Source organism: Tetrao urogallus, assembly GCF_951394365.1.
Source record: "Tetrao urogallus genome assembly, chromosome: 1".
In the NCBI taxonomy this organism is placed as follows: domain Eukaryota; kingdom Metazoa; phylum Chordata; class Aves; order Galliformes; family Phasianidae; genus Tetrao; species Tetrao urogallus.
Window position 1 is genome coordinate 83,114,143 of NC_136813.1, and position 144,179 is coordinate 83,258,321.

Genomic DNA, 144,179 nt, shown 5'->3' on the forward strand with positions numbered 1-144,179 from the left:
GAGAACTCAGCATCCAGAGTATTACAATTCCTGACTAATTGCCAGTGCCAGAAAACTGGCCTTCTGTCAATCATAGCTACGGAGCAGGCTGACACGGTGTAGCAACGCACACACAACTACCTAATCTGTAGCTTGCAGCAGACTTAATGACCATAAAGAAGATTTCAGAAAGAAAAAAACAAGGCAGCATCTATGGAAAAGGATAGATAATAGCCGATTCAACCGGGCTTCATTAGTGGAGAAGGACGGCTAGCCCTGGAATGAAAAGAGGCTCTGATATTTTCTGGAGCTGGAATTGTTTTGACCTTAAGCATGTCTTGAGATTTTGGGTTGCTTTCTTAATCTTAAAATGATTTTTAAAATTCCTTTTTTTTTTTTCTTTTTTTCTTCTTTTTTTCAATACAGGCTTCCCCAGTGTGCAGCCTACTTCCTGCACCTGGACACAGCACAAAGATGTTACAGCTCTCAGGAAACAGCACATTTGTCAGCACGCAGCCCCTGGCCAAACAAAGGGCTGGCTTCATTAATGCAATATCAGACAGGAAAATATCCCTTCCCAGCCCCTCCCCGCCTTCTGACTCAATCTGGTGAAACAACAACAACAAAAAAAAAGAATTGTCATTGGGCTTTGCAGCCTTTGAGGCTCCTCAGCGGATCAATACGTCTTGGACATGTTGATGGCCCCTAATTTGAACAGAACTGCACAGAATCACAAGAATTTGAGCTTAAATTGCGAGCCGCGTTTTTTTTTTTTTTTATTCTTAATAAGGAGAAATAATACCAAACTGCTACCAAAGGAGAGATGAGAGCGGGTTCCTGCAGCAGGAAGAAGCGTGCTGTGCATTGCAGCCCACTCTGACTCGGCGTGCACCATTTCCAGCTCTCCCTCGCCCCCAGAAGCACACACCCTTCTGACAGCAGCGCCGTGTTCGTTAGTGCCGTTTGCTCTGCCTGACATGACATTTAAAAGCCTGAGACCTGTACTGCATTTATTAGACACTGTCATATTCAGCAAAACATTTAAGTAGCTATTCAGCTGGAGGCACCTAAGTAGTCCCAATGTCAACAACGGGACTTCTCAAATGCTTCAATGTATGCATGTGTGGAAGTACCTTGCTGAATCAGGGCTTCAGCTGCTGAACTGGAGGGATTGCTCCTGCCTTTACCGACAGAGCCCCACAAGCACATGTGCCACACAACATCATTTGAGTTAATTGGGTAAAATTGCACGTGCTCAGTGACCTCAGAGAGTTCTGTGAACAAATACACCAGTGCCACCCTGTATGCTTATTTCTGGGATTCGTCACAGCCACCTGCATGAGATGTGGCCGTATCACCTCCTTTGTACTCTGTACTCTCTGTCCTCTGCCCCAGGTGCTGGCACATCCCCAGGCCCCGTGGGTGTCACACTGTGACAGAGCAGACTGACAGCTTTGGTGCTGCCATTTTTAATGTGTTTCCTTACATCCCCCTTTCACAGATTAATAATTTCCGCTGGGCTGGAATACTATCAGGCTGGCATCAGATAACTTCCCAGACAGTGCTATACCTGGCATTGCCTATTTTATCTAATAAAGACTTTGCTATCTCTGGTCTATTGCTTGTAATTTACCCTTCATAAACTGACTTGCCAACACAGTCAGTTGTAGAGAAAAAAAATAAGACGCTGATGTACCCTGAGACTCCTTTCAGCTCATTTAAACCATCCCTTCTCAAAACAGGATAAAGAGAGGGAAAAACATTTTGTCAATTAGAAACTGAATTTCAGCTTGCCATGTGCTTCCTCTTTCAGAACTGTGACAAGAAGCAATGCTTTGGCCATTTGCACACTGGCAGAGAATAAACACTTTGAGTCCGGAGATGTGGCACTGAGGGCCATGGTTAGTGGGTTGATGGTTGGACTAGATGATCTTTGTGCTCTTTTCCAACCTTAATGATTCTTATTTTCTTTTACAAGAGTGTAACACTCAACCTGGTAACACCCTCCCTCTGCCCATCTGCTACATACCACTGCCCCAATCCTGCAAATGCCAAAGCATGCAGAGACCCTGCTGAGGTGAGCAGGCAGGAGCTGTGAGCTGCAGTGCTCATGGACACATCTGCACGACCGGTACACAGAACTCCTGGGTCCTCAGAGCAGGGAAAAAAAAAGCAGTGGCTCCCAGCAGTCCAATAAAAGTGCACCATATTCCCCAGACCTGCTAACTGTGCTAATTGTGCTTCGATAATTGCCTCTCTAATCCAGTTCAATAACAACAAAATGTTTCAGGAGTTTCCTCAGCAGCAGACTTGATAAAAGGTGTTGCCAAGACATGCTGGAGAAGAAAAGAAAATTATACCATCTAACCTGTGGGAGAAATAGGGGTGAGACTTGTTAATTTTGGATAATGTCTACATTCTTCTGCTGGCACAGTTTTAAACTACAGTCCTATAATGGATCTCCTCCTACTTTTAAGGCAATGATAAGAAAATTGTCTACAAAATGGTAATGCCCTTGTTGGCTCTGAATGTACCTTTTGAGTGTGTGTCTGTTGAATTTAATGAAAAAATAAAGCTAACACTGCCACGTTCCCATCCCAATAATAGCATCCCATGTTTGGATAATGAAGGAATTGTTCTGGGGCAGAGCTCAGCAGCCAGACAGGGCAGAGCAGGGTGGCAAGGCACCAGACCATGTGTAGGTCCCAGGCTGATACTTGAGGGGCAGTACACCACAGATGTGCCTTTTGCCACCTCCGTGGCTCTTGTCACACTAGAAACCCAAGGACTGAATACAGATTGCTGTACAAAAGATTGAAGCCACCTGAAAACATTTTTAAACCCTAAAATTTGAGGGGTTACATTTGTACTTTAGTTTGCGTTTCTTCAGCACACAGCACAGGCATTAGAGGAAGTGGAGATGCTCAGGTGAAAGTAAATAAATGCCTTTTGTTTCCTAATCACAGCATGTTTGACATGTATTTGACAATTGGATTGAGCTTTTAAAGTCATAACATGTTACCAGAAGATATGGCTTGATTACAGCCTAGACTGAATGTATAATGCCAATTTTCAAAGGGCCAATTAGATGCAGTATTTCATGTAGCAGTTCCATGAAGAGTGAAATTATGCCAGTGTATGTTGTATGTTAATTACTTTAAATTTTAGAAGCCAAGCCGTTTCTTAGTATGATGACAGCAGTAAGAAGGACTTGACTGAGCACATTTTGCCTTGCTTGAGGCTAAGCAGGGTCTGGTAATTAGTTTGAACTCTGCCCTCACACACCTCTGTGATGTCAACCCTACGCATGCCCTGCTGTCCCTCTTTACATGACAGGATCTTCTAGAATCACAGAATCATTAAGTTTGGCGAAAGCCACTAAGGTCACTTAGCTTAACCAGCAGCCCATCACACCATGCCCACTGCCCACGTCCCTCAATGCCACATCCACATGGTTCTTCAACACCTCCAGGGATGGTGACTCCACCACCTCCCTGGGCAGCCTGTGCCACTGCCTCACTGCTCTTTCTGAGAAGAAATTGTTTCTAATATCCAACCTGAACCTCCTCTGCCCAGCTTGAGGCCATTACTTCTCTGGTCCTTGCTATGGGTGGACATTGCTGTACCTCACAGATAACACTGGCCTGCAGAACTTCAAGCACTTGATCCTGCAGTTCTTGCTTAAGCAAAGCTTCCATTCCACTGCATGGACATTTTGCTTGAATTCACAGCAGCTCAGTCAAACCCTTCAGAGTTCAGATTGAGAAACATTAATGGAGGAAAGTGAGGCTGTTAACACATCAGGCCCTCCATATTCTACCACCCGTCAGAGCCTGATGATGTTTTTGTCAGCATTAGATCATGTCATTATTAATTCTGCTCTCAGATGATACGCACAATTTGGAAGTTTTCTCAATGCAGGGCAGTAAGACAACACTGCAAAGGAATAAGAAATAATAATAATTTCCAGTACCTTAAAGTTCCAGAAAGAAACAATAAAAGTTACAGCAAAAAGATCAGTGCAAAACCCAGAAGATTCCTTACTGCAGTTGGGATATGGCCCTTTGTACAGAAATCAAATACTCACTCAAAGATTAATTAAAAGCATTGCTGGTGTTTGCATCCTTTGTAACCTGTTGGGCTTGCTGCTGCCTGAGATTACTCATGCTCCAACGATGAGTGACTTCAGGCAGTTCTTCAGAGAAATTCCACACAAAGTACTTTCTGCTGGGTAATGATTCTAGGTTGAACTGAAAAGCATGATGCCTGTCTCACTTTTACAGGAGTGGTCCAGTGACCTTTTTCATAGTGTTTTCTGAAGGCTGGATGAACTTCAGCAGACACATGACGTGAATATGTAGGACCAGTCATACATAGCAGTTGGGGAGGAGGTGAGAATTAAAAGATGCATGACAGGAAGAAATCCCCTGCTGAATACATTCACTGGAGATCACATTCTACTCGTTCTATGGCAAAAACAGTAAAGGCAATTAGGGGAAGGAAAAGCTCCTCTGCATGCTTTGCTGCAGACACCTCCACATAAGCACTTGCAGGGCTGTGTTTTCCATCACCACTTTGGCAAATGCAGAGACGTCCCTTGTGCAAATGCTGGTGAAAACCCTCTGTAGGCAAACCTCAGGGCTTTCTCTGAATGAATGTACATGAGTAACTTTTTGGACAGCTGGTGGCTCGAGTGAAGTCGACCTAGTCAGAATTTCCAGCATGGCTAGGAACAGCAGCTAAATGGGGAAAAACACAGCCTGCACACAGAAACATGATGGTGATCCTCCATGACCCTTCCAGTGATAACCTAATACAAATCACAAAATACTTAAACCTGTAATCTTCTGTACTGGGATTTCTGCCTCCTAGAGCTCTTCCATAAATCGTGTGTGCTGACACAACTGTGCAACCCTAATGCCTCCATTGGTCAGGCAGGACCAACCCATTTCCCTTTTCTACATTTCCATGGCATTTTTGCATTTTAAGGGGATGTCAGCACAATCACAGTGTTTGCTTAAAGCTTAGCACGTGCAGCAAGGCTGCCACTCACAGTGGACACCTGGCTGAGGAGCTGGGAGCAGCAGAGAGCCTGTCACACTGGGGACATGGGAGCTGCTACCATCAGGCACTGCGAGGCGCCTGTCTCAGAGCCCAAGTTTTACACCCCTTGCACATGCATATGGATTTTATCTCATTATTGGCATCAGCTGTACTTATTGTTACCAATTTGTGACCCGACGCTATTTTTCTAGCCAGCCTCAGTGGGACAGGCTGATGTGCGGAGCAATATTTGCATGTCGGCTGGCCTTTCTTGGTATACATGTTGTTAATACACACATAAACAGGATGCCATTCATATTTAAACAGCACTTTCTGCGTCTGATGGCATCACAGTCGAGGGGATGGAAATGTTCTCTCTGATTTGTATCACTTATCACAGCAGAGGTTGTTTCCTTCGCATGCTCTGACTTCTATAGGGCTGCTGCTGTAAGGTGGTTAGAGTCACACAGGACGAGATGCAGGCACACATAACCCACACTCCCCCCCAGAAGCCTAAGCTTCAGCCTCGCAGCTGATCTTTGCAGTTGTTCACCCCCTCCTTTCTCCTCGTGCTGCCTTTATACTTCAGCTCTCCCCTCCGTTTTCATTTGCATACATTCAAGGCCCTAAAGAAAAACAGCTCTGCATTAAAAGGCCATTATAGAAATATATGCTATTTAACCAACAATGGAGCATGCTTTCCATTGGGAGGAATTTTTTTTTAAAAAAAAGAAAAAAAAGAAGAAAGAAAAAAAAAAGAGGATATTTTAATTCCAAATAAGACTAAAAAGGATGTCACATGTTGTTCGGGGTACTTTGGCTTCCAGAATTCGTCCTTGCTAATGCCTGCAATTTGTTGTGGCTCTCGCTGCAGTTGTGCTCTGCCCTTTGCTGTATGTTCAGACATGCAGAGAGCCTGATGCTTCCACGTGCTGCAGCCCTGCAGCTCTGTGTTCCTGTGCTGTGGGTGTGCGAGGCGGTGCAACCCACACTGGGCAGCATGCCATATGTCACACTGACTTCTGCAGGCTGCTGGAACCAGCAGGGCCAGCCCTGGCAGCACCAAGCTTTCATTCCTGGAAGTCAGTGCTGCATCCAGCAGAATGCTTCTCTTCTGCCTGCAGGAGATAAGGCACCAGAGGGGGTTGCACTTGCTAAACTTCTGTTGAAACGGCAGGAACAATGAATTTCTCCACCATCCTACACAGACTTACTGTGTTCAGTTTTGGACCCTTCTGCAAGAAGAACACCGGAGTGCCAGATCGTATGCAGAGAATGGCATTGACACTGTCAGGGGTCTGGAGCACAAGTCTTATGGAGAGTGGCTGAGGGAACCGTTCAGTCTGCTTGATTGTTCAGTCTGGAGAAGAGGAGGCTCAGGGGAGACCTTACTGCTCTCTACAACCACCTGAAAGGAGGATGTGGTGAGGTGGGAGTCAGCCTCTTCTCCCAGGTAACAGGGATAGAACAAGAGGGAATAGCCTCAAGTTGTGCCAGGAGAGGTTCAGGTTGGATACAGTTTCTCCCTGGAAAGGGTGGTGAGGCAGTGGCACAGGCTGACCAGGGAGGTGGTGGAATCACCGTCCCTGGAGGTGTTCAAGAACTGTGTGGATGTGGCACTGAGGGACATGGCCAGTTGGTGTTTGAGCTGGCTGCTAACTTCTGGTAAAAGCTCCTGGTCATTATAAAATAAAAAATATTCAAGTTATTAAAGGTAAATTAGTTCCTATCCATAAACATAGATTCTTTATATCCTAAGGAATCAGTCTCTGTGGTAATCTTCTAGGAGAAACATTTTTCTCCTAGCCCAACAGTTTGGAGGACTTCATGTTCTTTATATTCCTATTCTATAGGAATCTTGAGATTTGACATGAGTCAAAATCCAGACTTACCCAATAATGCATAAGAAGAATGAAATATCACAGAAACTTTCCTATAAAATGGTACAGTCCATTTTGAGAGCAACTGTGGTCAGAATCGTAATGACGATTTGATTTTAATGTATTGGAAATGATAGTCCAGGAGCATTTGTAACCTTGGGCAGTTAAGAAAAATGTCTCTGGGTGTATTTCTGCATTTTTATGCATCTAAACACTTTCAGGGAATAGGCTCTCAGTGCACATAAAGCTCATATAAACGAGCATCTGTGTCACTTGTGTCATGGGTTTCAGAGTAACTTAATGCAAGAAACATTAGGTCTCTATCACATGCTGTTAAGAAACGGAACAATGGAGTTGAAATGGGCGAAGATGATTCAGTTCAATCTGAGGAGAGTAGCTTTGTATTCCCCATCAGTTGAACAATCCTTTCATCTTTCAAGGAAATTGTATCTGTAATTCACTGGGACAAAGTTAGCAACTTCTCTTTTTATCTAAGTCCTATTGCTGGTGCTTGTCACAGCCATTCAAGGACCTCCTGGGAATCCAAAGGGACAGTTGCATCCTTCTCTCTCAACCAGCAAGACTCTGGGTATCATTAACAACCCATAAATTAGTAGTGAATTTTTGAGGGAGTAAATGTACTCCAGCAGGAAACCATGGATGAAGAGACCAGATACACAATTCAGCTCAAAGTCCTGCCTGTGAATGGAAGGCTGCAGCATTTTCCAGTTCAAAATCAGACACTCATAAGTTTGCTGCAGCAAGGTGCCCGTGATTGTTTTGGCCCATGGAATCAACAGCTAGATTTCACAGAAGTCCATGACTTCTTATTATCATCTTGAGGAAACAGGAAGCCTCTCCTAGTAAAATGGTGCTTTGCTAGTGCATCCCTGGAGCTTCCACAGAGCATTATACCCCATGCCAGATCACTCTCTTGCCAGCAGCATTTACATACTTGATAAACCTGTCACCCTCCTTGTTGTCGCTCAAAATCTATGCTTTTCTTTTGCCTCCTTGGTCACTCAGCCTCAGTTGAACACGGTTCCACTTGAGAGACCTTCAGTGGATATCACTGTAATTATAGCCTTTCCTCCTGACTCTTTTTTCTCACGTTGTATCACAGACTAACAATGTTTACCCTTTCCTTAGCAGCTGAGCAAGCTGATGAGCTCAGTGTAAAAGCAGAGGGTCTTCTCAGCGTAACTCAGCTAGCAGGGGTCCTGGAGGTAATAAGAAGGATGAAGAAGGTTTTGCCCCTTCTCCAAAGAAAAAGCTAATTGAAAACCAGTTATTTTCATGCTATTAAAGGAACTCAATCAGTAACAGGCAAGAAATAATCATCCTATATAACAGGTCAAATAATAATATGTCATCAAGGTGCTTTTAACTTCATTAAAATTTGTCCCTTGATAAGTGACATTTTAATTATGTGATCAGGTAATAAAATAATATGTGCCTGAAAACTTATGTCCAACCCACACATTATTAATGGTCCTAAATTAACCCCAGCTGAGAGCATAGAGCTTAATCTTAGATAGCAAATCCTCTACCGAACATTTTTCACAAGCACGTTTTAGAGTTTTGAACCCATGATTCAGTTTGGCGAAATAACTGACATAGAGGCATTAATCTAGCCTATAAAACAAACAATAAAGGTAACAAATGCTTTTTAATCTGCATTGTAATGGTGCCATGATCTATCAAAATGTCAGGAATTTGAGGATTAGACTTCTATACTGCTTTAACACAAGTATTCCCCCAAGGGTCTTGGCAGTTCATCTAAACCTGAGAGGTGGGTCTCAACATGGTGTAAGCATCTCATGAACCAGATAAAGCAGCCACTGCTGTACATCGAAGCACATTTCTTTAAAGGCTGGATGAATTTGCCGATACGATTCTGCTTCCTCATCCCAGGCAGAAGAACATTTATTCCTCTTTTATTTATTTATTTATTTATTTTGTAGTTCAAGCCTTGTGCTTTGGTTACTCTCTTACCACTGCCCAGAGTTCATGTGGTTTCTTGGAAAGCACAGAGCAACTCACGCCAAGCACTCTGCCTGCGTTTGGCAGGGCAGGATGCACTGCACTGAGCCTCGAGCATGGCAGCCTCTGAGTCCAAAGAGCAGCAATACTCAGCCCTTCATCTTCGGTGGTGGGAAGACGTTATTAAAACAGGAGAGCTGACTTCTTACGGGAGAGTTGGATGCAAAAGAAAGACACTCATTTCCCAGTAAAGATTAAGCCACACTTGGGATGGGAGATGAACAAGGCTTTAAAATCTACAGCCAAGATGTATTAGCAGACCTGCCTGTCTCTATGAGAGAATAAGGCCAGCCTGAGGTGTGAGAATGCTTCACTCTGATGGAAAGATACAACCGTGGTAAGTCCTCAGAGGATGACTACTCACCTGCCTCATATTCCCAGCTTCATCTGGGAAAAAGACATCCTTGTTGGGTGGAAACATTCAATGAGACAGGCAGGCAGGACTTCTGTATTTAGGTCCAGTGGGAGAAAAGTTGCAAGATGTCCCAAGGAAGGTAGCAAACACCATTCCAACCTTGGGTACACTTGAGTGAAGGATGGCCTGGAGAGTGTGGTCTGGGCTTCAGTATAAGATTGTTCCTGATCTGCGAAAAAACAAATCAGGAGTGTTTTTTCAATCTAGGAGAGAGAAGAGTAGATTGCATAGGTCTAGGCATGAAGAGGCAGTACTTGTTGTACCTTAGCTTGTCTATCAAATATCGGAATATGACTTTGATAGGAAGGTGATCTTAATTATTGGAATCTTTTATGTATAGTGACCTTTAAAAAAAAAAAAAAAAAAAGGATTTAAGAAAAATCTTTATCTGTGAACTTTTAAAGCTGCTAGAATTTGTAGATATTTGTTGGAGCAAAATCCATTAAAAAATAGAATGAACTGTGCTAGTCAGAAAACTCAGTGCAAGTCATAAACTCCAAAGGCTCGGCTCCAGAATTCAGCTGCTGTGTCCTAAACAACGTGAGTCTAATCTAACGTATAAACATCTCCAAAACATTCATCACTGTAGTATCTAGGTCATGTACATAGATTTCATAATATAGTGGGATCTGTCCAGAAGAGATGATCAATTTCCCATTCATCTGCTGTGCTGCCTATTGGCTTTGCCATTACATTAAAAATAATGGAAGTTACTCTCTGATCACAAGCATGTAATTCACAAATGGGCTGCCCCAATGTGATTTTAATGCGGGCATTCAGGTAAGATTTATTGTGTTTAGCTTTGCTATTTTGCAGCTCCCCAGACATTTCCAAAGAGCAGAGTCTCTGGCTGCATCACTCCATTCACATCCTGCTGTTTCTAGAGAGCAAATTTGGCTTTCAGCAACCCCAGGAGAGAAAGCTAACTGGAAGGACAAAGGTACGCTGTTTCAAAGATACACACGTGCATCTGCCACCTCTTTTATCCTGGAGAGCTGGAAGCTGTTTGGGAACTTTGATGTTCTGTGGGGAGACAGACCAAGCAGGAATGGGCCTGGCCTGGCCTGGGGGCTGTTCTGTTTTACGCCTAAGGGGCATACAGAAGTCTGCACACCACACCTAGCAACTAGCAGATTATGCTTTCTTCCCATCCCTGGCGTTTCCTCTTGTGGCCTTTCTGCAATGCTGGGTGCAAACAAATGCAATGTCCAAATGCTGAAAGACACGGAAGTTACCCCCAGGTTATGCTGCTGACCTGCAGAAGAGTTGAGTAAATTTATGCATTAGAAAGACAGGTGCACCAAAAGACTCTGGGGGCAGTGCTCCTTTAAATTAAAAAGAAAAAGGGGGAAAAAAAGAAAAAAGGAAAAAAGAAAAAAAGCAGTGAGAAGAACAGGAATGGTTCTGAAATGGAAAGTATGCAATAAAAAGTTATTTATTAATAGTGCTGCTGGAAACTCCCTGGAAAATCTATCTGCCAGCAGCAATATCTGCACGTCAATCTAACTCCCTCTTTTTATTCTGGAGCAAAAAATCTGCATTATTGCTCTTGCTGCTGTGATCCCCTCTCAGGCTGCTCTGACACATGCCTCTCCAGTTCCCTCCTTTTGGGACAAATCCCCTCCCATGCCATCTGCTTTACGCTCCAGCTTCTCCTCAGCCCTCCCAACACACAGCCTGAGCCAAGGCCTCTCAGCACCCTGCCTGAACCCACAGCTACAAGCACTGTGCTGGGGGAGGTTTTGGAGCTCTCTGATACTTCTGTTTGCCCTGAGAGCCTCAGTGATGTTTCTGAGATCGTGAGGGACTCTGAGGGACTGTGGCTGTGTCGCTGCTGTGGGCTCAGACATTGCAAAAACATTGAATAGATTGTGTGGCCCCACTCCTGCTTGCAGGCTTTCCTGGCTAGGGCAGGAGATGATGGGACCTGATGTTAACTTCACATCATATCCTGCATCTCTTCTTTGCTCTGGTAGCCTCCAAAACCATTGGCATGAACAGGCAGATAAGTCACCAATGTGACAGGGTAGCACCCTGACAAAACCCTTGCTGGAGGGTAGACAGAGGATGATGTGACATTTTTCCATCTAGCATCAACCTGCTGGTGGGCTAACTTGGTGTCCAGTTTACTCCCTGTGTTTGAAGTTTTTTACTAGACAGCCGCTTCCAGGTGCTCTGATCCAGGCATCCAGGCACTGGCTTTGGATGCTTTTCCATAAATCAAGCTGTGTGCTTGACTCTCCCCATACATTAACTAGCAATCTGGTGCACTCCTGCAGCCAAGGAGCAGCTTACATCAGAGCTGGAATGATGAGAGCAGCATGTGGTGGAAAGGGAGCAGGCCTCTAGGAAGGAAGGCTCAGGGCACCCCCAGCGTACCAAATTCTGCAACTAAGCAAGGAAGGAATGAAAAAGAGCAGGTAGCATGGGCCAGTGCACTACAGCACTGGAGAACAGGTATAACCAGACACACTGCCCATGTTTTGGTAATAACACCCTGAGGGTGAGGGCACAACAGAAATGGAAGCGTGCTTGCTCTGATTTCCTGTCAGACTGCAGCTCTTTGCACGAGCCTGCCTGCACGTGGGCTCTGCTTGGCAGAGCTTGCTGCTGGGAGCAGCCGCAGCACAGTGCATTGGCAGCGTGCAGCCAGGCAGACGGCGCAGTACCAATTAATAGCAGGCAGCAATATTTAAACTAATCATTACAGAGATCAGCATAAAACAAAACTCTTATTAAAATTAACAGCGTAGTCACTAAAACTGATGCCGTTTCGTGCTGTTCATTAGCTAACAACAGTATCTAGCCAGCAGCACTTGACCAGGGCTAGGGTTGCTTTTAGTCCTGTTTGTTCTGGAGACAAGGCTGGTGTGATTTCAGATGCTGTGTACACATATTGGTGTAATCCACTGCAGTGGTGCTAAGAGGGAAATGGCTCAGAGATGGTCACTGCCGTGATCAGACTGATGCCTGAATGCAACTGCAAGACTCCAAGTCAGGAGGCAAGGAGAACTTACACCACAAAAATACCATTCCAGCGCAATAAATTGCCAAGGTAGATACCTGCTCCTGATAACTTTTGAACCATTTGACAGAGTGTGAAAAGCTTTAATCAGCCCCCACAATGCGCATGAAAAGAGACAGACAGAGCCCTTATTAATGTCTCCCACTGAAAGGCTGCTCAATGAAATCACAGCTTCCTGAGGAGCAGTGAAGACCTGAGAGAGCACCCTCAAAACAAGGGTTTGCTGTGTGACCAAACTAGTACAGCAGGAGAGACATTTCATCACCAAAGAGGGATTTCTGCCTTACATGAACCTGTGATACATCCATTCCCTAGTCCACTGCAAATATACAATGAAACTCTTTTTTCAAATGCTTTCATAATTCATCTTGCCTTCACAATAGCCTAGAAGTGCATGCACAGTCATTTACCATGTCTCTTAGGGGGGAAAAATTTTTCAAATGTAATTCCCAAGAGACCGAATTGGTACAAAAGCAGATGCTAAACTGGCAAAGAAAACCGCCATCAGATTTTTTTTAATCCTTGTATTTGATTGTTTATCAATACCCTCATATGACCTCCCTCCTTCTCTCCTGTTCCCCATCAGACTCCCTTGAACCCTTCACTTTTTAAGTCTGACAAAGTCATACTTTTGCTGGGTGATGTCAGACCCAGTGATCTAACTGCTGCCCTCCAACTACCTAACTGCTCTGCTCCTTAACTTTCCCCAGGTCTCAGCATGTGCTGTCTCTCTCTGATCTCAGGGGCACATTCAGTGTCATATGGGTTGAAACATCGGCCAAGAAAATCACCACCAATTGCACAGCAGTAGGACTGGGAGGATCCAAAGAGGGTTGTTGTGCTTAGATCTGTGTAAACACCTATGAGAGACAGCTCCTGCCCTCATAAGGTTATGGTCTGAAAGGGAAGGCAGAGCATGAAGGAAGTGGGAGACATGAAAGCTAAGTGTTCATAGTAACGCTAGTCACATAGCATGCTAGTCTCTTGCTTCCTCCTCACCTCCTCAAAATTAAAATAAAACAAGTTGTTGGCTTCTTTTTCATAGAGCTGTAAATTACTATTCGCAGAAGTGATCATTTATTTCAGTCCACCTTGTTTCTGTACCAAGAAATGCCGCATAGTTTCCCAAGGAGGTCCCACAGTTCTGTGGGAATAGAAGCACCAGAAGATGGAAACTCTTGTAAGATGGAAACTCTTGTTTGCCCACCCTCCCCTGTCAGAGATGGCTGCAGCCTCACAACAAGCTTATCAAGGATGATCTGAATGCAACACAGCCCAAGGTGTTCTGCCAGCTACCAGCACAGGACTGAAGGGGAAGGAAGGACTGCATCCCTTTGCTTGCCCTCATGATGACTCAAAAGGAAAGGTGCATGCTTGCCATGCCACAGAGTATATATGTGTCCAGTAAAGGAGAAAGGAAGTTATGAAGAGCAGGAGAAGGACTCTCGAGTAGGGCATAATGTCTCTAATGTCTAACCCTAAGGAGAATCATTCATTCTCCTCTTTCCTGACAGGTGGAAGCATACCAGCAGCACAGAGCTGCACAACAAGGACGAAGGACAGTCTGTCCTGTCCTATGCAAAAAAGTCCCACTCTTGAAGCGAGGCTTCAGAACGGTGTGTGCGACTTTGATTTGCATCCAGAGTGGAAACACGCTTGCCAGCCATCAGGCTGATCTGATTTGAAGCAGCTGAGATATTAAATGCACTAAACCAGAATGTATAATAGCTGTGCTGGCAGACCTTTAATTATTGTCGTGCTTGTGGGCACCGATATCATTCAAATTAAAAGCTTTCCCCACTACTTGCATGTTTTTTAATACGTTGATGTATGCTGCACTGATGGATTGTCCTCTGTTGTCCTTCTCTCACAAAATGCTTGGCACAATTTACCCCAGTGCAGAGATAAAAATTATTGGCACTCACTTGCCATATTTTTGGTTCTCTTTTCGCTTTGTTTTAAAACAGGGACTCCATAACTAGAAGAAAGATTTGACAGTTTGGAGGGATGAGGGATGAGTTAATTCCTCAGTCACCAGTCCTCCTGTTCAGTAAAAGTAGGAGTGCTTGTTATTAATAAAAAGACCAAAGTGCTGGAGCAGTCTTCCCTTAAGGAACGCCTTTGATAGTGTTGGCTGATGGGAGAGCAAAGTTTCCTTGCTGCTTGCTGCACAGATGCTCTCACTTCCCTCTCAGCTGGTCCATAGGAAGATATTTGGGGCTGGTTCAGTGCAGAGCTGCAGCAGCAGAAAGCTCGGGCAGCTCCTCTGAAGCCACAGCAGTGTCTCTCAGTGCTCGGCTGTCAGTGCTAGAACTTGGCTCCCTATCCAGTGCTGTGATAAAGCTGCTCATTGTCATTCTGGAGCAAGTGCAACTGTTATAAGCAGAATGAGCACAGTACCGGTAAAAAAAATTTACCAGAAAAGTTGTTTGCATCCTCCCTTGAGGTGGAAGAACCCTAGGACAGACAGAGAAATGTTCTTATTTATTCCTCTGTATGACTGGCACAGCACATCACGTCTCCAGTAGATCTTTGCAGGAGAGGCAGGACTGTATCTTCATGTCACTTCCCAATTACAGGCCTTACTTTGCCACAGCTGCCACTCCTTTCAGCTGCATCCTACAGCTCCCCTTGCTGTACATTCTATGCAGCTAGCTCACATGCAGCAACAGAGCACAGTTAGAACGGGACCAGGACTTGAACCAGGAAAGAGACAGGGCTTGTCTACTCGTCCCTCCTCCATATCTCCCTTTCTCTGGGCATCAGCCTCTCTGCATGCCTCACAGCAACACTATTGCTTGCAGGGGAGGTCATGCCTGCAGCATGTTTTGCCCATTGGAGACTTGTGCTGCTTGCCAGAATGTAACACCAGGAGCTGGAAAACTCCTGTGTTTCTGAGCCTAAATCTCTCACTGGCCTTAAGCAATTTGCTTCACCTTTCTGCCTTAGTTTCCCCACGTGCAAAAATGAGATAATGTTTGCTTTTCTCTCAGAAATGTTGCAAGGATTAATTAGTTAACTGGGTTTGATTGAAAGATGCAAAGCATCTCACACATGTTAAGTAATGTTGTTTTCTTGGGAGGAAAAAGCCCCTCCATTCTACAGAAATGATTTTAGAAGCTAAGAACAAAATGAAACAAAACTAAGAATACTGGCTAACTCAAACAAGCAGGATGTGGGAGTGCTGAAGAAGGGAGATGGCCATAGCATGGCAAGGTTTCCAAACATGCTACCTCCAAGATATCAGGACTTGTAAGAAGTAAAGTTTTTAGCTGTAGAGAATAAATAATTCCTAGCTGTCACAGGCAGTGCAGCCGATGAAAGCAATGGATGTATTGACTGGCTCCAGCTGAGGAAGTGGCCAGGTGTAATTAATGCTCTTCTTAAGAACAATCCTACATGAGTCTGCAGACAGAGAAAAATTCACTTGCTAGGACTTTCCCTCCATGTGACCTTCCAGGGGAAGTGCACATCCCAAGATGTGCTCCATGTTTGCAAATAGGAATGGGTCTTGCTGAATATCACGCTTTGTGGCAAAGGTTTCAAAGCAAGCAAGCAGGACCCAGACTCTGAGCACTAAGCCCATATGTAGGCACTTGTGTAAGTTCAGTTTTTCAGCAGTGCTTAGCATGGGGTAGCTCACACTCCTTTCCATTCTGCGCCCCTTTTTTCACACCAAGTTCTTCCAACGTAACCTGCATGGTTGAGTATGATGGCAGGTGTATTTTCTCCTGATAAGATTGGATCTGTATGCATTTCTTGTTCTGTGATGGTATTTGTCTGGCAAGACTGATAGGCAGGCAAGTGAATACTGCTGGACTTCATGGCTATTTAATATAAACAGAAAGACCAGGATCTCTCCACAGCATTGAGTAACTTGCTTTGTTCCTTCCAGAGCCATTTTTGTTCGCTCCTGCTTTAGGCCTACGCCTTAACTGCATTCCATTGAGGATGAATGGTGAGGGGAACCTTTACAAAGCAGAGGCTCTTGCTAGTGTAGCCGAGTATTCCGCCATGGGACAGCTCTAGGTTAGCTCTAGCATAGGGAGCTGAGCTTCTTCTCCTGCTTGCTGGACCACTGCCCAAGGTGGTAGTGGAATCACCGTCCCTGGAGGTATTCAAGAACTGTGTGGATGTGGCACTGAGGGACGTGACCTATGAGTATGGTGGAGATGGGCTGATGGTTGGACTAGATGGTTTTTAATTCTTTTCCAACCTTAATGATTCTGTGTTTCTATTTTCTGTTTTGGGGGTTGGACTCGATGATCTCTGGAGGTCCCTTCCAATCCCTACAATTCTGTGATTCTGTGATTCCTCTCTGGTTTGTTCAAGGTTTACCCTCGTGTTTGGGTACCCTCATGTCATGGAGGTAGAAGACTCAGAAAAAAGGCTGGGAAAGTAGAAAATATGGAGATACAGTATCTCAAGGAAACAGAAACTAAAGAACACTGCTGGTGGAAGACACAGAGGGTTGCAAAACATGCTTTCTGGTCCCTAGCCCGGGGCACGTCATTCTCTGTGATGTTACACTCCTTGCTCAGTTTGCCAGATGTCACAGTTGTGGCTTTCACCCCTGTGGCAGCGGTGGGAGCGGTGGCTCAGTCCGCTTGTGGGACGCGCAGGAAGTGAACCCAGAGAGAGCGCTGTGTCTGTCTGGAGGCATCCTGCTGTGATGGAGCGGCTGAGAGCCCTTCGAGGTGAGGTCCCTCCACCTCTCTGGACACCGTGGCGCTGCCCGAGCACGTGCGTGCTTCCAGTGTCTCTTTAGGATGTGCCAGCAGCACTGTCCTTGCTCTGCTGAGTGCAGCCGCCCACTGTGCTTTCCCCAGTACCCCAGCAAGGGGAAGGCTCTCTCCCCTCTCCCCACCAACCACGCATGTGCCAGCGCAGCCCACCCCGCGCTGTGGGGCTGGAGGAGCGTTCCTCCCAGAGCTGGCTGCATGCTCGGCCCTGGCTTCAAGCAACACCGGCGGCAGCTGCTCTGCTCTTTTCTTCCAGGTCTCTTTGCCTGTGTGGGCTGCATGCCCAGACGCACACGTTGCAGGGAGAGAGGCAGGGTGGAAAGCCCTGTCCCCACCTGTGCCGTGACTTTACTGCTGCAGCGCCTGCAAGAGCAGGAGGTGAGCTGGGGACGTCCAACCATCGGTCCTTGCCCCGGTTCTTGTCCCGTGGGTGCCAGGCCCCGGCAGCACATCGGCATAGCGATGGGCGGCAGCGGGCGGCTCCCCAGGAACAAGGGCAAAGCCAAACGTGACCTATCCCTGTCCCCAGGGTGACCGAGAGCAGGCGTACTGCGAGCTGGAGCACGTCCTGGGGGAAGAGGACAGCCGCCCGCCGTGCGGAGTGGTGAACCGGCTGCTGGCTGAGGTGTCCCAGGACCTGACAGCAGCCCAGGTGAGGGGTCACTCCTGAAGACAAAGGGAGCTGCCTGCCCGTGCTGGTGTTCTGCTGGCAGACGGCGCTGGCTTGGCCCTTCCAAGGGAAGGCCTTGGGCAGCCTCCTGTGCCGTGTGTCACCAGTGACTCTTTTCCAGGGCGTGACGGACAGCGTGAGAGTGGCTGCCAGCAATGTCCTGGTGGCTCTGGCCCGGACTCACTTCTCCATGGTGATGGCCGAGCTCCAGGGCCACCTGAAGGCCACACGGGAGATGTGCAAGGAGTTTGTGCTCGTCACCCTGAGCAAACTCTTCAGCATCTATGGTAGAGTGCCCTCAGCCTCCTGCCATCTATAACCACTAGGGAGAGGGGTCTCTCCCCTTGCGCATGATCTGCATAGAGCTGGGGGGTGCAGGGCTCTGCAGCCTCTCCTCCCTCCCTGCTGAGGCTCTGACCGTGCCCTTCTCCTTCCTCTCTGCAGCTCCACAGTGCATCTCTTTTGTGTGGCTGACGCTGGCCAGCCTGTGCAGTGTGGTGGGCCGGGTGAGCAGCGGCCGGACCCTGTGCACTGCTTGTGCTGGTGAGTGCCGGCCCCAGGGCAGGGGGGCTGGGCACAGCCCTTGCACCTCACCCTGCTGCAGACTCTTGCAGGCTCCCTTTTCTCTTGTTTTGTTTTGTTGTGCTTTTTTTTTTTTTTTTTTTTTTAATATTCTTTTTTGTTTTGTTTTGTTTCAGTTGTGAAACAATGGATGGACGGAATCAAGAGTCACTTGTCCTTCAGAAAGCAATGCCCCTGGCCTGCCACAGAGAAAGAACAAATGTATGAGAATCTTGATGATCTCTTCTTCTTTGTGGTGAGCAACTGGCAGGACTGCAAGGAGGAAGAGGTGAGCACTGATGCATTCCCAGCCTGGGATGGCAGCTGGGGCATCCATGGCAGCAGCTCTGTCTGTGCCCAGATGGCTGAGAGCAGAGGGGTGACAAGAGGGTGCAGCCAGAGAGGGTGGGCTCTGCAAAGGGCCCCAAACTGGCTCTGTGCTTGGGGCTGGATCTCCCTGCCAGGGAGCAGTCGCAAGTCACAGCACTGTGGCAGGGAGAGCCGGGGATGAGGGTACGGGGAAAACCTGCCTGCCCAGGGAGAGCGAGCCCTTCTCCTGCTGGGCACAGGAGTATGGGGAAGGGAAAGAGAAAGTCCTCTCTGTAGGAAGGGCAGACCTTCAGTCTTTGATGCCGGGCCTCTGCCATCCCTCTCCAGGACAGACAGGCCGTTCTTGGAGCTGTGGCTGCCATGATGACTGTCCTCCTGCAAGAGGAGCTGCCCCGAGAGCACATCTGGGAGCAGCTCCTCTGGCTCATGCACCCATGTCAGGAGATGCAAGACACCTGCAGGGTGGCCAAGGTAAGATGTTGCAGAGGGCTCGGTGTGGACGTGGGGCCCGTGCAAGTGCCACAAGGGGTCAGGGGGCTGCAGGGAGGAGGTGGGCAGTCCTTGGAGAAAGAAGGAACAGGTGCTCAAGGGAAGTCTGAGGCTTGCTGAGCTGTTCAGTCAAGGAAGGAATAACCTGGACAGGAGCCAGGAGGGAGCCAAGAGTCACTGGTGCCCATCTCCTGGGGATGGGAGGCTTCACCACCACCACTGTGGGGCTCTGAGTACCTGAGGAGCTCTGTGCTAACAACTGGGAGGACGACATCCAGTTGCATCTGATGGGGAAAAAGAGGGCCACTGGCAGGGAAATGCCTGCAAGTGATGCCCAAACAGGGCTTGGTTGAGAGCAGAGAGACTCTCTTGGTGCTGCTGGGAGGGGGGAAAAACAAGAACGCCTGTGTGGGAGCTTCTCCCAGCAGACAAACCACTGACAAACAGTTCCTCTGCTCCCAAGTGGCTAGATGTGACTTCAACCCTTTCTTCCTTTCCTGGTCTCTTGCAGAGCCTTCATATGTTCCTGGAGGCCTTACCGGGAGTTCAGTCTGTCATCCCTAAGGACAAGTTTCTGGCCATCACCAGTGCCCAAGTGTTCTATCAGGTAAGGGGAACCTATCCTGGTGTGCACAGCAGTTTCGCTCTTGGCTAAGCCTCAGGACTGCAAAGCTCTGAGCCTCTGATGGCTGCTCAGCCTTAGCTCCTATATGTCTGTGGCTGCTCCAGAGCCCTCTGGGATGGTGTGGGGTGGGCTGTGTTTTGTCTGTGTGTCCTCTTCCCAAGAGTGTCAAGGGAGACAGGAGCTGGCAGCACAGTGTCTTTTCCATCCTCAATGCTGATGTGATTTTCTCAAATGGACTTTGTTCCCACAGCTCTCTGATGACGCCAAGCAGCACAGCGAGGCTGATAATGCAGAGCTGACCTGCTGCATCCTGCTGCAGGGTAAGGAGAGGAGCTTTGGCGATGCTTGCCAGTGCTCTGGCCAATACATCTCTCTCTAACCTCACGAATGGGCACGAGTTGTTCACTAACACAGCATGGGATTTCCTTCCTGCAGCCCGAATCTGCCCAGAGGAAACGGTCCTGTTTCTGCAGTCGCAGCTGGGCGATGAGAGGGAGGCTGGATGCGTGGCAGCCCTGGGTCTGCTCGGTGCTCTGGCTCGCTCTGATGGTCAGTACCACGGGTCGGGACTTCCAGGGATCCCTTTTGCCATCTGAGTTGTGCCTCCACGCATGCTTCTGTGCATCTCTTGCAGAGCCTGTGATGACAGAGAAGCTGCCGCAGATTACAGAGGCTGTGCAGCGTGTGTGCAGTGACCCCAGGACCCGGGTGAGTTGTTTGGGGAAAGGAAAGCACTGTCAGGGTGGTGATGCTGCTGCCAATACGGCAGGGCCTGGGGTGACCAGGGATGTGCTGGGGCATCGACCACATGGTCACGATGGCTCCTGTCAGGAGAGCAGGCAGAGTGGAGCGGACGGGTCCCTCTGCTGTGCACGGAAAGTGCACAGCCTGGTGCTAAGGCCTGGACCTCACCTCTTCTCCTCTGCTTTTGTCATCTCTGCTCATGCCCAAAGGGCATCTGATGAGCAGGTGGCTTCCCTTGGCCTTCTGAGCAGGAAAATCACACCCACAATTGACCCCTGGCAGGTGAGGAGGGCCGTGCTGCACTTCATTGAGGATCTGCTCATCGCTAACGCCTGGAGCTGCTCAGCCTGGGATGTGGTGGGGCACATCTTCAGGGAGTTCAGCTGCACCACAGGAAGAAGGGTAAGGATAGTGGGCAGCATCTTCCTTTGGAGGACCTGTGCAGCTCATAGGCTGGCACAGAAGCACCGATGGGGCCACACCTGAGCCTCCCGAGAGCCTCCTGAGAACTGAGAGTAACCGGCATTTCAGCACCACTGTTGTGCAGGCAGCTGAAGACCTTTCTGCCCAGGAAGCCCAGGAAGAGGAAGCTCTCCAAGAGCTGTGCATCAACATCCTGGGGTCACTGGATGTCTCTGCGAGAGGGATCTCCAAAGTAAGTCACACTCTGCCCTGCTGCCACTCCTTGCCTTTGCACCACGTGTTCCTCGTCCCCTTCCAACACCTCAGGTCTGTCCTCCAGTGTGCTCTGAAGGACACAAGACTCAAGAAAATTCAGAGTCCTCTTTATCTCTGAGTGGAGGCAGGAATGCTGACATGCTCAACTGCCTCGTTCCCTACAGCTCCTGTGGCCAAGGCTGCTGCTGTACATGGTGCCAGCCCAGTATACCGGCATGCTGATCCCGGTCTCCCGCTGCGTCCAAGCCCTGGCCAAGAGAGGGGAGCTGACGGTGCGGGACATGGAAGATCTGGATCCCCACTTCCTCAGCTCCATGTTTCAAGGTAGGAGCAGAAGCTCCCCAGAAGGGAGAGCGGAGATGTGCGTGGCAGGGCACAGAGCGTCTTGAAGTCTTACTCGGCACTTCTTTCTCCTCGCAGGCCCACTGCTGACTTCCCAGGCACTGCTGGCACGTCTGCTGGTAAGTAGATGCTCCTGAGGCCGGTGCCACAAGCCCCGAGGAGGAAGCAGCATGGCCGAGCGTGCCAGCACCTGCCTCACTCCTGGGGATGCCCTTCTCTTCCTAGCTTGCAGTGTCATGGGCAAAGCTGCTGGCTGCTCCTTGCCCATCAGGGCAGAGCCAAGCTGCTTTCCTCCTGGAGGAAGCCACTTGTCTTGCTGCAGAAGTGACCCTGTTTCTCCTTGCTCTCGCTCAGGTGGTGGCAAGGAGCCTTTTTGCAGGCAGCAAACTCCAAGCTGCTGCCTTGCTGCTCATGCAAAACCTCCACAGCAAGATCCACAGAGCTGTGGGGGCCAAGTGGGCTGCTGAGATCCCTCTACTGCTGCAGTGCCTCAAAGGTAAAGTGCTGGTGGGGAGGAGAGGTGGAGGATTGGAAGGGGGGGGAGTGAAGATGCAGCTCTGCAATTTGGCAGAGGGAGAGCGTTGTCTGTGGCCCAGTGCTTGCTCTGCTGCTGTTTCCATTCCAAGGAGACAGCACTGGGGCCCAGGGACCTTTCCTTCTGGGGATCTGCCCATTCCAGGACACGGACAGGCCCTCTACATCCCCTGAGACTGAATTTGAGCAGTTCTGTGCTCGTGCACAGGGACAGTGTTTGTGGGGAGGGACAGGTCATTGTGGAGGGGGTGCAGGTCCCAACTTGGCAGTGCCGAGCGCCCAAGCCAAGCCAGGTTCGCAGCAGCTCTTCTTCTGAGGCGTGATTCCAAGCAACGCTCTTTTGCTTCTTGTTGCTGTGAAGGGAAAGATGAGAGCTTCCCGGACTCTGCAGAGTGGGAGCACCATCTGATAAAGGTACAGTATTGTGGGGAGACACGGTGCACAAAAGTGCTTGCCTGCCCTGCTCCCATATGAGCCACCGCCCCCGTACAAGCCACCACGGGACAGGAACAGCCTCTCAAAAGCTGCTGTGGAGCAGCTGCTCGCCTTTGCAGCGCTGCCTCTTCCTCTTTGTCACAAGCCCAAGGGAGGTCTTAGGAGAGGAGCGGCAGGTGGCTTTAATGGAGGGAATGCTGGGGAGAGCTGGGAGAGGGGCTGTTCTTCCAGGCACGTGTCGCCAGAAGTCTGCAGTGACTTGGGAAAGCAGGAAGAGGCAAAGAGCAAGAGCAAAGAAGCAAAGAACATTGGCTTCTCCTGTTCTCCAACAGTTCCTGAGGGCATCGCTGGACGTTGTGGAGGACGAGGCCTGGACCAAGGCCCTGAGCTGCGAGCTGAGCCGGCGGCTGAGCAGCTCTGCCAGCAGCTCTGCAGAAAAGGTGAGTTCCCCCCGGCTCTCCCCAGCGGTGCAGCTGCAGGTGCCCAACTGGGGCTGGGGCTGAGGCTGGTGCTTTGCCCACACGGGCTGCTCATGCTGCTTCCCCAGCCCGTGCCCCCCAGCGGGCCTTTGACTGCAAACTGCTTGGGGACTGGCTACAGCTCGGCCCTGGAGCTGCTCTCAGCATCTCCCAGGGAGCGTGGGTCCTTCCCACCTGTCCCTCTCCAATAAGGTCAGGCTGCTGCCACATCCCAGCTTATTCCTTCCCTTCCCACGCAGACCTTCCTGTACAAGGCTCTGGGGACCGTTCTGGGAGCTTGTAAGGAAGTCCTCCATGTGCAAGAGAAGCTGCTGCAGCACCTGGAGGGGGCAAATGCAGAGGAGCCATCTGAGGCCCAGGTGAGCTCTCTTCTCCTCCAACTCTGTGAGCATCCCTGCTCTGTCTCTGGGGCAGAGGGCTTCTCCTGGCCCTGCTCCGGGCCTTTCCATCTCCTCAGTGCTGCCATTTCCTCCAGGCAAGGACCAGCCCAGCCACTGTGGCTGGCCGCGCCAGCAGGTTCAGGCCTGCGCCAACTGCCCCTCATTCTTTTGTGCAGGGAATGATCTTTCTTGTCAGCCTTGCTGCTGACAGCAACTTCCACACAGTCCTGGACACACTCACCATGTTTGCGTCCAGGCTGTGCAAAGGCCAGAATGGAAGGATTTCCAGGCGCAAGAAGGTAAAGTGCTACGGGTTTCCATCTTGGCATTCTTCTGCCTTATTTTCACAGCAGCTCCTGCCCTGGGAGCCCAGGTGCACCGCAGGGCACTGGGGGCTGCTGAGCGAGTGTCTCAAGGCATTTCTCCTCACACAGACGGAGCTGGACAGCATGAGAGCTCAGGCTACATGCAGCGCTCTCATCCTCGCCCATGGCAGCTTGGCACTGTGAGCCTCCAAGGAGCAGCTGCTTGCCCACCTGGAGGGAGACATCGTGGGCAACATCCTGCTGCTGTACAGCTGCAGCTGCCGGGTGAGAGCTCGAAGCGTGCCAGGGTGTCAGAGCAGATGCAGCCCCTCCACGTGGGGGGAAGCTGAGATGGGCCTTCTCTTTCCAAAGGTCCCTCGGGGAACGGTTTGTGCTCAGATGAAGATCCAAGCCCTTCCCTTAGTGTTGCCCCATGTGTCCCCTTGACAGCCCCTGGCCCTTCCCACAGTTCAAAGAATGTTCTTCTCTCTTGGCCTCAGGACTTGCAGAACAAGCTCGCGCTGGTGCAGAGCATCACTGATTTCAGCTCTGCTGTCCATGCCGTGGGTGGCTCCGCCTTCTTTAACCCCTCATTGAAGAGCAAGCTGCTGGAGATCCTGATGGTGAGTGCCTAGAGCCAGGGCACTCTGCGGAGGAGTTCTGGGCTGTGCCATGAGGCTCCCATCCCTGGAGCCATGCAGGTCTCCCTCAGCCACACATCTCCAGCTGGTGGGGACCTTGGGTGATGGCAGGCAGCAGCAGGCAGCGGGCTCGGTCCACCAGCTGTGAAGCTGCTGCATCCTGCAGTGCTTGCATGGGGAATGTGGGAACGATGGGGCTGGTGTGTGGCAGTTGTTTCTGTCTCTGGGCCAGGCAGAAGAGCTCTCGTGCCCCTTGCCCACTTTGACAATGTCTTTCTGGTACTTGCAGGACTTGCTGAAGAAGTATTACTTGGGCACCCCTGTCTCCCCAGTGCCCCTCAAGGTGATTCTGGCCCTGGAGTAGTTGAGGTAAAGGCGGAGGATTGCAAGGCAGATGGTGGTCCCCCTTTAGGGTAGCTTCTGAAGGCTTGGAGGGGGGAGGGGGTAAGGAGTCGCATCTACAAGAGAGATGGCTGGGCTGTTGTGGCCAGTGAAGCTGAGATTCTGGGCAGGGAGAAAGGCCTGGTACTGCTGTCCCCAGGCAAGGAAGAGAAGGGAGACCTGGGGCCTTCTTCCCTTCAGAGCGGGAGGTGGTTCACTGCTGCTGGGGAGGAGGAGGGTGCTGCTGGAACTGAAGACAGTGCTCAGCAGCACAGGCTGGGGGTGTTGGCTTTGCAGCTGTTGATTAGGAGAATCTCAGACATTGTCTGACTGCTTTCTGTTCTGAAGAGCTGCCGCAGAGCAGTGATGAGATCTCTCCTGCTTCTCTTTTCTCTGCAGATGGTGTGCAGCAACTTCCCCCTGGAACACACCGTTGTCTTCCTGATGGCCATCAAGGAGACCTTGCGGAAAGGCAAAGGAATGCACGTGCGTGCAGCTGGGAAGTGGATGATCACCTTTCTGCAGATGTACGGGAAGGACATCTGTCGGGACGTAAGAGACTTTCTTCCACCTCTCTTGGACTTTCGCTGGCTGTTGCACTACGCCTTGTGCCGTTTGCCTCTTGTGCTAAAGAAGCACAGCCTGAGGGCAGAGCCAGGGCTTGGACAGGGTGGCTGGCGTGCAATTTAGGCTTGGGCCTTGGCAGCATGTCAAGGGAGCAGGCACTGCTCATGTGCTGAATGTCCATCGTTAGGCCCTGCAGAGTGCAGGATGCAGCAAGTCATTCTTTCTGCCCTTCTTCTTTCAGGTGCTACCAATCCTCCACATCCTGCGCAGCTGCACATCATCCGCGCAGCAGAGCACGTTCATGCCCTTCCTGTGCCAGGCGGTGGTCATCCTCATCCATCTGCTATCACAAAGAGGTCATGATTGACAACTTCTCTCGACTGCTTGGGCCCACAGACAGGTATCAGCACTCCTGCCTTTGCTGTTGGTGCAGCCCCAGTTGTAGCTTGCCTCTGTCAGAGGGATCCTGGGAGGAAGCATTTTTTCTTTTTTCTTTCAAACTGTGTTTCATCTCACAACATGTGACTCTCCTTTTTTTAGTGAGATGTGGAGGAGAGTAAGAGAGTTTTGTCTTCAATGGTGGAGCCGACAGAAGAAGGGAAGAAGAGGGAAGAGAGGAGAGGGGAGGGGAGGGGAGGTGAGAAGAGAAAGAGGAGAGGGGAGAAGAGAAAGAGGAGAGGGGAGAAGAGAAAGAGGAGAGGGGAGAAGAGAGAGAGGAGAGGGGAGAAGAGAGAGAGGAGAGGAGAGAAAGAGGAGAGGGGAGGAGAGAGAGAGGAGAGGAGAGAAAGAGGAGAGGGGGGAAGAGAGAGAGGAGAGGGGGGAAGAGAGAGAGGAGAGGGGGGAAGAGAGAGAGGAGAGGGGAGAAGAGAGAGAGGAGAGGGGAGAAGAGAGAGAGGAGAGGGGAGAAGAGAGAGAGGAGAGGGGAGAAGAGAGGAGAGAAAGAGGAGAGGGGAGAAGAGAGAGAGGAGAGGAGAGAGAGGAGAGGGGGGAAGAGAGAGAGGAGAGGGGAGAAGAGAAAGGAGAGAAAGAGGAGAGGGGAGAAGAGAGACAGGAGAGGAGAGAAAGAGAGAGGAGAGGGGAGAAGAGAAAGAGGAGAGAAAGAGGGAAGGGAAGGGGAGGAGATTAGGGTAGGAGAGAGGAAGGAAGGGGGGGGATGGGTGAGGAGAGATGAGGGGAGAGAGAAAGAAGAAGGGGAAGAAGAGGAGAGGAGAGGAGAGGAGAGGAGAGGAGAGGAGAGGAGAGGAGAGGAGAGGAGAGGAGAGGAGAGGAGAGGAAAAGGCCTCATCAACTTCTTTGTCCTGATCCGGTGGCCTGTAATAGACATCCACTGCATTATCACCCGTGCCAGCCTGCCCCTTAATTCTCACCCACAAACTCTTAACTCGCTCCTCAACTGCCCCTGGATAGCACTTAATGCATTCTAGTTGCTCTCCCACATAAAGAGCAACTCCACCACCTCTCCTTGCTGGCCTGTCTTTCCTGAGAAGGACACAGCCATCCATGACCACATTCCAGTCCTATGAGCTGTCCTACCATGTCTCTGTAATTGCCACCAGATCACAATCTCCTGCCCGAACACGGATTTCTAACTCCTCCTGTTTATTTGCCATGTTGCATGCTTTGGTGTACAGGCACTTCAGAGAGTGAGCTGAGCATGCTGATTTCACTCTAGGAGGGTGGGAGGGCTCCTAGTATTCATCAGTACTAGAGTGCTGCCCCACCAGTGCAAGTCTATCTACAACCCCATCCCCCTTCAAATCTAGTTTAAAGCTCCCTGAATGAGCCCTGCTCATTCCTGTCCCAGAACCCTTTTGCCACTATGAGATAAACCTCTCCCATGTATTACTGTCAGGTCTGGTTTCTTATAAAACTAGCCATTATTGGAGAACCCAAAGCCCTGCCTGTGGCACTAGCCTCGTAGCCAGGCATTTATGAACTGGACTCTTCCATTCCATCCCACGTTGACACCCGAAAAATGAGGGAGGGAAGAGAAAATAACTTGTGTCCCAGGCTCTTTCACCAGCTGTCCCAAGACCCTGAGGTCTCTCTTCATTCCCCTCAGACTACAGGATGCAGCTTCCTCCCCACCTGTCTAGAAGATCAGCTGTGGGTAGTAGTCTGTCAGGTGCAGCAGGGTGGGGAGTATCCTAGAGATATCCCTGATCCAGGCTCCAGGTAGAATGCAGGCTTACCCATGATGAAGGTCAGCTCTGCATACTGGATCCTCTGTTCCCTTCAGGAATGAGTCACCAAGAACTAGAACACTTCTCTTCTTCCTTGTGGAAGACGTGGTCATACTGTTGGAAGGCCTATGGGATTGAGGTAAGACCTCTGGAGCAGGTTGCCTATCCACCTCTTCAACAGCCAGTTGCTCAGCAGGACCCCATACCTGTTCTGCAAGGGTAACTGGGAAGATGGGGGAGGTCAGGAGCGGATTTGCCTTCTTCCTCAAGCAGGGACCTGCTTCCATTCCCCCCAGTTTCTGAGGTGCTCCTTTACTGCCTGGTAACAAGAGGTTAGGGGATTCTCCTATTTACCTGGGACCTCAACCTGTTTCCTCTCTCTCAAGGAGTGCATCCACCAGTCAATCTCTCTCTCACACTCCCTGATAGTCCTCAACATCCCCACTTCATCCTTCACCTGTTCACATCTGACATTCACCTGTTCACATCTGACACAGTTGTTGTTTTTTGGGTTTTTTTGTTTTGTTTTGTTTTGCATCCCCCTTCACAGCATGTTTCCATTTCCTTGTATTTGCAGACAAAGAATTAGCCCTGCAGAGCCCATCTTTCTCCACATCAGATGACGCATTCTTTTATTGCCTGCCTCCATGTAATTTCTCTGTGCCTCCTTCATCCTTGGCCTTTCTCAGACAGCAGGTTGAGGCCAGCTGCCTCTCTAGCAGTACACTTCCAGATCATCTCTGCCTGATGCTCACACTCTCTTTCATCCCTCTTGTTCTCATCCTTTGTCTTTTGCTTCACTTGTCCTTGCACCTGCTGTGTACATGCCTGTATGACATGCTGGCAGCAGGTGATGACCACTGCCTTAAAAAGACCTTTTTTGTTGTCCTTTTTCACTTCAGATCTCTTGCCCAGTACAGTCTTACCTGCCCTGACGCTAGTCTCCGCAACTTCTGATTTGGTCACTTACGCAAGGCTGTATTTGGCCTGCTGGGTAGAAACAGTGTGTTTTAGACAGCATTAGCTGGGAAAAGCAAACAGCAATATTTTAATTTTACAGAAGAGAAGAGAAGGAAAGTTGTTATTTCAGATTTCGGAGTAAAGTGGTTCTTTTTTTCCTTTAAATATTGAACATCCATTCAGTGTTGATTAGCACTGGCAGGGTGGCCAAGCAGCAATAGCTGGAAAAGCCTGCATGACAATGAAACTCACACAGCTTCTGTGGAAACATGTTTTCGTAGCTTTTAAAAAATAAACAGAAACCCAAATCTGTCTCCTTGACACTTATTCCTTTTACATGGAAGTCTATCTGTTGAAGAAGTTGTTACCACTGCAATCTGAGAATTTGCATTATTGGACTCTGAGCCCATCAGCAAAGTTTGTGTCTGTAGCACAGCATCAATATTCACTCAGTGCTTCTCTAAATAGCATGACTTTTTTAACCCTCATATTCTGGTATGTGTTCTAATTTGTCGTATATGTCACCAGTTGTTACATTTTAGTCCCCTATATTTTCATAGAATCACTGAATCACTAAGGTTGGAAAAGACCACTAAGATCATCTAGTTCATCTGTTTTTCCACCTTAAAAAATTTCAAAAATGTATCTCAGCCCAGCATAGAAATAGGATAGTTAATCACATACCATTATGCAACTGATATTAAAAAAGCAAAAACCCATATTTTTCCAGATGTAAAAATCATGTATCTGTTGGTCTAATTCTTGTAGTAAAATTCAACTCCACGATCCGTTGAATTCCATTCGTTCATTTTCATTTAAGAGTTGGAGCTCAGGAGCACAGGCCAAAGGAACAATTTTGAGAGAAAACTATATTTTGTCGTTAGAGAAAATGCTGACTGTAGAGAAACTTTAAATAATTTATTGTTTAGAAATGAGAGTACTCATGTTCCAATATGAAAGAGAAGGTAAAGTATTGCTGTTTATATAAGGGAGCAGAGAGGAAAAGTGGTAAACTCAGTGAACTAATAACAGTCAGTGCCTTCTATGATTTGTCCTGGAACTGTCTCTCCAAAACATATACTCACACTTTTAAATATTGAAATTCAATATTGAAATTTTCCCAGTTAACAGCAGTAGAATGAGAGGGAATGTCCTCAGATTGCACCAGAGGAGGTTCAGGTTGAATATTAGGAAACAAAAGAGCGGTGAGGCAGTGGCACAGGCTGCCCAGGGAGGTGGTGGAGTCACCATCCCTGGAGATGTTCCAGAATCTTGTGAATGTGGCACTGAGGGACGTGGGCAGTGGGCATGGTGTGATGGGCTGCTGGTTGGACTGAGTGGTCTTAGAGGTCATTTCCAATCTTAGTGATTCTGTGATTCTGTTACTGAAGAGAAATATAGAAGGTGGACTGGAAGAGCCCACTGTGCTGGCAGAAAAGCTGAGGATACTAGATGAATGAAGAAGGTACCACCAGACTCCCAACAGAGTGATGGATAGTGCATCCCAGTGACTGGAGAAAATTTTGGACTACACAATAGTATTAAATTTCTGATTTTCACAGAGTTCACCAAGCTTCCTTTTTGTGAATACATTGAAAAACATGGTAGCAGGGACGTGGTGCTGCATGTTTCGTAACAGCAATAATTTTTTATTTTGGGAGACCACTGCTTAATACCAAAGCTGTATCTGAGACAAATTCTGCTAAGATATTTGTCCAATATTCCTTCGGTGAGAATCCAGCTTCCTTCCTGTTTATGTAAGTCCTTGGCTTCACCCTCCTCCTTTCCCAACTGCCTCTTCTGCTGTAGGTTGTAGGAGTATCAGAGAATTCATAGGTGGCTCCTGAAACCCTCAAGAGGTTTAGGTGCATTAGGTTAGCAGAGGTAGAAGCCTGTACCATGATGCAATTCATAATGTGTGGCTGTCCTCTAAAGAAGAGCATTTCCTGAAGTCTGGTGGCCTTGCAGACCTCCACAGAAGTGGCACAAGGCATTGGACAGAGAGCACTTTGTCATAGGATCTATCTGAAATCTAGGCTTAAAATTTACCAGAAAGACAGAAAGCCTTGCTGTTCTTCTAGATCAACCTCCAAGTTGAAAAAAAAATAATGTAATATTTGATCTGTGGGTGCTCAGACAGACCAATCAATTGGTCTGGAGAGAAAAACATTGGGCAGCTGTTCCCAGTATGTTGGCAACAAGAAAGAACAAAATCTTTGTTGAAAGCATGTAGACCTGGTGTCTGCTTTGCACTCCTACTTAGCGGGTATCTGTATCACTCAGCCTTTACCCCAGAATGGATCTTTGGAGGTTGATCAGAGCACATCTGTGAACAATTTCTCTGGCACCCATCTGTGCATAACTAGCCTCCTCTGAACTTTCTGATGTACATTCAGATCAAGCTAGTCATTCAGATTCAGCTAGTCTGCCTCTGGTCTGGAAGTGAGTCAGCTCTGTCTGCTTTGCTCCTTTGAAGCATGCTACCAGTCAGCACAGGGATGATGGGGTGCCTGAAGACACCACACCTATGTGCATTATGGTTGGTCCTGGGTTCAGAGGTGGCTGGTTGCTGAGCACATGTTCTTGCCTAGCAGTCCCAGCCAACAGTGGAGCAGGACTTGCAGGGGATTGGAGGATTCACTGACTCTGAACTTCAAAGAGTCAAGCAACAGTGCAAGTGCTATGGTTAGCTCCATTCTCACTACAAGGATCATAGCAGGCCTGAGGCAATCCCTGCCTTCTTCATAGGAAGCCAGCTGCAGTTTCCCACCAAAGGGAATCTGTGGGATTCCTTTCTGGCTCTACAGCCTGTTAGTCAATGGCACAATGGGGTCTGCTCACGATATGGGAATTCTGGACGTCCTATTGTGTGCTACAGAGCTCTTGGAAGGTATACAGCAGGTTGGGGAAAGAGACTGAGCCAAATGGCAGCCTAGGTTGGGCTTGTAGGTCCTCTATCTGGAGCTTAGGGATATCCTACCAGACCTAGGAAGACTAGACATTCTGACCATGTGTTTATTCAGACTGAAGTGCTGCTTTCCTCTTTAGCCTGTTCACATACTGGTATTTTCATTTCAAGGTTTTGAGCTCTTCCATAGTAACATTACAGAATTTCATGTCCTGATAAGTTATATACAGAATCTGAATATACCAAAATTAGTATATGCATGCATAAAGTTTTGAATTCAGTATACACAGGCAGAAGGAACTGCATTTTACAGTGGAGCTCGGGGTGTGCTATGTCCATCAGCTGCAATGCACAACTCAAAATTGTGATGAATAAATGACAGGTGAAGAGCCAACATATAAAGTATTCCCCAATGAAGATGGATTATGTCTTTTCTTCTGCCTATATATTATTCACTCTACAAACAACTCAGAGCCTTGATCACACCTATTCAGATCATTTCCTTGCTTGCAGCAAAGACACTTGGGCAGAGTGGCATATCACTCCTCATCTTCTCTTTGACTTGTCTCACAAGAGTTTTCTGGTAATGCTCTCATACTTCCATGCCTGTCCAAAAAAAAGCAGACAGATGGTGTAAGGGGGATCTCGCTCAACAACCCCTGTCTAGAACATAACACTCAGCTGTCGACTAAGTGACTTCCTACTAGCTAATGTGAAGAACTGTCCATGTTCTAAAACCCACTCAGGCAGAGGCATAAAACAACCTGCTAATGGACTGCAGGGGACAGAAAACTGAAGTGAAAAGACCTTGGAGTGAGCAGGTGGGTCATTTTGTCTGTATCCTGCCAGCCTCTGACATCGCTTTGCTGATGAGGAATCCTTTTTCAGTACATTTGATCGATGTTAAGAGGGACAAGTGAAGATTTCTGGATGCAAATACAGCAGATTTTCATAATAAAAGCACATTTATTACCTTCCATTCTTGTCTTAAATACCTAGAGCAGATGCGGAATATTGTTGATTCATGCTAACCACTTAGGCAATAACAGTTGAGTCACAGGGCATTTCCTAGGGATTAATGAGTAGCTGGGAAAGTTGATGGCCCAAAGCAAAGCAGAGGGCCATTAACCTCAGCCAGCCATTAATTCCCTGGGAAATGCCCTGTGCCTCAACTGTTATGTGTCACTGTGACCTCCATCCACTTCTTTACATTGTTACACAGAGGGAAAAAATGTTGAGGAGGCACAATATTCCTGCTGGAGATAGCTCTCAGCCTTGTGAGTTCCTATCCAGGCACAGGTTGTGCTCAGCTGCCAACTGAGAAACGTTTCTAGAGATCTTTGCTGAAGAAGTGCATTTCTATTCAAAGTGCTTGGATAGCAATGGAGTAGATCCTTCTGTTTTGATAGATTAGCTTATGAGCCACAAGAAGTGCAATGGGCAGTGTTCTGAGAGATGGGCAAGGACCACAGAGCCTGCCACCTAAGAGTTTATAAACAAACAAACCATCCTCCATTTTCCAACTTATAAATATGGCAAAGTTAAGATTCTGCTAATGCGATTCTTAATTTATCAACATAATAAATATACACAGATAAGCACCTTTGTTTAACAAGTGGTAGACTGTACTGTCTAGAGTACTGTCTCCTGTTATAAATTGAGGTGTTTTTATGGTTAGCAAACCATGAAAGCTAATTTTTCATTAAAAATATAGCTAGCATAACTTGCAACTGCAAAAAAGATGAAATCAATTATTTGAACCAAGATTTTCTGCTTGCTGGTTTAAATCTTGATTTGAATCAGTTCACTGTGGTGTTGGAGTTACAACACAGCCACAGTTACAACTTACAGCCTTCAAATAATTGTAGGCAAAAAAAGGGAACTCTGCTTAGACATAAGCCATAAATGTATTTGCTGGTAGTTGAAACTGCAGTGACCTCCTTACATTCAGAACTTCTGGACTGTAGGCACTAGAAGACCAAGTAATATCTCTGAATTGCACCTAAGTGACTGAGGCTAAGTAAAACCACAGCAACTGGTATTTGAACGTTGTAATGGTGCCCTAAAATGGTGTGCATGATTCCTGAACACTGGACAACTGTTCTGTTGGCCAGATACTTGCCAAATTCATCTTTCAGCACAGGACAGATCCTGTGATCCCTAATTTTCACAGGCAACAGATGCAACTTCCAAACCATGTGACTGGGACACATGAGAACACTGTGGAGAAGCCAGAAGAAATGAAGAGAAGCAGAACCATAACACCATAAAAGAAAAATATGGCTACAGATAGCAAGGGAAATCTTCAAAATGACAGTTCACAGAGCATATACAGATAGACTGAGCATACAGAGACTGAAAACTGGCACCAGTAAAGTAAGGGGATGTAATGCGTGCCTTCCCTTTTCTTCATCTCCTAGAGAGCTGGTTCCACAGCCCATTATTTTCTCCTCTGCTGGTTATGTCAGCAGTCTCCAAATTCACGCAGACAGCAGCACGCTTACAGCTGGTGCATGTGCTCAAAAATAGCTGCTCAATTCATCCAGCTGCTCAAGAGCTCAGCCTGAATGCTTGGGATGGTTGGTGCTACTTTTGCATTTGCCTGCTTTTTAGAGGCATCATGTCTGATTGTGGCTCACAAATGAATCTTGATCAGTGGTCTGAAAGAACCAAATATCACTTTTTCTAGCCAGGACATGTACTTCTAATCCAGTTCATGAATGGCTGGTATCCATTTAATTTAAGTCAGGAATTGCTTAAATGTTTATTGGTATGAAACATTTAAAAACCATTTAAAGGTTAATCTATGATAATTACAAGTAGGATAAAACCAGTTGAGACTTACAGCTTGAGTTTTAAAGAAATATAGTGTCAGTGGTGTAACTCCTAATGTCAGTTCTGTGATGGCAAAGGGCTGCACCAATGCACGATGCTTCCTTTTGCTTCCAACCTTCCTACGTTCAAGCAAGAGACTTGAAAAGCAGTAAGTTTCACTTACTGGAGAGTTGCGTTGGAATTCAGATGTGGTTTGTTCTGATATAGATGTTCCCTTAGGAGACGTGGAACAATGATGCCACATTCAGATACAATTACACCTACAATCATACTATCATACTTTTACAGATAGGATGACAGTGGTGAACCTCACAACTGCCATAGTTACTTGTGCAACTTTTCAGTGCTGCTGAGGGCAAAGAATGACTACATCTACTCTAATACTAATTTAATTCAAAAAGTTAGATCAGTAATTTCAGGGAAAGTGGAGAGAAAGTGGGTACTTTTGGACAAAGATCTTACCATGAGGCAACCTTTGCCTCCTCCCATATTCTCCTTATCACCTATGAATGAACTATCACAGAAGAGAATCTCAGCCTTCCCTTGTAATAAAGCTCTGAAACTGCAGTACAGAGTTGATAGTTGTTTTGGATTTAAAAAATTGTGAACATGCAGCTTAATCAGGAAAAGAACAAGCTTTCTTTTTAAAGATTCTGCAGTGCTTGTGGGTATTTTATCATCCTCACCAAACCGCTCTCTAACTTAATGGTTGGACTAGATGACCTTACTGGTCTTTCCAACCTTAATGATTCTATGATGAATACGATTGGATTTACAAACCCACTCTCTGATGTAGTTAAATATTGTCTGTTTCACAAATAAGCATTCCATGATAGAGGAAGACACTCACTCACACCATTAGTGGTGCTAGATGCCCTATAAAACACTTCACTTTTGACACATGCATATTATAACCTTTAGACCAGGCTGCCATCTCAGGAGTGCGGAGATAGATCTGCAAAAGGTTTTGAGAGTACAGCACTAACTTGGCATCACAGCTGAAATCAGTGGGGTTTCTTTAAGGCCAATAAACCCCAAAGCATCTTACAGGCTGCAGTCCATGTTTATGCTCTAGAGCTCCTCAGAAAGGCAGATGGGCTGCGCATGGGAAATGGATCTTCTCAGCTTTCAGGTTTCCAGCAGGACACAGTGGAAGAGCCAAACTCGTTGCTGTTTGATAGGTTCCATCTGGCTGGAAAAGGCTTGTTTTTCCCAAAGGCTTCTCTTTACAGCAATCTGCCCAGGCTGTGGCAGTCAGGAGGAGGCTCCCTATGAAGCCTATCTGTGCTGCTCTTTGGCTGTGGCACGGTGGTGGGATGGGCTTTCTGAGCCTTTGAGGAACATGCTGGACCAAGTCCTTTACCGCCCCATGAAATCTTGAAACCAGCACTCAGAACCCAGATGACAGCACTAACCCCCTGGGCCAGTTCTGCAGCTTATCTGATATTAAATTTCAATCCTTTGTTGCCTGTGATAAAATAGAAGCCAGAGGGTGGATACACATGAGCATTTCCAAGAGCCCTGCTTGTGTGATAGTTTACTCTGTAGTGGCTTAAATATAGACTAGAATGAATGCTTAAATCAAAGCACAAACACCTTTGGTCTCAGGATAAGAAAAGCATTTTAAACATCGTTGGCCTCAAGATACAAAAACAAATATTTGCTAAACTTCCAAACTTCAGAGAGTTGGCTTTTCTAAGGCAGTTCCTTACTGTTGCTTCTTTGGGAGGCTTTTCCCTTTCTCTGCTTCCCACCCTTCAGGAAGAACATGGGCCCAGATGAGGAGCACAGCCTGCATCTCCAGTTCCCTCTGCTTCTGTGGAACATCCATCTAAGCTCTACAACTGCCAACTGACATAGGGAAGCAAAAGGAAAGCAAGATGAGAGAAACATGTCCCTCTGGCAACGTTGATGGCACAGAGCTGGCTTACATTGTGACCATTTTCTTTAGACTGTACACACAGCTGAGAGCACGGCATGGAACAAAAATTCTGCATGTCTGATACCTGATCAGCATGTCCTATGGGGAACCACAACCTGAAGGGCGGAGTGATATCACAGTGATACAGGTGTCATCGGGTCCTTTTCCTTCACCAAGTGCAAACCAAACCACTCAGACCCACAACTTCAAATCTCCAAAAAACACATTTTGAAACTGGACATTTAAATTTGAAATATTTTCATGGAAGCACAGCATGGTTTGAGCTGGAGGGGATCTCAAAGCCCACCCACCCCAACCCCTGCTGTGGGCAGGGCTGCCCCCCACCAGCTCAGGCTGCCCAGGGCCCCAACCAACCTGGCCTTGAGCCTCCAGGGATGGGGCACCACAGCTTCTCTGGGCAGCCTGGGCCAGTCCTAAAACTGAGAAACTAATTTTAGTTCCGCTTTCATCCTGAGTCTAAATGGAAACAGATTTTAAACACGTGAATAAAGTTGAGCAAAAAAATCTTATTTTCAGTGAAGTCAGGATTATATTTAATACCAAGTATAAATGACAACAGGGAGAAGCAGGGTTTGCACAATATGTGATACACAAAGAGGATGAAAATCCAAGGATAAAATAGGTATTATCATCTCTACACAAATGTTGTGTAAATGCAGTAAAATGACATAGCAATATATATATAACAAGTGCTATACAATATATTGTTATCATATTGTCATACAATATTGTCATACAATGTACATGCAATAATTCTAAAATTTTATAGCTGCATACCTAACATTCACCACTTGCTCCTCCGATATGTCAGTATAATTCTAGTATTAGTTTTATCATAAACGCTCTGAAGTAGCTCTAGGGGAACACTCCCAAATATCAGAAATGTTGAAGGAATAGCTTCTGTTCAGGAAAACTATATGAAAAGAGACTAGAGGTTAGAGGAAGGTAAAAAAGGGGGTTGTTCTATTCTTTATTTTAAGAGACAAGTAGATTGTAATTTCATTACCAGTGACTGAAAGTCTCAAATATATTTTCGAGAAAAAAAAAATTAAAAATCACACAGAAATCTTCACCAAAAGAAAGTCTTTCTTCTTTCTGTAAACACATCTTGTCACAGTCTTGATCACAGATTGATGTTTAATAGGAAGTACTCGTGCCATACAAGAACTCATGCTATGAAAGGAAAGAGCAGTGATGCAGTGGCACAGGCTGCCCAAGGAGGTGGTGGAGTCACCGTCCCTGGAGGTGTTGAAGAACCATTTGGATGTGGCACTGAGGTACGTGGGCAGTGGGCATGGTGTGATGGGCTGCTGCTTGGTGATCTTAGGGATTTTTTCCAGCCTTTGTGATTCTATGATTCTATGACTTCTAATAATAAATCCATGTGACAACATAGATACAGTCACTATGCCACAAACACTGAATGCTTAAGAAGGTGTTGGAGAAAAGCCAGCACAGAAGGAAGTTACAGCAGTGGAGAAGAGTCTAAGATTAATTTCTTGATGAATTACGCATTTATAGAAAATGGGATGAAGAGAAAACCACAAGTGACCTGTTCTTAGACCAGAAGGCAAAATTACAGTCAGTAATTTCTGACTTGTTTGCTTATTCCCTCTTGAAGACTTAGCTCCCTAACTGAGCTACAACAATACTTGCTATTCTTACTTCTTACTGTGAGTCTGGGAGAAAACCCCTGCCACTACAGTTACATACTGACTTTCTCAACCCTGATTTGGTGAATGAGCCTTTCCTTTTACTCTTGTAACAGATTTCCCACTCTCTTCAATAAGGCTGAAAAGAAGAAAGTCATCACGGAGAGGAAAAAGGTTAAACAGGACAGGGCTTTGGGGCTATTTATCTGAAATAAAATGGCCTTTACAGAAAAAAAACTACGAGTTACTGAAGGAATAAGTGGAGAATTGTAGCGAAGAATAAGAAAGAAATAAGATTAAAGATTTCACAAATCATAACTTAAAAATTCATTGTGTTAGGGCAGGTGAAGCAGGCACTTGCGGAAAAAGAACAGACACAAAATAGCACACTGAAGCTTTGCTGGAAGTGAACTGTCATTACTAACATTCATGGCTTTTTCTCTTTGGTGTGCCCAGAATAAGAAGTGCTCAGATACATGCACAGCATCTGCTTCCCCCCATTGTGCTCCAGTGCAGAGTGAGGATAAACATTAACCAAGCTTAACACAAGTGAGAAGCAGACATTTACCTTAAAAAACCTCTGTGCTTGGAAATCTCTGCACTTGCCAGTGCTGTGGGAATGAATCATTTTTGTGTTAACTACCCAGTGGTGTTCACCACGCAGTTTCTTATCTATAACACAGGTGTCCATACAAATGCTTCTTCATAAAAAACTGCTTCAGAAGAATCTGTGATAAAATTAATAGTATGCAATCCTGGTAACAAGTGCTTGCTTACAAAGAAAATGCCACCCATCTTATCTCTCAAGCTTTCTGAGTTATGAATCTCTTGGTATCACTCAGGGAACTCCTGGAAACCCATCCTCACACAGGAAGGATGATGGACGGAGCCCACACTCTCTGTTTTCTGTGCCAAGAGGATCATTGTTCCAAATTCTGAAGCCCAAATGCCTCAGAGCCTACAAACAACGGCTTATCACTGCAGACCTTTTTGTGATCTGCTCTGGGAAAGCAATGGTTCCTGCAGTACAGTCCTCCAGTGGAGCCACATTTACCAGTGCAGGACCATGGAGTCAAACGTAGAGATGAACCTTTCCCAGGGCTTCAGATTGGTGTTCTGAGTTGTCCACTCTTCACAGCAGCATGTAATTTTCACAGGAGCTATATAAACCAAATTTGAATAAAATACACCTCCACATTTCCCTGACGTCCTCCTCCTCCTCTCTGCTGGTGTCACGAAAGACTTAAAATAGCTTGTGATTTGTCGTGTATATATCCATGGCATATATTTGCAAGTGACAGAGGGAAGAAGGTTAAGATGTGAAGCATTGTTTATAAGCCTGTGGAAACCAGCAGCACCATGCTTACTTACTGCAGGACCAGCCTTCTCCTGAAGCCAGAGGTCAGAGTTTTACTTCCACAGTGCCTCCCGATTTTGCTATTCCATAAATACACACTGTGTTGAGAAATTAGGATGCTGTATCTCCTTGTCTCAAGAGAACCAGCTTTGTTCACCGCTCTGGCAATCTCTAACCGTGTCCTTTGAAGAAAAACCCTCTTGTACCTGCCACTATTTTTAGCATGTGTTTTTGAAGGAAGAGCTCTGACTACAATCTTTTCATCTGAATGATCCTGAAAGACAGTCTCCAGCGCAGACACGTACTGACATATGAAAATGAACATCGTGCTCTGCACATTGCTTCACAGGCCTATTCTGCAAATCTACCACCGTTTGAGATTCAAGAAAGCAGACCTCGTCCTTTAACACACTGCTCTAATTCCTTCTTTCCCATGTCAAGCTACTGAAAGGCTAACGCATCAGAGCTGTGATATTGTTCATTTGCTGATGCAAAAGTCTCCTCATACGAATAAAAGCAGCTTTTCCTACACCGCCCTGCAGCAGGAAGCAGCCTTTGCACAGCAAGGTGGTATGAGAACCGTGTAATCCCGAAACTCCTTCATGAGACTGAAATAAATTCTGATTCACTATAACTGTTTTTGCTATTTTTGTGAAACTGCCCCCTCTCAGCTCCTATCCCGAGCAGAAAGCCTGTCAAGAAGGATTATTTTTTGGCCAATTCTCCTTCAAAGAGTCACAATCAATAATTTCTCTTATGGAAGGCAACCTTCAGGAGCACAGTAAAGGATGTTAATAGCAGTTCCTATGGACATCTCCCTTCCTTTAAAGGCAACAAATGAAATACTAAAATACAAGGTAGCATTTAAACGAGTCACTCACCATGAAGCCTGTCTCAAAACACAGAGAGTAATCAAAACCAGTGCAACACAAGGGACCCTGGCTTTATAAAAATCTTTCCTCTGTACCATCAATTTCATAAAAGGCCTTCAAAATCCACAAGAGTAAAACTGTTTCTCACTTAGAGAGGGAAAAAAAGGTAGGATGACATCTGTGAGCATTTCAGACTTTTTAAAGGAAGTAATGTGGCAAATTGTAGCCTTGTGTAATTCCATTCAAGTAAGCCAAGTTAAATACGTATGTCCTACAGGGTTGTGGGGTGAGAATTCAGTAGGCTCTAGAAATTCAGAAACATCATAATCTCTTTGCTATCACCTGTAAGTGGGATATCACTCCACATTTTTTCAGCACTGAGTGGCTTATCAATACAGGGTCTCAAAGAATAGCTTTGTATTTTATGGCATACCCTGACAAAAACTTCCCTTTGAAACAGTACTTACTGTTCATTAGTCTAAGCACCATATACATGTGTGTGTACATACGTATGTTTTTGTGAAGAAAGTATAAACAGAAACATCTTAATATCTTTGTAGGCAGATATCTATCAATAACCTTGTGAAGACTTGGGTAGGTCTGTGGCCTCTCGGCTATTTGAAGTAATACTTGGGGTCATTTGTCTCCGCAGCTGGAAATAGCTACAAAAGGAGGTGCTGACAAACCTGGTTCTCAATAGTTTCAATAGAAACATTTTCTGTATTTGTCTTGGACAGAAGCAGACCTCATTCTTTCTGTCCAACTAATATGTATCAATATATATCAAATATATATCAATTGTGCCAAGAACATGGGTGCAAAATTATAATGATTATTTTTAAAATGAACACATCACTAGTAATCATGTGGAAACAACACATCCTAGTATCACAAACATCAAAAGAAATGCAAAACTAATATGTGGCAAGTATTGCAGTATAGCTGCCAGGCTTGGTTTGAATGAGCTTGGAGATGATACCAGTAGTCTGTGTCACCAAGTGTTTGTTCATGTATTCAAACAGTAAAGTCAGAACACAGTCTGATTACACATTCTTTGCTGATACTACATAAACTGATCAATCATGGTGAAAACTCATTCATAATGAGACACATACTGGTTTCAAGTCACTGCATGCTGCAGAAATGGGCATGGCTCTAAAGAACATTGATCTTACTGCATACCAAACATTATGCACATCTTTAAGCATGGCAATAATTCCTCTAATACAAAGCATTTCTGTGACTATTTCCCAGGCTGGATCCTAACTCTGAGCTGGTTTTCACAAAGACACTTGGAAAAATTAATCCAAATTAACTGAAGACTTAATTTAAAGCAGATTAGTTAAAGTACATTTAACCCTGTAAAGACTTTTTAAAATTGAAGTAGTCTTAATTCCACTTTGTATAAAGCTTAATCCATTTTGAATTCATACTTTAAGTTAATTTGGATTAATTAAGTTGAATGTTCTATGTAAATTAGCCCAAGGCCCTGAATCAGAAATGTGTCCAAGCACACATAGAAATCCATCCCTATTTGGAACAGCACTTCCTTGAAGTCAGCTGTTTTCGACTGTTTCACATACAAATACTTAAATATTTTCCACAATCAGACTCTTAACAATTTTTTATTCTACAATCGTTTGAGAATTAAAGTTTCTTGGTAAGAAGAAATCATAGCCTAAAGAGCTGAAAAACAGATCAATGGATCTCATGTTCCATCCTCCAGATGAAAACCAATTTCTCCAGTGTGTGCACAAGAAATCTTGAGTCATTGTTTTCTGCAAGAAATCTCTGACTGGCACAGAATTAAAAACAGGTTCCCCAGCCTGGAATGATTTTTCCTTAGAAGAGTTAAAAGAAGATTAGCCATTCATTTTCTGGGAAGGCTTCATAATGAGGTGATGTTCCCTCAACACAAACTCTACCCCTTCCTAAAAGAATGGGTAGATAATGGGTAAGAATGGGTAGGAATGGCTAAATCACTCTACCTATTCCTAAAAGAAAAAAAAATAGTTTCAGCAATTGTAGTTCTCTAGGATTTTACATCCCATATTTTGCATCTCTTCTTTCAAAACTCCCTTTCATGCATGCCTGCATTCAAACCTTTTGAATCTGGATTGTTATCTCGTGAGCATACAGCAAATGAGAAAAAACAAATTTTATAGCAAGGTCTCAATCAGCTTCTCTACTTCATATGTAAGTTTAAATATTTGATATAGTTACATGTGCATTTAACTGCCTCATTGAAGAGAGGCAGATCTGCTATTATAGAATAATACAGTAGTACTATCACTAACAGCGTAACATGAAAAGCATATTAAATGGCAAGTTGTCTGCGGGCTACTAAAAGTGAACTCATAACAAAACGATACTTTCAGAACAAAATTTGCCACCTAACGTAGAGCCAGAAAGGCTATTTAGAGAGTCACAGAGCCCACGCAGAAGACCTATGCCTGCTTACTCAGAGTTGTTTGGAAAAATCAGCTCACACATGATGTAGCTTAGCTCCCAATCCATCCAACTGACTGTCCAAGTACAAATTCCTTCAGCTCCCCCTGGTACTTGAATAGTTGTTTTCTGTGGCACAACAGAGCAGAGCACAGTGATCTCCAGGATGCCAGAACTGACATGCCTGTATGATGTGTTGTATGCTAACACAGAGAACCAGTGCAGTTGTATATTCGTGGCACTGAGCCCAAGACAATACTCACCTTTCAGCAAGCCAGTGAGGCTTCTGGACACAAGCTGACAGATACAGCTGGCTCATGCATTTTTACCTGGTATTCCTCTGCTATAAAGGATATGAGCGGAAATAGATTAAAAATGTCTGCACTGCCACATAACCACAGCTTACCTCTTCCTTGCTGGAAAGAGCAACTGCTTTGGCCCTCTTTTCTTTTACTGCCTTTCCCTACATTACTTTTATAGTCTTCTGAAGTTATTTCTGCCACCTTTTCCACTTTGGTAGAAAAGGCAAAGAGAAAAGAGGTTCTCAAGAAGAAAGGCGTGGCTACCCTCAACAGTACTTTTCAGGATGGCTGTGTTGTGAACATAGCAGCCAGTGGCATAATGTGGAAAGAGCTTTGGTTATAAATCAGTCTTCTTTTTAATGTCACTGCCACAGTTTCCAGAATTTCCATAGCACATTTCTAGCTGAAGAAGTGATGTTCCTGCCACGGGCGGCTAACAGAGCTTTTCAGATAGGTTTGAAGGCTATTAGCCACCATCACATGCTTCTGGAACCAAGGGCCTTCGCTATTCTTCAGTTTGCAGATGTGGTCAGGATGAAGGCCAGTGCCTAGCTGAGGTGTGAGCAGTAAAATAAGCACCCCAGTCACAGAAAAGCAGTTATCCCATGCATACGTTAGGCTGGCAGCGTTTAACTGGCACGTAGATAATAGGGACATCTATTTCACTGCACAACAGTCGAGACTCACAGCCACAAAATGGACTTGATAGCCTTTAAACGCTATTTTATGGCGCTGGCTTACAGAGATGGCTTGGAGCCGATGTGGCAGCTCATTAACACTCAGTTAACACTTCTCTATATAGCACAGCATTGACTTTTACATTTTCTTATTTTCAAGGGAGCAATGTATGTGGAATTAAAGGGAAGCATAACAGTTTAAGATGCATACAATATTATGAAAAAAAAATCAGTTTTAAAAATATTGAAATGAAAAAGATACAATGTCTTGAAACTACTACTCGTGAATGTAGAGTCCAGGAGAAGCATTACTTTTACCTTGCCAAGTTCCCCAGTGCGAATAAAGCAGTAAAAGAGGAAATGAAAATGTCAAGCCGCATCCAATTGCCAGAAAACTGAATGTTTCCCATAATAAAGAAAGCAATCCCTGGGTGGAATGGGGATCTTTCTGTTTTCTGGCCATCTCGGAACTGAGACATCATGTGAGAGCATGCAGCAGGTGAAGGCCACCAAGAGCCCAACAAACAATCAGCCAACAACAGAATGCAAAGCCAAGGAGGAAGAGGCCATGTTGAAGGTGGCCTGACCCTGCTGAACCCATGCTGGAGGCCTCTGTGGGGTATTGCATTGTGCTGAGTAAACAAACACACCAGTACCTCTGCAAAGGCAGCCTATATGCCAGGAGCACTGTGTGCACAGATTGGGTCACTAAGCAGATTTCAGCTAGATGTCCATGGCTGAGTTCTGGCTTCCAGCATACAAAAGAAGGGCAGGCAGTAAGCAAAGAAGTGGCTTCTGGCCTTCTTCTCCTGAAGAAGATTCAGCCCTAGAAGTGGAACTACAAGGCACAGAGCTTTCTGAAATGGGATTGCGACAGAAAGGCAGCAGCAGAAGCGGTGGGAGATAACGTATTCAGGCAGAATCCTTTTTTGGCTAAAATGCCCAGGAGGATTTTCTCCATGCAGTGCACCAAATTCTCCAGTGAGTGGACAGTGGGATAAAGGGAAGCCTGATACCATCTAGGTTTTTGCTCATTTTTGCAAATGAGGCAATTATTGCATAAGAAGACTTGTAAGGACCTCTGCTATTCCTTTTCCCTTTCTCCCCAAACAGCCCTGAACACACTCAACTGCAGTCATCTTTTCTTTATCTATTCTTTATCTTTTCTGGGTACCTGTACAACATCTTCCTTGGTATTAGCTAAACTCTAATTCACCTCAATACTGTTGCTGGTTTTACTTTTTCAGATGAACTACTAATCCACTATGGTGCATCCCATCCTTGAAAAACAGTAAAATCTTTCATTTTTAAATCAATGAACATCCAATGACAACCTATTTTCAAGTATTAAATTACCTGCATATTAGAACATGGATATCAACTACTGGTCCTAATGTAAGTTAAAAATTTCACAAAAAAATTATAATCAACATAGGGTACGCAGACTGCAAAACTGTGACCCTAGCAGTTGCAGTTTAGCAAAGGGACTGAAAAAACAGTAATAGAGGGAAGTGTCAGGTGAATTCAAGCGAAAGTTACTACCTGCTTCACCCATAATGTCTTTGTTATCGGTACCTTGGATATTGTGGTGATGGCTGCTGCTTAACACTTCAGACTAATATCCTTATATTAATCTCTTTTGGTGATACTAGGAAAATGCCTGCAAGCAATTAAGTGCTCAGTTCATAGGAGGATCAGATTTTATATAAGTGAACTAATTTTTCTGGCACTTTGGCACTTAGCTATAAACATCAGCAGTAGAAAATAGGACAAAACCAGCAAAGTAATACGACAACACGTGATGGTGGTTTATTAAAAGACTTACAGCTGAAGAATATGAATGCCACCTTTTTGTCCCTACACGTGATGCAGCAGCCTCTCCTACAGCTCTTTGAAGGCAGAGAATCCAGAAGTAACAGCTGAATTCTCAAATCAAAAAGCCAATGAACTGGATTATTCCCCTCAAAAGAGATGACGGTGGCTTTATTGAAATGGCTCTCCAAGACATGGCTGGCTCCCAGAATGCGGTAGGGGAGCCAGCCATCTCTTGGAACAGAGTTGGCATAAATGATTAGCAATGAGTAGCAGTGTCTATGCCAGGCCTCTTGTCATTGGCCGACCGTGTTGCTGGGATGCTCAATCTCAGGACCCTTGAATTGAGGAATCCAGTTGTCCCTGAGCCAGTGGCTTCATTCTGTCTCATTCAGAACAAGGAATCAGCAGGAGCATAACCAGGATTTTCAAAAAAGTACTTGGTGGGACACAATGAAAGGGAGGCAGCACTGCCAACCACTGTTGCTTGAAACAAAGCTCTTGTGATAGCATCTCCTCTGCTGGGAATGAGCATGAGCACCAGCCAAGCTTGCATTCCAATAGACTGTAGGGGTATTAGAGCAAAAAAGACATCAGATATGCTGAACAGAAGATCATCGTGCTCTTGCCAGTCTGCCTGATGTAGGTGAGCTGCTGTATTTACAGATTCCTTGGTCTATGGAAAAATGAAATGAATAACTGCGAAGGCACCACCACACTTGTCTAGTAAAATAAACTTCTAACTAGCACACTGTGTACACAGACTGTTGGGTTTCTCTAGCAAGTAGTCCTGTGATCATAAACCTTGCAGAACAAAACAAAACAGAGCACTAGAAGAAACTGATGCTTGTTTCACTATACAAACTTTGAATCCAAATCTAGCAATAAATCTTTATTGCAAATTACTAAGTTGCACATCATCAATAGCTTTAGTTTTGAAGAAAATTGCATATGCGAGATGGAATTAGTTTCAAAGTCAGATGAAGTGTCAGTGACCGTATCCTTATCGTATGATAAAAGGGTATTTCACTGAGCCTCGGGACACAGAGTAACAGCATAGTCCCTCCTGTGCTCTCGCACAGGGAAATGTCAGCTAGCTAGAGACATATTTACTTTTGGAGCATTCAACTACATAATATGCCAGCTGGGAAAAAAACACTGAGTGACTCAAAGGGAAAAGCATTTACAGCCCCAACACGAACTGAATGGTCAATAATGAGAAATGGTGGAAGACAGTTCAACCAGCTGATCTGTGCCATGGAAAGCCTCAAAGTAACAGAATTTGTATGAAGAGGGACAAGAATGTGATGCTTTCCAGCATTTAAAGCTAGATTCCAAGCCATATTGTATAGGTTAGGTCTAACCCACAACTAAATTCATTTGGCAATGCTTTTTTTCCTAATTGAGATATATAGTCCAGCATGAATGAAATAATTCTGTAGTTAAAGAGGACGCTAAAAAGGTTTTATTTTTTTTTTCCAACAGATGTCTCAAATTCATTTTATAGTAGTAAAAATCTGATTGAGGATGATGTCATTGTTTGGAGTAACTTCATTCCATCATCAGATGAACAAAGCTAATAGAGAAGAGTAGCAGTGTTCTCAGCTGAAGTTAATACTTCTAGCACTGAGTGTTAAAACAGGTAATATTCTCCTAATATTTACTTTGATATGTGCTTTCTGTCCATACACACATTAGTGCCAGGACATCAATCAATTAGTAAATTAAAAGAGAGACCTCTAAGGATATATTAATATTTTAACATTGAAAATAATTGTTTGTTACATTGTTTTCTTTAATCTTAAGTTTTGTTGTTGGAAACTGAGCCTAACGTCTCCAACAAACATTGCTCAAGACCTTGTGGAACTAATCAGACTGCTATTCTGGAGGGGTTTCACAAAAATGAGAAAGTATTGTCCAATACAGAAAAGACACTAAAAATGGCACCTCCTTGCTCTTTATGCATCAAAACAACCATGTAACTGAGCTTCAGAGCTGAAGCATTCACTGTGATTTCCCAAATACTTCAAAAGCACGCCATGACGAGCACGCCATGAACACGCCCTGCCCCACCAACCATGAAACCCAGGGCTCATGTAGGACTTGGGGAGGGAGGTGAGCTTCCATATATCCCCTCCGCACGTAGTCAGGATGTTGCCAGGGTGCTCATCCAGAGCCAGAATCTAGGACTCATTCTTGGATCCCATGGTTTAGATGCAGTCTGTCTTTCTCCGCTTCATAGACAAGAACAGCTGCTCACTCCTAGCCCATAGAGAAAACTCTGATCCGAGAAAATGAGCTAAATTCTATTCCGAGTATTGCTTTATCAATAAAATTTTCTGTTAGTAACAGAAAAGATCTCATGGGTCACTGAATGTGATTTCCTTTATCAGGGAAACAACATCACAAAATCTCTTTCATAGAATTATCGAGCATGGTCTTATAATAAGCTAAATTGTTTGTTGCCACCACTCTTCCTGGGATACTTTTCCAGAATCCGTTTCTATTTTCTAGCTTTAATTTATACAGCCCTGGAGATTTTTATTACAAACAGTGATAAGCAAGCCAAAAAGAGCTTAGTTTAATTCTTGAAACCAGCATGAGTGAAGAAGGAAAGTCATTAGCAGAATATATCTCTTGGGAAGTATGCAAGTAAGAATTCAAAGGTACAAGAGAAAACAAGCATCAGCTGTTCTCATATTGATCACTGACAGGTGTTAATTGAATTTTCTGGACCTATGTAAACTTTGATCTGGTTTGGTTTATTACCAGAAATACGGTCCTACTATTGAGGATGGGGGAAGTTAAACTTCCAGTTCCCTGCTCTGTACCCAGTCAAGAAAGTGCACTTCAGATTTATAGGGAACAAATAACTTAGTAATGTTTATGAGGGCCATTATATACATTTTTAGATGAAATCCAGTCTAGAAAATGTTTTGAATACAAAAGTTGTTTTTTTATTTACACTGGAAGAGAGCACACGTTTTCCCAAATGAGAACTGTTCTTTGGTTAGCACCAATTCTATCTGCACACCAGTAAGAATATAAAATCTCAAATTTAGCTTTAATTTCTGACTATACAAGCGACTCAATCTGTATTCTCACACCAGATCCTTATCCTCTTTCTGTCTCCACTTCCTCATCTTTAAAATATGGGTAATACTTCTGCATCCCTCGAGTGTTTCTTAAGCTTAATTAAGTCAACACTTACGAAGTGCTTTCTGATCCAGAGATGAAAGCACTACACGTATCCCAAAGACACAGTTTCAGAACACTTGCAAGTAAATAAAGCTCTTATTTTGAATACAGAATTGGAATGACTTGGCCTCAAGTGATCTTCTCTCATGGAAAAGGCACTGGGAGGCAGGTCCGTGGCCAGCATTTTCTCCCAGGTCAGTAGTTTTCCCTTGCTTGGGAAATGTGAGAGCGTGGCAGCAGGCCAGCCCTCTGCTGCACAAGGGGAGGGAGTTGAAGCACCAGGCCTCTGGCCAGTGCTTGCCAACCAAAGCTGTGCTTTTCTCATGGAAAGTGAATGGGAAAATGCACCCATAAGCCAAGGGGTTTTGCTCAGCTGAGAGCTCTGCAGCTGTCCTGCTAGGAAATGAACACGACACAGGGCAGAAAGCTGTACAAGAGCTCGGGGGCCCCATGTATCTTGAAGGAAGGGGAAACGGAGGTCAATAGCTCTGGCCAGTCTTGCACTTTCCCAGGGCTACAGCTCTGCAAATCAGATTGCTGCAGGAGAACAGTTTTTGGAGATGACACTTTACTACAAGGCCAAAAATGGGAAGCCCAGTACCCAGACCAAGGTTTTTCAGCTAGGTTAGTGTCTGCTATTTTCAGCTGCATACACATGTGGAGTAGGAAATGAATAAGAACTATCACTTCTTAGTCAGGAAGGGTCTATTACCCACTAAGCTGAAAGTAACCAGGGTAACTAGGACTATCATCCTGCAATACATTTGTTAACGTTGGCTTCCTATACATTATGGTGAAAATTAACTGGAAGGCAGTTTTTGGCTAGCCACAAGTTTCTGAAAAATGGAAGTAGGCTTTCTCATGGAAAAAGGGAGGTCAAGCAGTCTTGGGAAGCCCCAAGTCCATTCCTTACCTCATCAGCAGCACAGGTATTGTGTTTCCATAGAATGACTCACAGAAGCACAAAGCAGCTTGCATGGCATTGAGTCACTCCATCTCCGCATCTCAGTCCCTGATGTGCAAAATAGGAGACAATAGCAAAGTGTCACAGCGACTGTGAGATAATCCCATGCTGGAGGAAAGGGATCCATATGTGTTACTAAAATAAGTGACAGCTTGGAGTAGGACTATTCTGGGACAACAGAGCTGTGCCAGCTTTGCATGCAACTGCCTCCATCACAGAAGAAATCTATAAATTTAAAAAATGTGTACGCACATGCATACTCATCTGTATGTTATGTTTCTCAGGCAGATTATTTTGGTTTATCTTAGATCGCTGGGGTGATAACATTCAGAAATTCTGGCAACTACTGAACTGTACTTTTTAAAAGCACAGGTAGCGCTGTGAGACAGCATTGGATAGATCAAAAGTTACAGCATTATGGGCTGGTAGTCTTCGGGGTGATGTACAAAGAATGGGACATTGTTTTGGTGATTGCCTGGGGTGCCTGGTGTACCCTTGCTGTTCATACAGCCAAGGGGAGTGAGAAAAGTGCCAGTGGCAGACACAGGATCAGAGTGGTGTGGTGAAGAGCTGGTGATGATGACAACACTGTGTCACTCCAGTCAGCTTTTAGTTGATGCTCTGAATGCTGGACTTCACTACCACATGTACCTACTGTTGGCTTAAGCCCTTCTGCAGGTCTAACATTTTATGCCTACCTATGAACGATAAGTTTTGAAATATATGGCTATGAAAGAAAGAGCATTTGGGGCATGTAAATAGCTGATGGCTGTGTACCATAATTAAGGTCTGCACGATCTCATGTAATGTATATCCATGCCCCAGCCCGTGCAATAATCCAAGTAGTATGGAGAAAGAAGCCACCAGACGGGATCACTTGAACTTGTAAACAGACTTTCATCAACTGGAGATGAGAGTGGGACACAAGGGTTGCTAAATGTACATGTCCGGCACTCGGTATCTAGGAATGGTTGTTTATTGAGATATAAACCTGGCAATTGGGCTTATGTTCTGACAATAGGGATCCAGGTCTGATTTGGTCAAGCAACCCAGAGTTTCACCTTAGAAACTGGTCTTACTATCAAGCAATATTCATGTACCCATACTCATACACCTATGCACCTTTCTTATTGCTGTTTGAATTTAGAGAAATGTCACAGTGATGTTCACTGCCCCCTAAATCCATGAACAGATGCAGAAATTAGAGAATGCTGACAAATCAACATACTTTTCAAAATATCAAAAGCATGAGCGTGTGTTAAACTGCTTTACATCTTCCAAATTATTTGCTCTTATTTATGGATAATTCCTATACTTCCACACCACTAAATACAATATATATGTACATGAAAGGTGATTTATTAGACTGAAATACTACAGTCACCATGATTTTCATCCAGGGCTTAACTCCAACAGGTGCTGAGCACCACAGTCTGGTGTAACAAGACACTGAAATACACACTTGAAGAGAATGAATGTGCTCACATATGCCAGCGCAATATAGATTCAAATCAGGGACGGCTCGGATGGATCATTGTACTGGGCATAAATTGCAGGGTTTTGATCGTGGGGGACTGCAGAGGTGACTTCTGCAAGAGTGGTGAGGTGTTGCAACAGGCTGCCCAGGGAGGTGGGAGTCACTGTTCCTGGCAGTATTCAAGAACTTTGTAGATGTGGCACTGAGGGACGTGGTCAGTTGGAATGGTGGAGATGGGTTGGATTAGGTGAACTTAGTGGTCTTTTCTAACCTGAATGATTCTATCATTCCATGATATGTGTGGGTGGAGATGCAGGGCTGCATTAGGCTAGTCATGGCCACATCTGCAATGGCTCTGAAACAGACAGCCCTGATCCACCATGTTTCAAAAGAGAGCCAACGAGAGGATTTCCTATCACCAAACAAGGAGGGGTGCCAGAGAAGTAGGGATGTCAAAGCAGGAGCAGAGCAAGAAGAGATGTAGATGGCAAGAGTGACAACAGAGCAGGGAAGATGAGTCACTAGTAGAATGCAATCAAGGCCAATTGAGGAGATGCTCAAGCAGGGATAAGAGGAGGCTTTAGAACAGGTTTGACTCAGAGGCGACAGTGACCCATGGAGGATATTCATCAGAGCAGCTGAGTAACAAACAAGGAGCAGGAAAAGCAGTAACCATGCACTGACCCTGTCTCCTGCAGTGTCTATGTCCCACCAAAGGAATGGGATACAAAATGTGGTAAGGGGACTGGAGGCTGGGAGAAGGGAGGAGAGGGTTCACAGAGGCATGTGGTGCTTTTCCTGCTTGTTTGTGGTTTGTATTTATAAATACCGTAACAAAGAACCAAAGGTTCACATTATTATGAAATAAATTCTGTGAAATTCTCTAGCCCAAGAGTTTGCAACACTAGGATAACTAAAGAACCAACTCAGACTTTTACTCTCAAACTGAAATTATCTCCAGCTCAGTGAAGAAGAAACTTTCCCTTCTGCTTCCACCATGCTTACTGCAGATCCAAGCAGACCTGCATTTTATGGATTGGACAATGCCCAACAACTATGGGAATTAAAAGATAATAACATGCTAAAACACAGACTGCCAGAGCTAGACACAGGGGACATGAAATGTTTTTTCCTGACTCTCCAGCTGCTTTGAATTCAGCTGAAACACAGTGTCTTTCAGAGAAACCCAGCAAAAATGGCTCGCAGCAAACAAGGTTGGCCCACCTGCTGCTTGCTCAAGACTTGGCCAGATGAGGACAGGGATAAGGGATGACGGCACTTTCTGAAGAGGGGGCCATGTTGCTTCTCATGACAAGAAATGGAAGAAAGGGTGGGATGTGGGGGCCTGTGCTGATTCTCAGATGCTGCTGGCCCTCCCCCAAGCTCTCATTGCTGGGCGCTTGAGCTTGCAAGAGCTAGAGCCAGACAAGCATGGAAAGCATAGAGTTTCTCCTCTTCTTCAACTTCATTTCCCTTAGCACAACAGGAGCTCCCCACAACCAGACTGAGCAGCCCAAAAGCAATGAGAAGTCTGAGAACAGCTCTGTTTGTTGTCAAGCACTCAGAACAGTTGGATAGGCCTTGGAGCCTTCCATTTTTTCCATCCTAAACACCAATGTATTCAAGTACTAATGGCAAAAAACTCCTGTGGTTGGCTTACAGGCAAACTATTGCTAATTCACAAAGTGTGTCCAATGTTTAACTCTGATTGCCTTGCCAGTTGATCCACACAGCTCCATACAGAACAAATACTGGGACACGCATTATGTGTGCATAATTAAAAATCAGCAAGGCTGAGATATGCAGATCCTCTTTATCTCAGTAACTCCCCTTTCACATCACAGTGACCTGAATATATTTATATCAGCTGCATATACCAGCTGATGTGCAGTCTCCAGGTAGACTGCCTCGCAGAGCACTGATAATAGAGCATAATCAAGAAGACTTCAGATTTTAACTCATCTTCTCCAACACGTGGAAACACACAAGCTCATTTATATAATAAAATCTTCTCCTTTTTGATACGGTCTCCTTGTTAGGCGTGTTGAATCTAGTATACCCATGTCCTCTTTAACTTTACTGGCTTATTTGTTCAGTGCAAATTAGCACAGCACAGCTGTTCTTTATGGACTGAAACTTCTACCTGGCACTGAAATGATCCTTGGATTTGTTTTATAAAGCTGTGGAAAAGCTCGACCTGTGATTATTTTTTTTAGCTTTAAAAATGACTTTTGTTTTTACATGCTTTTAGTGCTCTTTAATTGTGCTAGGGATTTAGCTGCATAATTTTCCTGTGTTGATCTGGAAACTACTCTTTCAGCCCTAAGATCCATGTGTGCGCTTGCAGCATGGAAAGTTCCAGTTTGTGATTCAAAATCTGCCATTCAATTAGATATGGACATTTTGACTTCAGTCTGGCAAAAACACTGCAGTGATTTCCCAACATCACAGATGCTTTATCTGCACACAAACCCTCCAGATGCTCATGTTGTCACATACATACTTTTGAAGGCTGTCCAGCAATGCTCCAAGATCCTAAAAGCATTTACAAAATCAAGCTCAACTGCATTCATCAGCAGAGAAATCACACTGAAATATGATGAGAGTGAGGACACTGCAATGAAAGCAATGGCCACAATGGGCAGGCATCAGCAGAAGCAGAACCTCTGGACAGTTAGCTCACAGTGAAAAGGGTCTTTCATTGGTCTCAACTGTTTTGTTCTTCACTCCAGCAACCATCATTTGATTTTAAAGAAAGACAAGAGTAGGTTCAAAGCATTTAGGGCCTGACTCAAAGTTCTCCGCAATCATAAAGAAAATACCACTGCTGTAAATGGTGCTGGTGTAGACCAGTGATGTTAGTGTCTTTGTGTCACAGAGTTGATCAGATCAATCTATGTCCGTGACAGGGGCGACAGGCCTCTGCCCTCCCCCCCCCACCCCTGTCCCACAAGAATGGGAAGGAAGGAAGGGAGGAAAAGAACAGCGGCAACAATCTATGGAGGAAAACTTATTTTACTATAATATCGGAATACAAGATAGCACAATATATACAATTTAATTGAAATTGAGATTAATAAATCAGACAAGATGAGAGAGAGAGAGAGTTCCCGGGACCGAGTCAAACCTGAGAAGGTTGGAACGGCTAGGAAAGCACCCTCCAGCACCCACTGCAAGGCAGCAAGAGATCCCGTGACTGCTGTAATGTACAGGGATAGGTACTTGGAATTGGGGCAGTGACATTTTAATACCCCGTACACTACATGATGTTTTGATGTGGAATACTGGAACCATAAAAAAACAAAACAAAAACAAAAAACATAGAACCATGACACTTTGACAAGACATCACATAAAAGGACATAATAAAACTCAATATATTGTCAAATTTCAATTGGAAAACTGTGTTTTCTAATGCTTTATTTTTCACACCATTTAATACAATTTTTAATTTTGCTTGTAGCCCTTTCTGTTTGTTTCAAATCTTGCTGCTTAGGTAATCTTACAGAACAGAGCATTACTATGCTCAGCTGAGAGAAATATTCATCACATACACTCCCAGAGCCTTGCCCAAATTTCACTATGTTTCTTTGGACCCCCTGAGAAAGACCACAGCCTCATTTCTCTTAAGTAAGGAGGAAAAAAGTGTTTGCTTATCACAATGAGCAAGACTCAAGAACAAAAATGTTGCCTGCTCTTCCGCATGGGAAATAGGCAGTCTCTACTGGGCCTTCTCTGCAAGGAAAGACCAAACCAAATGGATTTTCCCCTGCAGCAACAGAAATGACTGCCAAACTGTTCCCACTGAGACTGCCCCTCCATTTAAGTCATCTTCCAGTAGAGGAATGGAGCAGCCCATTGCCCTACTCAGTGCCAGCTAGACTGAGATGGATTTTCTTTTTCCGCTCATCATTTTCTAAGTTCTGTTTCTGTCAGTGGAAAGGACTCAGGAGCATTCTCCAGGCTGTCAGTAAAGGAGGGTGGGGTTTCTGTGAAGAAGAAGTGATGAGCAATCAGAATCAGCCAAATCACGTAAGAGCAGCATTTGGAGTTTAGGGAATTATGAGAGGTTTGTTTCAAAATTTCGTTCGATGAAGTATGTTGAGAGAGAAGCAATATCTGGTGGAAATACCAATTCAGCAAAGCATTAAGTGGGTACTTAATGTAAAGTTAAATATAACATTAAAATTAATTGAAGACAAATACAATTCACAAAATTTCCAGGAGTCTTTTCCCCTATTTCTTTGCATGGATTTTATTGCTTACCTAACACAAGAAACCACCACACTGAATCTAGTCTTATTTTTTCCCTTCCAGGAATCGGTCAGAATCTATTTTTTTCACCCCAGAAAAAAATGCTTTAGGAAAAAAAAAAAAAATCTTCCCCAGCCTCCTGCTTACGTACAAGATGTAGAAAGTAGTATGTACAAGGGGTTATACCATGGATTTAACAGATACTCATAATTACATAAGTGTTTCCCAAATCAGAATTTGGAAGAGAAATTGGAACAAGCAGTAGAATGCTAATTATAGCCTACTGAAGTCACTGAAGTTGGCCTGGCACTACCACAGCTGAATTTGATCTGGCATGAGCACACACTGAGTGTTTGTTTTAAAAGCAGACGGGTACAGAGCATCAAAAGGAGAAAACTAGTATACTTTGATATATTCTTGTCTCAGAACACTGCTCAGGTTCTGAAGTAATAAGTTTGATACAATCTCTCAAATTCATCTATGCCACCCTGTATTCTTTAGAGGCTCAGGGAGAAAAAATATGTTCCAAAACAAGAATAATAAATTTTGGATCTGAAAAATTTTAGATCCCAGGAGAGTAGCTATGCATGCAGATATAAAGTAGAACTGAGATGAATGGTAACCTCATCAACCTCAAGCGAGCCCAAAGGTGGGAAATCTTTTCTTTGCTGAGTCTCAGACACCCTTCTGGCCCAGTAGCACTCATCTAGAAGTAAAGCAAAAACAAATCCATAACATGAAATTATGACACGGGTCACAGCCAGCCAACAGCCATTCCCTGCCCTAAACTAAACTTGAACATGAATCTTATCACAGAATCATAGAACTGTTTGAGTTGGAAGGGATCCTTAAAGGTCACCTAGTCCAACCCCCCTGCAATGAACAGGGACACCTACAGCACTATCAGGTTGCTCAGAGTCCCTCCTGTCTGACTGAGTGTCTCCGTGGATGGGGCACCCACTGCCTCTCTGGGTAAACCTGTGGGCAACCTGTGCCAGTATCTCACCACCCTTATCATAAGAAACTTCTTCCCCTACGTCCAGTCTAAATCTCCCCTCTTTAAGCCTGAAACCATTTCCCCATATCCTATCGCAACTGGCCCTGCTAAAGAGTCTGTCCCCTCTTTCTTATAGCCCCACTTTACACACCAAACTGTAACTGCTCAAGGCTTAATGCACACATACTGCACACACTGTGAAAACCAACTTCCATAGTGGAGCACTGCAGGCTACGAAATGGCCCACTCTTTTATAAGTACTGTTCACAGCCTTGTTTATGGAATGCATTGTGTAAAGACTTTTGGCAGAGTTTAAAAAAAAAGAAAGCATGATTTAACTAACATAAGGACTTCAGAATGATAGGCAGGATTTGTTCCATTCTTCTGATGTAATTCCTTTATTTGCCCTACTTACAAAGTTGGAAGAATAATGCTCATTCTTTCCTTCTACTTCAGTAGGCTGCTATGTACCATACATACAGTACACTGAATATGCAAAGCAGTATTCAGATATTTGGTATCATATTCAGTAATCGGAAAATTATGCTCCTTTAAATTCCAACTAGCTTTATTGGAAAATTATTTGCTTCAGAAAAATTGTGCCTGGCACTTTCAAAAACTGTATCGTGTGATAACTTTGTCTTAGTCTTTTATTGGTTTGTTAAGCCATTTCATATAGTGCTAATGATGCAAAACATCTTGTTTAATGCTTTGACGCTGCCTAACATGTTATTGCCCTGGTCTGCAAAATAAAGCACTTTCAATACCTCTCCTTCAAAAAACGTTATCACTACTTAATTTTTATTACATAAGTTTCAAAAAAATGCTGTCTCAGAACAAGTAATTTATAGATTAACTAATACTGCAACAGCTTCTAAACATCTCCACATTGTTCCAGAGCATTGGCCCAAGACATCACAGCACGAATTTTACAAGCTCTCATGTTTGGGACAAGTACTGTGATTTATCCACACCACAATGTCTCTCTTCAACAGCCAAACAGAGTACAGTACAACACAGTGTCACCACAGCATCAGCACACTGGAATGCTGAATTTATTTACAGAAGAATGTTCTAGGCAGAAGTTTTCCAATGAAAGAGACAGCGTAGTTTTGGGGGGTAACCCTTACTGGAACAAAGCTCCTTGTTCAGTGTCGAGAGAAAGTGACATTTCTGATTCTGACAGGACTCTTGACTGTAAAAACAGGGGCTGGAGCAAGTGGCAGAGGCAAGCTGAGCTGCTTTGGGAGAAAATACCGCAATGCTTTCTTACAATGGCAACTGACCAGCTGGTGGGACACCATTGCACCAGTGGGACCACCCTGAGATCTCAGCAACATTTTCCCGACCAGAGCTGCAATGAATATAGCCCTGTGTTTCTCACTTGAGGTCAGAGAAAGAATGGGAACAAATTAAACACTCAGAATTCCTGCATGGTGGCACAGAACCATACCATAGGTACTGCACTTGATGTACTTGTAGCTCCCAAACCACCTCTCAGGCACCTCACTAATACACATACTTCAACTAGAAATTTCCTCTTCCTTGAGTTGTTCTTCAATTCCAGCAGGTAATTACAAAACGTCTTTGGCATCAGAACTGCTGTGATGCATTGCAGATTCATCTGTTCCTTTTGGGCAGATGTCTATGGCATCACAGTCCCAGCTCAGCTTTAACATTGCTGCTGATGCTTCTATATTGTTCCTAGTGAATGTAGCAGCATTTTGGGCTTCATTTAGATTTTGAATACAGGGAGGTAAATATTTTTACATGCTCCAAGAGCAGACAGTGCAGAGATCCATGAGAAAAACAAACAAACAAACAAACCAACACTGAATTCTGCAAATGCACACTAGACATGGTTACATGATTTATATACATTAAAATAGTACATAGGACCTGTATAATATGGTCTTTAGAAGGTAACTGTCTATCAGAAAGACCTTTCTTCTCATAGGTTTTACTATGTTTATTTTTTTCTAAGAAAAAAGCAAAATTAAATTAATCAATCTAAAGTATTTTTTACACATCTCCAAAATAGTAGGTTTTTTTTTAATCAATTTTCTCCACTATTTCAGATTATTCAGATTATTTTCCAGATTGTGAGAACTGTTTCACCAGTTCTTGGCAGAATTGTTCACTTCAAGGCTGTTTCTTTCTGCATGAACTATAGCTTGTGTTAGGATACTGTATGAAAGACATTTTTATTTGACATTTCATAGAGGCTTATCTTTATATTTCATTTCAAGTCACTTCATTCAAACCAGTTGAGATTATCCATCTCACCCCAAGTCCACAATGGCTAGGAATGCTTCTTCACAGAGCGGGTCAAGCAAAGCCCTCCATTTTCTATTTTTAAGACTGCTTCCTTGTTTACATCTGAGAGCCTCTTTGACCAGTTTGTTTCTTTCACCTTTTCATAAACTTTTTCTCTTCCCAGAGGAAGGAAAGCTCCCTTGGCTTGAGCTCCAGTGTAATGGAGACAGCACAAAGAAGGGCAGGAATGCAGAATGCTTCTGGCAACAGCAGCAGCTGTATTAAAATGTGTGTTTAATCATGGCCTCTGAGCTTAGATGTAAGGCAAAGAGATGCAGTACAGCCTGAGCTCACCAAATGCTATCAGGTCACCGAAATGGGAAGACTTCTGTTGCCCTGTGCTCACCTATGCATTCTTGCCTCTTCCCGTGCCCTAGCTTTGGTGTTCATCTCACTTCTCAACAAGTCAGTTCAGCTTTCTGAAGTTCAGGAAAACAAGCTCTGCAAAAAATAGCTTTCTGCAGAGCTAAGAGATGGGTTAAAGTAACAACACAGTGACTGCCATCCACATCAATGATGCTTTTAGCCACTGTTCACCAGAAAGGCTTGCTAGTGGGGCAGAACTGGGCCCTGCAGGACAGACACCAAACAAAGCGCCCTTGAGAGGCTGTGTTTTATTTAACTTTTGGTTTGAGAACAAATCCATAGAGTGCAGCAGTATTTTCGACCACAAGATGGTGCCAAAAGTGTTCACTACAAAGTGATGCTTATTGAAACCATCCACCGAAGTCTGCTGGCAAATCTGCTTTGCTTAAATCCTTTCTGCTAAAATTAAGAAAGTATGAATGAAAATTTAATGACCAAATCAACTATAATTCACATGCATCATGAACACATGCATCACATTCTCTCCACATTCTCAGGAAAATCCTGTTTGGTTTTTTTTTTTTTTCTCCCAGGCTTCCTTCCTCTTTAGTGCAATAGCCTCAATCTATAGATGCTGTGTGTACATTTGATTAAATCGTCTCTTTAAAACCATACTCTCTGCCTACCCTCAATGCCATTATAGCACATTCAAGTGTGTTTTGATTATGCCGACTTCATCAAAATATAGTGAGTAATGAGACCCTGAAACTACTGAAATGAGTATCTCTTTGGTGGGCATTACAGGTGACCATTTTCCTCAGACCTGTCAAGTGAAAAAGATATGCTTGCCAGATTGCAGCGCTGTGTACGGGAACAACATGTCTGTAAAATACATTTCTTAAAATCGCCCATGGTCACTGAATGCAGACAGATCACTCACGGGCTGAGAAGGCTGCATAGGCCAAAGTACAGGGGGAGAAAGGCAAGGTCCTTAGGTCCATGTCAGCTGCCTCACTGATACCTTATTCCAGTCGTTAACACTGTTCAGGCTGCAAACACCGCAGCATGAGGGCTGCCCTCTATGGCATGCTGACCTCCAGTGAGCCCTAAGGTCCTGGCGAAGCAATAAACAAAGTTGTGGAGAGAACTGCTATGAAAACGTGGCAGAGTATGTTGTTTTATGAAGAACATATAGGATCTAGCAAAAAAGACAGTAAAACAGGCTTCTTGTGCATATTTTGTGTCTCAGTCCCGCATGTGAGAAAGCTAGTAATCACTTTTAAAGCAACAAAGTCAGCTATCGACTGACAAAAGACAAAGGCACTTTTCTTTCATAAACAGGTTTGGAAAACACCTCCACTTTTTAGAGAGGGCAGCATTTACACTTTTCATATGATTTCAGTCTTCAGGAAATCAGCTCTGATGCAGCCTAGGTCTTAGCTCATTAACAAAGGGTGTTTTGTTTTTCCCGAGCCCTTTAGAAATTGAGATGCCATTGATTAATTTAGTCTTGGTGACCACTGTGGCAGGAATGCAGTTTCTGCTCACATAGATAGAATCGGCAAACAGGGACAGGAGAGCTGAAACCACAAAGTAGTTCAGTGGCAGGGGCTAACAGTTCTTCATTTGAGACTCATTGCTTGCAAGCAGTGTAAACGGACAGCCAAGATAGGCACATGTGCTTCTAATCAATCATCTCACCTCCTGGCCTCCCAGCAGTCCCAAAACTGCCTGTCAGGCTCTTGGACCTGTTCCGTTCCCTAAACACACAGGCCAGGGGATGTCCAACCATCCTGTGTTAAGCACATGTTCTGTTGGCATGCCAAGATGAGAAAGTGCCACAGAAGACAGTGTTTTATGTTCTCAATTTTATTTTAAAAGTTTATGCTTCATTTCTGTGCATAAATTTTCTGTGACAGTGTAATGCCTGGTACCAAAGGGAATGATTCTGGACCTGGTAGCTCTAAATCACAGAATCATAGAATGGCCTTGTAGCTCTAAATTACAGAATCACAGAATGGCCTGGGTTGAAGAGGACCACAATGATCATCTAGTTTCAACCCCCCTGCTATGTGCAGGGTCACCAACCACCAGACCAGGCTGCCCAGAGCCACATCCAGCCTGGCCTTGAATGACTACAGGGAATGGTTACCCAGTGCCAGGAACTAATTCTCTCCTGCAGAGTATGACTGGCCTGGTGTCTGCAATAGTTATGCAAATATTCCTCAGTTACAGCAGGATTTGAGAAATGATGGTTGAGAGGATTACTTCTGCTAGCAACCACAGTAGCGATACAAAGAACCCAATTGATGAGGCAACAGTCCAGTACAGACAAATGACTGGCTCTTTGACTTAGTCCTTTTCTCATACTCCCTCTTCTACCATCATTTCGTCTTCAATGCTGTTAGTATAGACAGAGCTGGAGGCAAAGGCAGCATCTAAACACCACATGAGCAATTGCCGCCGCAGACATTTCGGCACAGCACAGTGCTAACCCAGGCAGTCAATTCTGCTATTTTGCCTACAGCTGGCACTTTGATTCTGTGACTGCTACTACCAGTATATGGCTTAATAAATATTATTTCTGACCTAATGTGCATGCTGTCTCATTTTATTACTTTTTTTTGTTTGTTTTAACTTGCCGTGAGCTCAAAAAGAAATCAGTTCAATAGAGTAATGTTACTGCGCGTAGACCTGGTCACAAATGCTGCTCGCATGGCTACAAAACCCACTCTGCATAGCACAGCTGGGATCTCAATGAAGCCTGGAGAAAAAACAGCGAGAGCTCTGGCAGCCTGTAAAGCAGCGGTGTGACGTGCTGATACCAGCGGGCACCCGAGAGCAGTGAGCAGAGTTACAGGGACCTAATGGCTTCATAATGAAACACACTGCTCCTATGTGCTACTTCCTCACAGGAAAAAGAACAACCAAAGCACACAAAAAAAACAGGAACTGCAAAACACAAGAGAAAAGAAAGATTTGGTCATACGCTACGTTTCTAGTGCGATTTCAGAAAGCAATTCAAAGTAGCAGAAAAGGAATGAAAGAAACACTCAAATGAAGCCCTTTAATTTAAATTATTTCACACAATCACAGAATGGTTTGGGTTGGAAGGGACCTCAAGGATCATGAATCTCCAACTCCCCTGCCACATGCAGGGCCACCAACCTACCCATTTAATACCAGACCAGGCAGCCCAGGGCCCCGTCCAACCCGGCCTTGAACACATAACTTCGTTAAAGCAGCCTTATTCGCCCTGCGCCCTGCTTTTACCCCTCACACTTGCAACCAATGCTCTCTACTCGGCTGTCTCGACCTACCCCACACCAGCCTACGCCCCACAGCCGCGGAGCTCTGACACGGAGCCCTCGCTCCCCGACTGGCTTGTTCAGCTGTCAATCAGAGCTTCTTCCCAACCCCCGCTCAGAGCCCGCCCGCCCGGTCCGCAGCTCCTCCCAACTCAGCGGGTGGGGAAAGGCTTCGATTGGACAACTCAGTTGTCCATTCGTTCCTGTGAGGTTCGGCCTCCGATTATACGGCGAGTGGGGGAAACGGTGCAGAGCTCTCCCGCGATCTGATTGGCAGAATGGAAACGCCATTCAAACCAAGGCTCCTCCCCCTTCGCGGCAGCACCCAGCTGACTGCTCGGTCCCTTGAGAAGGCGGGGGTGGTTTCGCTGCCGAATGGTCAGATCCGCCGTCACTCCCTTGGAGTCCCGCCCCGCCGCCCGAACCTCGCCTGCGGATTGGTCGCGGCGCCTGTCCTCTGCGGGCGGGTTCTGGGGGTTTTCGGTGCGGCGCTGCAGCGCGGCGTTTTCTCGGTGGGGTCTGGCGGCACAGCGGGCGGTATGGCTGTCCGCGGTCTGGGGGTGGCCCTACTGCTGGCTTCGGCCTGTCTCACTGGTGAGCTGACGGGGCCGGGGCGTGAGGGAGCCGGGCCGCGGCTGTGGGAACGGGGCGGGGGCTGCCTCGGGCCTCGGGCCCGTCATTCTGACCGGTGCGGCTATCACCGGGCCTCGGTGGTGTCGGGCGAGGGAAGCTCGGTGTGAAGTGCTGCAGGCTGAGCCAATGGTGAGGCCGCACCTCCGATGTTGGGCCTCTCGCTGCAGGAAAGACATTGAAGCCCTGGAGCTTGTCTGGGGAAGGGCAGTGAAGCTGTGAGGGGTCTGGAGCACAAGTCTGATGGGGAGCTGCTGAGGGAGCTGGGGTTGTTCAGTCTGGAAAAGAGGAGGCTCAGGGGAGGCCTTATTGCTCTCTACAGCCACCTGAAAGGAGGTTGTGGTGAGGTGGGGGTTGGCTTCTTCTCCCATGTAACAGCAATAGGATGAGAGGGAATAGCCTCTCCCTCCAGGAGAGGTTCAAATTGGATATTAGAAACAATTTCTTCTTAGAAAGAGCGGTGAGGCAGTGGCACAGGCTGCACAGGGAGGTGGTGGAGTCACTGTCCCTGCAGGTGTTCAAGATCCATGTGGATGTGGCACTGAGGGACGTGGGCAGTGGGCATGGTGTGATGGGCTGCTCGTTGGACTGGGTGATCTTAGGGGTCTTTTCCAACATTAGTGATTCTATGAAAAACGCATATAGCAATTTTGTGAATTCCTTCTTAAGCAAATGGGCTTGGAAGCATTGCTGCCACGCAGAGCATGGGGGTATGAACTGCTGTGCCATTAACATTGACAGCAGGCCATCCAGTGAACAGGTACCAACGTAAAACTAAGCCATATTTGGATCTACACTCTATGCATCTGTCAGTCCAGCCCATTTTCCTCCTGCTCTCCTTTTACTTATGCACAGTACTTTGGTCCTGTGGTGTTTGTTGTAATATGGCTCAGTTTACTGTCAACACTGTATGCAGAGTCACAACAGGCTTTGAAGCAACATCCTCAAGGTCAGATTGGTTGTCATTTTTCTTAGCATTCGTTTAACCTCAGTGTACCACCTTTTTTTTTTTTTTTTTTCCTTTTGCATTTGCCTGTTGATAGACACATTTGCAAAAAGTATGTTTTAAAATGAGTTCAGGTAGGCAGCTGGGTGCTTGCATGCACACAGCATTGCCATCATATGTGTTAAATTGAACTATCCCATCTCTCATTTTTATGGAGTCTGCTCTGACTTTATTACAGAATAAATATCAACCCACTGTACTGACTTCAGTACTGACTTTCAGCCTGCTTTGTTACTGAGGGTAATGTGGAATAGAGTGAATGGGGATCCCAATGTGAGAGGTCCTGTGGGTTGTGGCTGTGCACTGCCAGCCTTGGTCCAGTACTGCATGATGGAAAAGAAATGTCTTGTGGTCTTCTGTGCCCGAGAGGGCAACTGGAGCTGTTCTGCAGGAGCTGGATCGCTACTGGCAGCTCTCTGCTTCAGCCAGCACAGGTGGACTTAGCTGGTCTTGTCTGCTCTGGGTTCAGTGTCTCAGGCTGCTGTCTGCACAGAAAGAGTGTCTATGCCAGGCAGTTCAGGAAAAAATCAGCTGTGCTGATGTGTAGCAGGGTGTTTTGAGCCTTCCTGACTTTGCTGAGGGCTGGCTTTACTGGGTCTGTATTGTAACACTTAAACCACTGGTGAGTGTGCATATATGTACTGGGCTGTTGCTTTAATCCAAATGTGGATTTGTCCATTCTTAGTCTTAGCTATAGAGAAACCTTATCCTGTGCTCCAGAGAACAAAAACAAACGTTACTCATTACTTAACTCTGCCTAGGTGGATAGCTGTGAGAAGGACAAGAATGAATGAAGAAGACTGTAAGAAATTGACAGCACTTTTTGCTTGGTTTTAGGTGTGTGCGGGGATGAGTTCAGTATCTTACGATCACCTCAGTCAGTTGTTTTTCGAGATGGAGGCTGGCCAATCCCTGGCGATCGGATCCCAGATGTAGCTTCGTTATTCATGGGCTTCTCTATTGAAGAGGTAAGTTTGAGGTCTTGGCTGCAAAATGACTCCAGAATTACAGAGCTGCTCGGTTAACGTGCTTCCTGTCATGTGTTGGAATATATAAGATATTGTCCTGTTTGTTGTGAGGCGTGTATGACTTAAGAGAGTGTGGTTTCCAAGCACAGAGTTGTATTGGTCATATGAGCAGAAAAAAGGGCTGTGCTTGCTGGCTAGTTTGAGTCATCAGCTACAGAAGGAAGCAAGCCTGCAGAGCCTTTAGCAGTGTTCTGCAGTTGTTCTGTGACCCATCTGCATGCGTTCCTGCCCCTGTGCACTTAGCAGACAAACAGTTTCACTTAGGATGCTTAGGAAATAATCCAAAGACTTGAAAACCTAATTTGTTTGCCAAATTAGACCTTTGAGTGTAGCTTTAACGATATTTGACTTATGGCAGGAGAGTAAGTGCCCATGGCTTTATTCCACACTGCTCAGTGAATCTTCCCCTTGGCTTCAGAAGGGGTGAGTGGCTACTGAAGTAGCACATGAAAGTTTTTAGTGGCAAGGTGTCTCCAGCAGTGTCCATGCAAGCAGATACTCAAAGCAGCAAGTTGGGATATTCTTGCAGTACTAGCAAGGGAAGCTGTTTCCTGTTTCTTCCATATTGCAGCTGGTCAAGAGGCCTGGTAACTCTGTTTTGAATACAGGCCTGTTTAAAATGTATTTAGGAACTTGTCTGAAAGTACTGTGCTGTCAGTTATGCTTGTAGTCGTGACATTAGTGACAAAGAATACTTAAGCTTAGTAATCACAGTACATATACATGTAATATTTTATCAGGAAAAAGAGCACTACTGCATACGTTGCATGTAAAGAAGCTCACCAGAATAGTGGGTTTTGGCTCATTTAGAGAACTTGACTTTCAGCATACTGGTCATCCTCGTGTAGAACATGCTTATGAAGAGAAAGAGGTGATTTGGTACTCACTCTGTTCCATTAGCAAAACTAGGAATTGATTTGCTTTTATGGATCCACAGAACCATTTAGAAATAGTTCTCTTTTATTCTTATTCTTTCAATCCTAGAAGAAGGAAGGAAGCTCTTCAAATTGCTTTAGGTAGTTAAACCCTGAAATTGAAAGCTGCTATCAGCGTTGTCACTAAGGCAGAGGTTACAATGTAGGCAGCTTCCCACATTGGTATTGAGAGTGCCAAGAGTCCATAATGCTCATTTTGCAGTTTACATCAAGGCTGTAGTCTAGGAAAAGAACCTGATGGTGCAGCAGGTTGGGATTTTAGAATACTTACTGCATCACACTGGAAATTCTCAAATACAGTCACGAGGTGTTCTTTTCTTGTTATGGGAGGGTCAAACTGAACCTTGTTTTTGTCTCTATCGATGCTGTAAAAGGTTTCTCTTTTATTGGAAGTGATACAGTTCATAATATCAATGGTATTTCAAATCCAAACCCCAAATAATTTGGTTTCATGAAGCTTAGGCGATTATATTTTTTACACAAATGGAGAATCTTGTTTGAATTCTGTGCCTGAAAATTTGTAAGTGGTGAATTGTCTAACTAACATTCCTCCCTGTATTTCTTTCTCATATTGAAGTATCAAGATGTCAGTGTTTTAATGTGCCCAAATACATTTTGGTGCTATTTTATGAGGGTGTTGGTTTTTTGTTTGTTTGTTTGTTTTAGAATCAAAGCTTCACTTTCTAAATAAAGCCTGTTCTTCTGCTTTAGTTATGGTATTTATCTCCTGAAATATTTGTACAGTGCTCTCAGTGCATGCTTTCTTATGAACTTGCTGATAGCTTTTAAACTAACAGTTTCTTCATGATTAACTTGAGAAGTGTTTTGTAAGGTGGAAGTGTTATTGTGGTACATGCTTCCCTATGAATTTCCAGCAGGCTGTACTGTACAGAGATATCTACAAGACACCAATTAATTCTGCTTTAGTGATCAGGATGGGTTCTTTTGTCTTTCTTCCTCTCAAATACAAGTGATGGTGGTTGTTGTAGTTTGTTTTCACTGTTCTCTAATAGGACCTTCCCTGGCCTGGGCTTGCAGCAGGCGATCTGTTTCACAGGCCCCGAGCTGCTGTGTTAGTGACTGTGAAAGGAGTGGACAAGCTGACACTGCCTGCAAAAGGAATCTCTTACCCTATTGAGAATGTGAGTATGCACATCTGGAGCAGTCATGCAGCTCTTACATTCTGGTTACAAGACTTCCTACCATAGTGCTTGATGTTCTCATCATTTTGACTTTGCTTGAAGTTCACATATCCCCCCTTTGAATGATGGTCAGGCTGTAGCCATGAATAACCCAGCTTGACTCTGAGCTAGGCTTTCCTTTTTGGGTTCAATAAAACTGGTTGAAGATTGCCAGAACCAGACCATGTAGCATACCTAACATGCAGAGCCCTTAAATATGAAGAAATCTTCAGTCGTATTCACACTTGTAACTTCATGAAAGTTCTGAAGTGTACTTTGTCCATATTTTCTGTATATCCCATTAATAAGAAAAGGTTTCTAGTCTTTATTTGTTTCAGAAATTGCTGCTGTGGCTTCAGATGAGCTGCCCCAAAGTTGCTCTGGCAAACTACTAGATCTCCAGTATTCATGAATAATTCCAAATGATCATCACTGAGTCACTAGTTTCTGTCTTACCCAAAAATCTAACTAGGCTTTGTGTTTCAGGCTGTTCCTTTCAGTCTGGACAGTGTTGCGAATGCTATTCATAATTTGTTCTCTGAAGAAACTCCTGTAGTCTTGCAGCTGGCCCCCAGTGAGGAAGTGAGTATTGCTTCGCCTCTGATAGCAGATGCTCCAGGTGGTAAAACAAACTTGTATGAGTGGAGCAAAGCCAGTTAGTATATGAAAATATTTTGCTTTGGAGGGTGATTTGCAAGTATGGCTGATGATTATTGTGTGGTTGGAGGAGGTGAAGAGCTAGCGGGGGGTTGATAGAGTTAGGGTAGTTTGGTTAGGTTGTGGTTGGACTTGATTATCTTGAAGGTCTTTTCCAACCTGAGCGATTCTATGATTCTAACTTCTGTTCTTGTTGTACAATGGCTGTTCCTGCAGCGAGTGTACATGGTGGGCAAGGCAAACTCTGTATTTGAAGATCTTTCTGTCACGCTGCGCCAGCTGCGGAACCGCTTGTTCCAGGACAACTCCATTCTCAGCTCCCTTCCTCTCAACTCACTCAGCAGGAACAATGAGGTAAAAAAGCCATAAGGAGTACTTATAGAGTTAGTGTTTTTTCCTAAGATGCTTTTCTATTTTCCCATTTTTTCCCTCTTCTGAGAACTCCCCCTTCTTTTCCTAATCGACTTTAAGAACTAAGGTTTAAGTTCTTGTGTAAGCTTTATTCAAAGAATAATTTCCTTGTAGCAAGTTTTGATGCTGCAACAGATACAGTCTGTTCTAAAATATGTAGAGTTAAAACATAACGAGGATTCTCAAACTCTGGTGCCATCAAAGCAATTATCCATCTTTGACTTTGTTCCCAGGTTGACTTACTCTTTCTCTCAGAACTGCAAGTTCTACGTGATATTGTAACCCTGGTAAGACTTACTTTTTATTTTTATTTTTAAACACTTCCGTTACATTTGAGGTCTCAGACTTCACTCACATTATTTAAAGGTAGCGAATCCATGGCCAGGGTACTTGCAACCAGTGTTATACACTCAGGTGTGTCATTACTGGCTTGCATCAGTTTAAATAATGCATTCTCAAAGTATTTGTTACTGATGGAAGAAAGTGAGAACTTCGGTCACTTGTAGCTTCTTTTGTGTTCTGTTTACTGAGAGCAGAGGACATCCTAAATTACTGTTTCTCCATACCCACAAGAAGTATTCCATGAGAAACTTGCAGAGTTTCCCTTATTTTCTTACTTGAGAAGCATAATGGTAGTTAAAAGCATGCTCTGTGCCTTGTCATCTACTTCAAAATGTCACTAACGTTTGCTTGAAAAGGATGCAGTGACTTGGCATGAACAGTGGTAGTGATAGAAATGTTACAACAGAGAGATAAGCTTTTAATTATGATCTTTTAAAGCAAGAAGCTTCTCTCTCTTGCACTATGGAGCTCCTGTCTTGTTGCTGTTTTTTTTTTTTGTTGTTGTTGTTCTAAAAATTCATGTTAGGTGAAGGACTGGTTGAAAGAAACGAGGTAAAATAACTTGTTTTGGTCTTGCTGATCAGAAATGCCATAGTGGAAGTCTATGGAAGATAGGAACAGATTGCATTGCTTGTTCTTGGAGGCTGTTCCCATCTGCAGTCAAATGTCAGTGCTGCAGCTGGGCTGAGTCCCAGCAAACTGATGTTGTGACAGTGTGTTCCTAAAGTGACGTGTTTATGAAAGGAATTCTTTCTGCCCTCCACGGTGTGCCAAAGCTGTCCCGACACAAGCACTTGGCCAAAGATCATTCTCCAGACCTGTATTCCCTGGAACTGTCCGGTTTGGAAGAAATTGGAAAACATTATGGGGAAGACTCTCAGCAATTCAAGGATGCTTCTCAGATTCTTGTGGACACTTTGCAAAAGGTATACTTCCTGTCTAACCAACAAAACTCACACCAATACCATGGAAGTCATTTTTTGTGTTAACTACAAGGGAGTTAGCTTACTGATGCATGCTCTCTTGTGAGCTATCACTTCATTAGTAATGGCTTGACTTGTGCTTGGGTTCTGGTTTTGCTTCTTTTTTTCCCCCTTGTTTTGTTTTGTTTTGTTTTTTAATGTAGTTGTTACAAACTTCTCACCCTATGGAATCACATCAATGGTTTTCACTGTGGTAGCTGTTTTGGATAAAGGAGTGGGAATCTATTAGAACTCATATAAACATGAGCTCAATAGGTCTGTTTTCCCCAAACAAACATCTTTCGCTTAAAAACACCGCTATGTCTCACTGAGTCTGGCCTAGTGAAATGTGAAAATCTTTTTACCCCAGGGTGCAGTGTTTTGTTTCCCCTTGCCACAAAGTTATATAAATCTAAACATCCAGGGCTCTAAGAAATTAACTCTTTAGCTATGGTCTTCCATAGTGATGAACTAAAACTCTTTATTAAGACCTGATGCCAGTATGTTTTGAGTGTCAAAAGTGTGATGGAGAAGTGTAAAAGCATGAATTTAACAAGTTGAATAACTGTTTAATGTAGGAAATGTAAGCCAGTTGAAACTTAGTTGGTGGAACTGTAAGACAGTGGTGTATCAGGTTTGTTTTCTTTTTTAACCCAGTCCTGATAATCCTGAAGCTGACATGTTGTGGTTTATCTTGCTAACAAAGCCCTCTTTGGTTCCAGTTGAAGTTTTAAATTAAATCTCTTTGTCTCTTTCAGTTTGCAGATGAGATGTATAACTTGTATGGTGGGAATGCAGTAGTAGAAATGGTGGCTGTAAAGGCATTTAATTCTCCCCTCACAAGAAAAACTCGCTCCATTCTCCAGTCTTCACAGGTAGGATCTGTACTTGGTTCTCTGTCTTGCCTATTGAAAGCATGAATGCATCCAAACTGCATCACTTCCTTACTTGAGTAAAGCTTTGTTTTTTTAAGGACTAGGATACTGACTGATGTAGGCAAGTCTTCATTGACTTTCATGAGGCTCCTGTCAGCTCATTCCTTTGGATTCCATTAATGTCAGTCACGGAATCACTTCAGCATTTTGTGCCCTGGCGTCGGAATCGCTGGACAAAAATGCATCTCTTTTTTTTAGACTGTTTGGATTTTTGATGTAATCAGCACCTGTTTTGTATACAGGCAGACTTTAAAATAATGCACTTATTTTCTTTGTTACAGGCTGATACAGATAATCCATATAACCTTGCCTATCCGTATAACTACAACTACTCTGTAATCTTCAACATTATTCTGTGGATGATGATAGGCCTTGCTTTAGCTGTGATAGTCATCTCCTACAACCTCTGGAACATGGATCCTGGGTATGACAGCATTATTTATAGGATGACGAATCAGAAGATAAGAATGGATTGAACTAAACTGTATTCCAGCAGAGGGAAATGATGAGTAAGATCTCCTTTAAGTTGAGTGAAAACAAATATGTGGTTAATCGTGGAATTTTAAAAGGTGTATTTATTTCTAAGTATCTTGTTTTTCCTCCTCTTAAGCCTATTTTAATAGTTAGTAAGTAGCACTAGATTGGATTTAGAAATTCAAATCTACTTGTTTAAGAAAGTAAAAGTCCCCCAAAGTAACTGTTATTAAGGTAATATCATTCCATTTTTTTAAATCATGTTTTGGAAATGCCCTGCACTGCCCGTGACTGTGTGCAAAACAGATAAACTGAAATGATGACAGCAGAGTTGTTTGAAACTTCTCCACGGGGAGGTGATGAGTTATAGCTAATTTGTTGTGTTGTATATTATGAACCAGTTGTAAATGTTTGATGTAAATATTTATGATATAACTTTGGAGAGGATAGTCATTATTCTTTAGTAATATATGAAATGCAGAAATATTTCTATGGGATTAGGAAACTAGTGGCAGAAATGGCATTTGGATCACATGATGATGGCTTAAATGTGAATCACAGCCAGAATGGCTGGGCTTACCTTGAGCTTTAATAATTTGGAGATAGTGTGGCTGGGCTGTACAGTAGAGAGTCTAGAAATATTGAAATAGCACCAGTCTGGTCATGGTATAACATTGCATACAGCTAAAAGTTCCTGTTAGGATGCTTCGTATTCCTTCCATTTGTGTTGATATTATTTAAAAAAAAAAAAAAAAAAAAAAAAAAAGCAGACTTTTTGATGATAAGGCTGGACCAACACCTGATTTAAATATACCTGGATTGTAGTCCTGCTTCCATCATTCAATAAAACAAAGAATAGTTCCTGAATGTGTGTGCTGTTTGTTGGTTCGTAGGAACGGCTGCTTCTCTTCAGTACTGCTGCCCAGCTGAGTGGAGCAGGTGCAGCCAGCTGTCTTTGTCTGACAGTGGGCCCATTTGAGATAGAGTAAGCTTTGAATTTTCCCACTACTGATTGCTGGTTCTTATGTCCTGTTGTATTATTTCCTGTGTTCCTTAAGCTCAAGCTCCATTTCTGAGATCTCTGCATGAACTTCCTGGTCAGTTACACCTTTGCCACAACGTGCAGTTGTGCTGGGATGAGCTCATGTACCAAAAGAAATGAGGAGCTCATCTCTCCCACAAGAATAAGTGTATCTCGGGGGTAAAAGGTATTATATTGTGATTCTGGTAGGCCAAGTACTGTTGTGTCACACATTTTGTTAGATAAAACAAGCTCTACAGCTGCTGTCTGATACCAGGACTAGCAATAGTTTTGCAAGCTGAGGTTAGCAGCCCTGATAGTGCCTTATTTTAAGCAAGGTGGATTATTGGTTGCCTGAAAATCAGCTGTGGTAAAGCCTTTTTGGTGAGAATTTACTTCAGCTTGAGTTTCATGCTGTTCTCTATCCAGTTAATTGCTAGTTCACTTGATTCAGAGTTCCTCATCAGATTAGTAGTGCACTTCACATACTGGCAAAGAGTTTTACAGGAGCCTACTGTTTAAGGTGACTGCGTAACTAATTGTGTTTTAACGTCTGCTTTCCAGATACACCTGCATAGCTACAGTGCATTCAGTCGGAAGTTTGCAATACTGAATTTGTGTAAATGAAGGACTTGCCATTGCATTGATAATCCCTCAGAGCTCTTTTCCACCTTCTTGATGTTGCTGCAGGCTCTAATTTTGCTTTTTACTGCTGCTTTCCACCATCTGTTTGAAGGGCACTTTCAAATTCCCACTTCCTGTGTTAGCAGTTGCATTTGTTCATATCATGGCTGTGGGCCCCCAGTGGGTCCTGAAGGTGTTTTTGAGCACTCCAATGTGCTTCTTAAATAACACTTGCTTTGTACAGGACAGACTACTTGTAGAATCACTGTAAAGCCATTGTGCTTTAGTTGGAGCAAGGTGTTATGTTATACAGTAATACTGATTCTTTGCTAATCTAATCTGTGGTTACAACTCAGGTTCCTGAGCCAGGAATAGCCTTTTTGCATTTAGAACTCAGTTAACTGGAATGAAAGTGCTGTCTCCACCACTAGACCTGCTGTTGATCATTCCCTTTAGGTTTAATCTTCCTAAGAATGTAAACTGCCATATCACAAATCTTCTCACAGAAATTGCAGGCTTTGCAAACCCTTCCTCAGGGAAAGCAATGAAACTGGCACGTGAAGCTCTGAGGAGGACAGCAGTGAGAGCAAAAGCCCACAGTTGTGTTTCCTAAGGAGAAATTAGCACAGTTTCTTCAGAGCACTCTCACAAAGCCAAGAAAGGTGAGGAATCGAAGGATTCAGGGTGTTCCTGCTGCTGGTGGAGAGCTGGCTGCCAAAGAGCGCTCCGTCCCCAGGCGGCTGATAGGGGAGCCTGGGTCAGATGTCTAGGTTCAGGCTTATTTTATACCTTGTCCAGTTTTGCGATGGGAGAGGATGAGAGTTTGGGTATCTATCCTCATAGTGTGCCAGCATTCATGAAAAAGGAGAGAAGTCTGAGGTGGTTGAAGCCTGAGTGTTGCTTTTGATAATTAGAAAAGAGAAAGTGAACCATAAAATAAAGGGTTCTTTAAGGAATCAACATGCTGCTTTTTCTAGATGATCCTCCAAAGCCCAAACTCGGCAGAAAGGAATTAATTTTGGCTCTGTGTACGCCACAACACTCCAGGCTTCTTTGTGGCAACATGGCAGCCCAACTCTGCCCATGTACTGCTGTTGTGACACACAGGCAGAGGAAGCCCAAATTGGATCTGAAATATGCAAATGTTACATTAATTAAAAAAAAAAGAAAAGTACAAGTCAGGAAACCACATTGAAATGCAAATGTTGAGCAATTCTTCTACTGCCTGCTGGGCTTTATAGGACAGTCTGAGTGGAAGCAACAAGGACACTGCTGGTGTGCAGGGAGATGAGCTTCTGTCTCAGAAAACATCTCAAACCAAAATAACCACACACAGTAACAACGATCATTTGTATCCTATTGCTGATGCTGTTTTGTGGCTGTGGTGAAGTGGATGATTGGAGCTGAAACTCATGGTCGATCTCTTGGGGGGGAAAAAAATGGAAACAAGATTTCTCGATTGAGCAAGAAGTGGTGATTGGCACTTTTGATTTTTGTGGAGGGAGAGGTGAGGGAGCAGCGTGTGTATGGCGGGACAGAGAAGGAGGCAGATAAGGGTGACTGAAGTGGAAGTGGAGGCTTTTGCATCTCACAGAAGAAAAGACTAAAATAAATCAGGAACTCAGCATTTGTTGCCTGTCCTGTTCTGCCAGTAATGCGGGGTGGTTCCATGCAGGAACTACACTTGCAAGGCACTCAAAGCGCAGCACTTCTGCAATTCACGGCTGAAGGAGAGAGAAGCAACGAATGACAGCCAGCCAGTGTCTGCAGAAGCCAAATCCCTGCAAGAACAGCTACTGGTGCCACTGCTGCCAAAAGCCCACCCAGGTGACTACAATCCTCTTAAATAAGACCAAGTGATGGTGTTGCACATCCCAGTAACCTTTGGCAGATCCAATCTCTCTGTGTCAGTCTGTTGCCAGCTGTACCGACTGGCTTTCAGCAGTTCGGGTAGGAGAAAGCACTGAAGCAAGCCAAGGACAAACAGGCAGTGCTCTGGAAGCGCAGCAATTCAGGTAAGTGTCTGTAATAAAATTATTAGGAATTCTACTCTCAAGCAGGTCCATGAGGAATGCCCAGCAGCAGCTATACTCACAGTTCCTGGGGACAGCTTTTAGAATAGAAGTCTTATCGTTAAGTAGGGGCTGCACCACCAGCGTGCTTTGAGACTTAAAAACTATTCTTACCTTTTGAAGATAAGTTTCACAGTAAAGGCCTCTGAAACTCAAATTTCATAATGCTATTGATGTCATCCAACATCGTCAAAAATACACAGCTAACTCCTTGGCATGAATATACATCATAAAATTCTTTAGAATGCTTCATAGGGGAAACAAAATTAATGGTTACACCAAATGTTTTTATAAAGGTAGTTAAACCCTGCTTTCATTATGCTCCAGTGCATGAATTTATGATGACAAATGTATATGCCTTTAATTTGGTGAGCATATGCTTTACATTAGGCTGTGGGGATAAAAGCAGTACGGCCAGCTGAATTCACAGTAACTTAACTGGTACCGTACAGCCACTGCTGTGAGCTCACTGGCTGCTGGAGGACCTCAATGCTGCCTATCTGCTCGCCTGATCACCCCCTCTATTTAACACAGTTCCAAAAAATGCTGTGGTCAGAGTGCCCAAGGAATTGATACAGTCTATAGCAATACCCATATAATCAATTACAGCGTTTGAGCACAGCAGCACTAAAAGGGAGCTCTAACTACATCCTGCAGCAGGTCATCAATCAAACTCTTGACTAATGTGCAGTAGCAGCTTGGAAATAAAAATCCACTTAAGTGATCAGACAGCTCTCAACTCTTAAGAATCGGTTTCTGTCACCAAGTGCCTCAGCAGCAGGGGAAAAAAAAAAAAAGGAAAAAAATACATAAAAATGGAGGCCGTTGTCTAAGAAAAGCACTTCTCTAAGTTTGCAGCTAATCCTGAGGAAAATCACTGGATGTTTTAAACTGATGTGGTGTTACAATCTAAGCTATGTGAGGCAGTGTGCAGCTCAGCCCCTGTGTGAGCTTCTGGGAGGTGAGCGTGTCCTTGGGAGCAGGGAGGCTCTGCTCGATGGTTGGGGGGAGTGATGTGGTCTCCCCTGAGCCTCCTCTTCTCCAGACTGAACAATCCCAGTTCCCTCAGCTGCTCCCCATAAGACCTGTGCTACAGACCCCTCATCCTGTGCTGCAGAGGGAATGCCAGCCTCAGCTGCCACCATTCCCAGCAGCGTAGGAGCCATTAGTCACTGTAGCCTTCATCTGCCATTGGGCAGAGAAGAAAAAAGAATCTAAGAAGCTCAAGTCTTTTAATCATACCTCCTGCCATGTTCCTTTATGATTTTTCCTGTAATGTACAGCCTAACCAGCTAGAAAAAAAAAATTCCCACCTTTGTTTTCTTTGCTGCTCAATCTTCTTTTCCAGCCCCTGATAATTATTTTTTTCTTGTTGTTTCTCTTTTTCAAAGCCTTCCAACCTCTGCCTTTCTTTCCTTTAAGAAGATCCTTGTAATCTCTTATAAGAGCCAGAGCAATAGAAATAAATAGACAAAAACATTCTGATAGAATGAAGGATTCCCACATCCAGCGCCTCGCTTTCTTGGCATCTGAAATTTGTCATTCTCCAGTCAGAAATAAACTCTTTGGTTCTAGGCTTCTGTGAACTGCAAAATATAGTGCTTAAATGATATTAAATGTGATGAAATCACACAGAATCGTACACAGAATGGCCTGGCTTGGAAGGGACCTCAAGGATCATGAAGCTCCAATCCCCTGCCACAGGCAAGGTCACATTTAATACTAGATGAAAGGCGAGGCAATGACAGGGTGGAGAAAGACTGCAAAGAGCAGGCAAGATTCCTGAGCATGTACAAAGAAGAAATAGGTGGAAAATCCCTCCAAAACTAAGCCTTGGTTTGGAAATACAGTGCTGTTGGCATGTGCGTTCAACTGAGTCCATCCATACCTACTGAGTGTACAGCAGAGCCAGGGAAAAAGCAACTGCAATATGTTTCTCTCTACAATGATGATAATGTGAGGTGGGGGTTGGTCTCTTCTCCCAGGTAACAGTGTTAGGACAAGAGGTACTGGCCTTAAGTTGTGCCAGGGGAGGTTCAGGTTGGATGTTAGGAACCATTTCTTCTCAGGAAGAGCAGGGAGGCAGTGGCACAGGCTGCCCATTGAGGTGGTGGAGTTGCCATTCCTGGAGGTGTTCAAGAGCCGTGTGGATGTGGCACTGAGGAACATGGGCAGTGGGCATGGTGTGATGGGCTGATGGTTGGACTTGGTGACCTTAGAGGTCTTTTCCAACCTCAATAATTTTATGATTACGTAGTTAAAGGAAGTGTTTACTTCATTTTCTTTCTGATATACTTAATGTCCTAAGTAAATATGAGGTTAAGAGTACTCATATAAATTGAAGACCTACTCCAATTTTTAGGAAAATGTGGACTTCCAAGAAAGCCAGGCACAAAGATATTTTTCTCCAGAGAAATGAACACTTGATGTAAAGGAACATTTTCACTATCATTAGAAGAATTGCTGTTAAAAACAAACTCCAGCAAAGCTTGCTGAAGGTAAAATTAGATTTGTTCTATAAAATCAGCTGTGACAACAGCAGAGTGGAGGAGGAGGAAATGCCACTTTTGCTAAAAGCTTTTATAACTCCTGAGCTATGGAGGAAAACGGCACAGAGCCATCCATGGAGGAGGGCTGGAAGAGACTGCAATCCAGACAATAGCAAAGAGTGTCAGAAACAGCCTTTCACTTGGAGCAGGAAAATGGAATTCTGACAGCTTCATTTTGTAAGCGCATGTCCAAAATGAAAGGTCAGGAATTACAACAGTGAGTGCTGCATCGCTACGGAACCGTGGCTATTTGCTTTTCATTCCTAAGGCTTCGACATCAGATTCTCCTCAATACTTCAAGGTGCCTCCAGTCAATGCATAGAGGAGTTCCTGGAGGCAAAAAATCATCACCTAATTTCGTTGTGCAAAAATATGATGGAAACAGCCAAACTTGGGTCCTAGAGACCACTATGTGGGCTCACCTGAAATAAGAACAGTGTGTGCCTGTGTGTATTTTAGGCATCCTTCTATGGCTGGGAATTAAAGTGAAAGAAAATACCTTTTCCCTTCAATGTGGGTTCAGAGCTGCATTTTGTATTGAAGAATAAAAGAGAAAGGAAGTCTCTGCCATAGCAGAAGTGATGCTGGAGTTCAGGCAGGCTCCGTGCAGTGGTCTTGTGTCAGGCGAATCCTGAACAGTTCTGCAACCATTATGGGATGGGAGAGGGGGCTGTGTGTACTTACCTTTACTTCGGTGCCTATGTAACTCAAAGGGGGATTAAAAACTGGAAAAAATCAAAGACAACCAGAGTAACATTTTTGTGTCTTTCCTTCAGGACGAAGGTGTGAGAAGCTGAAATGAAGCAGTGATGCAGGTTACTCAGCCCCCCCTTCTGGTTGTTTGGTTGTGCTGGTTAGCAGAATGCAAAATTCAGATTTGCAAAACCATGGCAGTGATCATCTTACAAAAAAAGGCCTTAAACAACAACAGCAGCAATCCAAAGCCCGCTGCTCCCCGTCTCAGCCATCTCCATGGGAATTGGGCACTAGAATTTGCATGGAAGAATAATTATGTAATAACTCAATTGTAAATAAATATCTTCAGATGTCCTCTCAGCACTAAATCAAACCATGCAGACAACAGGCATTCCAGGCATTCAAATCATTACATTTCCTTCAAAATCTGAAAATGACAGGTTGGCTTTATTACTGTTTTAAACCATTTACCTTTTGATAACTCACGCTCTTCAGGGGTATGGTGTGATGCGTGGGGAATCTTAGCTGTGGGGGCAGAGGGGAACTAAAATAAAAAATAAATCTGGGCAAAATCAATTCTTTTCATGCTGACGGAGCAGCAGTGCAGCTGGCACCAGCAGGCAGGGTCTGAGGTGCTGCATAACTGCACCATGGAGCTGCTCACGAGAAGCACAACAGATTGTGTATTAGCAACAATTTCTCCTCAGAAGAGCAGTGGCACAGGTTGCCCAGGGAGGAGGTGGAGTCACCGTCCCTGGAGGTGTTCAAACACTGTGTGGATGTGGCACCTTCTTCAAACTAGTCTCTCTAAGCTGATAACTTGATCTCACTGGGGAGGGCTGAAGTACTTTCTCGGACAGCCTCTTCCACTTCCAGGCCCCTCTTCCAGCTCCCTCCACTGCTTTTTATCCATGAGTCAAGTCTTTAAAGAGCTGTTGCCAGGTGAATTTTTGGTAGGGTCTGGCAAGAGAAGGCACGAAGAGGCTCCTAAAACCAGTCTCAGAGCCAGCCTGTTGTCCTAGTGTTGCCTGGAGGGACCTGAGCTCCAAAGCAAAGCAGAAGAGGTCAATACTCTCAATAAATGCAACACAGAGCCTGAGCATTTTATCTTATTCATAGCTATACAAGCACTCAACCTCTAGATGACTTCTGCAACTTGCACAGCAAGCACTGTACCTTCATTGCAGGCTCTGCAACAGAGAAGGAGCAGCTGTGCTACCTGAAGGAGGCACTACGCAGCCCCTGCAGCCTCTCGCCCCAAGGAGAACAGCAGTGTCACCACAGGGCCCACCAAATCGGACCAGCAGCCCTTGGTGTCCTGCCTGGGGTCAGTTGCTGCTGCTGCATCTGAAATCTGCCCACCAGCTGCAGGAGTCATCCTAGGAAAGTACACATTCCTCCTGGGTCACCTTGAGCCTCAGATGTGTGCGTTAACGTCACTACCAGGCCACCAACGCTACTAACATTTCAAGGTCATATCAGCTAAAGTAAATGAAACAAACCTAATAATCCTCTTTCGGGATGCCCAGAAGCCCACATGTTGTGTTTGCTCACCAACTCCATGTTTGGATAAAAGGTTGCTTCCTTCAGACTTAAATCTTCCTCTGTTTGAGCAGCTGATTTCTCCAGCAAGGCCACACTGTGACCAATCTATGGCCAGCAAGGGGGTGGCGATGGCAGTGCAGCTTTTGTTTTAGCACCCATCTACAGCAGGAGATAAATACAGAAGTAGAGGGGAAAAAAAACAACTTCACAAATCTACTTTCAGGCCAAAGGAATGTGCTTTCAAATCTTAAATGTATTCACACTGATTATCACCAACTCAGTATAGACATTTGGAGCTTGGAAAGAAGTGATCTCTAAAGCTTGCCCTTCCAGTGTGAAAGATTTAACAAAAGGCAACACCGGTCCATAGATACCAAAAGGAGCTTGATGTTTCTGAGCACAAAGTGCTCCCCTGAGCTCAGCATGGAGCTGTATCCACACTGCTACATGAGAGGGGCAGGACCCTGCCTCTCCACAGCATCCCCAGCTGACACACAACTGACCCTGTAACCCCTCCAGGGCACACTCAGTTTACAGGAGACGGCTGGAGCAGTGCCATGCAGAGCCAGGACTGGGCTGTGCTAATAGAGAAAACATCTCTGCAGTATTTCAGGTTATGTTCCAGCTCTTGCATGATAATGTCACTAAAACACTTTTTTAACATAGCTAAATCCTTTGGAAATGGTCAACTTTGCAAGCTGGCCAAATAATTAATGCTTACATACATTTTACTTTAGGATTTATTTTTTTATAGCTTGCTGATGCTGTGCATATGCCAACACTTCTTTTTTCTTGCAGATTTTGGTGCAAGAAGGGCAGGGGATAGATGTAATTAAACAAAATCTGGCCAGTACTACTAGCTGATGCTTTAAAAGCTAGGCAAAGTATTAGCCCTTATTAATATTAATCCTTATTAATTCTGTGGTAATTCTAACCTTGCTCAATCCCATGGAATTGCTTCTGTGGAGGTACACAATAAAACGGCTTCTCAGCTCCGCGTGAAGATCAGGACATATTCCTATGACCTTAGTACTGTGTGAGCACAGGACACACTGCCTGAGAGCAGTAACCTTGACGAACAACACAGGAGCCCCCACTGAGCTGCACCAGAGCAGCAGCAACTATAGTTTGCCGGTTGCTTTGCAAGCTTGCCAGATTATTACCTGGACATATTTAACAACGAGGAAGCAACCTCAGGCAGGCCCTTCAACACACAATTTTTTTGTCAGGTGTCCGGCTGTTTCTGATAGAAGTCCTCTGCTCTCTCAGAGAAAGCCTCTGGTGAAGCTGCTACTCCCCCACTCAACAGGATATTCACGCTCTGCTATCCACAACCTTCAAACTGTCCTTTTCGAAGCAGCCACACTGCTCTGCACAGCCCCCATCACAACCCTTCTAGCTCAGCATCTCTTATCTCTCCCAGCAGCAGCCGGACATTTCCTCTAAAATCTATTCCATAGGGGTCACTTACCGAAGACTCTAATTATTGCTCTGGAGGAACGTGCAGGGCTGGGAGTGCACACATTCACGCACCGCAGCACTGCTTCCTCAGTTTGTGGTGCTGCTGGAGACGTGTTTGGAGCCTTAAAAAGCATTTCCCCTCCAATTGCCATACTGCTTGTGATTCACCCAGCTTAGGAATTGTCAGCTGCTGGAGGAATTTCTACAGGAAAGACCCACAGACTGTAAGGCCGTGTGATATAACTTAAACATACATTTCTCAATTACAGCCAGCATGCCATTTAAACTTTATTTCTAACACAACTCTCACCTCACTTCAGCTCTGCCCGAGTGCTTGCAGGGCTCAGGAAAGCCTCCATCTTCCATTTTTTTTATGGAAACCTTCAACACAACTTGTTCCATTTATGATATGGAAAACCACAAAGCTACTGCTGTCATCTGCATTATTTTTTGGATGGCCAGATCACTTAGTGTTCCCGTTCGGCACTGGCTGACATTGCCACTCCAAGCCTGGCTGGTACAGAACTGATATTTTTCTCCATATTCTTTGGTTTTTCTCACCCCAAGGGCAGATTTATGGAAAACAACCTACAGGTAATGCAGGATGTGGAGACACTGCAGATTTTTTTTTAGTGAAATAAATGCACAAACAAATCTCCTCTGGCAATGAAAATCTCAGGTTGGGAAAATCGTTCTGTAACCACAAGTCATTGCTTCATGGTCTTTTCTCTTTTATCCTGACCTCACCCCACAATTCATTTTCAAGTACCTGATGTTCAGTGGAGCCTTTTTTCCCCAGGAACACTCTTGTGCCAGTGTGGGCAAAGAAAAGCAGGATTTCCCTGGGTCAGAAAGCTGCTTTTTGGCATAGGAATGCTCAGACCTCCAATCCAGACTAGTAGGCAGCAGAATATCCACTCCTTTTTTCTGACATCATTCTACTGCCTCTCTATTTTATATCATTAGTTTAGTTGAGACAGACAGAAATACAACAACTCTCCAATTGAGTAACTGCAGCAGTTTAGTATTGCAGAAAAGCTGTGTAACCAGAGGACAGATACAAGTTAGAATACTGAGTACCAACACTCAAAACCCATTTCAAGGCTGAAATCTAAAGTCAACACTAATGAAAAGACGATTTATAATGATACACTTTATAATATTTATACATTTATAATTTACAATATAAAGAGCTTTGACACAGACACATTCAAGACTAGAAAACAAAACCTTGTGATGGATGTGGGGGCAACAGGAGCCTCGAAGACAACAAGGTAAGCTGGAAGATACCCACAAAAAGATTAGAATCGCTCAGGTTGGAAAAGACCTTAAAGATCATCAAGTCCAACCACAACCTGACCATACTGCCCTAACAACCCTCCACTAAATCACTGCTAAAATTAGTTTTATGCACCCATCAGCAAAGTGGGGAGCGGACAGCTGTGCAAGTGCAGTAAGGCAGGGCTGAAGAATGCTACACTTTCAAGACAGGAAACCAAGCTGAACTCATTAAAAACTGGAGAATATGAATCCCTGTGGACAAATGATTAAATGACAGGCTAATTCTTAAAGACAGAATTTTTCTTTCATTATAAGAGCTCTCTGTCATTGCTGACAAACGTATCTAAATCCAATTCAAATATTAAATGTGAGCTAGCTTCTGTGTTCTTTTGGTTTTGTTTTTTTTTGGTCATCTTCAGCTTCTTTTGGATCATCCTCTCCAACTTCAGGGTATACGCTTCAAGCTTCTATCTTTCTTACCTGCTTTTACAATAAGATCACAGAATCACAGAATGGCCAAGGTTGGAAGGGACCTCAAGGATCATGAATCTCCAAACCCCCTGCCACATGCAGGGCCACCAACCTCCATATCTAATACTAGACCAGGCTGCCCAGGGCCCCACCCTGGCCTTGAGCACCTCCAAGGACTATCCACAACCTCTCTGGGCAGCCTGTGTGTGTTAGCAGCACACAGATAGCCAAGTAAATGTGAATACAAGAGATCTGTCCAGTGACTAGAGCAGCGAGGAATAATGTTTAAGATTATACAACATCCAGATTAAGATTTTTTTTTAATCCAGTTTATTAAATATTGCTTCTTGGGGACATGTTTACAACAAGCCCAAATAAATTGTTTAAGGATTCAAAGCAGTCATATTAAAATACAGCTTCAATATAAAGTTTGTCACAGTTTTACAGTATTCAAAAATGACAGACCTGCCTTAAAAAAAGACTATTACACCAAAACATAAGAAAAACAAAAAACAAACAAGTTTGGCATCTTCATACTCTGTATAGTATAAAACAGAATAGTAAATCTGTTACCAGCAAGCTGATACTTCAATCTATTTCCTAGTCTGAAGTGTCTCCCATCAAAACACACTATACAACAGCACTATACAAAAGTCGTGGTGATACTCATTTGATGAAAGTGCATCCCTGAAAGTTTGCCATTTTTTATAGTTAGCTCTTAAAAAAAGTAAAATTAAACGTCCTCTTTTAATTGAAGGCTTAATTTCAGAGAGATTTTTTTTTTTTTTGTATTTTTTTTTTTATTTTTTTTTGCTGTTTTGTCTCATTTTCAGCCTTCTTTTAAAAGTGTCTATGGACGCCCACCAGGGGGCAGCGTAAGATTAAGCATCAAATCCCGAACGGCTGCAAATATTGTGCATTCACCTGGAACAGGGAAAAGAGACATGTTAGCATCACACGCAACGGCAGAGCAACAGGCAGGGCTTAACTCTATCGGGCAGGTGAGGAAGCACGCTACTCGTGCCCCCTCTGAGCTGGGCCAACGCTCTGCCTGCTGGCGTGCTTCAAGCGTGGCCACTACTGCCCTCGTAGCCCAGCACGAGGAGCATCCTGCTAAGAGAATACAATTAATAGCCTCTACTGTACCCTGTCACAATTTTTTTCCTGCATATTGGGAGAAACGTCCATTAAAAGAGTCTGAATTTTGCTGCTGAAGAAGCAGCAGCGTGAACAAGGAGACAAGAGCAGAGCCTGCGAGGATGCATTAATCCTAACTGCCAAACTAAAGATTCCCAAGACTGTTTAGGGCAAGTCATTATCATAGCAAAGATACAAATCGGGGCTAAGTGCCATCCACTGCATCACTATCAACCAGACTTCAGCAAACTTAGTGGTGAAGCATTTTAAGAGACACCACACAAGTCCCTGGAGCTCCTCTGTAGGGGTCATCTCCTGCAGCTGCAGGGTCTTCCCTACCAGATGGAAGCCCGCTGCAGGACACAGGTTGGAGGCTCACAGCTCAAGCTTAACTCTATATTACTCCAGGACACTGATTCCATCTCAGTTCACGTGTAACTACAGCCCAAAAATAAAATAGCTTTTTTCTTCCCCCGGGGAGATACTGGCAGAGTATGTCAGGACAGTGCACTGGCAATGAGTCAGCGTTCTGCTGTTAAACGCAGCATCACGTGCTTGCCCACAGATCTGAAAATAAAACTCTTCCAAAAGAACTTACTTTTCAGTTACTGCCATTTTATTAGGAGGAAAATTATGCTGAATACAAAATGCTTTCTCACAAAGAGAGAAAGGTAAAAAAGATACAGCTAAAATGAGGCAACACTGATTACGGGTTACAATGACAGTGTCAATAATATCATATGTGCTCGGTGGGAAGCCCTCACCTTTTCTGACTGAGAGTGAAAAATTCACTTAACCATGCAAATTGCAAATAGGGCAGCAGAAGACCTAACACAGGTAGGAAAATCCTGAGCACAGCACAATGGTGTCCCAACAGAAAGGATATCTGGGATCTCTCATCTGCTGCTGTTGTAAAAGTCTCCCAACTATCTGCTATCATCTGTTGGCTCTCCCATTTCATTCAGTGTTAAAGAACAGAAGGCATCTTGTTCTCTTTTGTCAGATACAGTGATGTGAGTTTTGACAGCAAGAACATATGAAATTGCAATTTAAGTGTCCTCAGGAAATACCCTACTTTGGGTGAGAGAGATCAATAGAGACTCATCCTTTCTCTCAGAAATTAGAGGAAAGCCTATCAGGATTGCCCTCTGCTTAGCTTGCTACAATCTTTTTTCCCTGGATAAGGTCCTGCTTGAGGCCACAAGCTCTATCTGTAGTTTTTCCTATCTGTACTCTGCTGCCTGCACTCCCCATTTACTTCAGCTGGCGTGACAAACAGAAACTGTCTCTCCTCATCTACCTAACCATTGCCAGGAGACATGCACCTGGGATACTCAAGAGCTGCTTTGACTCCCTAAGCTGTAGGATTCTATGGAGGGTTTACCTTAAACACAATTGACTGCAATAATAAACAGCAAAACAAGCATCTGCTCCTTCCCTCCCTAGAGGAACTCAGTGGGGAAGCACCTTCCAAAAGGAACACCTGCTATTTAGACAAAGTATCTTGAAATAAAAGAGCTATTTAGCCAACTGTTCTATCCTATCCTATACAGAACTCTTAACAAGCAAGCTTGAAGCTACCCTCCCTATTTACCTACACTATTACTACATGTCAAACAGGAAATGCTTGTTAATTAAATTTCATCACAGTTCTCCAAAACGTATGCATATCCACACCAATTTAAGATAAACATTACTCATGTTCTAGCAATCAAAACAAACCATCAGGCACAGTTAAAATCACCACGTAATGAGATGAATAATTACACAGAGTAGAAGTAGAATTCAACCTCTGGATTCACAACTTCAAACTATTCAGTGGGTTATTGAAAAAAATGCTTTGTTCTTCAGTGTGCGACTACAGCAGAACTGAAAGTTTTTGTTCTTGTAAGCCATTTGAGTATTAGCTTTTCAAACCATGCTTACAGACAACATACTGCCCAAAGAACCTGCTACTGCTCTTCAGTGTTGTCATATATTAAAAAAGATAAAAAGTGTAACAAGGGAAAGCAAAGTTGCTCCCAGTGCACTACCTACCTACGGGCCAATGAACACTCAGAGCAAGCTATTGAGCTCAAACACTTCACAGTACGTTTGGTGAGCAGAACTGTAGACACCTTTGCTAGTGGACCCACCCACAAAGATGTATACAGTCACACCAATTACTTCTTCACCATTCACAGCACATGGACGAGTTATGATAACTATTTTAACATTCCCTTATATTCTACTGTTAAGCTTAATAACTTTATAGTTAAGCATGAAAACTGACACTTGACCACAGAATATTTATCGTGATTCATTCTGGGCACATTTGTTAAGAACTCCTACTGTGCAGGAAGATTTGGGCCAACAAGAGGTGCATTCTATTACTTTGGAGTGATACTTTGACAGTGATATTCAGCCTGAATCACCAGTGTAACCTTCTGGCATAGAAGTCTGCTGCACTGCCAGTGCTTGCTAATAAGTTACGTATTGCCTGTCATATCAGGAGTTTGTGATCACTAAAGAAGTATGACAGGAACCAAGAAGAATTCAGACTTAAAGAGATTTAGTTTTACACTGGAGATTTGTCACAGATGTCTGGGTGGAGAGAATATATCTACTGGACATGTACAGTACCTGGTCGTGGTGAATTCAGTTCAGCAAACCTCTTTAGAATATTGCTAACCATCATTGGAGCAGCAACAGAAGAATTCTGTTGCCTGGGAATGTCAGCCTGTTGAGTTGTACCCGAAGCCATATCATAAATAATTGGGACGATAATACTAACAGCTTCCTGTGAGACTGTTGTTTTCTGTGTTAGCTGGAGCTGTAGGGAAAAACAACAAAGCGTGTTCAATTAACAACATACTTCATCACAACTTCTCATTTTGTTAAACAATCTGGACCTACAGATAGTTTACACCTGAATGATAACTTCTCTGTTACAGAAGTGTCTGAAAACTGAGAGGGTGGAATGGTACACTCTCTCATTCTCAAAATCACCCTATACTGAGCACTGCTTCAGAGAAGACACCTACATATTTGTTCTAATAATCTCATTTGTGCTCTCCTTCCCCAGAACCACTACTATGTATCACTCTATCTAGGCCGTAAGTGTCTCAAAGAGCAAAATAATCAAAAGTTGAGCACACAAAGATATCTGCAGCCCAGATTTAGGATGTATTGCCAGTGTTTCTTCAAGAGCACAAAACATGAGAAGGTGTTGTGCTTTTACAGGAGCGAGGCATTACTAAAGACATATATGCAAGTCCATGCTTGACGTTTTTAGCTACTGTGATTATTAGACACAGTCTATGTTTCGTCCCTAACCAGTGGTGATTTCAAAGATACGCAGTCCTCAAAATTTTAAAACAGCCCTACTTACAAAAAACAACATTTTGGATTTCAGCACAACAGCAGGTGTTCCTGGAGGTGCAATTGGTGGTGCACTGGGAGGAATTGTTAAACAAAACTGCACGTTCCATTTCAGCTGACTTGCCTGATCAGGGAACTGTTTAGAAAGAGCATCACAGAGAAAAAACAGCAAAGACTCACATTAGTGACATATATGTCTACAGACGAGGGAAGAGTTAGAAAATAGACTCTTCCTCTAAATAACAGATGTTTCCAAGTTCAGCACAAGTCAAAATAACTCTGAAAGAACTGAGAATATAGCCGACAACAAGAACACAGTGATAAAGATTCCAGCCAGGCTACGTATGTGTCCAGTGTGCACTAACACACCTGCACTTTCTTGAAATCATTAGTTAAAGGGAGAAATTTGGGGAGTTTCCAGAAGAGCTAATAGTAAAACACAACCTTCTTTATTAACACTAGGTAACATATACAGAAAGTAATTTGTGTTCTCATAGATAAGGCTTTTTTTTTTTTCCCTCCCAAATATAGTAACCAAAGTTGATTGAACTAAATAGAGGCTAACTTACCAGCTCAAGTTTCATGATGTGAACACAGTCCCTGAGGATATGTGTTGGAGCCCCTAATAATTTTGTGAAGGCTATTAGGGTGTTTGCTTTAAAAGGAGGTCCTGCAACCTAAAGAAAGACACCCATTAGTACTGCCTATTTAGATAATAGCTGTATCATTTAACATGGTAACCAGCATACACAGCTGTTAAATTTTTGTATTTTGCAGCCCTTACGTAACCCAAAGAAACTCAGCAGAACCAATGCTGAGAGACTGAAAGGAATACACAAAAATGTAAACATTGGTGATCTGAGTACATACTCTTGTTTCAAAGAACTTCTCCAAAACTTGTAATTCCTCCGATTTCCACTGTCCTGTATTTTCAGGTGTTACTTTGAGTTGCAAGGTCTGGTTGGTTTTGGGATTGAGTGCAACCCTGCACTTCAGTGCCTCCGTCTTAAACATAATTACACCTGGTTCATTGGAGTTTATTAACTGTAGCTGTACAAAAAGAAGCATCACATTCAATGAGTTGTTCATTAAACAGCATGAAAACACACATTTGCTCCCAAAACCGTAGAGGTCAACTTATGCTGTTTCCAGAAAGAAACGTGATTCTTACATACAGGTAAATCTGCCTTCAGAATGAACCCTCTGCAGGGTTTGGCTTTTTCTTCATCACTTAAAGAATGCCAACGAAGCAAAGAGGTGACACTGTTTGTCTCCAACCCTAAAGCAACATTCAGGACTGAGTCGTCGTCGATTGCTAACTACTTCCTCAGACATTCCTGCCAAGGAGAGACATCCACAGTAAACCTCCAGCTGTTCCACTTAACTCACAGTTGACATGCTAAACTCACAGAAACCAAAGCATCAGTTATTGTGTCAGTTATTGTATTTCACTTGACCAAATAGGTTTCCCAGTTCTTGCTTGCATGGAAAGGAAACTGAACTAAATACTTTCTCTAAATTTTGATACTTGAGATGGGAATATTCAGAAGTATAGCAGAACAAATCTAATAGCAAACACTTGTGATATTTGAAGTGCTTCAGTTTGTATCTAATTGGAGATGCGGAGTACAGAAGCACTAAGATGAACACCTCCAAACTGATATTTGCAAATCAATGTTAAAACATCCTAAAACATACCGTTTCCTGTTGTATGATCCTCTGAAGATGTCTCCTCATAATAACTGATCCAAGGAATCGCTCAAGAGGGGAGCAAAGATAGCTGCCAGCTAGTCCTGGCACGAGCCCAGGGGTAGGAGAGGGCAACAGCAGAACATTCAAGGCACTGTGGGTGAGGATTGTAGGTATGGATGCAGCCCAAGAACGCTGAGGTAGTTTACGAGGTGGAGGCATGCTTGTTGGCATTGCTTGGGAACCTATTAGTAAGAAAAAAGTAGTTGCAGTACGGAAGAATTTAAGTCGAAACCTCAGATGTGCATTCACTTGATTTGCTATCAGTACTCAAGCAATGACCAGCCTGGGCCAAAGCTTAACGTTTCTTATTTGAGCATCTAGCTGCCTAGTAATAGGCAACAGAGCCAAAGTCGAAGCATCAGAGCTTCAACCCTTGATTGGTGCAAAGTCTCAGTAACATTCACTCATGTTCCCTTATCCTCTTTCTTCAGTGTGCTAGCAGATATCACAGATACAACAAACTGAATGAGATCTAAAGACAACTAGATCAAACTTGCAAGAGAAGCATTACAGCTCCATAATATGAGAAGTTATTTTGGTAGGCAAATATCACTGTTTTCATTCCAAAGATTTTTCTCTCAGTCACGTAGCCCAATAGTTTAAGACTAACTTTTGTATTTCAAGAGGCATCAATCCTGCTGACATTAATGCTGTATGATTCAACTCATTTTCTAGTTTGCTATAGAATACTTGAACTGGTCCAGAATAAAGGCTTCATTTCTTTACCTATTTTACTACACAAAGAAAGAAAGCACTGTTAGGTTGAGACACAAACCTACCAAAAATGCCCAGAACTAGAAATGCTAAACATGAATGTTTCACAATTGTAATGCTAATAATGCAACCTACTTGTTCCAGCTCGAGGGGAATGAGAGGCATCTGGGATAGGTGAATGAAGGGAAGGGTTGGCTGGTGACATTCCAGGCATCCGTGCTGCTGGTGATGGACCAGAAACCTGAGGAGATCCTGGCCAGTTCCCTGCACGCTGACTGGGTGACATCATGGTGTATGGTGAGCTTGGATCTATGGTACCTGCAGATATTACAAGACCATCATCTTAAAAAAAAATTCAAGGTTTACTAAACTAAAAAATACTTGCAAAATCTACACAATTTTAAGACGCCTTCAGTCTTTCAGAATTTATTTTACATCTGTACTAAATGGGCAGATGAAAAAAAAATAAGATAGAAATTTAAGGGTTTTCTGCTTGCGTTTTTCAAAATAAAATAAAATTGAACATTAAGGCAAATCAATGCCTTTAACACAACTGGGATGAAACTAAAGAGAGCTCTTGCATATAGATGTTTCTATTGCTCCTCAACAAATGAAAGCCTCAGCTGGGGATGAAGCCTCCAGCTGAAGATGTTCTTAATCTAAGCTCTATCTTGGAATTATCTCTGCAAAAGTACCTTTGGTGTAATACTCTATTACAAAGGCTGATCAGAGCAAGCTTCTTAAATTGTCTACTGTATATCTATTTCACTTAGTTCATCTCCACAGTTTTATTGGGGTGCTAAAATAACCACCCGAACCTTCACTGATTGTAATCTGTGCCATGCAGCGACTTTTGACTGCTGTTAACAGTTACACACATGTATAAAAACAGCTACTTCAGTCAATTACGAAATTTTTTTTCCCCCCATTTAATTATGCCCAGGAAGAGTTAATTTTGAGCAGCAAATGCGTTCTCCCTGTCCCTGCATACAGTAAGGAACTCACCGTGTGGGCTGGCAAAGTTCGCTGTTTGACCCATTGTAATTCCAAGGGAAGAAGGTGAAGGAGTTGGACCGAAGGATGCTGGTGATGGTGCTCTTAAAGCTCCACTAGGTGAGCTTGCAGCATGCAAGTTTCCTGATCAAAGATATCACATCATGACATACACATTTCCCATTTTTTTTCTACCAATTGCTACAGCTCCCTCATTTTAGAGAGTCAGGAAACAAAATTCATGAGGATTTTCTAATTGCACTAAAAGGCTGTATTTTGGGCATGCATGAAGATTATATTTTCCAGAGGAGTTCAGCACACACACGAAGCTTTACAAGATACCTGACTTGAAGAATGGCATTTTCCCCTCCCTTAAATTCAAACAGATTCAACTGTTGCACTGTAACAGTTGGAAACAGAAAGCTAAGCTTTGGTGATTAAAAGTTTTTCTGAAGGAGGAGGCATTTAAAATGATCAGGTTTTAACTGAGCAAGCTATAAACCTTAAGAATAAAACAGTCTCAAAGATTATATAGCCACACTTCTGCCATTTTTTTTTTTATGCTTTGAAATACACCCTTCAAAACATGCACAGCAGGACTTTGCTTTGTTGTTCTTCCAAATTATAAAGCATATTAACTTGACTAACTTGGAGCTAAACACAGCTTGAATATCAGAAAGCAGGAGGCACACACAAAAAGCTGCATGTATATTTTCAGTACGATTAGCTCACAAATTCTCAGCCATCTCACCTGGTGACTGTGTGTGCATCATAGATGGAGAAGGTGTCACTGTGTTGTGATAGGAGGTGGGTGGCGAAGTAAGAGGATATGCTCCTGATGCTCCTGCCTGCTTTGCAAACGGCTGAAAGTGTTAACACAACAGAAGTCTTTCATCATTTTGAACAAAAACTGAGTGCAAGAGAATACTAGTGAGAGTTTGATCTTTATCTGTGCTTTATTCAATTCCCTATACCACCTTGTTCACAACACACTATTTTTTTTAAATTATTTTATAGTTTTTCAAGACAAAAATGTCTCTGTATCTCATCCTTCCTTATCCATCACTCTGTACAGAGAAGCCTCCTGACTCTTCCTCCCTCCCTTCCCTGCCCCTCATCTTTCATCCTCAACAGCCATTTTCCCACCCTCCATCAAAGCTTTGCTTCTAAAATAGAAAGTCTCATGTGACACTCCAAAGCTGCTGGTCATCTGCTACAGGCTGTTTATACTGGAATAAAAAATGACAAATTAATGTTTTGCCCCAAGGGAAATTCCATCACGTAACACTTTTATAGTCTCTCATTCAATTCTTCACTGCCAATTATTCCAGAAAGTAATCTTAAAAACCTGCATTTGTGGAAGACTAAGCTAAACGTTTTTAACTTTCGTCTGTAGGCTACCTGCTGCGGTTGCTGTGGTTGCTGAGGCTGAAGCTGAGATATCAAAGAATCCATCATGTCACCTCCAATAGGAGAGGGCGGGTTATCGTCTTCATTTACAGACCGTCTTCGTGCATCCTGGTTGCTGTCAACAAACATGTTCAGGAATGTCTGTGGATAAAAAGGTTTTGTTAGTAAACAGTCATTTTCCATTTGCAGTGAATTACATGAATGACCAGGTCATTAGCAGAAGCAGAACTAACCACTAGTAAGCATTCATTACACACAGTATATAAAGTTTATAAAATATATGAATTCATAAACAGAATTTTTCTGTGGAAAATGGATCTTCAAGTTCAATTCACAGCCATCCTCCTTTCTTTCAAAAAGGAGTCTTCTATCATCACCAAACAATAAGCCTTGCTTAATAATATGAAATATCTCTAGTTACCTGAAACACCAACTTAAAAACAACTTGGAAACAGTCACCTTTAATCCAGGTGCAGGGTAAAAACCTTCAACTATTTTGCTGTTGTCAAAAAGACTGTATGCTCCATCACGTATCGCTACAACGCCACGGCTCCGGCAGTAGATGTCAATGCAGTACATGTTCCTGAAAGCCAGCCTGATATGCGTAGGTGACTGTGGCAAAATTGAGAAACACTGATAGGCAGTGTTAGTGCGTTGAGTCAGACCCAGCATGGGCACAGTTGGAAGTTTGTTGATGGCATTTAATGGAGCCTGAGTGTCAAACAAAACCTGAAAAAGAACAGATATTGAGAGACCAGACAGCTTACCGTTAAGTAAAAGTCTGCAAAAATCTGGGCTGGGTGGGGACAGATATAATAGGGGCAGGAAAGGTACTATCTTTCCCAAGTCACCTTCTGCCAAGGAGATTCATAATCAATACACACATGTAATTTTGAAGATAACAGTTTAATCAGCAATCACCTCTTAGTCACCTTGGACTTTTCTTGAGGGAAGCATTTAAAACATTACCTGTAACAGCAGCACCACATTTGGTGTTTTATTAAACATCTCCTGGAGCTGGTGCAGAATTGTGTTGTGGCAGTTACTGCAACCTGAGTTTGGGCCAACAGTTCCCAGTGAAATGTGGAACTTCTGGAGTATGGAGTTCCACTGAATGCTGATCTGCAATATTAAGAACAAGACCTTGGAAACTAGAAGCAAGAGGTTATTACAAGAAAGCTGGTCTGATCTCACTTTTATCCTTTTTCACAAAACCTCAGATTCCTAACTCACGGTTCAGGTTCTGGAAAGACTTCTGTTAGCTTTTGCATAACTTATTTAGTTAGCTGGATTGTTGACAACCATCAAACCAGAGTTACTTCAGCAAGTCAATCAACTTGAACAAGTGCCTTTCCTGACAGAGTTGAGACTGAAGAAATTAAACATGAGAGACTCATACCGCAAAGAACTGATCAAGAGTTGCTGGAAGCGGACTGATTACCTCTACCATGTCACAAAAAAAAAGAACTGGACAAACTAATACGTAAGGAAGTGACACACAAAATCTACAATGCTACTCTCATTGCTTACTAAGACTAACAGTCACAATAAAATACACATAGAAATACTTGTAAAAAATGTTTACACAAAGACTTTCCAGGATGCAAATTTTGAGCGCATCAACTACTTTGCATCAGTGCACACTCAACTATATTATTAGTCTGTAATAAATGTGGTTATTTCATTCCTTGCCCCGCATGTAGTGCAAGGGAGTGAGCAAGCACACAGACAGTAGACAAAGTAATTAATATGCTGTAAATGCAAATACTACAGAGTAAGCTAGACTTCTGATCAAGAGAACAGTACTGCTACAAAATAATTAGGGATTGTCCCATTTAAAAGCACAATACTACATTCAAAAAACTGAGTCATTTCTCTAAAGCAACATTAAGCTTAGAAGATTCATACATCCCAATATAACAGCAGTAGTAACACATCATAAATTTGAATACAGCTGCTACACCAACCTTCACCAACCTTAAGCTATGCTGACAGATCAATGACGCCAGGAGAAGGATCAACTCTCCTTCCCACAGTTTGAAGTACATTGAACAGATTCTCAAAAATTCTAGACAAGAAAGAATCTAGCAAATTACTAATCCAGCGCCCTTTATTTCTGTCTTTTTTACATTGAATAATATTAATTCCACAATAACACAATACCAGGATATATTTTGTTGCAATTCTAAGAACTCCAGGCCTGCCCAATGTGTTCTCAAATATACATTTTAAGTGGACTTAGGAATTACTTACTGAGCTCCCCTTGGTAGTTCCATAACAAAGGATAAGCTTTCGGTAATTGTAGATACGAACTTCTGAAAAAATGTTTAAGTGGTTGGGTATGTCTTTGAAGAGAGCAGAGAAAAGAGCATGAGAAAACCATAGTAATCTGTAAATATAATTTTTAAAGAAAAGGAGGCTATTTCTGTACCTGGTAAGGAGCGTGCAAACTCCAGGACACATTCGTACAGCCGAGCAATGCTGTTCCAGTCATTGAGGAACATCTCAACAACTTTGCGACCTCCAACTGGTTCAGATAACTGGTTTTCATATGTAAGGTAAACATGACGGGTTGGTCCTACAGGGTTAGAACAGTAAATACTAATTAAACAAGTGGTTCCTAAACTGAGGTTTACAGACTATGATTTAACTGTGGAGAGAGTCCAGGAAGCATACTTAAATAATAAAAAAGAATCAACTCAACAGTCAAGAGCGTTTGATAAAGGTGCACTGTGGCTCATTAGAAATTTTAAGAGTAGATAGTTGTCCCTTAACGCAAAAAGATCATAACGATACTGGAGCAGACAACACATAGGACAAAGACACAAGGTTTACCTGACCTCTCTTACCTTGCTCCCTGGATGAGGTGCTATTAAGTGGACAATTTGCAAACACCAGCTCAGCGACCCACGTGCGATTATTTCTACCTTGTAATCGGAAAGTGCAATCAAGAAGAGATCGGTCCAGAGCCTTCTGTGTTTCCTCGTTTACACCTTTACAGGGAGGAATTCTATTTGTGAAGAAAAGAGGACCTCAGTTGCACACAGTGTAGTCCCCAAACTGAAAAATAACACCTTTTAACATTTCCTGAAGAACTTATGTGTCTGGACATGAAAAAAAATGAATAATCAACAGTAAGACAGACAGCTGGACCACACAGTTGGAGATCTTACTCCTCTTCAAGGATTGTAAGTGTGTTATAAAAGCACAGCGAGTTAAGACCAATTTTTTATATGGATTCAACAGTTGCAAATTACAGACTTTTGATGGAACCGCTGAACTGCCCTGATCTCCAGATAAAAGTAGGAGCACACTAATATAAAGCTTTTATACAGAGAAACAAGCTAAAAAAGATGAAAATAAAATTCTGTGGCAACCTGAATTTGTGCATCAGGTCTCCTTCTGAACAAGTTCACTTTAAATGCAATGAGTAACCTAGCAATTATCTTAATGCCCACTAATTTACTCATATACCAACGCGAAATTGAATTTAGAGGACACAGTAAACAAAGCTAAAGTAAAAATATGCCTAACTTCTCTAAAAATTGAGTTTATTTCAGAAATGTCATATACCATCCCTAAATCCAGCTTACTTGTCTGCAGTTAAAAAGGTAGAGACTGATGCATTTAAAAACTGATGCCTTTATACCACAATGTATCTCAGCAGAGTAGAAAAAGTTAAGCAGTTTATTTTACACTTTAGCAAACTGTGGGTTTGGTGGCATTTGTTGTTGTTTCTTTGTTGTAAAATTGATATAATTTATTTTACTTCATAACACAACCTGAAGTTGAACCGGTGAGGCTTGAGGTAAGCCCCAAGGAACGTCAAAAACTGTCTGGACTGATGATAGAAAGCACTGTGGCCAAAAGTTCCAGGTCAAATTGGTGGCTGCATATGGTTGGCACTCCTTGGGGTTAGTACAGAGGCCAATAATATTTAACTTCAACAATCTATATGATACCAAGGAATACACAGGTGATGTCAAACAGAAGGGAGCAGCACTCAGCACGTTGGAGGACAGGGCTGCCATTTAGACAGACCTCAGCTGGCTGAAGGCATAAGTTAACAGAAACCTCATGAAGTTCAGCAAAAAGAAATGCAGTCCTGCACTGGGCAAAAGATAACCTTGTGCAGCTGCACAGGGTGAGAGCTGACTGGCTGCATAGTAGCTCTCAGAAATAGAACTTGGGGGCCCGAGCGAGAAGCTGAACAGGAGTCAGCAGCATGCCAGTGCAGCAGCGCCAGACCACTGCATCCCGGACTGTATTAGCATTAGCTGAGACAGTCAAACCAAATGACTACTCCCCTCTGGTCAGCATTGGAGGTCTCTGTGCCATAAATCCTTGGCGACTGGAAAATTCAGCTTTGAGCAAACAGCTAGACCAGGTGACCTCCAGAGGTCCATGTCACTCTTTACCGTAAGGGCCCCAGATGTTTCCTTCACAAGTTCTTAACCATGCAATTGCCATTTCTGGGTTCCCTTGCATTTTCCTCTGCAGTCTCACATACTGGTCATTGTTAATAACATATGGAGTAAGCAGGTCTCTGACCTGATCTAAAATTGCAATTACAAGTGCATCAGTCACCACAATGCTGTAGATTCCTTAGAAGTGCCTGGATGTTAGAATTGAGGACTGTCAGACTGTTTTCAGAGCACCCCGGTTTAGGCTAACAAGAAAAACAAACAATAGCTGGCTTTGAGCGTATTCTTACTTTCTTCTTTGTACAGCACTGCTTCAAACAAGAATGCAAAACACACAACGGTGAAACAAATCAACTCCCTCCAAATCCCAGCCCCCACAACATTTTTAGTGTTAATCTCTGAACAATCCTTTTTTCTCACAAGCATGTGTACAGTAATTAAATCAAGCAGGAGTATATCCCCTTACTTTAATAAACGTATGGCATGGCTAAAGCCATCTCCTTCTACTTGTACTCCTTGGTGAGGAATGTCCATATTGGATAACTACAAATGAACAAGAAAAAGGTTATCTCATGCAAAAACAGTCAAGCAAAGTAAGTGCAGCTTTCTCAAGGGTTTTTATTATTAATTATTATTATTATTATTATTATTATTATTATTATTATTATTATTATTTTCTTTTGCTAAGGATGACAGATATTTCATATCCTCTAGCACTGGAAAGCCAAAAACCAGGTTGTGTAAATGTGGTAAGAAGTTCTTTCTCATGCTCTCCTACAAGCCTCTCTTTCATCCTCTCATTTTTCCTTTTCCCTCAGCTTCTGAAGTCTTCTGCAGTTAGTGCTTGATATTAGAGAACCAGCTAGAAGACTAGAGCAACCCAAAGTAGAACGTCAGCTACCCAGACTCATCTAGAAAGGGACTACAAAGTGAACATGTCTAGATGTAACTGTTTAGAGAACATGTGGACAAAAGAGTCAGGAGCAGCAGAAGAGAAGAAGCAAACAAAATATTTCTTAATACATACCTCCAAACGAAGCCCTATAAATGGCATGTTTGTATCACACATGGCTACAATATGAGCTAGGACTTTATTGAAGGCACACATTTCTCCCGTCCGTTTTGGTTTCTTAGGTTCTATGGAACATGGATCACCAGACAACTAGAATTAAAATAAAGACAAATAAATATTCTTGCACATTTTGGAGTAAACATTTTGTGCAGATGTCAGACAACAACCTAACTCATCCAAATTTTAAATGAAACACACACTGAGAAAAATTCCTAAAGGGTCAACTTCAGGACTACAGCAATTAATTTGAAGTAATTTTATAATCACCTCCTTCCTCCAAACAGTATTTACACACCAGTAAGCCAGGTCAACCTGGCCCCAAGAAGCAACTCCTATCGGTCCCCATAGTCTCCCTGGAGTCTTTCAAAGATTACACTTCTATGGCACAAAGCATATCATGCTGATAGCAGTGCTTTGCTAATACAAGCTGTGCTAACTACCTCTGTACAGTGCTCTCCCTTGGCTTTCTTTTAGACCAACTAAGAAGGCTTGGCATGAATTCAAAGACGATAACTGTTGGAAAATAGTTTCCCCGTAACTCCCTAGGGAAGCAGCCCTGAGTACTAAGACTCAGTGTAAGCTGTCAGCCACACAAACTTTGAAACAGCTGCACTAAAGCTGGTAATGATGCTAAGAACATGTGTTTGGCTTCCACTCTTTAGAAAGAGCCTGAAGGCTTTTGAAATGCATACCTTGCGCTTGACACCACTTTTCATTTGTTTCCCACTTTTTGTGTCTAGTACCAACTCTTCAATGTTTGGCTTGAACTGCTGTAACAGAAGTGCAGTAGCAGGGTTGTCATCTCCTTCAGCATAGCTCACTGAGAGGAAGTAGTACTTGTACTCTAGTTCTGTGGGGTTGCCAGGAACATCGAACATCTCTACAACCTGCATTAAAACAAAATAACAAAATCAACAAGACCATCAATTGAGGTTATGCCTACATCAGTTTCTATTCTTCCCCCAGTTTCTGCAGGAAAACACAGCCCTCTTTTTTAAGATACTAATACGGTGGCTACGAAAGGGATCCAAAAAGAGAAAGACTAGAATTTCAGGAATATAAAGAGAACACGAGGGCTGCTGAGTAGCAAACGTTTATGTCCCCCTCCTCTTTATGAGCCTGACTGCCTAACAAACCCACAAGGATTACAGCAATTAACTTTCTTCCTAATCTTAGAGTTACCATTACAAATTGCCTGAGGAGAGAAGATAAGAAGTATTTTTCAGATACTTACAATGTAGTACTGTGGAAGACGAGTGAGTTTGATAAACAATTTGTGTTTGGAAAGGTTTCCCACTGGATGGCTAGCATGATTAGCTAGCTGAAGTGTTTCACTGCTCACTGTAGGCAGATGCTTTATTGACTGTTTGCAACGTTGCTGTCCAAGCCAGAACCTTGCATTGAAATAAAGGCATTAGTACTTTGAGACTGTTTTAAATTATTTTAGTGTCACACTAGGAGCCATCCATAATCTAAAACAACATCTAATACTGCTGCGCAAGCTACACACAGTTAAACAGATTTTTTTTTTTTCCTGCTGAGTTTGTATTTCCTTATTGCTATATTTACATGCTTGGGACACAGATAGCTGCTAGTTTACGAAGAAAAGCCTTGAAATTATTTATTGAATGAATATAAATATATATTTATATTCCAATATAAAATTGCAATATAAAAAGAATAAACAAGATATAAAACAAGCACATTATATGATTTAGAATCTCCCGTTATTTTGGATATAGAAAAAAGAAATCTTTGCTCCCGCGTGCTGATGAACAAGGCAGTAAGAAGGCCACCTAAAATGGATTAATATCACTCTTGATCACATTATAAACAACCTAATTCCATTAAATAAGTTTGGAAGTAAAGAACCTCAGCAAGACAAACAAACTTATTCTCATGCATGGAATTAAACTTGAGTCTACTCAGATTGATTTCAGCTATGGTGGCAAGACCAGAAAGCCAACCTAGGCTTGAAGGAGGGAAGCAATGCATGGCGTGGTTTCTCAGTCAAACTTCAACTGAGAGCAGCAGTGAAAAGCGTGGCTGTTCAATGTCTGTCCAACAGGATGCACCATCTTTATTCTCACAGAAACATCTGAGATTAATTGTCTAAAAAGACACTTCATAGGACTGTCTAGCTTACTCAGAAACAACAGCACTACCCAAACCATTATCTTGAGCACATTAATAATGACAAAGGGAGGTTGATTAGTTTCTCCAGGGTGCCAGTGCTTCATGCCTCATCATGCCTCTTTTAGAAACAAAACTCCTCAAACAGAGGCTTCACTCTGCAATTAGAGTACTGGGAATTTCCAAAAAGAAAGAGCAGGTGGAATTTGGTTTTTCTGTGGGTGTAAGTTGTATTTGTATTATTTGCTACAACCTCTTATGGGAGAGCAAAACGTATCTTGCGCCTAAATCTCAGGGCTCTAAAGAGCAAAGATATGAAGTTCAATACTTCTGCCAGGGCAGAAATATTAGAAGATAAACATATTATTTAAATCATTCTAGGTCACTTCCTGGCTTTCCCTTTGTGTTGTGAAAAGGGAAATTGCTCTTCCTGAGAAACAAGAATTCAGCCGTAGAAACAAAATGGAATAAAGGAGAAGGAAAATGAGCATGGACACAAAATGAGATCCTCAGGAAGCAAGTGGTTTGCTCCTGATGAAGTGAGAAGACTTCATGCAGAGCGTGCAAGCAAGCAACACCTGAGGCTATGTGCAAGAAGGCAAACTAAAGGCAGACTGTGCAATCATCACCCTGCAAAAATTTTCTCCACTCATTTAAAAGGAGGCAACAAATACTCAAAGTTGCTTAGGACACAGAAAAAGTACACAAAGCCAAGCAAGTACAAACATCCAAAATGCAAACGTGGTAACTCCTTCTATAGTAACTAAATGAATTACTCAAGTCTCTCACTTAAGCTGCTGGAGCCAAGGAATGATCCGCTTCATATCATCATTAACACATTTCTCTATGTCATCCAGTGTCACTTGATCTGTAAGAATACCAAGTGAATAAATACTCTTAACAACTGCTCTTAAAACAGTAAGCTTTTGATCTTCTAATGAAAGTGTTTTGTTTAATTTAACAACTACAATTAAGATACAAAACAAATGATCCATAATGCTTGTGGAACCAAAGTAGTATGTTCTTAGGCAAAAAAGCCATAGGAATTAACTTTACCTAAAAACAAAAACAAAACAAACACAGAAAGAGAGAAATCTGAAACGCTAAGTTAGACTTGAAAAATATCTCAAAATATTTAAGGTCAATCACATCCACATGAAATGACTTGAATCATTACCAGCTCTGCCTAGGGAACATAAGCCCTAAAGAAAACAAATTGCAAATGATGTCTAACAATATATAGTCATTTCTTCTCATAAGATATGCTGAACTGTGTACCATAAACACAAAGATCCGCTTATCTAATCACATTCAAGTAAAATATCTAAGATCACTCAACACACAGCTTCATCAGCTTGACCCTCACTTCCGGAATTTCAAAGACTTGACAGAACTGTTCACACAAAATAACCTCATAATACAGGCTGTATTTGATATCTTGTAACCCTACTTTGTTTTACCTACTTACCAACGCCATAGAGCATCAATTGAAACATTCCAGAATGGAGATCAACAAAAACATGCAGACACTCTGATCGACCACATGGTTCCAAAATTGGAATTACAAGAGTTGGAAGAGCTGTCTCAATGAATGCTACGTTAAAAAAAAAAAGTTAATAATTAGCCACAGAATTCAAGTTCATCATGTTAAAGTTCAGCCCATTACAATCTCCAAACACGTTTGCTTTTAACAGGAAAAATTTTTAACTTGCAGTAGTTCTGAATTCAGTATAAGCATTTGCACATTATTATACTCAAGATGAAGAGGAAACTGAATACAGTAATTTCTTGGTGAAAACTGCTTATAATAAGCCACGCAGAAAAGCCAGACTAAATAAAAAAAACCAACATGAATACTTTTTAACTCACTGTTTCAAGATTGTAAGCTCAATTTGAATCTCAGTTTCACCAGCAGTTGAAGCCTCACCCAAAGTCAGTTTAATACACTGGAAGATTTGCTTTCAGCTCCAAGCTAGTTTTACAGTAGACAACTTCTAACCCTTCCACAGCATAATACTCTAGCAACTTCAGCTATTACATCACATTTACAGATAGATATCACTGAGTATTTTAATTAGCAATGCAGAATAATTTAAAGCTAGACCTTTTTAATATTGAACATACTGTCCTACATTTTTTTAATTCATATTTTTTTTGTTCAAATTAATGAGAGACAAGAAACAACAAGAAAAACAGAAAGCATTCCTAGGGATAAAAGGAGAAAGATTTCAAGCACATTTTGGTAGAAAACACGTACAATTGTCATTAACATTGTAACTCTTCAGAATGGCTTTTAGCTCCTGGAGTTTTTGATGAGATCTCGCATGGACACTGTCTATTAGGAGTTTTTCTATTGATAGATGGTCAATCTGGAAAAAAGTTCCAAGCAATGTCAAATCTGACATATGGGCTTTATGCCCTAGCACACAAAAACAAAGCTTATTAAAATGATCACTTTGGAATTCATCTGCTGAGAACTTTGGTGAACCAAAAGCGTTATTAACCTGAGTATTTGTTTCACTACAAAATACAATAAACACACAGTCATCAGTCCCTATGCAGATCTACTTGTTCTAGATCAAGGCTGGAGTATTTTCCAGCTCAGCATGCACCTGTTTGTAACAAGCTTAAGCTATGGAAAAATAAACAAAACGATTAGCATATGAATACTTCTACACAAATCATAGAATGGTTTGGGCTTAAAGGACCTTAAAGACCATCTCCTTACAACCACTCTGCCATGGGCAGGGACAATTTTCTCTAGATCAGGCTGCCCAGGGCCCCATCCAACCTGGCCTCGAATGCCTCCAGGGATGGGTCATCCATAGCTTCTCCAGGTAACCTGGTCCAGGTCACCACCCTCACTGTGAGGAATTTCTTCCCAATACTTAATCTAAATCTCCCCTCTTTACATTTAATATCATTAGCCCTTGTCCTGTTACTATACTTCCTGGTAAAAAGCCCTTCTCCATCTTCCCTTTAGGTTCTCTTTAGGTACTGGAAGGCTGCTCTAAGGTCTCCCTGAAGCCTTCTTTTCTGCAGGCTGAACAATCCCAGACCTCTTAGCCTCTCTTTACGGGAGAGGTGCTCCAGCGCTTGGACCACATTTCATGGCCCAAATGCACACGTAGCTGTAGAATGAAACATAATATACTCATTTTAGTCTTGCTAGAAGGAGTGACAATATAGTGAGGTGAAGAGGCAGATGGTGAACATGAGCAACCCCACTGAACCCAAGAGTATCTATCTATTGGCAGCGCTGAAGTTTACATCTCCAACTCGTATTTGCTTTAAATGACTTGCGCAACCTAAATTGAAGCATTTACACTTACATCTATTCACTTTACAGTTATTTTACCTACATATTTTGCCTAAGCAAAGCCACAGTTTACTACAGAACCTTCTTCTTAACATTACGTTGCTCTGAAAACTGCTCAAGGTAAATTGAACACAAATTCTATTCTTGCATAAGAGATAAATGCAGAATAGATTTATTCCAGCACAGAAGTATATAAAACACCAGTACCTACCTTCATGTATACCAGAACAACTTTGTCCTGTAAGATTAGCTTTCCAAGATAAGGCCTTAAAATCAAGCATTTAAACATTCACAGGAGTATCTCAGTTCAGCAGCTGCTATCAGTTACATAGACTTCACAAACAATTTACTGTAACTTCCACAACTACATCAAATTTTCAGTACACTAATGTATAACAATCCACTCAGACAAATCTACCTGTTTGTGCCAGTATTGTATAGTATCTTAAACACAAAAAGACAGCCAGAATAACAATTTTAGCTGTAATTATATAACGGCAGAACAGCAAAGCCAGTAAAATCTCTAAGCACAGAGAATGAAAGGGGGCCATCATTAACTTCCATAAATCTCAAATTTACAATGGCTTCATTGGTCATCATATAAAATCAAGTTTTGCATAACCCTTGTAACAAGCAAACTACATTGACTCTTTTGTACAGCATTTTCCAATCATAATGCAATATTTTCCAAACTGAATAATGCTGCTGGGTGGTCAGCTCAAGTCACATGTGGAAGCTGATTTTCATAGGAAGGTTGCACAGCATCTTCAAGATGGAAAAGGGAAGCTCCTTGTAACAGCTCTTTGTAAAATATTTCAAGCCAAGCACTAAATAAAACTGAAGCTTCACTGGTGCCCCCCACAGCCCCAACATTCTGTCATCATAAGTGGTATATAAAGCACTGAAAAGTAGGTGTAATGCGAAAGACAAAAGTCAAGAACACTAATTTGTAACAACAATTTATGGTCTCAACATTAACACCCTGTGATCTACAGTGACAGGTTAGTATAAGTCATAGTACTGCTCTTTGAACAGAATCAAAGCAAAAGAAATATTTTTAAGTTGCTGATTTACAGAAGTAGAAGCTTCTTACAAAGCAAGCTTTTACCTTCATGGCTCTTTCCATCAATTTGGAATCACAGGCTGGCAGTGGAGGTTCATGGGATATTTGCAAGGGTTTTGAGACATCAGTCTCGTCAATCTTAATAGTGACCTTATGAACAGAAGCAGTCCCTGTTTTCCTGCCAAGCACCTGTTGGCTTAAAATAAAGGGAAAAATTAAAACACTATTCCGCTATTAATTGAAATAGCAGAAAAAATGCTTTTCAGCAGCTAATTCTTAATTCTGAGAGCTCTGTATAAAAGTTATATTATGTAAGCTGAACTGAATAAAACATTTAGTTTAATCTTTAAATGAAGAAACCTTAGTAAACTATATCCACACAAAGAGTTTTAGATGGCTGCAAACTCAACATGGGAGTCAGAAGAGCATTTGGATCAGTTTTTTTTTTTTTTTTTTAATTCTATCTAGTTTAAGTCAAGCAATAGGCATGGTGAAAGACTGACAAATTGTCTGTTTATTTAGATATTCAGGAAAATGAGCTGATTTTATGTACATGAATGTACATCGCTCACTTCTTCACAAGAGATGCGTTCAGGAATCTTGGAATTCCAGCTCAAAAAGAAAACACAGTTCTGAAAATTCCGGCTCAAATTTAGGAAATGAAAAAGCTCCTAATGTTTCATTTATGAAGTTTAACAGCTTTTTAAAATCAACTTACTTCCACACAGAGAGTGAAAGGCACTTCCCTGCATGATATCGCTCCACTTGCACTAGGTCACCCCAGCGCTCCCGAATCAGCATTAGTGTTTGCGAATGCAGGACTTCCAACTGAAGTGCTAGGCAGAAGGAGTCTGAGGAAGAGAGTTAAGGAAAGAGAAGACATCCAAAGACTGTGTTCACTATGCAAGTCCACTGCCATGAAAGTCAGGCACGATGCTGTCTGAGAACAAGCTCATGTACTAATCTAGAGATAAATGTATGTAATCAGCATCAACTATTTCCCCAAGTTTGTTGGTTTTTTTTTATAATCTAGGACAGGTTATTAGGCAAGAGCATCACAGTAGCTGTAGTTCAGAGATTTCAACTCCAATCATGTTTTTTTTTCAAAAAGAAGATTATTAAAAGAAATTCAGTTCACCCTATGATTACAGTTAAGCCCATCTTTCATGATCACCCATTAGTAACATAAATGTGTTTGGTCCTGCAGAAACTATTTCATTGAAAATTATTTCATAGTGTCAAGTAATTTGTCCCTTGCACATACAAAGTCACTGCACTGGTTTTCTGTACAAGCTATATCCTATTTCATTACTGATACAGGTGCAACACAGTTAACACACTGTACAGTTAACATCATCATTTTACTATGGTTCTACAGTAAGAACTGTAAGCTCCCATACCTTTTAAGTCAGCATCCTATCCTATTTCCACAATCAGTATGCTGCTTCACTGCCTTACCATACAGCCTGCTGTCTCAAGTACTTCATCTTTACGTTTGTTGATCAAGTATGTAAAATGAAATTTTACAGCTAGCAAATGAGCTTAACTGTCTTCATCGTTTTTACTCTTCTTCCAGGCGTTTTCCCTTAGCTTAATAGGGAAGTCACATTTTTTGGCCTCCACCTACTAAAAAGAGCAAGATTAAATTACACGGCTTATTCAGAAGGAACTTTCAGAAGGATACGCAGACAGTTGTACATGTCCTGAAGTGGCTTCTCATCAGCAAACAGTCGTGACTGGACTAACTGATGGATGAAGTTGATCTGCATACTGTGAACCAAGGCTCGACCATCTTTCATAAATTAAAAACCATTCATATTAGATACCATGAAAACGGGCATTTGAATAAATAATGAAATAAATAAATATTAAAAGATAACTGTACCAAGAAACTTCAACACTTGAATTTCTAACAACATAACACAATTCTTGGTTTACCATGGAAATTTCAGCAAGCCTATTATACTGCCATAGACTACCACAGATAAGGTATCTGACGTATACAGAGTAAGGTAAAAATTGGATATGTATGGATATGTAGCTTTGTTATCTCAAGTTGTGATATGCAAAAGACTCTGCATAAACAAGACTTATGCAACACCACAGAAAAATAATGTTAAAATGAATGTGTAAACTTTGTTTTCTGTATTTATTACCTCCAGTTTCCTTGTCTTCAACCAAAATTTCCAGTTTGAGAAGGCGCCAGGGGATGTCAGGGTCATCACCCATCACTGTCAAGGTGGCCTCAAACTCCCCCTCAACTCGGAACTTCACACGACCATTGGCTAAGGAAGAAGAAATATTTTATTTCATTCAGTCTCATATGATGCCTGATATTACCAGTGCAGTAGTTCCTGGCGGTCTCAATGAGTTACTTCCCTACAGACTCTGTTCTGCTGCATGTGTTTATGTTCAATTCTGAAGTTTCGAGAGCTGCTTATGCAACAACACCAGTGCCAATAAGCAGCATGGACAGAAGTCCCCAACTGACTTGCACAGCAGTAATTTTGTCACAATAATTTGTCAGCATTTGTATTGCTTTAACACAAAGTTGCACTGAGCTGACTTCTAATATCTGAGATCACACAAACAATATGTCTGGCTTAAATTTTCCAATTTGTTGCTATATTCAAGGAAGAATCCAGAAGAGGTGTGCAGACAGGAAGCCTAGGCTAAAATCTAGCACTGGAAACACATTTCACAGCAAACCATTTGTTTAACATTAAAATATTTTAACTCCATTTTCATGCGGAAGTAACGCGCTTTCGCATCCTTCACATTTATGCTCATAAGCAAAGATTCTATACATTGTTTATGGAATTGACATATACATCCTTACATTTTTGTGAGCATAGCTATCATGGGAACAGAGGCAGCCAAAACTATATAAGAAAGGTCCTAAATGAAGCGAGAAGCAAAGCAAACAATAAAGTACAAGTTCTTACTAAGAAGTGTGGGTCAATCTTCTCAATCAACTACCAAGTACGCCACATAGACATCTTTACAATTCTTGATATTTAGAAATATTCCTATAGAAATTCTAATGATTTTAACTTAAACTTGCATATTAAAAAGCATCCCAGATATGCTCTTAAAAGAAATCAAATTCAAACCAGAAATTAATATTGAAATGTTTAGCTAACTGAAAAACCTCGTGACTCAGATAAAAATTCATTTACACATCATTAAGATAAAAAATGGCTCTAGTAGTAATATTGAAGTGTTTGGAAAGGGATCAGTGAAAACTACTTCTACCAATTTTCAGAAGTATCTTCACTATAGATCTAGGGGATATAATTTATACAAGGCTAACTTTGTCTCAGTCAGAAGTACAGACTAGGCCCATTTCAGGTCCATTTTTTGCAATTCTGCCATAATCTAGTTTATAAACACCCTTTCTGTAGAAACAACAAAAAAAACATCATAGCATCAACCTGTACTTGGACTAAATGAAAAGAGATCTCTATAATTTAGAGATCTGGTATTGCAATCAGCCACAGAATAAAATGTGTGCACAAACATCAACAGATTTAATTCACGAAGATCAACATTAATACAGACCAAAAAAAAGCAACTAATGTGCTTAAGTTAAAATTCAAAGAGTTTCTAGGAGAAATACCAAATAGTTTATTTAAATTGAATTTTTAAATTAATGTAAGAAAAAGCAGTTGAATTGCATGGCCTAACATGGACCAGGCATTGAGCACTTCCATCTCAAAAGAAGGGCAGAACTTTTCATAGTACACTTGCTGAAAGATCAAGACAGTCTCTACACCATTTTACCACTACCTGCACAGGATTTCTATCTGAAAGTTATTCCAGCAAGATTATTACTATCTTTATTTTTCAAAAGAGAAAAAGATAATTCGATGTCTGAGAGAGACAGAATTCCAATCTTACTAGATTAAGCCTATCTAATGATCTCGCTTAAGTTACCTTTTGGCTTTTTTTTTTAAGCACTAAGGTAACGACTAAGTCAGTCTCCAATAAACTGTTCTTCAAAAAGTGACTCAAGTTCTTACCAACTGTAAGATTTGCCAGCTGGGGAGGGAGATCTGTAGTCACTAAGCGATGTCGAAGAATCTGGTTCAGCTGATGAAGGGTGGTTTGCTTTTCACTTTTTGTAATCGGGTCAGGAGGGATTATTTTATCCTGTTAAAATAAATATTAAAAAAAAAAAAAATCTATACATCTCAAACACATCTCATACATTGCCAGTAGCAATGACAAAAACGAACCAGACCAGAAGTCTGCACATACAATTACACAGGCCACTGCAGTATTTGATTGTTTTAATCTGGCATTCAATTTCTTTTTTTCTAGTTACTTACAACTTGCCTGAGCAAGTAAATAAAACTGCTCAACTTGGACAAATTAAAACAGCCATACGCAGCCATACATAGCTCACTACATCTCAAAATATAGTATGCTGTAGTCAAAATCTCTGAGAAAACAGGTGTTTGATTCTTATTTTTGCATTCTATTTTTCTAGTATGACGGCTTACCATGTAGAAACAAAAAGTATCAAACAAAGATTTGCTATTATATTCATTGCAGAGATGAACTAGTTGAAACTGAGAGAATGTTTCACTAGGAAAGGATAACTTGCTCAAATAGGAAGTGCCTCCTGTCAGAAATTGACACTTCACGGCCTCGGCACTATGTCAGTAGCAAACCATACTTCCATTTGCACGCATCAGGCAATTAGTTTCTTTATCGTGCATTTGATGGGGATCCCCCCACAACAAGTAATACTGTAATATTATTTACCCTAATGCAGGTAGGCAGGCGTGGGTACGATCCAGTTGTCAGAACATCAATTGCATATGGGATAGCAAAACTAGGTAGACGAGCATGAACCAAAGCATCTCTGGCTAGAGATGCCAGACGATCAGCAGTATCCACAAACAGAATGGCTTGCTGATCTAAAAAACTTGATATCATCTGTAGAGAACAATGGGGGATGGGGAGAGGAAAAAAGAAAAAATGTGTCAAAAATGCACAAACCACTGGTTCTTTATATCCAGCTCATCTAATATGTGACAGAGATGATTCTGTCACTTCCCTCCAATTCTAGGACTCACATCTATAAAACAAAGAATGAGTGCTCTGCCATAACGTTCACATACAAGGATACTTTCAATCTATGCACTTCTGGTGCTGTGGACGATGCGCGAAGCCTCACAGCTCTGTATCTGGTGACTGCTACTGGAATCCAACCTAACTTGTTTACAGCCACTCAAATCTTGGTGTTTGCAACACTGTGCTTTGTTCTTACTTAACTAAGAACAGAACTAAAATTACAGCAAGAACTAACACACTGAGATCACCATCTTCTCTGTCCTGTTCAAGAACTCTTGAAAGGATGTGTAATTTTTTATTTTTTAAATAACTGAGGAGTTTTAGGGAACTGTTATGAACTGTTTAACTTCTCAATAGGAAGAAACTGGTTATCATTTAACATCCATTTGCTGTGAAATACAGGTCTGGTTTTTTAAAGCTTCTATATTAATGAAAAATTAGATGGTACCAAAATCCGATGCTAATAAAAGATTGTTTTATACCCGACTCTGTTGCCAACTTACCGCACATTTTTCCACCTTTCCAGCATTGTTGGCCCACTTGACTAAGGCTAATAAACGAACAAACAGCTGACGAGTACGGCTTGCAAACTGCACTATTTCTATTTTTCTGTAAAAACAAAAAACAATCGAATATGCATTAAGCTGGTGCTCAGACACATAATAAACCTACAATTCAACTGTGTGCCATTAAAGAAAAAAAGTAGTTATCAGAACTTTTAATTGTGCTAACGTAGGCAATCACTAATGGATTGCTTGTTTAAACAGAGCACAGGAAAAAAAAAGACCGAGCTCACTATTTTAAGCACCTAAATGCCAACAATGCACAGGGATTTTTAACCAACCAAGAACGTCTGGAGAAACAGAAAAGCACACTCACATGAATTAACTACTAATTTTAAGAGAAACAACTCACTAGTGAACTCAACTGAACCACCAAGATTTCCCCAGGGTTTATGTTTAAGTTGAAAGCAACAAGCATAGCTGAACAAAACACATATTCATCACCACAACAGATACTAGCTACCAGCAAGTAGAATTTGCACCTCCTTCTGAGCCTAATCTGTAACATACACACTCATAACACAGATAGAGCCTATTTCTGCTGAAAGTCTTGGTGTAATGAGGTAAACCCTGCCATGCAATCCATAAAGCATAATCTGATTGTACCAGGTCAGTATTTGGGCCAGAAGCACCACTAACACCATCTGGCTCAGTCTCCTGCCTTACATACTACAAATCTCATCCAAGAGTTTGGGCATCAAGCCAATAATTTCCCCCCATTACACAGCATATATTCCAGAATAATCTACAGTCTGATGTTAGAACTTCAAGTGGCAGACAAGCTGTTATAGGTACAGACAGCTCTACTAGGATAGTTACTACACTGTCAAAGTAAGATGTGGAAAATCTTTTAAAGGTTTACAAAAACACAACGGAGTTTGGAAGACATTTATAGTGAGATTTGAGAATGTCAGTAATCTTTCAAACAAATTCCCTATAGAAGTAGCTAAAATATAGAAGTAGTTATAGCAACCAAATTTTTGTGGAGACAAAAAACATGATAGCAAGAAAATTTCAGAGTGCTTTTCCATAGCTGGAAATCAAAGATAGACAAAAAATAGGAAAAAAAAAAAAAAACACAACAATTTAATAATGAAAATTACTGAAAGGAGTATTCCAGGAATTGCTTCATTAATACTACTTTATGCAGTTACAGGCAGTCTGTTAGTTCTAATTTAAGTCCTAATCTAGGACAAAATCCTGCTTCAATAACTATGACTGTCACCTTCAATCACAACCGCACTGGGAATTCACATCCATCTACCCCTCTCTGAAGAACCCAAGAGTCTTTCAGTGTTGCTGCGTTCCTCTGTTCTTTATTATAGACACTGAACTTAACGTTGGGCTGCACAAAAAAAAAATGTCTTCAGTGAAGATGAAACTTACTGAAACAATACATTTACAAGGCCTATAAAAGCAAAGCACAGCACATTAAAAAGCTTTTGAATTACCACACTTAAGAAACAACCCTTCAAAATAATTCAGCTTTATTATAAATAAGAATCATTAAAGCTTTGCTTCTAACAAAGACTGTTCCGATGAGCAGAAAGCTTGACTGAACAGGAAACCCATGAACAAACTGAATACAAAAAGGAAATACAAAGACGGTTGGAGAGGGCAATACATAGAAATTGCTCAAGCATGCAGAGACCAGCATAGAAAATTAGAACTCAGAAGAAAAACTAGCAAAGGATGAAGTTCAACAAGAAGAACTTCTGTACTACAGGTCTATAAACAGCAAAAGACCAAGGAAACATGAGTCCAGTGCTCAGCAGTGCAAGAGAAAACTGGCATAGACAAAGCTGTGGGACTGAGTAGATACTCTACTGTTAAGTTCTGATCTCAGGTATTTCAGATCCTTGAGCCTAGTGGTAGAGCTTAGGGGAGTGAACCCTTAGCTACAGTTGGAGAATATCAAATTAGGGACTATTTCAGTAAACCTGACATACAAAAAGCCATCAGAGCAGATGGGATGCATCCAAGGGTGCTGAGGAAGTTGATCTCTGAAAACACAAAGTAACTCCATCATTTCCAAAAGGCCAAAGCAATAAGAGGTCTTAATGACTGGAAACAAGGCAAACAACATGCCCATCTTCAAGACAAACCTACATGCCAGAGAGCCAAAGCTCAGTTAACAAGAAGTAAGCAGAAAATCTTTCCAGAAGCTACATCCAGGAAAACAAAAAAACATGAAAGTGGCCTGGGAAAAGCCTACACAGATCTGCAAGAACAAATCATCCCTGATCAACACAACTGCCTTCTATATGCTGTCCAGCTCCATAACCAAGGGGAGAGCAGAAGATGCCTTTTGAGCATCTTTTGACAAGACATCCCACTGTATCTTTGCAGCCAGGTTGGTAACATATAGAAGGGACCAGTGGACTGCAAAGTAGATGAAAAACAGGCTGCAGTGCCAAACATGAAAGGCTGACTGGCTACCAGTTGAACTTCCTTAAAAGTGATTACTGCTCACATTCCCTACTGGTCAGTACTGGGGCAACTCATACAATTAAACACCTCTATATACAACTGACATGAGGTGAAGGACTGCAGTCTTTGGAAGCTTGCAGGTGATGTCAAACTGGACAAAACAAAGGAACCTCAGCTGGCTGGAGAGACTAGTTGACAGAAACCCGATGAAGCAAAACGACATGCAAAGTCCTGCACCTGGACCCATACAGCCTTACATAAAAGCACAGCCTGAGAACTAAGTAGCAGCAGTATGCATAACTGGATTTGAGGGTCCTGGTGGACAAACGAAGAGATATCAGCAATGTGTCATTATAGCAAATCGTATTAGCATGACCATTGCCTAAGTCAAGGAAAACACTTCTTCACGTGGAGTCAGCATCTGTCTGAATGCACATGAAGCACTATGTCCAGTTTTTAAACTCACTAGCCAAGAAAGATATTTGCCACACAGAAGTAAGTTAGCGGTTGGAACATATGAGATACAAAGAACAACTGAAGCAGTTGTTTGCTTACACCTAAGAGGCGGCGGCCATGGGTGATACTACTGCTGTCTTGAAATATCAAAAGGAGAAATACACAGAAGACAGGAAGAGACTCTTATTGGATGTGCAAAAGGATGAAGGACAACAGCCACAAACTAAACCAGTGAAACACACCAGTTTGACATTAGAAAAGCAAACAAAAGAAATACACAAGTTGTTTGAAGACTGAAGTAGGTAGTCCACAAAGACTGCAAGAGACGTATCTTGAAGGTATGCTTAAAACTCAACAGAGTATGACCTTGCACAACCAACAACTTTTATTTTAGTCTATGTCTTTTATTTGAGGCAGAGGTTTGGACCAGGTATCTTCATAGTGCCCTGCAAACCAAAATTATGTGTACCAATGCAATTAATGAACTAGCAGCCATTTTATCGTAAACAAGAAATGGAAATGAATATTTCACAAGAAAGATGTGTAATAATTGCTGTTCAAATAACTGCTGTTGAAATTATGAATAACCTATTTTTACATCACTTCTGAATTTTTGTTTAGATGGTAGTCTTTGCTGCAGATTTAAGAAGTAACAGACTGCTTCACAAACAAAAACAGGAGAAACTGCTTTCCTTTAGGAAAACAATGCATTCACGTAGTTGTTGGAAGAGTGAGAACAAGGACTGTTTGTTAAGGAAGACATGTATAAAGTTTTACCATTCATTTCCCCACAGCAGAAGATACAACCTTGCAAAGTCATTGTAATCCATTGTGGAAGATAACAGAAAAGATACCAAACATTATCAGTGAGAAAGCCCCTGGAATTCCCCCAACATTCAGCTTTACTTTTACATCAGAACCAACACTACATTTTTTAATCCAACTGCTTATCTTTCTCGTTGCAAAAGTACATTGGAAGTGGTTTATTCCTATCAGTGACAATGATGTGAATAAATAAGACTTCTCTTTGCAAAGCAACATCATATTAAGATTCATCATTTCCTATCAGTTTTTTCCCTACAGCATCCTTTAGCTTGTCGCCATTAAAAAAAAAGTAGATGCTATATGATTTTTATTTATTTTATTTAAAAGATAACACCATCACATCCTCATCCCAAATACATATACCATGTCGCCGGGCTAATTTCAGGAAACAGTGCTTCAAGCACAACTACTGTTGCCGCAGCAGCTCTTGAACTTGGTAAAACAACAAACCAAAACATAAAAACCCAACACAACAGAATAATCTGGATAAGCTACGCTTCTCAACAGGAGTCCTCGGGAGCTATAAAGCCACTTCATTAAGAAGAACTAAATAAGTCAAATTCAATATGGATGCGAACATTTAACATCAAGATGCTTTCAGTTACAGGACACAGTGACACACTGCAACAGGTTGCCTGAAGCGGCTGTGAATGCCCCTGTCTGTGGACGCATTCAAGGCCAGGCTGGATGTGGCTCTGGACAGCCTGGTCTAGTGACTGGTGACCCTGCACATAGCAGGGGGGTTGAAACTACATGATCATTGTGGTCCTTTTCAACCCAGGCCCTCCTATGATTCTAGGTAAGCACTGAAGACTGTGTTATTTTCCTTTACCTGTATTCCATTAGGATTTAACACGTTGCTTCAAACAGGTGTGCCCTGCAAAGCAGTTTTCAGCTTGACACAAAATGCTCAATGTGTAGATGGGAGAAGCCCTCACACACTCACACATAAGAGGGAGCTCAGGACCCAAGCTGAATGTCATTGTTTCAGCAAATATGGTGATAATAAATTGGTCTGGTGGTTGGCAACCCTGCATACAGCAGGGAGTTGAAATTAGATCATTTCAGTCCTTTTCAACCCAGGCCATTCCACAATTCTATGGTGATTCCATGACAATTTAACATGCAAACAGACTGCTCTTCTTTATAAAATATTATATGTAAGAAAAAAGATGTGCAAGGAACCATTCCAGGTTATGAATTCCTGAAATTCTGATTATTTCAGAGCAGGTTATGAGAATTTTAGAAGATGTGGGATGACTGAACTGACGACCATCCTGTTACACGGAATTCTTTATTAACATTCTTCACATCCTTAGGAATAACAGAGCTGTTACATGTCTTCAGAGAAAATTAGGTCAATAAGGGTGTTAACACAAATAGCAAAAGAAATGAAGCTTATTCAAAATAACGAAGAACAACATCTCGGAGTTCACTCAAAGAAACAAAAAAACAAATCAAATTATTTCATCCAGGGGAGAAGGAAAGGGGATTGAACAAATGAACCAAAAAGCCTGTTCTGGTTACTTGTTTTCAATTAATCTTTATACTTCAAAACCACACCAAACAGGTATCAAATGGTGCCGTACGATTAGAAAGATGGGTACTACAAAAAGGTAGATAAAAAGTCTTTACCTTGTTGAACCACTACTTTTGAACAAGATTCAACAAGCTAACTAGAATCTAGGTCCTCTAGCTCCCTTTCCTATTAGACGTACTGTCACTTCATTGCTTCAAGTTCCATTGTAATTAAGAGAAAAATGCCCTTAACAGATTTCACCTGATATAACAGCAACATCATGTTACTGAACTGTACAAAAAAAAAAGCCCAAACAACAACTATATAAAACAAAACAACAAAAAAACATATTGTTGTCTATGCTGAAGAAAATCTTGAAACTACATAGTGACAGTAAGACAAATAAGGCTTATTTTCTTGCAGAAAATCTAAAATTAGGAGAAAAATATTCCTTTAAAACAGTTTTATATTAATCTTAACATCCTAAACAAGGTTTTGTATTTAACATGTATTACAGACTGCCTTATTTTAACTCACCTTTCCATATCAGTCTTTCTTGGTAATCTATAATAAAAAGGAAAAAGACAGCATGTTATCTATTGTTCCATTATGCTGCGTACCACTATAAAGAAAAGTCTTATTAGTAATCTTCAGGCCAGTACAAGAATTTCCACATACTTATAAAAAGCATTTCAAAAATCCTGATTGTAAATGTCTCCTAAATATAATGAAGTTGCATGTTTGATAAAGGAAGTAGTTTGACAGCTCTACAGAGCAGCCCAGTTAAAGCTGCAGGGGTGGCAGAGTACTGTATGGGAAGTAGGAAGAATCAGGTGTATAACAGGACCACAGGACAACAGCCAGAACCTGACAGTTAAGCTGGAACTGGTCAAGTTAATTGAAAAGCTTGGAGGACGAAAGACTGGGCACGAGCCAGCGCTGTGCACTTGCAGCCCTGAATGCCTTCAGTATCCTGACAGGTTGGATGAGGACCTGGGCAGCCCGATCCAGTGGTAAACATCCACAGCAGGGAGTGGAACTGGTTGTTCTTTAAGGGCCCTTCAAATATAAGGCATTTTATCATTATTCTATGAAGAATGTTCAAATCTCAAGATTTCTGCTAAGCCAGCCGTGCTATATAATATCACCACCTGTTCCCATCGAATATTTATGAAAAGGGTTAGTTAATACATAACAGCAATCATAGAACACCTACTGCAAGATTAACTTTGGTGTTTCTGATTTGCTTGAAATGAGTTTATCTTTCAATAATCTAGAATTGAAGAACTGTCATACTCCAGAACTTTTTTAACTATCTGCACAACAGATACTACTGCAGAAAAAAAGGGGGCTGTCAACCCTAATGTCCTAGAGTTATTAATGGCACTTCATTTCCAAGTTATTTTTCATTCATGATGCTGGTAAAGGAGCGAGAGCTCTGTGTTGAAGGGAAGGAGAAGAATACTTTCCAGTTGGGCTTTTTAATAGCCAAATCCATCCTTTATGGAGAAATACAGTGGAAAAATCTAGTCACTCCACTTTTAGACGAGACACCACAGAGCTTAAAATCTTACTTGATGAATCAGAGTACCTAAAGCATCCTCCATTTCTTCTTCACACCACTTATCTTAGTTTATACTCAACTATACACTCAAGTCTAAAGAACCAGTTCTACACCATAAAACAAACATCGAAGACATCACCGGCAAATGCTCCTAGAAGAACATCTACAAAATCAGTTACTGCCTATAGATCTCATAATCATACAGCAAAGACTTTTCACTGGCATTTTGGAAGTTTTCTCAAGACAAAGTAAAATTCCTCATCCTTTCTAGAGTTTGAGTGCTTTTAACCTCAAGTCAAGCAAAACTTTGCTTGCATATTTTCCAGATGTGGTGCTTTACAGGAAAATACGCTCGCCTTTCCCCTGCCATTTTCTCCATATGTGACTTCATAAAAAATACACAATCCCTCCAAGAACCTTTGTTTAAACAAAGGAAAAGGTGTACATTTATTCAGAGACAGAATGCTTTCTGGAAATCTTTTCTTGGCCTTCTTTTTCCCCTTGCAATTTCAAGCAAAAACTTAGCACAACAGATTGTGAAATAATGGTCTTTTATTTTTCCCTCGAAAGCACTCAAGTGGTAATTTAAGGACCAGGTAGGTAACTTCAGGAGTTGCAACCCTTGAAAACAACGGAGTTTTCCACTTTTCATTGTCATGTATTTTGACACCACTACAAGCACTACAGGTGGGCTTTCTACCAGGCATTGAACTTGAGCACTGACTACAACAACTTTCATCCATCTGCTTTCCATTCCCCAGCCTTTTCCTCTTTTTATGACAGGGGACTCACTAGCTTTCACCAAGCCCCGGAACACAACCCGAGGAGAGGCAAAGCCACACAAACGAGGCTTTTTGTTGGGACAGGAGCTAAGGAAAGTGCAACCACCTCCCCACCCTCCAACTCGGCCCTGGGTCAGGCCCCAGCGAAGCCTCCTCAACGCCGGGCTGCGGCACAGGCGGGGAGAAGACACTCGGGAACAGCCAGGGCGGGTAGGGGGCCGGGGGCACTCACAGGTCTGCCAGCACGGTCAGCTCGGCGTAAGTCCGGTGCAGTAGAAAGTCGATCAGAGTGCTGAGCCGGTAGCCGGGGCTGGCGGCGGCTGTCACCGCGCCGGGCGCCGGCGGGGCTGGGGCTGACGCCGGGCCCCCGCCGGCCGGCACCAGCTGGTTGCTCTCCAGCTGCACTGGCGCCATGGCGGCGGCGGCTCCTCAACCCCAGGCGGGAGCGGTTCAGCGGCCCGGGGCTGCCGGCACTCCGCCGGCGGCGCCGGGACACGGCCCGGCTCGGCCCGCAAGGAGAACGCCGGGCAGCGGCGGGCGGCGGCAGAGAACGGGCCGAGCGGCGCTCAGAACTCACTGGGCGCAGGGGCTGCCGCCATGTTGGGGGCACGGGACCGGAAGCGAACAGCTGCGGCGGACCGGAAAGAGAACCTTTCCGGCAGAGCCGAAGGCAGCGCGGAGCGGGGGGGGTGGAGCCGAGCGCGGGGGTAGAGGGTGCGTGGTGGCCGTGGCCGTCGCGGTTGCAAGGCGGTTGCGAGGACTGAGCTGCATGGGAGGGGAGGTGGCACTGCGTGGGGAAGGGGCGAGGGAAAAGACCTGGAGCCGGCTGCCCACCCCCGAGGAGCGGGGATGGCTCAATCCGTCGTGTCTAGGTCGTGCTGGTGAGGCTTGGCGCCTGACAGAACCGTGCTGTGGGCTGTTAGGGCAGTGAGAAGCAGCAGCCTGCCTTAGGGTCGGGGCTGGTTCATCCCTGGCTAATAACCTGGGATATGCGAGGCGTTCCTAAAGAGCAAAGGGAAAGGGAAGTTGGAGGCGAATTTTTGCATATTTCTCTCATCCGAAATAACTGACGTTCCTAGACGGGGGCGGGGAAAGTCTGGAAACAATCGAGGTGGGGTTTTTGTGTACTGGTTACCAAAGGACACGGCATAAGGAAAGGAAGTGTAAATCCCCTGCGTTCTGTGCTACAGCTCACACCACTATTAAATCATACATTCCTTCCTACAAGCAAATCCCCGAAACAGATACAGTACAAGTTCACAAAGTTTAAAAAAAATAAGTGACGCTAGTTTTGTAAAACTTAAAAATCTCTTACTGATCTCATTCCAGGAGGAAAGAAAGCAGCAAAAAGAAACGCTTTTTCAGCGTGAGAAATGTGTACTCAACCATCAAAAAATGAATAGGTATGCTGGTGGCAGGAAGAGTCCATTCTGTTCCTACAGGGAGCGTTTATTGCGCCGGGTTGTGAGCCAGCTGAAGGGAGCAGCTTCACTCCTTGTAATCTCTCTGTCGAGCTCCGAGCAATGTACGGATTCCTGCTGCTAGAGCTTGCACCGGCTGTGTCACCGCTGCAACACAGGGCTGGTTGCGAGGCGACTGCGTTGCTTCAGTGGGGAGTTGTGCCAGCCCCACTAGCTCTGCGCTCTGCTCTGCCAAAGAGAAGTTTGCCGGCTGCTTGAGTGGCAGTGAGATGAAACCTGCAGGTAGACGCTGCTGGTTGGATGGGAATTTTTTACACATAAAATCTGAAAAATGTGTTCAGAACTAAGTTTTACTCTTTCCTTCCTCCCCCTGTAATGCGAGAGAAACATCTAGTATGTGCTGTTAAAAAAAGTGAATTTTTCAAATTAAATTATGAAGGATGGAATAATTAATACTATCTGGACTGTATTGTGAACCTACTGTAGGGAACCTGCTTTATTAGAGGGTTGGACTAGATGGTCTCCAGAGATCCCTTGCAACTCCTACAGTTCTGTGATGCAGATAATTGTTGCTCGCTCAATGTAAGGTCTTGCATATATGCATTTTTCTAAAGGTGTGAAAGCCTTTTTTTTCCCCTCCTATATGCATGGGTAAATGCGTACCCATTTTATGGCCATCTAGTTGCACTGCTGAAGGTAATCCCAGTATAGATGAACTGCAATGCAATTCAGTTACGTATTATGAGAACTGTATCTTAGAAATACAGGCTTTTTGTTGTTGTTGTTGTTGTTTTTCCCCTTTCCATCTTTTCTCTTGCAGTTTAGTCCAGAATAAAATTCCTGTTGATTTTGAGACTTAGCTTTTGAAAAGGCAGGTGGAAATTGCTGGGATGCAATTTTGTTGTGATGCAATTTGACTTTGCCCCTTCAAGGGCGGTTCCTGCAGTACTTTGCTCTAGTCTTGGTGAATTCTTCAGCGTGGAGAGGGGCTGAAGGAAGCTGCCTTTGCCTATTTTGCTTGGAGAAATTAATCAGAACTGCTGCAAGGATCATGCTGAGCTGTCCTCACAAGGCTGCTTAAGAAACAAGGAAGCTCTTGATACTGCTTTCAAGGGAAGGAAGAGCAGCCACACAGAATGTTGAGAAGGTCAAGGCTTATGCATTGTGTGCAGACAATTCTGATGTTGGGAGACTGCAAGATTTGTTGTTTCAACCGTAAGCTGGAGATCAGTATAAGGAATTTGATAATCAAATGACTGGCCTAAGTATTACTTACGAAAAAAGAAGTACGTGTCTATGTGGTTTTGCTTCTTGTTGCCTTTCTGAGGCTGGTAGCGCTGTCTCTTTTTGTAAAAGCACTTCTAAGACGGATAAGCATTATATCTAAATTCAAAAGCCTGGCTTAAAGAAATTGGAAACAGGCTTCAGCTTATTGTATTGGCAAAGGCACACCACCTGGGAGGAAAAAAGAAAAGCCTGTGAAGATTACTGGGAAGACTAGCAGGACATTTGAGGGAGAGAACACTGCACAGTGCTCTGATGTAGACCTGGTGAATTATATAGCTGCTATGGAGACAATAGATAAACTGTATAATTTACAGTTCTCCATCAGCTTGACAGACTGAGGTTGGATTTATCGAGTTGAAAAAAAGGACAATAAAGCTTCAGTTCAGACGGGGGCTATTGGCTCCTGCAATCTTACAGGTACTCAGTTTCTTAACATTTAAGAGTGTGAGTGAAAAATGGCATACTGAATTGTGGGCTATGGCTGTGGACTCTGAGTTGGACCTGCAGTCATTATATAGGTGAGTTTGTTGCATGTAGATAAGAAAATGTTTTAAATTAATGTTTCAAGGTAAGCAGCATTCTCGATACAATTCTCCAAATAACAAAATGGACTCCTGATACAAGATAATGGTGCGTTTAAGCAGAACAGTAAAGCAAAAGCAATGAAAATGGCTAAAAATTAATCCAAATTGTATTCTTTGGTACAGTTGCCTGTATTTTGGGAGACATTGATTGGGAATTACAGAATTTTGCACTTTGCTAGAGTAAGAGGATAATTCAGAGTAAAATATAACCTGATTTTATCTGTCAGGTGTGGCTTATTTTTTTGTTTGCAGTTGATCAAGAATAGTTGATCTCTTTCTATGGTGCCTTGTTACTGTGATTGTGGTCGTTTACTGAAGCTTCTGAATCTGCTGTTGAACACTTTTTAACATCAGTGAAATTTTAACAATCCCAGATTGTGATTGCTCTTTCCTATTGGCTCTTTGCTAAGAAAGTGCCCGTGCCCATTTATGGGGAGGAAAAGATTGGCTGCGTTCATGTGGGTTTTTCAATTAAAGACAGATTTCTGTATTGTTGTTCGTATTCATTCACGTAATTGAGCAGTTTTCAATCTTTCTCCATGTAAAGCCAACAACACATTTTCTAGTAGTAATGGTACAAAACCAGACCTTGTAGGTCTTATGTACGCAGCTGTCTTGCAGACCAGACAAACCTCACACACTCAGCTATGTACCTTTGGAACCGAACCTGTGTCCAGCACAGCCACCTGGCATGCAGGGCACAGCCTGCCGCTGCACTGAGCTTGTTGCTCAGCCTTGCTTGGCTCTCCTGGCCATGGAGCACAAGAAAGGTCTTAGAGGTGCAGGGGAGCCAAGGGGAGTATCTGGCAGGAAAGCTTGCTGGGGCACACAGGGAAAGTGAAGCTATGCTCTGCAGAGCATTGCAGCCTGTTCCCTCGTGCAGCAGAACAGGCCAGAAACAACCACTGTGAACTCATACACCACAGAGAAAGTGCCTGAAAGACATGAGGAAGCAGTTTCCAGTGGAGGGAAAGTCCTGCTTGGCTAGGCACATTTGTCCTCCTACTACCCCCAACATAGCTGCTGTAAGTCACTGATTAGTCTGACTTAAAGGAGGTTTCTGCTTCTGGGACAGAAATACCCAATCCTCTCTTAAGTACTGACTTTTTTTTTCTTTTTTTTTCCAGTGCAGACAACAACAAGGAATCAGAATGTCACATTCTCCTTCCAACATTATTATTAATATTCTTTGTGACTCCAGGCAAATGATTTTCTGTTTCTCAGCTTCCTCATTTATGACACAATGGCAATAATGATTGCAAATAATATTTACTCAAGCATACAGGTAAACATTCTCTATTGGCTCCATACTATTGCCATCATGGTGAGCCTAGAAGCCCAGTTTCAGATAGGAGTTTGTTGGTCACACAAAGCTTGTTGTTATTTAGTCATGGAGCTAACTGTGATAGAGCCAGAGGGAAGGGCTGCTGGTGAGTTTGGATTTCTAGGGAAGTTAGATATTTACTGTTCTTTGTAGCTGTATAATAAATACTGAATGGGAGATAGGCAGACCATCTTGCACTCTACCAGACAGTCTCCCAGCCATTCTGTTTGTATGTTTTGGAGTTGGATGTTCTGTTTCTCTGTCAATCTTTTTAATCAGAGAATTATCACATAGGCACCTCCTGGACTTCATAGAATCACAGAATCCTTATATATGGAAGGGACTTCTGAAGGCCATCTAGCCCAGCTCCCCTGCAAGAAACAGGGACACCACAGCTAAATCAGGTTGCCCAGGGCCTGATCCAGCCTTGCCTTGAAAGTCTCCAGGGACTTGACATTTAAGCATTCTTTTAATAGTAAAAAAATAATTGCACACAAATATCATGTAGTGCAAAAATTTCTTGTTAATTTCTAAAATACTGTCTGACATTTAGCAATATTGTATCAAAATGCCTATATAAATTATGAAGGCTGGATAAGGCTTTGTGCAACCTGGTTTAGTGGGAGGTGTCCCTGCCTATCACAGAGAGTTGGAACTATATGATCTTACAAGACCCTTCCACAAGCCGTTCTATGAATAATAAAATTTTCATCACTTCTATCCTTTTCAGAAGACTTTTCAGAAAACATTCTTTTCAGAAGACATCAATGAATCAGATATGGTGTAGATGAGTTTCCAAATATAACATTGGTTGTTGTAGTGCTTTTGTGAACTTACAGCGCCTCTGCTTTGTGTTCAGTACAAGTTGAGGTACGTATTTAAATTCAAATAAGAAAACATGCATCACTGTACATTAAGCACATTCCAGTAGCCAAAAAAGTTTAGTCTTTTCTGTTACAGCATTTGCATGAACATATGGTTTCTTTTATTATGATAAAAATCCAGTTGAAAAATACTGATGACCTTGTAATCACAAAATAGGGAAGAACAAATGAATGTTTTTATGGCTTATATTTCTATCAGTGATTACGTTATTTTTTGATAATTCAGTACTCCATGACACAAATCACTGGTTTGTGACTGAGCAGGGCTGTTGGACTTACAGTAAAACATTCTTTGCAAAAGTATATTTGTGTGTGTTAGAGGAAGAGGCTCATGGCTGGTTACTGCACAAGTGCTTTTTTCACTTAATTAAAACAGGTAGAGGGGGAACAAATCTTTGAAAAAAAAAAAGTTTTTAGATAAGTTATTTCTCTTTTCTGATGTATTTTGCTCGTATAATTTAGGTTGTCAACTGTTTTTGGAACAGTAGAAAATATATAGTAGCAGACTGAAAGTTTTCTGGCAGTCGCTTAGGCTTTGTGAAACAGTGTGCCACTGTGAGATAGAGCATCTCTTGTACGGGGTGTAGTGAAGTACCCTACAGTTCTAATTATATGTTGTGAACAACCCAAGAAAAGAAACATTCTCCAAGTCAAAAAATAGAAGCATTGATTTGATTTGAATTTACAAAAGTCCCTTTTCTTATCATAACCCAAACATGGGTTGTTTTTTAAATGTTGAACATAGTCGTATTAGTTTGAGATTTCTGGGCTTCTTTATTAACAATATTGATATTCACTGTAAATTTTAAATTGGTTTGTCTCTGTCAGGCTGGAACTAAATGTAGCTAAAGGACTCATTCTCTCTAAAAGAGTGTATTTTCATTATTATTGTTACTCAGTTACAACACAATTTACTACTTCAGCCACACAAACTGCATTTTTCTGTGGGTAAAAAATGCTTTGTTCACAAGTAACTCTGAAACAGGAGCAAAACTGTAACATCCATTCTAGACCCCACGTCTCTGAAAAGCTAACAAAGGAGAAAGAACCCCTGGTCTAGCTCGTGACAGAGAGGTGATGAATTGCACTGCTCAGTCATTGCCTTGAAAAAGTTGTCGATGTCATCCATAACCTGTGATTTCTCCCTCTTTAACACTTCCTGAGTGTTATTCACAGATTTTGAAAAAAGTACACATACGCAGAAAAAATGCAAAAGCAAAAAAAAAGCGCTTATTTCAACATGAAACTTTGGGCAAAAAGGATTTGTTTGCACAGACACCTAAGGAGATGGAGACACGAGCAGGGAAGTTGATCTGATTAGTCATACCCCGTGGGAGAAGGACTGCAGCTGTGAGGTATTCTGTCCTAAACTTAGAAATCTCTCGATTGTATTTAACTGCTGCTGGCTACTGCATTCAGACAGTGCAAACACTCATGCTTTTCTGAGACAAGGATGAATATCAGAACATGCTTAATTGCTATGTAGATCTGCAGCTGTGGTCAAATAGTGTTTAAATGCCGGCCCTTACACTCACTCAAAAGTAAAGACGTACATAGAGAATATGTCCGAGCCATTCTCCACTCAGAGTTTGGAAAGTGAAGGGATGGGCTGCCCAGAGAGGTTGTGGATTCTCCTCCTCTTGAGATGTTGAAGACCCGCCTGGACGCCTACCTGTGCAGCCTGCTGTAGAGAGCCTGCTTTGGCAGAGGGGTTGGACTCAATGGTCTCTAGAGGTCCTTTCCAACCCCTACAGTTCTATGATTCTGTGATTTCTAGGGTAAGATGGTGCACAAGAAAAATAGAATCATAGAATGGCCTGGGTTGAAAAGGACCTCAAAGATCATCTAGTTTCAACCCCCCCCCCGGCTATGTGCAGGCTCACCAGTCACCAGGCCAGGCTGCCCAGAGCCACATCCAGCCTGGCCTTGAATGCCTCCAGGGATGGGGCATCCACAGCCCCCTTGGGCAACCTGTTCCAGTGCGTCACCATCTTCCGTGTGAAAAACTTCCTCCTAAAATCTAACCTAAACCTCCCCTGTCTCAGTTTAAAGCCATTCCCTTCCATCACTTAGACTCCAGCTCAGTGCTTTGTGGGAGATGTTAAAGACAACCCTGGACCCTCTCTGCAGGGAGGATGCTGTAGCACAGGGTCCAGACTTCAAGGCAGGACAGCTTCTAGAATTGTCTCTTTCTATTTTTTTCTTCTTCCTGAAAGCATAAATTAACACTTTTATAGAAGTTAGCAGAAAGTTATCTGAACTTCTGAACTCTTATCTCTGTCCAAGATGTCAGCTTTGACAAAAGGAATGTGAGAATGCATTTGACTCCAGAAACAGAAGAGTTGATTACATGTTTAGTTGCAAACTTGGTGGACTGCCAGTGAATTCTGGATACTCTTCAATGAGAGATCTGTTAAAATTGAAAAATTGAAAGAAAAGTGAAAATGCAGAATATTACATTTGGAGCACTGCAGAAATACTGATCTCGTGGAAGATTATAGTATATTTTACCTATGGGTGAAAGGAGCAGGTTGCTCTCTGCAGCTGTAATAGCACGCAGACAGCAATTCCAAACAGTGTCAGTTTGGGAAGGTAATATAGGTTGAGGGTACAGTTACCTCAGAGTAAGAATCCCAGTTCTCCAGGAAACACAGACTTATTATATCAAACTAACAATTGCTTGTTCTGCCAGAGGTATATGAATAATATTATGTGACATCAGGCAGCACCTCGCTTGGTAGTTATTCAGAGTTCTCAAAAGAAAATAGAAGCACTTGTACTATGGCACTGTACTACGCACTGAATAAATAATTTGGGGAAATGACTGAGCTCTATATGTCACATATTGGAATTGTTTCCTTCAGGCTTGAGAATATGACTGGAAAGACAAGCAACAGCAAAGCTCTCTCTCTAATGCCTCCAGAGTCAGACTTCTCAGTGTGATAGCTCAAAGTAAGACTAAAAGAGGTGAAAAAATGGTGTCTTTGTGCAATGTATTTAGGACAAGCAAAGGAACATTCACAGCTAATTTTAAGCAGCCTTCAGAATGCAGCATAGCACCTTATTAACTCACTTGTACTTAATCCATTGCATTCTGGTATTTTTAGAAGTCATCACGCAATTCAGCAGTACTTTCAACCCATATCTTCCTTGCAATGGAAGGCAACACTCCTTCTCATTTTAATTTAGAATTGGCTTTGACAATTGATTTAACTAAATTAATTTGGAAATGGCATCGAAAATGCCTACTTTTCCTTCCTCTGCCCTTAATGTGGCATTTTTAAGTTGGCTGAATGTCTTTGTTGCAATCTAGGCTGAAGAGATCACAGCCTACCTTCCCCACTTGCCTATGTCTGATCCTCTGCAGCGCGATGAGTGTTTTGTCTGCTTGAACCTCTTGCAATCTGAAACAATGGGAGGCTGAAGTCACCTTCACAGATCCAAGGCTCATTGCCAAAGGGTTGCCTCCCTTCATCAGATTGGCAGGGCAAGTACCCGATCACAGTAATTTGAAAAGATCGGCTTTGAGTCTTTTGAAGATACTGCTTCTTCCTTTGATACAGAGTAGCTTATCGTTTTTGACCACATGAAAACTCGAGGCACACTCATATCGAGTATAAACAGTCCTATTTTGTCTGCACATAGTTTTATCTTGATCTACTATCTCCCAGTCAGTAGGCTTGTTTAGCTTTGGGCTGCCTCTAATGAGCAGCAAAGGAAAACGAAGTCCTCTAAGCTGTGGTTTCTCCTTGTTGTTACATATTATCTAATCAGGGTTCTCTAGAACAGGCCTTTGGAAACTCACTCTGCACAAGTGTATTAACTAGACTTATCAGACAGTTTATTTAAAGTCTGCTCAGGAGCAGAAAGAAACCTACAGGGATCCTTTTTGATGACTTTTCTTTCTGAATCTACGCTTAAAAACATGTAGTAAAAAACGTCCCTCTAATACTACTAACAGAGATGCAGTATGAAAAAAAAACACTGTACATGAGGTAGGTATTTTAGAACAAGGTACAACAATGTCCCACTGAATGGTTTCTGTGGGAAAATGATGATGATTATTATTTTCAGTTGTAAATATTTGACATGACTGCTTGTGTATGGGAGAGTTTAGATTCTTTGCATGCTCTGAATTGTCTGATTTTGATGCCCAGATGAGCTGATGTTTACACCTGCACAGAAGGTGGTGGAGGTGTGTATGTATACAGTATGCAGCAGCAGGAACTGCTGAACATGACCAGGGCCATTATACTCTCTTATGGTAAGAGTTATAAATTGATAAAATATGCAGGATGTTCGGAAGTAGCAAAGAGCAATGTAGAGGGGAGTTGTCATATCCCTTCTTCCCAAGAAAAGGAGGAAGACCTGTCTTCTAGTCCAGAACACTCATTTGATGGTCTGCTTAGTCCCTCTTTTCAGGGTGCAGTTTCTTTTTCAAATACAGAGCTCACAAACTGTGTCAAAGCAACTGATTTTCCAAAGCAGAGCAGCTGCCACTTGAACTATCTGACACCTGACTCCAAAGTCTCAGTGCGTTAGAAAACTCTCCCTGCACTCCTCATTTTTTGAGGAGTCATCTGAGCTCTTTCTGTTGAAGACTAATAATCTGCTATGCACAAAAAAAAAAAAAAAAAAGCAAATTAACATAATGCTGTATGCACAATGCTGCAACAGGAAACCAACTTGCTACAGAACTGGGCTCTATTTATGATTGCAGTGAACCATGGGCAGAAAATCCTGACAAAGAAATTTTGGCTCAGGAAAAAGAAAAGTGGTTTGTCATAGAAAAGAGGGAGAAAGTCAGAGAAACTAAGAAACAGTAGGAAGCCAGATGAAGGTGGACTGATTTTAAATTGAGGTGGCAGAAATGTGTTCTGTAACTCATCATGATTGATGGGAATGAGAACTAACTAGGGTACTAATGAGGCCACTGGAGAACTATGGTTTAAGGACTCTCACAAAAAGGTGCTTTGTATTGAATCTATTGTTAGGACAAATGCACTTTACAGTTCAGATTGTATCTCTGCATGCATTCTGAATATAAAAAGCTATAGTGAAAATGGGAAATAAGTGTACTTCTACTTAACCCATGAAGAGATGTACATCCTCTGGATGTGCGTATGCCATGTGTGCTTCCATCACAGCCTGATCATGAGAGGCTGGGGCAGAACACGTAATATCTCCACATAATATAAGTGGCAGAATATAAATGACAGAAGCATTTCCAGTATGTTGTTAGGAGAATCCATGTACATTCAGAAATTATTCTGATCAAAGGGAGAGCCTGTAGTTTCTGTGATCACTGGTTCTATGTCTATATTCATTGATCAATAAAAAGGGAGGTGTCCTCGTGTTAGGTAAGGGAGGATGGTACATTCAGTAGGGACAAACTACTTATCTGAGATGGAGTAGGGAGAAGTCCTCTTTTGTTTTGAAAGAACATTGGGAATTGTGCTCATTACTAAAAAAGGTCTTGTTTTATTTTCTTTTTATCTCTTTGTGTAGTCTGTTCTTTACATATCTAGAGAATATGTCTGTTCTAACTTCCTGTGTATCACAGCCCCTGTAGTTTCACTGAACCAAACCTGTTACTGAGCATAACACATTCAATGGAGTATACCTCATCTTTGACATGATGTGTCTTGAAGAAGGTGTCCTGCCTTGGTCTGAAGATATCAAAAGGTGGAGCAGCCAAGATTTTACCTATGGTTTTGTTTCACAAGGGAATTATGTTCACATTTTAAATACTGCGCTGCTGCTAGCTCTGCTTTTGCACTCTTCCACTAGACACCACAACAAGGCAGATCATATTTGATAATTACTGCTCTTCAGTGCTTCACATAATTGCCCTAGCACTCCTAAAGACAGATGATCTTAGAGGTCTAGCGGTGTTTTGCTTTGAAGGGGATCCCTATAACACTTTCTTGCCCTGATCTGTGGTAGAACATGCCAGCTGAGTATAGAAAGGAAATAAAATGAAATCTAAATGCATTACTGCGTAGCTAAAACAGTGAGGATAAATTTCCTCCATTCGTAGGTGTCTAGATTTTATCTCAACTAAGGACACCATTAGTGGTGACAAACTGAGCTATTAGGACCACTTTCTGTTGTGAAAAGGGTCCATCTTCCTTGCTCTTCACACTGATTACTGTGTGATCCTGACACCCTTGTGCTGATGTTCATATTCACTGGGCTGATTATTAACCCGGCTGAAAACTGTGCCTTTTTCACTTCTCGATATTTATTTTCTGCCAATTAGCTCAGTGATGGGATAGGTGGGTGTCAAATGTGCTACAAGGAAGCATGCACAAGGAACAAAGGAGCGGAATTAAGGGAAGGATGGAGGAACAGAACAGGAAAAAGGAAAGAAGATGAAAGAACAGGATTGCTTCTTTCTATGACAGAAAGCCTTAAGATATACTCACCTTGTTTAATTGCATCTTTAGGAAGCTGATTTCTTAGATTTCCTGTGGTGTCAGTACAGAAAAGGGATCTTCTTTAGGGAGTGATTAAAATGTAAGCGAAGGGGAGTAGACTAATTTATACACATCCGTTAGGCAATGTAAATGTGCCTGTTCTTTACTGCAAAGATCACTGTGGATGAAAGATTTAAAATGCAATTAATGACTAAATGACTCCATGCCCAGAAAACCAAAATAATGGTCTGTAGATGAAGAGGCAGCCTTCTGAGATCTCTAAAAGGCAGTCCCTAGTGCCCTTACAACTACAATTAGAAAAACCATGTAAATCCAGACAGTGCATAAGCAACTACGGAAACACCAAGTAAATCAGCCAGCCTTCTTGTCTCAAGCAAGAAAGTTTGTCCAGCTGATGCTACTTGGAATTTGATTAGTTTCTGACAGAGGAGAAAACTGAGAACAATCTCCTGGTATACAGCTTGCTTTCAGCAGCAGAGCTTCCCCTGCCATTCCCTTCATGCCACCAACTCTCTCTCCAACTCTGTTTCTCTCTTGCTCCTTCCACTTCCACCATTATTTGTAAAAATCACTATTGATAGTGACCTACATAAATAAATAAATCGAATGAATAAGTTATGAGGGAGAGAATGAATGTGTGAGTGTGTGTAGGTGGATGACACAGAGAACCAGGCTGGTGGGAGCAGCAGGAGCTATCAGTTCATTTGCTGTCAGCAGCAGAGCCTGGGAAGAGTAAGGTCATTAAGTTCCTGATTGTGCAAGGTGCTGAGTGCCTTCATCTTCTGTCATTTCTGGTAGTAATTGAAAGCTTTTCCATACCTTGTCAGTAGAGGCTTCAAGGAAGGAAGAAGAGGGCAGCAGCCTAAACCTCTGGTTTTCAGCTTTTTTTTCAGTTTGCAGATCCCTAAGGATTTTCTTCCTGTAATGAATCTCAACTGACTGACACAGGCTCACTTCTTATAATTACTTTTCACGGAGCCTCTTAAAATAATCAGTGGACCCTGAGAGGCTTGGGCAACCGAATTGTAGCCTTTCAGATAAACCAGCTAAACAACTCAGGAAAAACTTTCTTGCAAGAGCAAGGCTAGAAGTGTCACTTCAGAGATGGTATCATTCAATACCAGAGATGGTATCATACAATATCCTCTCAGATACAGTCTCTTCTCTATGTGAGACACTGGCCATTACGTTCATCAGATGGCTAAGCCACTGGCCACTTGCCACACCACCCACCACTAGGACATGCTCAATCACAAAGTGAACTCTGCAGTGCAGAGGGGTGTATTTCTCCCTTGGTAAGTGCCACTTCTTTCCCCACAGATGAAATGTGCCCATTTTGCTGTGCTGTGGAGCAACATGTGCCGACCTCTTGGGAAGGAGCTGTTGTGGGGGAACCCAATGGCAGAGTGTGCAGCCAACCTTTGAGTAGATTATCCACTCCCCTGGGAAGCACCGGAAAAGAAAACAGGCTTTTCAATTTCTCAAAGAATCAGAGTAGCAGCAGAGAAGAGAATAGGATGTAAAGGATGAGGAGTTATTTGCTGCAGGCTGTGCTTTTGAAAAGATGTGATGTTCTGAATCCACCTTCACTTGAAACTTCACAATTCCATGTACAGGAGCAGAGAATTAGAATAATAAAGCCTGGAATTCATGAATATGCTTACAACTCTGGTCAAATCAAAATCCCTCCACTGGTAAGAAAGGGGCACCTCTGCCTTTATTCTTAGGTAGCACAGTCTCTACAGATTGCTCTACAGTGATTGTTCTTAATCAACCTTTTATTCAGCCGGGAGACACCGTTAACATATCAAGTAGGCCTGGCTCTCATCTGTCTGCTGTTGACAGCAGTTGAGTAGTGACTGAGTCTCTGAGACTTCATTGCAGACCTGTTTGTAAGCCCAAGGTTATCTGTATTACTGCAGGAAAGAGAGAATTAAAATTTTGGCAGTGGCACCAGAAATCTCATTAATGTGAATTTGGGAGTCCCCAGAATAATGAAGGAACAGCACTGCCAGGTGAGAGGCCATCGCCCTGCAGAAAATATTGCCTTATGCTGTCAGTTGACTGGTTGCACAACACCACTTGCAGACTGCAATATATCCTTCCTTGTCTTGGGCATTTTCTGTTTGTCTCTTCAGCATAGTGTCTGGTAACAATAGAACAGGAAGTGAGCCTTGGCCATAGGCTGAAATGGACAGCAGTAAAAATGCTGCCTTCTTAGGGACTGTGTGTGTTATCTTCTATTTGAACTCTCTTTCAGGTGGCTAACAGTAGAGCTAATAGAATATCTGTGTGACACAGAATCTCACATCACATTTCGGAAAGAACTGGGCCATGCAAGTACTTAAGGCCTCATTGACAGTCAGTGGGTCAGATCTTACAGAATGTTTAGATGGAAGACCAAGCACCACATGTATGAGAATTTCTAGAAGGATGTACTTATAATTATTTAAGGTTCACAGTGTTTTAAGAGTGGGTGCCTAAGCACACATGCACTTTTTACAAACCTATCAAGTATGTATTTGTATGGATAGATGTCTCTCATTGTTTCTGCCTAGTATGGTACTTAGTCTGAAAACAAGGCTTGCCATCCAGCTCTGGTCTAGAAGCCTGTACAATTGTGCTAACATGGCATGACCTGTCAGCAGCGGGTGGCACAACTCAGATACACAGTTCCTCAACCAGGGCTGCAGTTAGGTGTCTGCGCTTGGATACCTTAAAAACGCTACCTTTTCCAGCTAGGAAAAAACAAATTATCAACCCACTCCGTCAGTATTCTCTTCTCCTTTGGGTAAGGATTATCTTTATTTCATTGTGCTGAATACAGCATCAGTGGGAAATAAGAGCCACTACTCAGCGTTCTTTTCCAGATATATCATTTTTAGCTTTCTTGTATGTTTCTCAATTCATGAATCTCAAAACATAAAGCAAAAACAAAACAAACAAATACTAAAAAGCAGGAATAACATTTACTTGCACACTTATTTTATTTAAATAGTTCATACTGCCTCAGCCACCTTGTCTGATAATCAGAACAGCAATGCTGAATAGTATGTACTTCCCCTTTCACTCCACTCTTTCCATCAACACTGCAATCCACTATCCAGAATAACATCCTGCATACAAATTTTCTTTTTCCTGCTATGTTTGTTTTCTTTAAAGCAATTATTTCTCCTTTTGTGAACTAAAAGACTTATAAACACCAGCTAAGATTCAGTTAATATGCACAATGTAGGCCAAACAGTATCCTGTACTGCTGCCCTACTCCATAGTCTTTTCTCTGAAAGAGCTGTTTTCAGCTGCAATTATATGCATTATCTGTGTAAATGTTTAGAAAATGCAATAGCTTGGTAGTTGGGCATTGTTGGATTTTAACTTGATAAATTAGTTCTTCAGCCTCCCATTTGGATTTTTGGTTTGTTTCTCTTTCTGCCTATCCAGAGGTAATATCTCCAGGAAGAAAGAGCATGGCAGCACCTGGGGCTGGATGCTGCACTCCCTCTGCGTGCAGGTTGTGTGAAGGAGTCAAGGGCAATCTGCACCTACCAGGCTTGCAGAGCTAATCCCAAGTGCCAAGCACTGAGATCAGTACCATACAGCAAGTCTTTGAAGTTTCATTTTTCATTCACTGAAGGCCAATTGGAATGAAAGAAACTCAATTCTCAAGCTCTTGATGTCTGTCACACTTTCCTGTATACTCACACGCGCAGCTGCCTTTATAATGAATACCCTGGGATGTAGCAGCAGAATAAGTAGAAAGCCATACCAAATTTACCTGGATTATGGGTATATTTTCATGGATCCTGCTACAGAGGGTCTTTTGTATTTTCTTTAGGTTTTAGTATCTTGCAAAAATATTTCTTCTTCTTTCTCTGTCCATTTTGAAATCTCCTGTGGCATTAAGCACAATGTTTTCTGTATTAATACCTGTGGGTATAGTTTGCATCAGGTTTGCTGCCAGCTGTCCCAGCTTTTCCCTAGATCATCACAAACACTTATTCAGACTGCGCCTATCTATCTACCTGCAGGAGAATGGCCCTAACCTACCATAACCTTCCCTTGGGCAAGATGGCAGCAGCTAGCTGTCATCTGTCTAATCTGAGGCTACAAGTCACTCTCAGGTGCTAGTGGACAGAGTGCAGGCAAGATTGTCAAAGTTGTGAAGCAGTCACATGGATATCACTTCTTGGATGCATAAACTAATAATAGCGAAGGAAAAAATGCCTTTACTCACTGTAGAGACTGTGGCATGGTATGCCCAGTCCTGAAATCAAGTGAAGAAGAGGAAGTACTTGCATTTCTTTCTCTGCTCTTCTTAAACGCTCTTTAACACACTACAGTGCTCCATACTGCATGTCTGATAAATATGCACAAACCTGGAAAGCCTAGCTTTGTCCAGCTCCCATGATAATGCAAGAGCTCGTCCAGGACATCCTGTGTTAGTAGGTCCATGATTTTGGCATATCAGAGCGTATGACTCTGGAGAACATCCCATCTGTACCAAGTTCCTAAAAAAATTTCAACTCTCTCAGTATTTCTGTCATTCAACAAGTGTTTGATTTTTAAATTGTGTTGTGTTCAGTGTTGGGCCCCTCACTGCAAGAAAGATATTGAAGCCCTGGACTGTGTCCAGAGAAGGGCGATGAAGCTGATGAGGGATCTGTAATACAAGTCCTATGGAGAGCAACTGAGAGAACTGAGATTGCTTGGCCTGGAGAAGAGGAGGCTCAGGGGAGACCTTTTCTCTCTCTACAACCACCTGAAAGGAGGATGTGACAAGGTGGGGGTCAGCCTCTTCTCTCACGTAACAGCGATAGGATGAGAGGGAATGGCCTCAAGTTGCACCAGGGGAAGTTCGAGTTGGACATTAACAAACATTCCTCCTCAGAAGAAGTGGTGAGTTATTGGAACAGGCTGCCAGGGAGGTGGTGGAGTAACCATTCCTGGAGATATTTAATGACAGGGTAGATGTTCTGCTTAGGGATGTGGTGGGCAATATTGGTGGTAGGTGGATAGTTGGACTAAATGATAATAAAGGTCTTTTCCAACTGTAATGATTCTATGATTTTAGATTTTTTTTTCCCATGTCTTTGGTTTCCCAATTTGTGAACAAACTATGTTTTGTTCTGCTAGGTTATGCCCAAATGTAATGAACTGTGAACTGCTAGAGACAGGGAAATGTTGGGAACATGCTTGTCTATTTTTTATAAACTTTTGTAGGCACCCAGTTGTGACCATTATTGGCAAAAGAGGTGCTGGGCTGGATGGAGTAGAGGTCTAACTCTGTGAGATATCTGTTATTAGATATGCAGTGGTTAATGCCTGAAGGAACCAGGTGATCAGGACACCATTTTAAATAATGTATTTTCATATCTCCATTGGCTTCATCTGAGATGGTCCATCTCGGATCCAAATCAAACTGACAGCTGAGAAATATTTCGTCAGCACAAGCACAAGTTTCTGTTCTTCTTCCGAGATGTTGACCCCACTGATTACCTGCCATAATCTATTTCACAGTTAAGAAGTGAGTTTGAGCCACACGCTGTAGATTACGTTCTCTGTTGTGGCTAAAGGACAGCAGATGGAAGCGGAAGTTGTTTTAGCTACCAATTATGAGAAGGTAGTTGTCATACAGCAAACAGAGGTGACTAATGCAATGTACTCTTCCCTCTCCTGTCACTGTATGAATCACCCTCCTTTCAAATAGAGCACTCTGTCCAAAGAAAGCTCACTTCAGTTTCTTAGTTCTCTGATGAGCTTTCAGTTAAAAAGTATGGCAGGATCAGAACATTACTTAGTGTGAAGAGTTGTACGAGCTGCTGCTGTTTTAGCGTGTGGCTACAGTACAGTTCTGCTAGAACTGTATTTCAAATGTGCTCAGTATGATGAACATACTCACTGCACACACAGATTTTCATCTTTTACAGGCTCACATGGTTCTCTCTCTTGCACTGCCTTGTCACTTTTAATTGTTTGCATTAGAAATGAGGAATGATGAGATAGAGGAAACAACTTTTATTTTTTGCCAAAGGAGAAAGTTCAGAATCATTTCAATTGGGCCAAGAAACTGGAATTAATAAAAGATTACTCTTCATGATATCAGCTGCAAACTCATCCCAATTAGGCCAAGGAGGGCAATTGCTTTTTTTCTTTTTTTTTGCCCCTTGTTGACATTTGGGCTGTACTGACCTCTTCCTGTATCCTCTTCCTGTATTTGGAAGTTAAGGGAAAATTTTGACTTGTCAAATGCAATGCTGCGTTGGTGCCGGGATGGGACTCTGTTACCAGAGTCTGGAATAGCCCAGGAAGAAAATTCATCTTAGTATATACATTTATTTCAAGGCATATTTCTCAAATGCTGATTTTGTCTTTGTCTTCAGTTAACTATCATAAGATTTTATCATAAGATAAAGATTATCATAAGATTTTATCATTTTATCAGGCAGCTTGATAATTTTATCATTTTTTCCCTGTAAGAGGTTGGGTCAACCTATGTGGGATCTCCATATGTGATTTACCCACCTAATAATGTGGAAAAAAAATACCAAATCCATTGTCCTCTCCTGGATTGTAGTTTGAATCAGCTACCTCAAGTGTGAAAGCAAACCTTGCTTCAACGCACTTTTTTCCTTCATCTGAAATAGTTTGTCTTTCTGCACAGGTGTATTGAAAGGGAACATAAATATTTTTCTGTTGTGCCATTTTCCTCTTTTCAGTTCAGCACTCAAAACCCAAGAAGAGAATGTAAATGAGATGTCCTGATAAAGTCTGATTACTGCTGATAACATATCTGCCACAAGAATATGGAAAGAGGCAGTGAGCCTTTCTGAACAAGGTATTTAGCTCCAAAAAACTGGATCATATTTGATGCTTTAAAAAAAAATCCACCAATTTTTGTCTGCATCGTGCAAGAGTGCATACATCATGGAGAAATCAGTCAGAGGGTTTTTGTGTTATAAAACACAGACACTCTTAAAAGCGATTGTACTTAGCTTAAGGCTATTCTCCGTGGCTAGTTAACCTGAATCTGTTAAAATTCCTTTACCACTCAGAATTCAGGAGCATTAGCAGTTCTGATTGCACTGCATTGCAATTGGAAATGCTTGGGCTGAGTCTGACTTCACACAAAGCTAAAGGCACTAGCATGCAGCTCTTCCTAGTGATTGTTTAGCCAGAATACAAATTAATAAGGATGTCATCCTCCATCTTTATGCTTAAAAAAAAATAAATCAGTTGGTTGTTTGAAGGGGCAGAGAGTAAGTCATGTGTGATGGGGTGTAAGAAGCACTTTTGCCCACTGTGCTATTGGTTTGCTGTTGGACAAAATCATTGGCATTTTTATTCAGAGGGGCTGAACAAGCCCATCAAAATGTCTGTGCGCAGGCTGGCCCTGCAGCACACTGCCACAGGGGAGATGTGTCGAGGTATTTATACCATGCTCATTGCTATGGTAACAGAAAACCTTATGAAATGTAGATATTCCATACAGAAAGCTTATGCTTTTCTGCCTCTCGTGCTCACTCGCTCCTTCCTCCCCACCACAGGGGCTTCTATGGATGCTTGTGCAGCAGGGAGGCACAGGGCCAGAGCATTACTTGCCATGATTCCAAGACTTCTGATTTCCAGCTGTATCTTCCACTCCCTCAGCCAGGGATTTCCCTGTCCCTCAGCAGTATCTGGAGGGCAGAGCTGAGAGGAAAGACAACTGAAGCCAAACTCACAGCAGGTCTCTGGCCTCCCTGGGGCCACAGCAGCCATGGGCAGGTAGCAATCAGATGGCTGTGATGGATGGCCTGGCAGGTATACTGTACAGTTATGAGTAAGGAACCATGTCCTCACTCCTACTCTGTGAGGAAACACTGCTGCAACACTACTCTGTGTCTTATGAGAGTGCAAAGTGAGGCATGCATGTGCCTGCACTGTCATGAATTTCCTACTTCTTTATAGAAAACATTTTCTCACTAAGTAGATGCAGCCCAGAATCATTCACTTTTATGTCTTCATGTCTGACACTGGCTATGTGCATTTTAGAAAGGGAATAATCATGCTTTTTACTTCCAGTTCTCACAGGCACATCGTGAGACCCCATCCATTGAAACCTCTGTAAAGTATCTGTGAAGTTGTAGAATGAATCCAATATCAGTAAATGTATCCCAGTTACTTTACAAGGAAACTAGTCTATGTATGTTTGGACAACGTGGAGCTGGTGAAAAGTCTATAGAGAACAGCTGAGGGAGATGGGATTGTTCAGTATGGGGAAGAGGATGCTCAGGGGAGACCTTATCACTCTCTAAAACCACCTGAAAGGAGGATGTGGTGAAGGAGGGTTGGCCTCTTCTCCCAGGTAACAGAGATAGGATGAGAGGGAATGGCCTCAAGTTGTGTCAGTGGAGTTTGGGTACAGTGAAACATTTATTCTCCAAAAGAGTGGTGAGGCAGTGGCACAGGCTGCCCAGGTAGGCAGGTGGAGTCACTGTCCATGGAGGTGTTCAAGAATCGTGTGGATGTGGCATGGAGGGATGTGGTTAGTGGGCATGGTGAGAAAGAGCTGGTGTTTGGACTGGGTGATCTTAGAGGTCTTTTCCAACATTAATGATTCTGTGATTCTGCCTATTAAAAAAAAGGCCTACCTTAAGAGCTGGATAACTGTTTTTAAGAAAGCTTTGGCTTTCTTAAACCCTGTCTACATAACTTACAAAGCTGGGTTTAACTCAGTGCTCCAAATTAATATGTTGATACTAATTAATTTCTGAAGAGAAAGGCTGTCTACCAGTCTGCAGAATGAAATATGTAGAAACACTGTGCTTAGCTTTATGGTAGTCTGCTGCACTAGCCAAGAAAAATCCAGGACCAGGTTTTGGGCATTTTGAAACAGTGATTCTAGTCTCTGCACAAACAAAGCAAAGAGGATGTTACCCTCTTGCTTCCTGGGGACTTCTCCATGTGTATTGCTGTGATGGATTTCAAAGAAATACACCCCACTGTCCTTGACCTTGGAAAGTTTATGAATAATGAAGAAATTAAGGCAGAACATTCTGAATAGGGGAACTGAGATGATTAAAGCCAATGGAGAGGTGCACTGCAGTTACGATATGTTGTTTTTACAAATATATTAGTCTATTGGTTTAAAAACAGTTGTATTGTTAGTTTAGTACTTCTTTTGCTGTAGCTACACACTCAAGTAGGCATAATATGGCACTAGAAATGGCTACCTAGAGATCTGGTATTTGGTACACAGTGTGATTTCTAATTGCTTGAATAATACTGCACAATGGAATATCTTCTTGCTCAGTCAGAGTTGTTTCTCAGTGCCTGAGATAGAATAATCACCTGGGAAGTGAAGGAGCTGCAAACTATAATGGTCTATACAGAACATTTTTGCTCAGCCTGTGTTCTTAAAATGCTTTGCATTTAGGAAAAAAAAATGAATCAGGAGAAACTGGTAAAGTTGCAGCAGCTGAATGAGATGGCTCTTCAAGAATTATATATAGAATCCTTTTTAGACGCCCACAGTCCCTATATTAACAACAGTGATTCAGAAAAACAGCAGATTCTTGAGCTGAACTATCGTGCGTAATTTTTGCTGTCTACATTTAAAGCAGTGAATTGTTTATGAGAATGAACTGAGAATTATAGGACACATTTTCAGTAAAACCATTTTGTAGTGTAGACTCTTTATGTGGATAAGAGCTCTCCTAATGTTTCTATTTTTAATATACCACTTTAATTTACTATATGCATCTGTGCGTATAACAAATTTCTCAGAAAAACATGGACAAATTCACCCATAATTGTACATGATAACACTGAAAAAAGACATAACAGAGTGAGCCTGAAAGCAAAGGCAAATCCAATGCCTACAGGAAAAACTGGAGGCTATTGTGCTTAAGCCTACCAATAATTAGGCAAGTCAAGTATTTGTTATCCAAACCCATATATATGATACATTTGAAAAGAGACCTCACCGAGTAGGTCTTAAGGGGCTGAATGTAGCCTAAAATCTCCCAACCCTCCCTACAGGTAAAGGTCCACTGGAAATGTTTTGGTTTGTCAGTCAAACCGCAATAGGCAAATGTTAGCTGAACTCCCTGGAGGTACAAGGCTATTTGCATTTTTCATGTTTGCTGAGTAGCTCCCAATTCATGGAGCTACTGGAGATGGGGAAGTGACTGAAGACCTCCATGCTACGGCATCAAAACCTGATATGGGACAGAGGTAATGTTTAGGATGCAGTCCAAAATAGGAACTGTGACATAATTTAGAAAGCTGCAACATTTCCATGTTAAAACATTCTTGCCTAAAGCAGTAAGACGGGTCAATAGAGTAAGGAATCTCCTTGTTGTAATATGCAGAAAATCCTAATGGATAGGAGTCCAATCAGGGCAGACCCATAGCCTCAGTCCTTAGTACCAAGTGAAAGATGCAACTGCTCTTTGCACGTGGAAGCCATGAGCTTGTCTCTGTCTTCCTCATTCATGGCAGGATGAGAGGTTGCTGCTTAGGAAAGGTGACTCTGAAGGTGGTTACACACCTTATGCAGGCACTTGAGCACACTGGAAGCTAGGGCAGTCCCAACACAAGAAAGTACATTTTAAATGGTGCCCTGCAACAGTTTTATATTGGTGAACCTAGGACTATTTCTTGATAAAATTTTTGGTGCTATTGACTTACCTGTGCAGAAGAGTGAGCCCACGTCATAAAGATCCCAGCAAGGCAATTGCTCAACCACTGCTTGCCCAGGTCACCCTGCTGTTGTGCAAGAGCTGCCAGCCCCATCCGCAGCAGCCCAGAATAGGGTGTAAATTCCCCATAGCCATGGTCTCTAGTATCATGGTGTGTCATTTAGTCACGTAAACAGAATGCAAACTGAGTAACAAATAAAAATAATATGCATTCTGAGGACTTTTTAGGCAATTAGGGCTATCTGGTTGGACTGAAGAACTGTGTCTATTTATTCCTTTCCTCTGCTCTTACAGCAGCAGAGGAATTTTCCAAAATGTCAGTCAATGTTTCATCCACTGCTACCATGATCTTTCTCTGGATTGAGTAAATGGTAGGAAGGGTTTTACTGGATGGAAACTAGCAATAACTATGGTATTTCACAGTAACAGCAAGTCTTTGTTTTTCTTCTAATGCTATCAAGTAAGAGAGGTCTGTCATATGGAATGAAATTAACTAGTCAAGAGTAATGTATATATTCACAATATCTACTTGCTCTTTCAGATCAGAAATCAGTGCTGTACTATCTCATGGGTTAATGTGGAGATAGGCTTTGCTAGACACTAATATAAAAGGAGAGACTGTAGTGCATGGGCAGTTTCTGAGTCACTATGTATGATAAGGAAGGCCAGAATTCATGTACCTTACTCTTGACTAGTTACTAAATCCTCACTGGTGACAAAGGTGGGAGGTGGACCATTTTATCCTGTCACCATCACTTGGGAAATTAAAGGCCTTGGAGGTGGCACCAGGGAAGAACGAAGCCACAGCATTCAGAGAAAGCTGTGTTTGGAAAGAAGGGGATTCTCATAATAAATCATTCACTTTCTGTCTCTAAGGTTGTGTTAGCCTGCCACAAGTCTGCTTATGACAGAGGCTTTGACATGACTGGAAAGTGCTTTTCTCTAAAACTCCACATAACCAGAAGTCAGGCAAATAAACAGTACTTCTACAACAGGCAGGAAGTCCTAGCAAGCAAGGCTTGCTTTAGAGCACATAATGGAGTTGTCCTGCACATGTGCTGTGTGCTGATTTGCAGGATGGGTTACAGAATCACAGAATGAATCACAGAATGGCCAGGGTTGGAAGGGACCTCAAGAATCATGAATCTCCAACCCCCCTGCCACATGCAGGGCCACCAACCTCCCCATTTAATACCAGACCAGGCTGCCCAGGGCCCCATCCAATCTGGCCTTGAACACCTCCAGGGACGGGGCATCCACCACCTCTCTGGGCAGCCTGTGCCAGCACCTCACCACTCTCATACTAAAGAACTTCGCCCAACATCCAACCTAAATCTTCCCTCTTCAACTTAAAACCATTTCCCCTTGTCCTGCCGTTATCTACCCTTGTAAAGAGTTGACTCCTCTCCTGTTTGTAGGCTCCCTTTAGGTACTGGAAGGCTGCAATGAGGTCACCCCGCAGCCTTCTCTTCTCCAGGCTGCACAAGCCCAGCTCCCTCAGCCTGTCTTCATAGGGGAGGTGCTACAGCCCCCTGATCATCTTCGTGTCTCTCCTCTGGACCCTCTCCAACAGCTGCCTGTCTTTCTTGTACTGGGGGCTCCATACCTGGACACAGTACTCTAGAGGGGCCTCACAAGAGCAGAGTAAAGAGGGACAATCACCTCCCTGTCCCTGCTGGCCACCCCTCTTCTGATGGAGCCCAGGATACCATTTGCTTTCTGAGCTGCAAGAGCACACTGCTGGCTCATGTTAAGTTTTTCATCCACCAGGACCCCCAGGTCCTTCTCTGCAGGGCTGCTCTCAAGGACCGCTCCTTCCAGTCTGTATGGATGCCTGGGATTCCTCCAGCCCAAGTGCAAAACCTTGCACTTTGCTGTGTTGAACCTCATTCGGTCACCCAGGCCCACCTTTCAAGCCTGTTGAGGTCCCTCTGAATGGCATCCCTTCCTTCCACTGTGTCAACTGCACCGCTCAGCTTGGTGTCATTTGGGTTGCATTTAAAATAATGCTCCAGCGAAAGTAGCAGACGATTGTGGGGCATTGTGTGGTGTTGTATAACCACAATGAAAGGCCTTATTGTAATGTGCGCCTCTTATGGCATAGAAAATTATTGTGAGATTTGCAGGCTGAAGCATTGTGTTAGCACTATCCTAGCACTGTGCTGTTCATGCATAGACTGTGCTAAGTTCCATTAAGGAGCTGTTGGAAGACAACCCAAATGAAAGACGAGTATTTTGGAGAGGAAAAAAGAAAAGAAAAGTTGTGCATGAATTGCAAAATTGGAGGTATACCAGAGATCTCACACCACCTTTTAGCCTTTTTCACAGTACAGCGTTACATCCCCTGAGCACAGTGTTTTCATTTCTTCTGTCATACATTCTTAGCCAGCAATACTGTATTTATTGGTATGTGCTTGAAAATACTGGGGCATAAACAAATCGGGACAAAAACCCAAAGTTGATGAAGTCTAATGTAGACAGTCTGGAGAACTATGAAAGAAACCAGAGGATAAATGTGAAAGATCAACACCTGATTTGGACTAAAAGTGGTTTAAACCTATGTTTGGACTACCAAAATACATAGTTACATCAGATCACACTTCAGATATTTGGAAGCAATACAGAGTTTCCCCTGTTGGTAAATTATTCCCTTAACTGTTCACTACAGAGTTTCTTTCATTTCCCCTGAAACATCTGGCGGTAGATGCTGCAGAAACCCACAGTCAGCAAGATATGCAAGCGGGAACCTAACTTTAGTTCATGAGTCATTGCAGTGGATCCTGTGGGACAGTTCAGGTGGTTAACGTTAAGCATGTGCTTAAGTACTCGGCTGAAATGAAGCCAGAAGAGAGGTTACTGGCTAGGTGGAGAACTGCCGTCTAACAGCGTGTCCTGAACTGTTTCTAAAAGGGATTCATTTAAATCCTCATTAGAGGATGCACGTCTGCTGTGAGAGCAGTGATTTGTCGACTCTCTAAATGAGTGTACCACTGTCAGCCCTCACAGCTGCCCCATTATCATCACTCTGTTCACTGAAAACACTTTAACAGGATTCTGAGCAAAAGGGAGTGCTGGCTTGTGACCCCATTCCAGCCATGGGGTACCTGTTTTGTACAAAATTTCTGTCTTTCTGTTAATAGCAATTCAGCGACTGATCTACAACTGTGTTTCCAAGGCAAAAAATCCAATCTATATGTCATCGTTCCAGAATAGCCATTGCCACTGCAGAAGCATAGAAGCAGAACATTTCCACTCCCGTCCAAACATTCACTGATCTTAAAAATCCTTGGTTTTTAAACTTCCAGCTTATTCTGGCCGTTGTAAGCGTGCTCTTTGAAGCCTGGGTTACCACAACTCCTGTGATTTATTCTGCTCACATCCCACCCTTGTGTCTGCAACCCCACGAGTGTTTACTTTTACTCCAGCTTTAGTGCTACAAATGCAAGCACAGGTAACAAGTAACAGTAGAGATGGGCTTTGTGCTTCACAGTAAGCACATCCAAACAGTGCTCACATAGAATAGATTTGTATTATCATACCTGCGTAGGATCTTTATGAAGTTTCCAAATAACCCCTTTTAATAAAATCAGGTAATTGTTTGTTAATGAAGGAGTAATTTCAAAAGTCTATATAAATAGAGTATCTGTGTTGTCAGTAATTCCTCTTTTTTCTTTTTTTTCTTTCTTTCTTTATTTTTTTTTTCTGAATAAACAACCTGAAATGAAATTTTTGTTAAATACAAGGCAATTTTCTTCAGTCCTATTATCTATATAGTATTTCTCCTTCCACATTTTCCCCAACTTGCTAAAATCATAAGACTGGAAATTATAGTGCCAGCAGCTTTGCTAGAAAATGTCAGGCAGGCACACATTTTTTTGGAATAACAGCAGAATCTATTTTGTGCTGGGCAGCATTGTTTAAAATGGAGTCTCTGAAGTCCCCAGTTTCTCACTACCAAGTCAAGGCCAACAGAGAAATGTCACTGCCAAAGGTAAGATATAGATTTAGAAGAGAATTGCCATCTCAGCAATCATTTTGAATGTTAGTATCTTTTGACATCTGAGTACTGGTGGCAATGATCCATGTAGAAGAGAGACTTAACTAGGATTTATTTGTATGTCTTTCAAGCACTGAGTGTCAATCCTCACTCCTTCATGCTTCTATTTCCCTTTGAATCACCATGCAGTACAGATGTTATAGTTTACTCCCCATTCACCACTAGACAACCTTTTATTTCCTTTGGCAGCTTGGTTCTGTGCCTGCTGAGCAATGCCTGAGCTGGAGAAATGATTTGGGAACCATGGTTGGAATCTAAGGATGGGGCTCCATGTCCACCTGCACCACTCAGAGGCTGAGGTCATGCATGTGAAGACAGATGGCAGCACAAATGGTTGGGGAAACATCTGTGAGTAAGGGGGTAAAAAATAGCATCAGTCATTGGAAGGAAGCTACAGGAGAAAGCTTTGAGTCGTCATCTTTAAGGGAAGTTAACTTGAGGCATCTTCTTCTTACAGTATATGGAAATGTTACTTTAGCCAGATATTAGGGATGGATGCAAGAAGTCACTGGCACATGTTAGTGCTCTCCTACTAAGCAAATATCATGGCCTATATTTCCTTTGGG

General features: G+C 42.8%; 3 protein-coding genes across 3 annotated transcripts; 2 read left to right on the forward strand and 1 right to left on the reverse strand.

The window, feature by feature from the left end:
• Positions 1 to 17,057: 17,057 nt before the first annotated feature.
• LOC306957873 (maestro heat-like repeat-containing protein family member 2B) lies at positions 17,058 to 24,704 on the forward strand (the record flags this gene model as incomplete). Its single annotated transcript, XM_079549217.1, is given in 24 exon segments — positions 17,058 to 17,082; positions 17,384 to 17,505; positions 17,657 to 17,779; positions 17,919 to 18,084; positions 18,242 to 18,340; positions 18,496 to 18,647; positions 19,016 to 19,159; positions 19,689 to 19,784; positions 20,053 to 20,122; positions 20,238 to 20,351; positions 20,437 to 20,510; positions 20,829 to 20,948; positions 21,094 to 21,201; positions 21,389 to 21,548; positions 21,645 to 21,685; positions 21,921 to 22,062; positions 22,462 to 22,514; positions 22,868 to 22,975; positions 23,254 to 23,373; positions 23,571 to 23,693; positions 23,829 to 23,900; positions 23,904 to 23,984; positions 24,200 to 24,322; positions 24,630 to 24,704. Coding segments are annotated over 24 exon segments (2,511 nt in total).
• A 37,890-nt stretch (positions 24,705 to 62,594) lies between these two features.
• Positions 62,595 to 70,618, forward strand: ATP6AP2 (ATPase H+ transporting accessory protein 2; the record flags this gene model as incomplete). Its single annotated transcript, XM_079549221.1, has 9 exons — positions 62,595 to 62,649; positions 64,529 to 64,659; positions 66,668 to 66,796; positions 67,322 to 67,417; positions 67,709 to 67,846; positions 68,137 to 68,190; positions 69,022 to 69,171; positions 69,966 to 70,082; positions 70,424 to 70,618. 9 exons carry the CDS (start codon positions 62,595 to 62,597, stop codon positions 70,616 to 70,618), a joined length of 1,065 nt encoding a protein of 354 aa, XP_079405347.1.
• Positions 70,619 to 83,186: 12,568 nt separating this feature from the next.
• MED14 (mediator complex subunit 14) lies at positions 83,187 to 117,348 on the reverse strand (the record flags this gene model as incomplete). The annotated part of the gene is made up of 31 exons (XM_079549550.1): positions 83,187 to 83,260; positions 86,096 to 86,285; positions 86,844 to 86,969; positions 87,403 to 87,510; positions 87,704 to 87,883; positions 88,532 to 88,767; positions 89,435 to 89,617; positions 90,305 to 90,436; positions 91,044 to 91,155; positions 91,694 to 91,843; positions 92,162 to 92,431; positions 92,672 to 92,824; positions 93,956 to 94,047; positions 94,134 to 94,280; positions 94,552 to 94,712; positions 96,593 to 96,669; positions 97,154 to 97,288; positions 97,891 to 98,085; positions 98,433 to 98,592; positions 100,121 to 100,199; positions 100,800 to 100,925; positions 101,589 to 101,700; positions 103,759 to 103,909; positions 104,432 to 104,564; positions 105,398 to 105,505; positions 105,870 to 105,998; positions 107,736 to 107,865; positions 108,484 to 108,657; positions 109,299 to 109,404; positions 115,126 to 115,152; positions 117,167 to 117,348. 31 exons carry the CDS (start codon positions 117,346 to 117,348, stop codon positions 83,187 to 83,189), a joined length of 4,338 nt encoding a protein of 1,445 aa, XP_079405676.1.
• Between the last annotated feature and the right edge of the window lie 26,831 nt (positions 117,349 to 144,179).